Raw genomic sequence first — 131,542 nt, 5'->3', positions numbered from 1 at the left:
CTGTGTTCAGGGGAAAGGGGGCTTAGTCATTTAATCATTTGTTATGCAGCTCATTTCCAATTATGAAAAGTTTCAGGAAATGTCTCTCTGCATTCATTTGTTGTATAGTTTCCATATCTATATCTGTAGTTCAGATATAGACATTCCTCTTTTTAAAGCATTTGCTCCTTCATATGAATTTTAATTGTGTTTTTATTCACATGAGTGTCATTATTGTTGGCTGTGATGCTGTGTTTTATTGCATTACTTTAGGCTCAAACAAATCTGTCTGATTGTGTGGTGCACACTTGTGTGTGGTGCCTGGTGCAGCATTTTCTCCTTTGGACAATTCTTCTGTGATTTGTACAGGCATGGAAATACCATACCCTTGTCCAAAGCATGCTACTTGTTGAAACTTGGGCAGGGTTAAGCATGAAAACATGAAGTTTTCTGTTAATTTGCTGCTTTTTAATTTGTTTAAATCTTCACATTTTTATGATCTTAACCTCGTTAGGGGCTTGCTTATGTCTACGCCAGTGTCAACGAATGTGCCACGCAGTTTGATGATATCATAACTTAGTGAAGGATAGCAGTTTAAAAGTGTGTTCTTTTCCATTTGATTATAGTAAATACATTGTGCTGTAACAGGTCAAAGCAGTCCTATTTGGCAGTGTACATGTAAGGACAGAGTATCAAGAGAAAAAAAGACATAGACAGACAAACAGACAAACACCGGGACATTTACTTTTTTTTGTTGTTTTTGTTCAGATCATAAAGGTAAAGCCTGATTCGTTGGTTTGAATTGTGCAGGAAGCAATGAGAGGAAAAAATACTGTGTGTCTTGGAGAGAAGGCAATAAATCATGAACATTTGTCTCCATACCCAAATTCAAAATGTTTGATACCATTCACTGCAGCACTCTGGCTCTGCAGCAGCCCATTGTTTCTTTGTTCTTTTTTTAACTGTATCAGTGCCAACCAATCTAAATCTCACAAAATTAAAGCAAAAAAAAAAAAAAAAATACACCCTTCACCTGCTTATGTATAATTTTTCAATAATCTTTATGCCACCAACGTGGTACCAGGGCATTAGTTTCTTGATATTTTTCTTCCAAATGCTGAAGGATGGTTTTATATGCTCCTTGAATGACGTGAGGTTGTCGCTTGACTCAAATTGTGTCCATCGTCACGTTGAATTATGTACATCTGCTTGCCTCCTTTCTTTTCCAGAGTCTTTGCTTGGGTGTCTTTGCACCATGAAAGAAGGTGTCTTATTTAGTCAGCAGTTTAAAGGGAAGGATCACACTCTTGGCATTGATGATGCTGACAAAAGAATACATTATTCGAATGTAGATAGTGGATGAAATCTATCATTTGTGTCCTTTTACACTGTAGCATCGTGATACAGAATTTCTTCTGTGTTAAACATTTTTTTTTTCTGGATTGACTTTCACTTTGTCACGAGCTGCACATGCTGAAAGTAATTGTGGATATTTTTTTAGACACAGATTTTCTATTCAATGTAGAATGTTTTTCTCATTATATACACAGCTTTTGTTGATTTTAATTTTGTATAGTTTTGTATATTGAAATGAATTTTAGAATACTTTCCAGAAGCACATTAGCTGACCTATTAAAGCAAAACATGATTTTTGATACATAACAGATTGTATGTATGTCTTTTACATATACATGTATAAGAGAAAAAGTGGAACCTCATTATACCCAGGTCAGATGTAGTGAGATACCTGATATAAAGAGGGAATTTTGCTGGTCACGTTCGTTTTACATTCTTATTTTCATTTTTATCCATGATAAAATGAGATACCTGGTCTAGTGAAGAAATATTAGTGTTCCCAAGCAACTCGTTATAATGCGGTTCCCCTTCGTTGTGACATTGTTTACCAGTGATCCTTCTGAAGTCCACCTTTTTTTCCAGTCTTGGTAGATGTAGCTGAACTTGAAAGGTGAGAGGCGTCAATGTGCAAAATGTAGATTGAAGAGACTTGATAGTGACGGATATGCACACTCTTCTGTCACTTGCTTGACGTGACATCCTGCTGTATTCATGTATTTGCTCTTATCTACTACAAAGACTGCTTTTTATGATGATTTAGTTGGGGGAGGGGAGTTCTTTTTAACATCTTCTCTTGTGGTGTGCCCTCCTGAAAGTACTCCTTTAGTGGGCAATTAGAGAAATTTTCTCTCTGAGTTCATCAGCTTAGACCTCAAGCTGAAATTGACAAAGTGTGTCATTGATAGTGAATGTGTTAGCTCTTTGGAATGGGGGAGGGGGAGGGGAAGGGGGGAGTTTATTCTCCTGCAATTATTGAAAAGGTTGTGTCTGTTGCTGTGTGACCCAATTTTAGCCTCTTACCCCTTTGGTAGGATCTTAGTGTGATCAATCAAGATGTGTACTGTCAGTCAAGAAATACATGACAATGTTGTATCCATCATAACTGATGGTAAAGAGACAAGAAAGTTCACCTGTACTTTTCCAAATGAGTTGCTTGTGGTGATGCAAGTGGTTAGTGGTTGTCTCAGTTTGTTTGTTTGTTGTTTTGATTTTTGGCATGTGGAAGTAATTCTAGTTACACAGAAAATATTGAGAAAGTACTATAGGATTAAAGAGTAATATATTATGATAATGTCTATCAGATTGTCAACTAGCATTTGTGCTAACACATTACTATATTTTTTTAAAGCATAAAAAGGAAAAAAATGTTATACAACTGTTTCAAAAGGATTAAAAAAAAGTGATGAGCAGTTTTCTAGTTTGGAGAGAGGAAGAAAAAGTAGGACTTACAGCAGATATCTAGTTCATAGGGAGAGAAGTATTGCTAAAAACCATTTTTCATGTCAATTTCAGTCATTATTATTTTTTTTTTGTGTGACAATTTGCTTCACCACTCTCCCATGGCTAGCTATGGCAGAATTTCCTTGTACGTGCTTCTTATTCTTCAATAATTATGTGGATGAATTTTTTATATTATATTTTCATTAAAATCATAGTTATTGTATAGTAATATCGTAGCCATTGCTCAAATTTACTCAAATTTACTCAAATGTGTGTTCACCTGTATTATGTTCATTGCTGTATATTTGCACATCTTCAATGTGTATTGTAATATATCTACATATCTCAAACTATATGTTATAGCATATTGTAAGTAGTTTGATTAATTGACTTGGCATCCATTCCATGTGTTTGTATATGTTGCCTACGAAAGGAAATCAGGGGCTTTATGAATGATCGTCAGCTTTTCATAAAGAAAAAGTTTATGTTAACATAAAGAAATAAAAAGATTATTAAGAAAAAAAAAGAAGTATATAATGAGTAGCCTTCCTTTCAAAGGAGGTAAAGAATTGAACTGAATCAAATTGAAAAAATACTCTTTCATGGTTTATCTAACCTGAAGTCATACTGTTCACACTGCATAATGTATATTATTTTCAAGAGGTGTTTTCCACCCATTTTGCAGTAGAGCTGCAAATTTCAAAATATTTCATCTATGTTTCCATATATGCCATACCATATTTTTTTTCTCGTGCATTTAGGACAAATAGAAAGGTCAATGAAGAGCAGTTATATAATTAGATATATATATTTTTGTTTTCAGAAGTTGTAATTATTATTCTCACCAACACAACTTTACTTGTGTGCACAACAGCAAGTCCTGAATAAATTTTTTTTTTAATATACTTTTTGAATGATTGGAGGTGAGCATGATTTGTTGAATATTCTCTCATTATTCCCCACCCCTCATCACATAACAACCCATGTTATGAATTCAGTGAGAAAAAAAATGATCATTGCCCATGGTTTCACTCATGAGGCCTATACTCAAACAGATCCAATAAATCTGTTGTGTTCTAGTATTAATGATTTCAGTGCATGATATGATCATCTGAGGATTTCTTTGGCAGAATGCATTTTATGCCAGGATATCATGGAGTTTGGAAAATCGATAATGAGTAGTTGCCATGTGTTATTTCTGTGTAGAACATTTTCCAACAAGTATGCCTCTTGTCCATGAAGTTTGAGAAATTCCGAAATTTTGTCAAGTCTTGACGTGTACAGTAAACGTGTGAATGTGTGACAAAGAAAAAAAGACACAGAAACAAGAATTGTGGTAGATAGGTCAGAAGCTATTCTTTTAAACACTGCGCAATGTCAGCAAAGATGAGAAAAAAAATAAAATAAAGACTTGAAATGAACCCATTCCAGGCCTGAATCACAGTCAGTGTAGCTGTTTTGTACACTCCCATGTTTTTGTTTTGTTTTTATGTTGTTGATTTTTTTTTTTTACTTTTGCATTATGAAATTGGCATGAAGAAAATATCTCAAGTGTACTACAATTTGAAGATACTTCCATGGAATTGACAGTTAGGGATTAGAAAAAGAAAAGTAGAATGTTGATAGGAGATGTATACATTTATTTCCAGAACAAATCAAGTACAATTTATGTGCAATGTGGATCTTATTTTGTCATGGAAGTGGTCCGGGGGACATTGGGTTCAGATTTCAGCCTGAAGGTAACCGCAGGTCCAGCAATGGTTACCAAATTCAGAACACTTGCTTGTGATGTGGTTGAGGTCACCAAAGACACGTGTTGACCATTGTCAATGACTGTTATGAAAGGATGCGAGTTTTGAGCAGTGCTTGGTTGGGGAAGGGGGTCAAAATCCAGTCCAATTCTGTCACATGTGAATAGAATTTACCTGAATTGTGTGATCTGACATGGCTGAGCTTGTTTAAATTTCTCTGCGAGACAGATCACAAAATATGCATGTCTTGAAAGGAGTGGATCTTTCTCCACACTCTTTGTGTTCTACTTAAATGGGGAGTTTGCATTATACACAGGTTTATAGTGAAAAGAAAACTTTCTGAATCTTCCATCATGTTACAAGATTTCTCTATTTTCATATGAATCATATAGGCACATATCTTATTATGGTAAACTGTGCAGTTTGTCTGTGAGACACAGTAAAAAGTGCTAATAGTAGTGTGATTGTCAATAGTTACGAAGGTTTGTCTGGATGGAATTTAGTTGAAAAGTTCAAATGTACATTTCATATATTTTGATTCAGTACATGAATGTCAAGTGATTTTACTGCCTGTGAAGTAGATGCAAAGCTTATTAAGAATTTTTGTTTGTTTTTATGATCTTATATACAACTTTTCCTTCATCCACTTAATCTTTGTAATATTCATGATATTATTTCCAGAGTCTAATAACGGAGTATGCTGTACATGATCCTTTCATACACAAGTTGAGTGCATTGTGTAACTTTTCATTTTTTTTTTCACCCGTTCTTGTGACTCCCGTGTACTGCAAGGGTCCTCGTTGATGAGACAAAATTGAATGATGTATGATCAAGTGATTTGTGAGGGTTTTTTTTTTTTTTTTTTAAATGATATGACTTGTATTTACATGGCTAAAATGAAGAATTCTATGAGGTGGCTTGTCCGCCATTCATTACTTCATGGTACTGTATAAAGTGGCACTGCATCTACCCACTAAATGGCTTGTGGAAACTGTGTCTTCTCTCCGGCGTGCATGGTGTTTACCATATATGCAGTTTAAGTTTTACTATGCTTCCTTATCAGTGTGCTGCTGTCTGTCTGTTAAGTTTTACTATGCTCCCTTATCAGTGTGCCGCTGTCTGTCTGTTTGTCTGTTTGTCTGTTTGTCTGTTTGTCTTCTCTTCCTTGTCGAAGTCTCTCCTCCTCCCCCACCCCCCTCCGCCTTTTGCTCAGCCATGATCCTAGGTTTCTTCAAAGGAAACCAAACACCAAACTTCAGTAGACAGCACAAACAAGAAAAGAGCAAAGTCTGTGTTGCAGAATTGCTGCAGTTATTTCACATGGACAATTTCTTTGCTCAGCCATGAAAGTTTCTTTTAAAAACATGAAGCTCAGTAGAAAACAATATATAGAAAAGAACAGATTTTTGTTGTAGGAATGCAACAAATTCTTCATGGACATCTTGTATGAATTCTAAAAAGGTTATGACATAAGGTAAAGTCAGCAAGTAATGCAGAGATGCCACCTGCTACTTCTTCTTTTTTTCAATATTTGGTGCTGTTTTTCATTTGTTTGTTTGTTTTTTTGGCCAAAAAAAAAAAATAAAAATGCAAGTTTCACAGAAATACTGTTCTCCAAATTGTATTACACTGTTGCTTTACTATGTCTGTTGCAGGAAAAGGTAAAAATATGGTTTCTCCGACCCCCCCCCCCCCCCCCAAAAAAAAGAAGAAGAGAGAAAAAATAAAATGCTTTTTTAGCCCTCAAAATACTGCAGTGCTGTCTACAAAGTTAGCAACCCATTGTGCGGCATATCAAAGGTAACCTTCATGTTGTCGTCTGGACTGTGATGTCAACTGGATGACACATTTGTTTCATGATGAAATGTCACAAAGAGAAGGAATCTTAAAAAGTTGCTAGTCTATTTCATGAAATCCTCGTGCCATTCTCACGAAGTTGGTAAATTACTGTATACACTGTTATTTTTGCGTACAGATATTTTCGCGAATGGAGAGGTCATATACATTTTCGCGAAATGTTTTCGCGAAGTGACGCCAACGCCTAACGTAAAATACACAAACACCCAAGCGCATCGAGTCATTTTTGTGTGTTGTTAAATTCGCGATCCAACTGTGATTCACGAAAATTAAACCCTTGCGAAAGTAACAGTTTATACAGAGTAACAATGTCACGGATGCACTCCTGTCTGATCGACAAATATGCACAAGGGACAATGAACACACATTTCTCGTGAAACATACAGATCCTTTTTAATCAAGTTGTCTTGTGGTAAGAATAAGCTTGCAAACTTTCCGAAAGGAATTGGACCAACATCTTTAAACTTCTATGCAACAAACATGAACTGTTGTTGTTTTTTTCCCAAAGATACAGATAAGTACAAAAGCACGGGGGTGAGGTTACCTTTGTCACAGCAGTCCTGAACCCCGTCCTGAACGGTTTATCTAATAACATTGAAATTCCATCTGTTGGGTTTCTTGAATGCTCTTTGTTTTGTCACATTTTTTCTGACAACTGACTTTTTGATGTCTTCTCCAATGATTCATCACTGCATTTATTTCTTCATGACTCTTGTCAGGATATACTAAATACATGTACACGTATCGAACTCCAAGATTCAGAAATCAAATTTCCTCATTCCAGAAAAAAACTGAAGTTGTATTCTACATTTTATATTTTAAAAATGTGTAATAGGTCACTAAATATTATACATTCATTTTCATATATTCAGTACATTCAAGATATACATATACATATACATATAAATAAATATATAATTGTGGAATATATTTATTATTTCTTAGTATGGGAGACTAAAAACATAATTGTTCTTGTCGAATATTTTATTTTCAAACTTTTCATGTTGAATATAAAATATTTTCCTCTTGATTACATTTATATGCATACATTACAATGTGCTAACATGACATACAATTTTATAATACAGTAGCTGATCTTTTTCCTGTAATGGCGTGCCATACTTGCGTGTGTGTGTGTGTGTGTGTGTGTGTGTGTGTGTGTGTGTGTGCGTGCGTGTGTATGTGTGTGTGATACTTCTGTAGAGATCAGTTGTGTGTGTGTTTGTATCAGCTTGTAACAAGCGACATCATGACACGCTCATAACGAGTATCGGTGCAATCTCCCTCCACCTTTTCGTCGTTGTCCCCTAATTCTTCCTCCTCTTTTTTGTTTTTCTTCTTCCATGTCACTCGCAAATGGTGGCTTTATTTCCCTAAAAGGACGACACGATGACTTCCGGCAAACGCGGTTTCAGTACACGTTCGGTGATTATGAATTTCACGCTCCCCGGAATGGATTTTATTTTCAATTTTATGCATTTTTATTATTATTTTAAAGGGGAGGGGGCGTTGCATGGTACACTGTAATCAGGCTGCACCGTTAGAATACTTTTGAAGTGGGCTTACATCCGCCTGTATTTGTCCTGCGTATTAGTCATTATTATGGGGGTGGGGGAGTGAGGAGCGAGTTCAAGGCGTGCGCAAGTTGCGTTGAATATCAGTTTCCCTCGGCACAACCAATTACCATTGTCAGAACACAGACGCACCAATAACACACTGCCGTCATCTCTGCGCACAAAAAGGCAAAATCACATTTCACCTCTTGACAATACTATACGAGTATATTAGTATTCTACAAGGATACTGTCCGGGGGTTCTGGAGCGCTCATAGAGACATTTTTTTTTATTGCAGTGAATGAGAAGGCTTATCAACAACAATAATAATAATAGTCAGTTCTTAGAACGCATAATACCATAAGATCAAGTGTACAAAATTAATGAAAACAAAATCTATCACATATTTCTCTGTTCAAACATGTAATTAACAATTATCAAAAAGGTGAGTTTTTAACACAGATTTGAATTTATCAAAATCGGTAATGCATCTAATACTGAGAGGGAGATTATTCTGTAATGATGGTGTCATTTTTCCAAAAGCCCTATCACCAAATGTCTTAGATTTGACACTTATTTCAGAGAGAAGATTTTTTTTTTTTTTTTTTTTTTTTTTTGAGCGCAGATTACGACCAGGAGGATATGGCTTGATGAGTTCATTGAGATATGCAGGGGCATTTCCATGAAAACATTTGAATACAAGGGTCAAAATCTTAAACCTGATACGAGCTCTTATGGGCAACCAATGAAGACTACGAAGAATATAATCCTTATTAATTGTGCCTGCCAGTACATCTCAGCCGACAGCAAGCCTAGTATTTGTCAATGTTAACAGAAAAAGTTTGTTAATGTATTTAAAACAGCACAATGAAATGGATGCTTCATATAATGTTGATGGACAAACCATTCTGACCACTTTGATCTATGCAGATTCATTCTTTGTTTGAATATGAGTTCCATAAATTGCTATGTTGGGCAAACTGATGTATTATATCGCTTTGAATCAAATGAAATGCCTAACCAACTGAGAAAAATGAAAGGTCATGACATTGTGTACCCATTTGCACATGAGCTATCTCCGAACTGGCTGATATGGTTAGGTGGCGGATGTCTAGTAATGTGACAGGTGCTAGGTATGTCAAGAGGGAAATAAGAAGGCTGGTATTACAAGGGCTACTATTACAAGTGATTTATTCAGTGATCCGAAAGACACGATTGTTTATAGATAAAGACATTAGTGTATTCAACCGCGGGAAACCACGAACATTGACTAACATGATGTTCGGAATGAAAATTCGTATAAGCTGTATATGCATTCGTCATTATATCCCTGTTTTCCCTCATTGCGGCATTGAAAAGTGACATTGTAATAGTGATAAATAGGGGGGAAGAAGATGAAAGGAAACAGAAGTTATGAGGAAAAAGAATTTTTGAGATAATGACGCGCACCGGTAGTGGTTAGAGGAAAGGACGTGAAAGAAGACGAATGTTTAATTCCATACGGTGTACAGCCCTGCATGTGATGTACGCTACTCATTCAATCACATTGGCACATCGCAAATTCACACAAACGAATAGATCAGATCAAATAAGTTTCAACAATTTCAATGAGAATGTATTCTGATAACAGTTATCTATATGCCTACAATCATCATGACACTGATACATATTACGCTTTTGGTGACCACGGTACGTAAGGCTTACCTTGATACAACTCACTCAGAATGCTGGTAAATAACAGTATATGCGCCTTAAAAATGATAAGTGAAGCCGTCAGCTGATATGGTTTAGTCATGATAAGAACGCCTTTTCCTTCATCCTAGATAACAAAATAATATCACGGTTTGAAGTGTAGAATTTTTTTTTTTTTTGCTAAATTTGATTTAAGTGCCAATATTTTCCTTTCGATGCCATAAAATATCTTTTCGATCTTTTTTCCCTTGAGAATGATATCATGTTGGTAGCTGTGTATCAGACAAGTCAGAGTGTTTCTTTATATTCTGCATTTGATTATGAAGAAATACTTGCTTGTCTCTTTAAATATTTAGCCATGGGGCACAGCGTATCATCTTAATCGTCAAGTACATCATGCAATCATAATAATCTGTGTTCATATGACTATATATATATATATATATATATATATATATATATATACCAAAATATCCAGCACTATACGTGACTGCAATTACTGATATATAGCGTATATAACAATATACAAATAATCATGACAGAGTATGCACCATTGTTACACAAGTGATTTATGCTTACAGTAACAACAAACAAAATTACAGATGATACTGCTTAAACCAATCACGTATTGAAAACACAAGGCATAAAATGATGGCATTAATTGCAGGAGTTAAGAATACATCACGACTGTTCTTAACTGTAGAGTTCTGGTGCACGACGATAATTCTTTGCGACCGATCGAATGTTTTGTCCTTTTTTTTTTAATCCCCAAACTTTACAAAATGTCGCTTCATACACTATTTTCTCTAACAATATAGTCATTAGTCATTAAATGCAAAGGGTATTCTCCCATTATATCTGTATGAAACAATGAAGAAATCTGAATATGAGCGTGAGAGAGAAAGATGCAATATCATACCAAGATGATTTATTTTCAAACGATGATTTATCGTAGTATATGATATATGCATTATATATTATATATTGTATATTGCATATTATATTATATATTCATATAATATTGACTGGCCTCGAGGGAGATACTAGAAAATATTCTTTCAGTGCGGGCAATATTTATCTGGTATCTCCCTCCAGACCAGTCAATATCATAATCATTACCTATCCCCTGTAAATTAGGAAAATATGTGAATACGGCTATACACTATGATATAGATCAAGCCACATTTGACTACCTGTAGATCATCACCAACATGTCGAATAATTGAAAAATTGTTCATCAATGTATATCATTCAACTCCAACTTCAAAGATACATATGTAGTTGTAACAGGCGAACTTCAAACATCTGAACGCTTTTACACTTTATTTTTGCTTCTGTTTCAATTTGGAGAGTTGTAATAACTGATGGTCACTGTGCAGTTATTGATCACAAATGGACTAGTCATTGTTTGACGCGTAGAGCTGCTGGAAGTGGTCGACATTGTATGAGTTGATTTATCGGCGTTCTTCTGCGGTGCAAGTAATCGACACGCAGCGACCTCCTTGAATGTTTTCTCTTCGTGGTCGATCGGAATGTTTACACGTAAAGCAGGGAGGTGGGAAGAGAGATTCCACTCACTCCTTCTCTTCCCACCTCCCTGTTTTACAGTGCATTCCCGTTATAACGAACACGGTTATAACAAAATTCTGGTTATAACGAAGTAAAAATTTGGTCTGCAATGTCATCCACTCTATGTATTTCTATTGTTTATTTGTTCGGTTATAACAAAATTCCGATATGACGAAAGAAAACTGTCGGTCCCGAGGATTTCGTTATAACGGGAGTCCACTGTATATGTAAAAAACCCGGATGCTCGTGATATGCTCTAATGTCGCCTGCTGAACTCCACGACCCTGCAAAATACCAACTGTAATTGCCTCGCAAAACTACCTCGTATAGGTAATAATATATATCCGAAAGAAAGGCCAGTCAATATCATAATTATTACCTATCCCCCTAGGTAAATTACGAAAATATGTAAATACGGCTATACACTATATATGATACAGATCAAGCCACATTTGACTACCTGTAGACCATCAACATGTTGAATAATTGCAAAATTGTTCATCAATGTATATCATTCAACTCCAACTTCAAAGATACATGTAGTTGTAACAGGCAAACTTCAAACTTCTGAACGTTCTTACACCTTATTTTTACTTCTCTGTCTAAAGTTTGCGAGTTGTAAAACTGATGGTCACTGTGCAATTACTGATCACAAATGGACTTGTCATTGCCTAGTGCTGCTGGAAGTGGTCGACCTTGTATGAGTTGATTTATCAGCGTTCTTCTGCGGTGCGTGTAACTGACACCCTGGACGTCCTGGAATGTTTTCTTTTCGTGGTCGATCGGAATGTTTACGTCTAGAGCAGGGAGGTGGGGAGAGAGATTCCACTCTTTCTCCTCCCACCTCCCCAAACCGGAAGATTGCACTGTTTGCTCATACTGTTACTGTTACGCAGCGACGTGGCGAAAAGCATATTGACTGCTGACCTTTAACCCTGCAAAATAACAACCGGAATTGCCTCACAAAACTCTCTCGTATAGGTAATAATATATATTATATATTATATATTATATATTATATATTATATATTATATATTATATATTATATATTATATATTATGTATTATAAATCATACAGAAAACTATGATGCCCCTGCTGTTTTATTCATGAACTGCTGGTCTCTACTGATTTTCCAGATCATTTGGTTGCTCAATAGATTGCTCAAAAAGTCTTGTCTGCAACAACAATGTTTCTTACCAACTATTTTCATCAAAGCATGAAACGCCCATGGTAACTGCATATTACAAGTCCCGAGTCCATTGCTGTTTATAGCGCATGATTATGCTACAGTCACACACAGCCGAATTTCGAACCGGGTCCATAAGGAATTAAAACCGTATCGACCCGGTTCGAGCCGTAGAGACCCGCATTGACCCGCATCGTAACCCGTGTCAATTCCTAGTGGATTCCGGGGGCTACGATACGGCGGTGAAAAATTTTTGGTCATGTTCAAATTTTTCTCACGGATTTCAAGTCCGTATTGATATCCGTATTGACCCGGTTCGAACCGCATTGACTCGCATCGACCCGCTGCAACCCGCAGCGTAAAACCGTATGGACCCTTGCCGTATACCGTATTGCCTTCATGCAACGGATGATGACAAGGTTTACATGACTGTAGCATTATTGTGTCAGACAGGCGGATGTACCACTTCAGCGAAATGTTTGGTTGTGGAGCCCCATTTTGTGTGATTTCATGTCTGGCATCTTACTTCGACCAATGATCTGCCATAGAACTTTCTTGTCAGCAAGATAACATGCGTGTCAATTTAAGACTACATTTACATCACCATCAGGAATTGTTACGATACCGACAAAGGATTTAGTCCAAAATCTAGACACAAAAGAGGCTGCTGAAGGACAAAGAAGATTATTGACCTCCTCTTATTTTGTATGTTCCCTTTCTTTCTTTGTTGTTTCGTCTGCTTCCGGATTAAGCTCTTCGTATTAGCCTAAAGTGCTCCTGTTGTCTATTCTTTATTGTGCCGAGTAATTGAAATGTTGGTTGCTATTTCGCTTAATAATATCTGGGACTCTATTCTGATTTCTTTTGGTCCGGGCTAGTGGTGTTTGTGATACCATTTGAGGACTGATTTTGTTTGCTACCGTCATCGTTGCACTTCTTTTTCGCTGTCTTCTTGCGACGTAAGCACGGCAGTAACTGGCATATCTGGCGCCGGAAATTGGCGCCAATAAGCACGTAGATGAAGGGATTTATGGCGCTGTTGATCAGGAGCAACAGACTCGCGTAGACGTGGCCTTCGTAGTACAGCTTCCAGGGTAGGGCGTTAGGAATGATTGCTGCAGCGTAGAAGGCGTAAAACGGGAGATACAGGATAATGTAAAGTAACGCCACGGTGATTACCAGGCGCATGCTGCGAGCGCGTCCAGGTTTCCTACTAGCCGATGGCTTTGCGTCACTCGGGACTGCAGGTTCTGAAGCAGGAGGCCGGAATTCAACGCCAGCGTTTGAAGCGCCTACGTCGTGAGCCCGCTGGAACATGGCAGCGGAGGTAACTAATGAAGTCCCATGCGACATGCCTGGTCGCTTTCGCCGCAGCTTCCTGACGATTTGATAATTACAGAAGGAGACTATTAGGACAGGTATGACGAAGAGCACAAGCAGTGTGTAGATCTTGTAGACGAGACTGCCATGTTTCCATGGCAACAGCGTCATGCAGTACTTTCCGACCCGGGTTGAAAATATTTGTACCGGAGCATGCAGAAGGAGTGACACTGGTTGGAGATTGAGAAACAGATAGACAGACATGTTAACAATGGAATTTGTATATTTTTTGCAAAGTCCTATTATACCTCCATGCAAGGTGCAAGGCACAGCCAACAAAGAGTGGAAGGAACAGATGTAGCGCATTAACATGTCGGCGAAATGCATTTTCTAAATCTAGCTCTCAATTTAATGACAATAGATCGATTTAGCAGCAAACAATTCGAAGGCTATGCACATAGTCCACCTTCATTTGGGAAAGTGTGTAAATACTTCGGGTGGTTTACTCTACCAAGTATATTTTTACTTATAAGTCCTTAAACAAAAAATCTCTAAATTTGCATACATTATAGTAAACTGGTCTCTTTCACTCAATCAAATCATCGGACAGAATGGTAAACTTCATTATACTGCATCTATCTCGTCAAATAATGTACGAAACTGTATGTTTTCTTTGTTTCACTAGCTGTTTTCTTCTTCGTTACGTCCTTTTGAACAGGGAAATGTATTTTCCTCTAATGATCACTCCTAGAAATTGCAAGCGAACACCCCTGAGAATGAAAGTCTCCGTTTAATTGGACTGAAATGTTGTGGGTCCTTTGGTGATGACGCCATCACCCAATCTAAGAAGCCAGTTGGTAATCAGCTCATTGATTGTTGCACATTTCCCATACGACCTTCTCGTTTTCTCAATTGGTTAGACACTTCGCTCGCTTTCACAGTGATGTAAGGCATAAATTCAATATTACGAAACGCAATCATGTTCAAACAAAGAATGAATTTGCGGATACTATATAGGCGACCAGAATGTCCCGACAATTAACACTTTGGGAAACCATCTATTTCATTTTTTCTTCCACTGACTGTATCAACAAACATTTTATATCATTATTTCTGAATGTTAAGCTTTAATGAACACTATGTTGATGTGAGATGGACGTGCTGGCAAGCACCATGTATGATGATTTGTCGGTAGAGTCATGAATAAGCCATACATCACAGATGCTTGTCTCACTGAATTTAAAATTCAATATGTATGTTAATACCATACTCTTTCCATTCACGAGAAAAAAAGTGGAACCACGAACTAGCTTATTGTACACCGTTTTGTCTTGTGCCAAAAGTGTGAAAATGCCTATTTGTTGGCGTGTATTCATTTTTTCGTTTGTTTCACGTTCTTTATCAAACCATGGACCTATCAATATAGCCTAGGTCCATGATCAAACTAGCCTGGTAAGGGATGGAATAAGGCCTTGTCTACTTGATTTATTACTGTGACCAGGATTAAGACAGGCATTTTTTTTTAAAGATATGCTGATATGCCGGTAAGCTCTAGTACAGTGTTCGTCTAGGATTTATGGGACCATGATGGGACGAACACTGTTCTAGGGCTTTCTATATAGCTCAGTCGATAGAGCACCGGTCTAGTAATCTGGATTTCTAGGGTTTGAATCCCGATGGAAACCCATTTTCTTTGCTCAAAGTCGCCACTAATAACTCATTCGTTTCTGGTCAGTTTTCACTTTGTTTGTTGTCATCATATATATATATATATATATATATATATATATATATATATATATATCAGGGCTCGACACTAACGGTGGCCCGGTGGCCCGGGGCCACCATAAATGAAAGTCGGGCCACCAAATTTCAAAAAAGGGCAAATTTGGTGGCCCGCCTCGGCCACCCAAATTTTTTGAAAAGTATGTCAATAAATTCGTAACTTTTCTTTAAAGGATGGATGGAAAGGACCGAATGAGTGCCTGAGAGTGAGTGTTGCGAGTTTGTTGAGGTTTATTTATGAGAGTATAAGTCAAACTTCCAATTCTTACTATGATAAAACTTCAATTTTTGACTCATTAAAAACAGGACTTTTAATGTTTTCATTGTTTTTTCGGGCCACCAAATTTTTCTCTCGGGCCACCAAAAATTTGAACTTGACTATTTTGGTGGCCCCATCGGGCCACCAAACAAAAAAGTTAGTGTGGAGCCCTGTATATATAATGATACTTGTAGTTCGCGTGTTGGTATACCAGTACAGAAAAGATGACGAAGTAGGGTGGTAATGCATTTCAGTCGGACAGTGCTATTCATTCAGACCAAATTTTCGACGACATACGTCTTCCCCAGGGTCGACAATGACAATTATGAAAGTAAATAGAGTCATCTTGAGTAAGTAGAGTCATCTTGTTTACTTTCATATATATGTATATATATATATATATATATTTATATATATATACATATACATACATATATGATATATATATATATATATATATGCATATACATATTATGATATACATGTGTGTGTGTGTGTGTGTGTGTGTGTGTGTGTGTGTGTGTGTGTGTGTGTGTGTGTGTGTGTATGATTCCTTATCGTTATACATAGTACATCAAAAACTTTGCCAAAGTTATCGAAAATGCAATAGCCATGTAAGGACCGACGAAATAAATGATAATAAATTACGAAATCACTTTTTTAAAAGATAAACCGGTGTGACGTCACCCATCCAGATAATAGTGAGAGTAGTGCCTGCACGTTTTGTATTACACTTGTATCATGAGTTTGAGACACCTTGATTGGCCATCCATATGAATATATAAATAATTATGTCTAATCTTGATATTCATATAGTAATGTTTTCGGGTGTGACAAGCGCTATAGTTCACCAATCACTGTTGATTTCTTATCTACTTAGGGAGAAATATTCATTTTGAATGAATAAGAAAAACAAAGCAAAATAATGATTCAAACGCTTAACAGTTCCAGTGTATCTATTTTGTCCTTGTGCATATGATGCGTTTTGCAAATTAAATTGAAGATAATGTGTGTCTTTAAAATAGTCACAGAGATCCCTGACTGCTATTCCTCTTCTATACCTGGTTCTAATAAGCAAAAGATATGACTATTCGTTTTGTGGGAAGTCAATGAATTTGTGTCCATACATAGCACATAATGTGTGTATGTCTGCCACACACAGACACATTAATGATGTAAATCAACTCTGGGATAGTGTCAGGGATCACCAAAGTGATGCAGCTTTTTTTTTTCAATGTATAATGTAAACAAACGTATAGCGAAAACTGACCAGAAACAAAACGATAAATAGTGAAAACTTTGAGCAAAGAAAAGGGTTTCCATCGGGATTCGAACCCGAGACCTCCTGATTGCTAGACCTAGGGCTTTCAGTGTAGCTCAGTTGGCAGTTTTCAGTTTACACTCACGCAGCCACACTCCGACAAGGGAGAAGATAACGGACACAGCTGACCGCTCCTGCAGGTTCTTCAGTGGATGGACGATCAGCTTGTAGCGGTCAATAGACAGGGCCGAGAGGGTCAGGGAGGACGTCTGCACTGTCACCTGCAACATAATCCGGGAACGGACCGAAAAATACCATATTTAGGCCTAAATGTATTTATTTGCCTTCTGGTGTGGTTAAAAGGATTCACTTTTGTATTTTTATGTTCATTGACATTAATATTACCCGCATTGCTCATATAGATTGTGGGCAATTTATTATACTTTAATATCTTCTTTATATCTTCTTCATTTTGTTTTGAAAAATATTTCAACCAGTAAAGGTTCACTCATTAAAGTTTTGAGATTTTCAGTTTTGTAAGTTGACATTAAACAAAATCAACCTGCACACCAAATCTATGATTGATTTCTTTGTTTTCTTTACAAATGAACACAATGAAATTATCATATTCTTTGCATGAAGTTGTTGCAATGTTGTAATATCTTGGCAACAAAGATTTTTGAAGGTCGAGTATGGATGTATTTTTTTTTTAATCTATTGTGACCTTATCTTCATTACATTATATTTTGTGTGCGAACATGATTATGGAAGTCCTTTTCAGGTGATTACTTTTTTTTTTCCTCAAATAAACATAATAGCATGATACTTGTATGCTTTGATACATTTGGTAATATGACGGGAAAAAAAACGTTCAATCGTACATATTTTGTTAAACGCATGTTGTTATGTTCTGACCCTGAATAAAGGCAATAACACATGTTAATATGATTATAGTAACCTTGACAAAATGGGGGGTTAATATCATAGTTCGTATCTGACGAAAGGTATGCCGGAGATATCCATCTTATGGTAGCACTCGGTCTTATTAAAAGGATTCAATAGAACTAATGATGTATTGTATGGGAGTCTTAACATATATGATAAACAGTTCAAAAGAGAAACGTTGCTGACAAGCGTGTTAGTATATGTGTATACTTTCTTTTAGCAATAAGTTCACAATAATTTTTTCATTTGATAATCATCCCCATCAGGCGCGCCGGAAGCAGTTTTGGATTGGGGGGGCAAACATTGGAGGGGGCTCAAGATTAGACCATGCATATGTTACACAATATACACATACACATACACACACGCACACACATCTATTATGTATATATATATATATATATATATATATATATATATATGTAAAGTGGCGTACGGTGGGTCGAAACATGGGGGGAACCATAAAGTAATTTTGATGGTCTGTATGCTTGTGCGTGTGTGCGTGAGCAATAATGGGACTACAATACATTACGGAATGTGATACATTCAACAACGCAGTCATTGAGGAACATTGTAAGTTTTCCTTACATGGATTATGGAATGACGGTGTGAAACGATCGACAAATTATATACTGTCAGCAACATCAGAGGTGAATGGCATAACAATAAAATGCGAGCGAGCGAAGCGAGCGAGCTTGAAAATTTTGATATTCTACAGTTCCAAAACTGGAGTTTTAATTGTAGCTATATATTTCGCTTTGGAAATAAATGGGGGCGCATCGGGCGCAACTGCTGGCAATTATTGGCAGCAACATTAGGAGAATGGCATAACGGTTCAATGCGAGCGAGCGAAGCGAGCAAGCTTGAAAATTTTGACATTCTATACAGTCCCAAAACTGGGGTTTGTAGCAGTTAATCTTTCACTTTGGAAATTAATGGGACGGCGCATCGGGCGCAACTGCTGGCAATTACTGGCAGCAACATTGAGAATGGCATAACGATTCAATGCGAGCGAGCAAAGCGAGTGAGCTTGAGAATTTTGACATTTTACAGTCCAAAAACTCCCGTTTGTAGCTATATCTTTCGCTTTGGAAATTAAGGGGGGGGCATCGGGCGCAACTGCTGGCAATTACTGGCAGTAACGTTAGGAGAGTGGCATAACGATTCAATGCGAGCGAGCGAAGCGAGCGAGCTTGAAAAATTTGACATGTTACAGTCCCCAAACTCCCGTTTGTAGCTATATCTTTCGCTTTGGAAATTAAGGGGGGGGGGGGGCATATCGGGCGCAACTGCTGGCAATTACTGGCAGCAACGTTAGGAGAGTGGCATAACGATTCAATGCGAGCGAGCGAAGCGAGCGAGCTTGAAAATTTTGACATGTTACAGTCCCCAAACTCCCGTTTGTAGCTATATTTATCTTTTGCTTTGGAAATTAAGGGGTGGGGGCATCGGGCGCAACTACCGGCAATTACTGGCAGCAACATTAGGAGAATGGCATAACGATTCAATGCGAGCGAGCGAAGCCAGCGAGCTTGAAAATGTTGACATTCTAGAATCCAACAACTGCCGTCGTAGCTATGTTTTTCGCTTTAGAAATTAAGGGGGAGGCGCACCGGGCTCAACTGCTGGATGCGAGCGAGCGAAGCGAGCGAGCTTGAAAATTTTGACATTTTACTGTCCAAAAGCTGCCGTTTGTAGCCATATTTTTTCCCTTTTATTCTTATATATACATATTTATTTTATTTTCTTTGTTTATTCATTTATTTTTATTATTATTATTATTTTTTTTTTGGAGGGGGGCTTTTTGGGGGGGCAAAAATACGTTTTGCCCCCCCACTTTTTGGATTGGGGGGGCGGCCGCCCCCCCTGCCCCCCACTTCCGGCGCCTATGATCCCCATAATGTTCATTTGGTTGCCCAAATAGCATATTTTTACTGTTTTGTTGTGCAGAAATACTTTATTGTATTTGATCTATAATATGCCGAAAATGAAGTCACACATGACGTTTACCATTACATCAATATCATTGCCTGATTGAAAACATTTTGTGTCGTCGACAAGTGGTACTGACATCAAAATTATTATGTATTGACCTTGTCTTTATCACATTAAAGAAAGATACGTCTACGGCCCAGAAACGGAGCCTGTTCGATTGTGAAAGTCTTGAAACAGCGGCATATCGACACATGGATCAACACGTAATATTTAGTTGCGCGCCCATGATTACTTCGTTAGAACAAAACAATGCTCGCAAGCAATTGCTTTTTTGATGCATATGGATTCAATCAAAAGGCTAGCACAAGCATTTTTTTTTTAAATCTTATCAATCTTTTATGCATATACCGGTCTATTATCAGTACTAACCACACATTTAATGAATAGTTTAATCTGACACCCTTTGGGGAAATATGAGTTCAGTGAACCCCTGCACATATCTGTTAACGTTTTCTTCTTCTTTTTTTCTTTTTTTGGAAGGTTTTAAGGCATTTAGGATTTTTTTCAACAATACTCTTTCATTGCAACTGATTGACAACTTGCCCCACAATACTCTTTCATATCTTAGAAGTTACACAACATCAGCGACTTTGGCATTTGAAACATTAACAATGGCTTTATATTTCAAAAGTTGCACATTGGCTTTTTGTATATACATCGAGACCTTTGCGAGCTACAATTAATACAATTGAACCCAACTGAAACTCAAATTCCAACTCAACTGAATTATCTTATTGTTCTTGCACTCCTGTTTGTTTGTGTTCGCGTCATTTGTTATCACACTGAAGTGTTACATTTTTGTAGGCCTACGTGAAAAAAAAATGATAGTACGTAAAATGTTTGTGTTTCCCTTTTCCTTCTACCTTATAATATCATACTTCATCAAGTTTATTACATCTTATGTGTACATACATTTGAAATATCAATATGAGAAACAGTAAAAATTGATAAGAAAATTGAACTGTAAGAGCTCGACAAAGTAGACAAAAATAAGTAAGCATAATTTCAATTTCAATTTCAATTTCAATTATTTCCATTTCCATTGAATAAAAAGGGAAAATTATATACAATACATTTACAGAACATATTTGTAATAATTTCAAAGAAAACGTACAAGTGATCACAAGTTACAACAGAAATTCCTTAATAAGGTATATACATAAACGTAATACAAAGATTAGAATGGAAATGGAGTCAATGTGTACTTTCCATTTTGACAACAAAACGAACTCAAAGTGCCAACATAAGGCCATTAGTGAGCCATTTATTCATAAGAGTAGACTTATAATTTTGGCGAGTATCAACATGCTGAATCTTACGTTATTCTGTAAATATTCTGCATAACAATATGTATGTCAAACTGTAACATTCTCCAGCATCGACGTTATGCTTATATTAGGTTTAACAAAAGATAAATCAATAATATAATTTATAGTAAAGGTTTACTTATAGCAGCGACGATCATGAACGGAATGGCCATACGCAAATTGTATACGATGAAAGCTGATATAGGACTTTACCATGTGCAGGTAGTTAGGCACGCAGACCCACGATGAAAAGATGTCATAATTGATGAGGTAGCTGATCTGCGTCAGAATATTTTCAAGCAGAAGCACGACATCGGCCAGCGCCATGTTCAGAAAGTGGTAGTTAGCCGTCGTCCTCAGGTCCCGGCAAAATACGACCAGGATGATGACCGCGGTGTTGCCAACGATACCGACGCTGTCGACGACAATTTTGACGAACCTGAGAATGACAAGGGCGATTTCGGGTATGATAGGGTACCCGTATCCACCGTGGCCACCGGAATAGCCGCCATCGTCAACTTCATGTCCCGTTTCGTTGGGGAAATCCACGAAACTGACTGTCTCGATGACAGATGTGGACGTCATATTCATGCTGTCTGGGATTGATAAGATGTGGACTACCCTGCACGATGTCGTCGAAGCGTTGAAGTGATCCTCAGAGAAATCAACTCCCCCGTTTCTTTCGCTCTTTATTGACGCTCTCTCCGCAGAGACATTTTTTCCAAGCGTTTTGTCGTCAGGCCGGCATTTCATATCAAGACGTGAGACGACCGGGTATACGGCACTTCCGTTCTTCCTTGACCAATAAGCTGCTTGGGTTTCCATCAGATGAGGTGCGTTTCCGCTCTGTTAAATCAAGGACATAACTTGTCCACTCTTCTAACAGCGCGCATGCGTTTTCGAATCTGATTTCCTTCTATAGATGCTCCAATAAGATCAAGTTTCTCATTAGCTTTCGATTAACTTTAGTTTCCTGTTCACAGTATATGCTGAAGACATTCTAAATTGAAGATGAAATACTATAATTACACCCCCCCCCCCCCCAAAAAAAAAAAAAAGAATGGGTGAGCTATTCTTAGTTTGGAATTTTTGGGGATTAATTTCTGCCAATCACACTCATTTAAAAATCCATCGCCATAATCATAATGTAAAAATATTTAATGTGCAGTATGTTTTGAAGTGTATTCTCACCTTATGGTCTTATAACGGTACACGACGCAGGCGTTTATGAGTCGGACCTTTCATGACTATATATGCAAAATCTTTAAACTATTAATCATAATGCAAGTCTTATTACAAGGACTTACTAAGAGTACAAAATTGCAAACAGTACAGACAGTTGCAATTCACCACTGACCCAATCACAATAGTTTCTATTTCATTTTGTATTTTTGTCTTAGCCCCCAAAAAGGAAATTATTAGAACCAATATGAATATGTATAAGGCCTATGTATTTATCAGTAATCCATAAAAGGACCTACAGCTATCATCTCACCCTCTGCTCTTTGACAATAATCCTGTGGAATATACATACATCTGTCAAATCTTATTCTATATATATATATATATATATATACTCTAAAAAATCGAGTGAAAATATTCAAAAAGAGTCAATTTAGAGTGAAATTGGAGTGAATTTTGAGTGAAAATGTTCATTTTCACTCATTTGGGAGTGACCTCAGGGATCACATTTTCACTCAAAATTCACTCTAATTTCACTCTAAATTCACTCTTTTTTTGTATTCACTCTTTTAGGAGTGAATATTTTCACTCGATTTTTTTTAGAGAGTATATGTGTGTGTGTGTGTGTGTGTTTACAGTATATATCACGTACTGAAAATACACCTAAACTAGCAACCCCCCCCAAAAAAAAAAAAAAAAATAACAAGGCATTATCCATCTTTGCTCATAAATCCTCTTCCGTCCTTTCAGAAACATGTGTTTTTGTCCAATTCTTGTTGTACGGATAGTTGTACCCTGCAATCGGTGACAACACAAATCAACAGATGATTTGAAATATTATAGTAGCTAAACGCTGATTTACTATACTCTTTATGGTTCACACGGTCTCAGCTCCAATATTTTATTGTTCATATTTTCTTTTCTTTCGCATCTGTATGCACCCACATTATTCTAAGACGGCCTTGTCGGTGTTTTCTTTTCTATTTAGTGTGTGTATGTGTGTGTGTGTGGGTGTGTGTGTGTGTGTGTGTGTGTGTGTGTACATGTATGTGTGTCCAGATGTACTTGCGTGCAGTGTGTGTATGCGTGTGCGAGTATGTTCGACTTTTTTTTTTCTGAGGACCAACCGCAAGCATCTGCCTTTCTTTAAGTTCTCGGCCCATTATCTTAATTTTACACCATGAATATGACATACTCCAGACTGATTTAGTTCAAGTTCACACAAGTTGTTTTTAATTCATCTCCAACAAAGTGAAGGTACAATAAACTGTTTGGGTATACAAATAATGTCACGAAATCAGTACAACAATGTAATGAACATAATAACATAATTCACATCCTTTCTGTAATCATGAAATACCATCTAAAATCTTTTAACACTGAATTATCAAATATTTATTACTATTCATTGATCTGTAGATGTATGTTACAAATTAACTTTGTGTGTAAGCTAAAATGAATAATATTGAGTCCCGCAGAATAAACCCAGTCGACTGCGCTATGTAAAAGCATCCCATAAATCTACAACCAACGTTTATTTTGCTGCAACTATCTATTGCATTAATTCCGTCTCACATCATAATGGCACATACTAGTAGTTATCAAGGCCGCTAAAAATCTAAAACTCTCATGAGATGTATTGTATACTGAACTTTGGTGATATAACATCGGTTGATTTTTGTCGGAAACTAAAAGCAGCTTCCTCTCTATTCAGATTAAATTGATTGAATATTGCCTCTTGAACCTTGGCTCCTATCAGAAGAGAACCTTTTCTTGACTTAATGGAAGATGCTCTTAGCTGAATGAGGAAAATAGGGAAAAGCGGTGACAAGCAACTCACCCCATCAGAGTAAGTCTGTCAATGCGCCATAACTTCTTGTTGACGTGGAATGAATTATTTGTGTGGTCATTTCTAATATCCAAAATGAAGAATGATATGGTAACAGTCTCTCACATCTTTTTACGTGTCCGTACATGTCAGCGCTATGCCTAAAGGTGTCTTTTCAGAGGCTTATCTCCGCTACTTCACATCTAACTCAGGGATAAGCTGCTTAATGGGGAGCAATGAAGTTATCTCTACATCTTACATTCTGATGATGGTGACTCTTACGGGGCAAAGATATTCATTCAACAACAACAACAACAAAGCAACGACGCAAAGAATACATTTTAATCTTTAAATGTCTATTCAAATATGCTTTTAGATGTCTGCTTTTCACTGAAAAAAAAACACGAAAATGCATCGTGTCTCCATGGGGGATATTCAAACGGTGCAAGCATTGAGTTCATTTGCAGCTTTCCGAATTTTCTCGGTAATTTAAGACATTTGGACAAATCGTCAAGAACTGGGGGAAAATTGTCACTTTGTGATAGGCGCGTCTCACTTTTTAATTCATTTTTTGGTGTTGAAACGGTAGGATTATTAAAATAAGTTCTTTCTTAATTCTCGTCCGATATAGCGGGATGAGTTTGTGGCTATTTTGTGAGCTGAATTCGAGAGCTCTCATTCAAGATAGCTCTTTTATCAGAAGCAAAACAAATCGAAGAAACATTTTGCCATAATTCTCAGTGCTTATTTTTCTGTCAGAATGTCAAACTAGTATATATATATATATATATATATATATATATATATATATATAAATGTTGCGTCACTGATGAGGCAGACGATGTATGAAATGGCAGTGTTAAATTATGTAGTGTTGTGTTATAATACGAGATGTATAAGACATCAATAAACATCAGGGCCGGCGCTGCGTTTTTAAAAGGGGGTGCAGTTTATATTCCTGGTGGTACTTCCGCGCTTTAATAATGATAATGATAAAGAATTGCAGCACTTTTCTAGTGCCTCTACGGGGTTTGACAACCCGGTAAGAATGAAAACAAATAAATAGATAGATAGATGAATAAATAAATAAATAAATAAATAACAAATAAAACATAAAAAGAGGCCCTAACCACACTTTTCTGGTGCCACTTTCGGGGTTGATCGGCTGACGAAAGAAAAAAAATACAAAAAACAAACAAAAACAAAAATTTACCGTACTTTTTTACCGCACTTTTATGATGACACTTCAGTGGCAAAAAGAAAAGTCCGGGGGGGGGGGGGGGGTGAGGGATGCCACACGGTTTAAACCTATATACATGTATTGCTATATGTATTATGCAAAAAAGGGGGCCTTATAGCCCCCCACCCCCTTCCCCCGAGCGCCGGCCCTGACCATTGTGAAAAGCCAACATTTTGCATTGTTGTGTGTTTGATCTATTGAAAGTGATTGATTATCCAAAAGTAATCGTGTGTGTGTGTGTGTGTGTGTGTGTGTGTTTACTCTGTTTCTTTAAACTGAAAGTTGTTCAAGCTGATTATGTGACATTTCTGGCAAATCAGTTCCTATTTCATAGTAAAAGTACCTCATTACTTAATCATTCAGTGCCTTTACTTTTTAAAACATTGTTTTATCAAGCATGATACGACATCCCTGACAGTGACTATAATGTGGTTTCAATTCAATTCAAATATCTGTCTAGACGAAATATGTTTCCTCTCCATCTAAGTAATTCATCCCAAGTCAAACAGTAATAAACAAAGATTCTTTTTCGCTGTTGTTGTGCTTTCATGCGAGTTTTTGTTGTTGGTCAGTTCCGAATCATTTGCAACCTCCATTAAATACTATGAACATATTTTTACTTGGAATCCTGCAATCTTTTCAAACTTCAGCTTTTCGTAGGATTCCTTGATGTTTCTTTCTCTCTCTACTCAGTTTGTGTGTTTGTGCATGTTATATATTTTGTGTTACCACAAAGTATTGTTTATCATTTGAGACATTTGAAACTAAACTAAACTGAAACTGAAACATCACGTAAATAGCTCTCTTTCCAAAGTACGTCTACTTTGGTATCAAAATCCCAAAACGACCTTTGCCTTTACCTTTACCTTTACAATCCATTGTAAACCCTGTTTTTTGTTTTGTTCTTTTTGTTTGTTTATTTGTTTGCTACAGAGCCACCAGGCAAAAATCATTCGTACTCTTTGCTGCGATGACGCGCAAGTATATCACTTTTGGTTAATTACGTCCATATCACGCATAGAAACGGCGGAAATTGGATACCAATTTGGTCAATTTGGCAAGCAGGGATGACGAGCAGCCCATACAGAGCATGATGCCCTTCCAGTCAGTAAACTCAGGAGAATGTGTAAATACTATCATTAAACAAAAATCATCAGTAAGGATGGGACACTGAAGTAATCAACAGACAGGATAGCGTGAGACTGGAAAATATGGGATGTTTTTTCTTTCTATTTTGAGGACACACACACATATACATACATAAAGTTGTTGTGCAAAATGTCAAACTATTAATGTGTAATAATGGGCTCATTTTGACCATTTACAACACGATGACATTTGAACGTTCCTATAGACAATGATTTGCATTCTATTCCTCCGCATTTCTGCATTATCTCTGCAGGCGATGACATTTCAGAGTTACTAGTATTTCGTAATAATCTGAATGACTTCTCATAACGAGAGAATGCTTTTTGTGACACGTTTTCCTCCTGGGTTCATCTTTTTATTCTCAACAAACTTTTTAGATTGCGGTTCAACATCTATAAACATTTACAACAAACGACGACGAAATCATGGTTAGCTTGAAGGACGCCATTAATAGCCATCAAACGGAAAGTCATCATCGTCATTATTTTGTCATTTCATTATGGGGAAGCTGGTGCCATTATCGCACCAGTTAATCATGGAAGATGGTAGCTCATTATGCCTATTACCGTGTATTATGTTCACACAATTATTATGTGATGGCCTTGCTTTGCCAGATGCATCTGAACCAACATCAAAATTAGCTTTCCTGGTCTTTGCTTCTTGTTGCCTGAAGGTTGCATAGTAATTCTCGATATCGCCAATGCGCAGAAAACAATGGAGTTACAATGTATTTGTCTGCTTTTCCGTTGTTACCCTTTTTTTCTTGGTTGTAATTCAGGTTTTAAAAAAAAATAAAGTTTCTAAGTTTTACTGTCCCATAACTGTTTTTAACTATCCCATAATGCATCTAAAATGCTGCTCTGCGCACGGCACCTATAGGTATTGGCGACACCGAGAATTGTAACAGCAGCTTTCTTAATTCCCAGCCAAATGAACTTGGAAAGCATGCCAGGAATTCATGTTTCCCATTTTATTGGCAAAGCTCGTAATCTCACATTATCACGCCCCGTACTCACAACCAAATCACTTTCACTGATATCAACATTCATCATCATCATTTAATGTGAATATAGTGATTCTTTGAATTCATACTCTCAAAAAAACGGAGTGAAAATATGTGTTTTTACTTATTTTGGAGTGACCTCAGGGATCACTCAAAAATCTTTTAGTGATCATGCGGTCACTCCAAAATTAGTTAAAATGAACATTTTTACTCAAAATTCACTTCAGTTTCACTCTAATCTCACTCAGTTCTGTTATTCACTCCTTCAAGAGTGGAACATTTTCACTCGGGTTTCTTTTTTCTTATGAGAGAGAGAGAGAGAGGGAGAGGGGAGAGAGAGTGAGTTATATCCCAATGATTCTTATTGAAAGACTTGCATTATTTTTTGACAAAATGAAGGAATGCTGGTAAGAAGTCCAAGGTATGGGCCTATATACATTCTCCATACAACAATTTCTCATTTTATTGCCCTATTCCATGTTTTATGAAGGGATATCAAATCGCATGTTTATTTGGGGGTTTTTTTCCAGGATTTGAACAGCTTCTAGATAACTCATCATTGAATGTAAGACTTGTCTTTGCACTCGACAAAAATTGTCTGTACAATATTTATAAACGTGCTTTATACAATTTTGGAAATATGTATAAGCTTTTGTCGCGTATTCAAAAATTACATTTGATGTATCCCTGATGTGCATAACACGGCGGTCTTTGTCATAGTGCTGTGATAAGTAAAATGTACTCCGTTTTACCATGAAAGTACTACAGCTGGAGGCAAAACGTCAGGGCTGGACATCTGGAACGTCGGAGGTCATTATGATAAAGGCAAAACTGCTGATATACAGGTAAACATTTGTAGACTAACCGACGTGACACTTTATTTTCTCATGTTTGTAGTTCATGTCCGACATTACTAAAACTTGAGACTTTTTAATTTTTACTTCATCCATCAAAAGCAACTTGGACATAGAAAGGTGTGCGTTCCAGTACGGTCCTGAGCGGAAAGGACAAAATGAGTATCAACCACCGTGCAAACCTGTCTAACTTAACCCGACAACGAATGACAATAACTGCATGGTTTATATAAAATGATATAGTATAATAGTTTTGATAAACCGCTTCTCAGGTACCAATGTTCTTTTAACTGTCTTATTCACAGAAGAGTGATTAGCGTTATGATAAAATACGATGTGCGGTGCGATCCAAATAATTATGACACTCGTGTGTCTTGGAAACAGTGCATAGCAGGTGCATGATTACAACTCTTCTTTGTGGCATCTACGCAATTTTAGGCATCAAGTCGGAGACCTTCCCCCCCCCCCCCAATAGTAGTGTATTCAACACTACAGAGCACATTGCATAATGATTAAAAGATATAAAGTTACAACAGAGAGTACACTATAAACCGATTCAAGAATCACTAAGATCATTGTGGACTGTTTCTTTAGAAATTACGTATTGAAGAAATTTCGAAATTACGTATTCATGTAGGTCCCGTCATACTATTCTTTGTACAACCCGAACCGAGATTTCAACCAGTTATCATTATAACTACTGTGTATACCATGTATGTACATTGTATAACTTATTAACAAGGTACAAGAACTTGCGCTATTACTTTTTATGTAATATTGATATATAACGAAAAGCATGAAATAATTTGAATTTGAATTGAATTGAATTGAATTGAATAGAAGAGATATATGCCACATTTTTTTGTATGTGTGTGTTTGCGCGCGCGCGCGCTTTCTTCCATTGTGTGACAAAACTCACCTCTTATTTTCAGTGTTGTCTAAGACGTTTTGCTCGCATACGTAATACGCTGGGTTTTTTTTTTGTTTTTTTGTTGTTGTTTTTTTTTAAATAAATTTGCCGGGGCCTTGGTTGATACGCCCACTTATACATCAGTGCATAGGAGTGTATAAAGTGTATGTCTTTTGACTTCTTTTTCTTTCATTCTTTCTTTCTTTCTTTCTTTCTTGAAAAGGGGGGGGGGTGAGAAGTACAAAATAATAATGTACACATGGTCTTATTAATTCAACAGTTAAGTTGTTTGTAGGTCTTGATTTTGATGGTCAGTGATTTGACTAGCTGCTTGAGGAAAAAAAAGATACTCGAATGGTTTTTCAAAAGATCCCCTTTGAAATTATTGAGTATGGTGTTATGATCACGTAAGTAGAAATCCTGTGAATAGTAATTCTCAACGCTGGCACTACATTTTACTGCGGATATGGGGTCTTGTTGTCAGTGACACCCAGCGGCATTGGAGCAGTTGCTCCGCCCTGAGGTTGGGGAGGATAGGCGTATGAAGCCATCATCACCGGCGGCTGTCCAGCAGGGACCGCCGGCTGGACCATGGCCATGCTGTAACTTGGTGGCGGGGCGCCAGGCATCGCGGCCGTCGCGGGACCCATCGGTGGGTAGGGCTGAACAGCTGGAGAGGCCACCATCGCTGTGACTGCCGTGGGGTTCCCGCCAACTTCCACGACAGCGGTTTCAGTCTGCTGCTTCCGCCTTTTCTTCGATGAACACATCGTGCCAATACAGGCTGCAACGAGCACGAAGCCGAAGATGGAGCTGATGACGATGACCGATATCAGCCAGGCTTGCATACCGGCTGAAAAGTGAGTGAGCATAATGTAAAAACGTCACTATCATTACTATCATCCACCACAGGTTTGAGACTTCTTATACAGTTCAGTAGTTGTAGCTAATTGCATTTCTATCGAATTAAACCTGGTAAAGTGAATTGCTTTCTATTGGAAAATAAGAATAACAAGGTGGGGGAGGAAGGGAGAAGCTCAGCTCAAGTTTTCCATCAAAAAATAATAATAGCTAGGTAGGGAAGGGAGGGGGAGCTCAGTTCAAATACAATTCAAGTTTTATTAATTCATGACTTCACATCGACGAAATTTGACCGGGTCATTATTCACAATTCATGCACTGGGTATACATTTTTGCACCACTCTCCCTACAAAATGAAATGTGGCGGATCACAGAAAATACTCACTGTGATTGGAACAGCGTACGCCAACATCCTCGTAATGATCGCAGTTATTGTAACCCCATGAATTGTGGACACACTGCGAGAGCTCGCTCTCGTAGCCAGAGCAGATGACGTTGTCCAGATGAATGGGTCCGTATCCGGGTCCGTAGTAAACGAACGAGTCCGCGACACCGACGTAACCCAACTGACGACACACCACCTTGGCTTCGTTGTATCCCCAACCGTCGTTACACACTGTGCCCCATTCGCCGTTGTGGTAAATCTCCACTCGACCGCCGTCCCTCGAAGAACTACCGGCCAGGCGTACCTGCCCTTCGTATCCTGGAGCAAGTTGAAGGGGAACGAAACTCAGTTAGGGAAAGTACAGTTGGTGGAGATAAAGATTGGGCTTTAACTTTTTTGCGAGATACCAAGAAAACACTTATGAAATAGTACAGAGCATACCATTTTAAGAGGAATTCAAAGTTTGTTTGATAAAAATCGGGTTTGGAATAGCTGAAACATCCAAAAACAGAGTAAAACAAAACGATCGAAATGAAAATAATGTGGGTCCCACACTGTATTAGGATCGCTCTGTTTTGGATATCTCGGCCATTTCAAAACGAATTTTCATCAAATAAACATTGAATCCCTCTTGGAATCACATGCTCTTTCATAAGAAGTTTCTCACTATCTCACCAAAAATGATGAAAACCTGAAGTTAAGTCTCAACCAAAACTACATGTATACGATCCCTTTATGCACGTGGATTGAATGAATGTAGCAATATTAGTAAAACATTATAATCACTGAAAGTTTGGGGAAAATTGGACAATTCGTTATCCACTTAGAAGATTACACATTCTGTGAAGTTTTATATGGAAAACGTTACAAAAATACAAATATATAGTCACACAAAACGTACTATTTTCAAGAAAAAAAAACACATTCCCTCGACTTGTTACTGACAAATACAATTCAATTCAAATGAAATCTTATTTCCACTGATACATATTTGTTGTCGATACAAATTAAAAAAAAAACGTACAATATATTACAAAAAAAAATGTATGAATTATGGGTAAACTAATAAATGTTGTTCAAAATAATAGCGGCAATAGAAAAAAGGGACCCACATAAAAACAAGCTTGTAAGAATGTGGGCCACTCAATACATCGAACTTACAATAGAATAAGATTAAAGGCACGGAAATACACACAAACACACAGGTACGATAACACGACACGGATACTATTCCTCCTGCCCTCTTGAAGAGGTAAGTCGAGTGCTCTTTATATTGACTAAACAACAACAACAACAAAACCAACAAAAAATTGCGAGGACACAGTGCCTTGTAATTTCTTATCTTTACGAACTTACTACGTGGGCTGCAATCAACTACAAGTATCTCTGATTTGGTCGAATTGCAGCCATTTTTTCTGCAAATGTTATTCTCACAAAGTCTACGGTGAATGGTACTTAAAACTTGATTACATTTTCTTTTTTAATGGTTGATAAAGCAGTTGCCGCTCGATAGAATCACAAGAGATTATGTAGAGCTGCTGTGCTATTTCTGTTCATTGTAAATTCTTCTAGGGTGTCCATAATGTCTTGTCGAAGTCTCGAGATCGTACAAAGATTGCTGTAGGCCTCACGCTCCTAATTTAACTCGCGCAATGCCTACAGGGAAGGCAGTACAAAGATGAGGTAGTGTCATTCTTTTTTTAATCATAAAAAATCGGTCAAGTAGAAAATTGCCACCTGTGGTGATGTTTGACATTGCTTGAGGTCAGGAGTTTCTGCAGGCTATGAAGAAGTTGAATGAATCAGAGTTTTTGTATTTTTAATGAATTTTTAGTGATATATGAGGTAATTTGCTATTTTTATCGTTTTTGAGAGTGACTGGATTACTAGTCTCGTATGGAGGCTCTTAACTATTTTTTTAGAGCTGGAAAACATCCCAAAATATGTTGTTTGCTTGAAAGCAGAGAAAATTTCCCTTCATCTGCTTCGATTTTGAAAAATTCTACGATTCGATTGATTTTTTAATGATTTATGGAGTATGCTGCATCAGGTTTCTATGGGAGCCCGGAAAAGGAGCGTGAGGCCTGTATTGCTTGGGAGGCCTTGCCGTGGGCATGAGCGTATAGTTCCGGAGCTGCAAGATGTCCCCGTCTTATCCTTAGAAAGCCTTGACTGAACCTTAAAAACGTGTCAAACCTTGATCATAAACGTGAGACTGAGATACGTGACAGATCCCACCGGAACAGACCGCGAAAGATCTTAGCAAACAAGTCTTTTTAAAAGGCCAAAACAAAGTTCTTAGAAGGGAGCACTATTCATTTTCGCACTATGTGGAATTTGCTTGAAGTACGCTGAAAGGGTCTACCAAGAAACTTATTGGTAAACACGATTTGCCAGGTTGATGAGTTGGAATATTTTTAGATAAAAAGTGCAGAATAATTTCAATCGCATGCATACGGCTTTTATTCCAATAGAACCATCCCCGTTCAGCATTGCGGCTAAAGGTAAAACGCTACTTGACTACTAATATCTTTCGTGCCACAGATATCAACGTGTCTTCCAACAAGTTCCATGCGATTCACATATCGCGGAAGATCGGCGAGTCCTGCTGTTGCACGAGTATATAGTTGATCGATTATGAAAAAAAAAAAAACCCGAACAAACACTCACGAAGTAACCACGATTGGGAATGCTCTTATAGACTGTCACACTTCCGGCGATTCCTTTTTTTCTTTCTCTTGTTGTGTGTTGATTGCTTGTTTTGTTTTATGTTGTTTGTATGTTTGTTTGTTCGTTTGTTTGTCTGGTTTGTTTGTTTGTTTGTTTTTTGTGTTTTTTTTTTTTGGGGGGGGGGGGGAGGAGGGCTATAATGTTTCACATTTTCGTCGTTACCCAACTGAAATCTTGTTACAGCCAGGGAGATGGCGTTTTTCACACATTTCTAATGCGTATGTGTACATTTCAGAGAAAAAAAGAAAACAAAAGAAAACAAAATCGACAGTTCTGCAAGCACATTAGAAATATGTTTTCACTGCTCTGTAATGAAACTTGAATGCGGAGGGGAAGATGGAGAATCCCGAGATCATTTTTATCATTTTCTTTGTATGAACATTAATCTACACGCTTTTTTAAAATGAGCATTAACAATAATAAAACAACAAAATTGCACATAAAAAATATTGCAGCCTAGCTCACCTTTGCACTGATGTATTCCGTAGCTACCCTACTCGGTTATTATACAACTTAACATGTATTAAATGATTTGTAAAAAAGTACAAGCCATATGATTTTCCAGAGGCCGCCATCAAACTCAAGCTTCAGCTTAAGATGACGGTCTCCTGCATTTTGTATGTATTAATTCGATTGAATAAGCTATGATTTTCCAATCGTTTTTGTATGATTATAATTCACAATATTTCATTTGTGATACATTAATATGATTATATTTATATTCATTTTGTGTTGGATATAATGTGAATAGTATTGGAAATTTGTTTGTTATGTTGTATTTACTTCATGAAAAATGCAGAAATAAATAAAATCCAATCAAATAAAAAATCAAATCAAATCCCACGGCGCACTACGTTTCAGGCACATGGGGTAAACGTAGCATGAGCATTGCGTCTATTGTGTATACGCGTTTGCTGAGGATTAACGGAAATATTCGAAATTCCAGAGTTGGGCGGCCTTCCGGGAGTAAGAATATCGACAATACATTAGCTTATGTGAAGCATATCTAGGACATGTCATATATGCTGACAAAACAAAACAAAACAAAAACAAACAAATAGTACCACGTGACTCTGTCTTGGTAAACGTTTTCAATTCACATTGCTCATCGGGAGGTATACTCATATACTTTATATGACTTAAAGCATTTGATGTCATAACAACAAAATAGAGAAAAGACGAATGAACGGTAAACCTGCACTTATGGCTATGCCGAAAAAGGAAAATCGAAAAAAGAAATACAACAAAACCCATGAATTTCTGAGGGTTGAACCAGGGAGGTGGGAAAAGATTCCCATCTCCCCTTTGAACTCTGTCCAGAAAAATCTTTCCGTCGAAGCAGATGGTGGTGCATGGGTGAGGTTGCCATTGACCCCCCTTCCCACATACACACACCGAAAAATACGTTCCGCGGCCCTTGTAATCTCACACTGGTGCATTTTGAGCAAGACAGAGAAAGGGACATGAGATTTCACACTAGCAATGACTGCATGTTTGTTATCACAAAATCCAAATCTAAAGCATTTTTTAAAACTTTGGAAGTCAGGAAATGTTAACTCAGTCCACGGCGGGTCAAGTTCATGCAAATGTGAACCATGCTCCATTTTACGCGCACTCAAAGCCGACAACACCGCGAAGCCAAAAAAAAAAACAACAAAACAACAACAACAAACAAAAAAACAAAACAAATCAAAACAAAATGAAACAAAACAAAACAAAACAAAACAAAATTGAATTTTAGAAACCTGTTCGGGCAACGACTGTCTTCGAGGAAACTAAATGTTCAATTCTGTTATGTTCTTTAAAATCATCTACTCGATTGGCACGGAACGTGTTTCTGAACAAATCTGAAAGGGCTGAAAATCGATGGATTTAAAATCTCTTCTCACCGGATGTACTTGCGCAGACGACACCCGCGTCCTCGTTATGAACGCAGTTTGTGACGCCCCATCCTCGATGGCTGCAATAAGACAACTTCGCCTCGTAACCCGAACACACGACGTTGTCCAACCAAATCGCCTGGTACGGGTTGGTTGTGAGGCCGAATTCCGAAGCGTAGGTGGGTCTCAGGGCGTACGGGTAGCCGAGTTGACGGCAAACAACATCTGCCTCGTTCATACCCCAGTTATCGTCGCACACCGTACCCCATTCGTTGTTGTGGTAGATTTCTACCTGTCCCTCGTCTACCGAATTGCCTGAAACCAGACGAACGTCCCCGTCTGAGAGAGAAAAGAACATAAATTCTCATTTAAAGCTGATGAAAATGGCATATAATGATTATCTCTCGTAGTCAAATCGACATTGCTCACATTTTCAACATGACCAGTATGCCTAGTTACAAAGCGGTAATACATGTGAATCATTAATCTGTAATAGAACAAAGTGGGAAGTGGTATACGTTGTACAGAAAAAAAAGATTAGAAACTTGTCACAAGGGTCATAATTGCATGAAAAAGTGATACTACACACACTCCCATAATGATATGTCTAAAAATTTAAATTGTGACATGTAGGGTTTGGATTCACCATACCAAGACTGACACACAAGTTTTTATTATGATCCTTTCTCTCTCTTTCTATATCCCTATTTCACTCGATCTCTTCGAATTAAATGAAAAAAAAAACACCATCTTTCCGTAAATCCCCACTATTTAGGAGTCATTTCTGTAAACAAATCGGAAGATAGTGGAGCAATGAATTCGCAGGTTCTTCGAATTTGAAGGTGTAAATATCATTGATTTCGCTACTATGTCAAACTTGAAAGTTGCTTAACGTTGTATCTTACCCCCTTTGATCGAATGTTATCTTTACTTTATTTCATTCCGTATCAATTTCGGAAAAAAAATAAATCAAAATGTAATAATAAGACGTCAAACAATACGCATGCGTATATGTGATTGTTGACCAAATTCATACTTCGTATCAAATTCAATCTTATAAGAAAGTTTTTATCGTATTAGAAAACTTGTAAGCAAAAGAAAACTCAATTAGTAAAGTTAAGTGACGTATGGAGAGGGATTTTTTGTAAACTTCATTATTCTTTTTCAAAGGAAGAGGAGAGATGCAACCAAACAATTTTCCTCTGAACCAACGGCAAAGCGAATTGATTTAATAAGCACATTAAATGGTCAGAAAATTAATGCAGATTTACACATTAATGTTTGGTTTTGCTAATCGTTATATCATACAAGTCATTGAAAACCAAGTGGAGATGTGGCTTTTTCAATTAATTATTGTCGGTTTTCCGTTGTTATATATCGAAAGAAGTTGCTGAGAGAATCTTACAGCTTTTTGAGGCTAATCTGAAGTATTTGTCTATAGTAAAGAAGCAGGTCTATTGGTAAAGAAACTTGTCTGGCCCGTTTGGAATTCACCTTCAGAAATGGCATTTTAAAATGGTCCAGTTATATTATCGCCCTCCTCATTTCACGGCACATGCATTGTCTTATAACAATGACTCAATTTCTCTTACAGTGACATGGCTGGTTTATAGACCTATAGCCTTAACAAAAAGACGAAAGCCCAACGTCTTCGACGTATATCACATGCAATGAAAAAGAAACAAAATAATAAACTTGCCACTATTTTGAGCAGATGCTGTTCCAGCAGTGATCGCCAACAAAGTCCAAATGAATCCAAAACGCGCCATATTGATTCCTTCCACAATGCTGCTTTCCCACCCCGTTGTGTTTTTCTCGATGACGTATTGTATACTATAGTATACGCTATCCAAGGTGTCTTAAACTGACCAGTGAAACAAACTGGCCAGAGGGTGCGTAACTACACCCTAACTCTTGTGACGTATTTTCCATCATCTCATCAAGCAGTGTGGGCAAACATAACCTTTGGACCAACTGACCACTGGCCAGAGTGAAGATTGCACAATAACATATCATAAACAAATAGGCTGTCCACCTCCCTATCTCAGTGTTGATCGTTCCCCTTCCTCAAGGAATCATAATGGAAGCCTTGCTATAGGTTGAAAGACAAACGTTTTTAAGTTAAAGGGATGGTACAATTTCAGTTGAGATGTGGCTTCAGGTTTCAAAATGCTTTTTGATGATGATCTTCTGAGATAATGAGAAACCTGTTATAAAATATCAAAGAGCATATAATTCTAAAAGGAATCCAACGTTTATTGGATGAAAATTGGTTTTGAAATGGCCGAGATATCCCAAACAAAGGATCCTTATAAAATATGGGACCCACCCTTTATACATTATAGGATTGCTTTGCTTTACTTTGTTTTTGGATATCTCCGCCCTTTCAAAACCGATTTTCATCAAATAAATTTTAAATTCTTATTAGAATTGTATGCTCTTTAACATTTCATGAAGTGGTTTCTAAGTATCTTGCAAAAAGTTTTAAGCCGAGTCCTCACCTCAACCAATACTATACAATCCCTTTAAACCCACTGATGACAAACTGATTTTACTAAAACACGCATTTCCCACAGACATCTTCCCGAATATACTTAGGACCAGTCTTTGATGGGTTAAGGTAGATAGTAAGTGAAGCCTGTTAACTCATCAGTGCTTTGATCTTATAGCAAAATGATGCTACTCGTAATGCAACAAAGATAATCATACCACTGATGATACTTGAAGGTAAAGCGTAATTATGGAGAATCTTAGGTGCTTTTTTCTTAGGTGTGTGTTTTTTTTTTAATGTTGAAGGGTTACTTTCACAAAATGATTATGACTCTACATGATAGCACAATGATGTCTGCACTGTAAGAAATGTGTTTCATACTTGTATCAACGTAGACCTTTTAACAAAATGATTTGTCTTTGTTTTATCAAGGAGCTTCAAAAACAATTTCTTTAAATTCTAGACATGAATTAATTCATATAAGAATTAAAGATCTGCATTAAAGTCCTTTGAAAACTGTGGAAACAAATGTACTTGTAATATACAGAGTTTTGCGTCTGACCATTGTACTTGCAAAATAAGAAGTCTGTAAAATAACACTGAAGCATCCACTTAGTGATTTGTGCTTTTGTATGAACAGAAATATTCAACTTTTTTAGCTGAAAACGATCCCATAACAATGTTCTCTCAGTAATAGACACAAAAGTTGATGTGTGATGCACATATTATTACTGGAACTATTCTTGCAGATATGTTGAGCTAAGCTTATGGAAGAGGATATTCTGGAAATAGAAATAATGGACAGATAATGTAAAACATAACAAACGGATCATGAATTCTAAGCTCCTGAATAGACAAACACGCTTTCTTCAAAATCAATGTCCCTCGTGAAGAGAGGTGAATATCAGAATACAAAATCAAATTTATAACTGCAACACTCCGTATTTTGACAGGACAATTAAAAGGCCTGCATGCACTCAATGATTAATATAAATGACGCGTAGATGCATATAAAGAAGGACTTATCTCCGTGTTCTCAAAGTGTCTTTTACGTCCTCGGGGGAACATAAAGCGCTTATATGAGCACTTAATATCGTCGGAACAGTGATGACTACACTATTGAAATATTCATTCTCAGGAAGGTGATTATCAACTTCAAACAACTTTAATATACATACCGAAACAGATCTTCCGTGTTCCTTGGAAAACTGTCTAATCATGGAATAAAAGGACCTTTAAAGAAATAAAAGAAAAAAATACATCCTTTTACATCCATTTCTGGCGTTGACCACGTGAATAGAAATGATATACGATAAATCTTAAGAGCATTTTCCCCACGAAGTAATTTAGCCTGTCCAAGGAACGCTTCTATTCTTCAACAATCATTAAAGGCACAAAGTGTGAAGACAATAGACCTCCATAGTCTTCTATTTCTATGGACGCAGAAAACTTCTTCTACTACCCCCCCCCCCCCCCCCCCGCCCCAACCAAGCCCTGATCGGGAAGGCAATGAACGTATAATTGCCAGTACTCCGGGTTAGCACTATATTGCGAGTTGCGATGACTAAGTGCATGCATTGCTTAATGGCAAACCGCTGATCACGTGTGGAGGTAATAAGCTTGTCTCACCGCCTTGCGGACATAATGTTAATTATTAATGTATATTCAACCCAGCTTTAAATGACATCAGGGATTTCCTTCTTTCTTTCTCCTCACCTCACCCTACATAATTATTCTATCATGTTTGTGTGTATGTACGTGTTTGTGCTCTTGCGTTCCCTCCGAAACATGCGCGTTTTCAAGTATTGTAAACTTTGAACATCCTTATCAAACGTTTTTGGCTCATGACTTATGTGTAAGCATACGTGCAAGTGGATCACATATAAACTAGCTAGGTTTGTGTGTGTGTGTGTGTGTGTGTGTGTGCGCGAGTGTGAGTATGTGTGTGTTAGCAAGGAGGGCCTCTTGAATGATTGTATATATCATGGGTCTTCATCATTTGACAAAAGTTGGTGTATCACTTACTATAATGATTTGTCATGGTCAAGCTACATGATTATATTTCACCTATCTTATAATTCCCTAAATTCATGTACAACACATACATACACACACAGACACACACACGCACACACAAACTTATACATTTCGATATACATGTATTCATAATAGATCACCTTTATACACAGTTTGCAAGTTTCCAATTGAAGATTTCATGTCGACCCTCTTGGCATATTGATATAATACCTTCGAATCTATACCATGCTTCATCACATCCTGTCATTTTGTGAATTATTTTAAAGTGTATAAACAAAATAATGTTAAGTGAATAGTGCCATAAACCACCTTATCTCTCTGCGATGTCATGTGTGATCATTATAACCGATAATGCCGTTTCATGGAAACATGTGGAAATTCGATATAGCACTTCTTTAAAATGTTCTGTCTAGTCTGTTGAAAAGGCAAGCAATCTATGCTAAATGCTACTCTGGTTATTAAAGCCAATTTGAATAATTATATGAAGTAGAGTAACATTTTGTTATGGTTTCACTGTGGAATTTCCGAGAAATTCTAAACAAAACTGCGATTGTAGGATCAGATTTAATTCGAAATTTCAGTTCATTGTGTTGAACTCTAAACAGAAGACGATGGTAAAAGGAAACAACCAGGTCCCCGTTGAAAAATGAGACATGAGATATGTTTATTTCGCAGTAATATTACGACCCCATTTGAGGACTTTCAAAACGCACACTAATTTCCTAAATACTAACGGATTTATTGCAAGACTCCGGTTTTTTTTTTTAATCTTTTCAATTTTTTAAGACTATCAATACATTCGTTATCAATTTATCGAGATTTCTGTTCTTTAAAAAAAAAAAGTAAAATGAAATCCTCTGCTTGAATGGGTGAAACTTCTCACATTCACACACTCAATCACACACACATACACACACACACACACACACACGCACACACACACACAAACACATACGTATAGCCTATAGGCCTACATGATAGGGCCGACATTTTGTGACCTAAAATGAAAGAGGGCAAAACCATGCATTTCAGAAGATAATTGGTGTTCAACTCTCTGATTCATACATATTATTGCTTACACTGGCATTACTAAAATGTTTTGTAAATAAAGCTTGGAAATTGTTGTAGGTAATCATGTTTATAAGCTTGAGTTTAGAAAGGTTTGAATAGTGATTTTATTGACTTCATTGAATCGGTCGTGCGGACAGGCGAACAATGAAAATGCATTGAATTCACAACTTAACCCTGTAGGCCTATGTAATAATAGGAGACATCTTTAATAAGAAACTCTACATGCATTGAATGTGAATTGGAATAGGTACGAGTAAAAAACGTGATTCTTTCAGCATTGTTTTATCTAAAATTAGTAAAAAAACATTTGCCACAAGTTTGGGCGGTCCGGTACAGAAGTAAAATGTTTGATTATAGATGATTCATCAAATCCATGGTGTATTTTAATAAACCAAACATAAGTTAAACAAAAAAGCTGCAGATGACAATTCCGATTAATGAACTTTACAATATCATTTGTCTATTTCAGAAACGTTATAAGAATATACGCACTTGAATACAGATGTGGAATACAATGTTCACATTTTCTGGGTTAAATGACAATGTTTATACGAGTATGATTCTGATTATGGGATAGACGCACAAAGTACGCATGTGTACACAAATGTAAGTGTGTCATTATGTATGGATGTTTATGTGCAGTCCATGTATGGACTCTATTTCAGAAACGTTATAAGAATATACGCACTTGAGTACAGATGTGGAATACATGTTCACGTTTTTTTTTAAAGGTTAAATAACAATTTATATACGAGTATGATTCTGATCATGGGATGGACGCACAAAATACGCATGTATACACAAACGCACGTGTATAACATGTAAGTGTTTTTGTGTATGGATGTTTATGCATAGTCCATGTGGACCGTGGACTGTGGATGAGTCCACCAGGCAAAGCACTGCTTATTGCTGAGGAGGAGGGTAAGCGTAGGAAGCCATCATTGCAGGTGGCTGGGTCGGAGGCGCCATTGTCGCGGTGTAGCTCGGTGGTGGTTGGGCTACTGATCCAGCTGGGGGCACGCTGGGGTAGAGGGTCACGTCAGCAGTACGCGAGACAGTCGCCATGCCGTGTGCGTTTCTGACATCTACAGCTTGAGTTCGCTGCTTCCTCTTTTTCTTTGATGAGCACACAGTGCCGATGCAAGCCACGACCAGCACAAAGAAAAGATAGAGCTGATCACGATCACTGATATCAGCCAAGCCTGCATACCACCTAAAAAAGATGGAAACACAATGGACAATTCTGACAAAGGGTCTTGTTTTTTAAAAGTGAGAGATGGTTATACAGATATATATATATATATATATATATATATATATATATATATATATATATATATAAACATGTTGAAATTCCACGTATTGGTTCCACGAAGAAATGAAGAAACAAAATGGTAATGCATTTTGGCCAATTAAGCATGAGTTTATTCGACTCAAATTTTCGGCGTCCTACGCCTTCTTCAGGAGTCTTGACAATGACGGTATCAAAACAAAGCAAAAAAAAAAATTGAACATGCAGAGCGTGCATCTATGAGTGCGCGCTCATGATATAATGATATAATAGCGAGAGAGAGAGAGAGAGAGAGAGAGGGTAGAAATCTTGTAGTCGGGTCAAAGAGGTTGACGCGTCATGTGCCAGTTAAAAAGGAAATATATCCTTATAAACAGTAATAGTCGATACGCTACTGGCATCATTATGTATCTATATATCTATCTATCTGTATACATATACAAATCTATAAAATCTGCAAGATTGTTTTGAATGCATGACTCAATAACTAATTAGTATCGTACTATGTTAAAATGTTCAAGTGCTGTTGTTGGTGGGAATAAAGCATATACATCTAAGAGCTGGAAACCACCTATATACTCGTCGCATACCTAAATCTTGCAGAATGAATATCAAGCAGTGCTATCTATACAGATACTCATGATGAAGACAACGTGACGATGTAATATTATCGATAAGCTCTCACAAATATGAACATGCTTGGCTTGACATACCATGGTCAATCATACGTTTCCAAAGTTTTTGGCAAGCAGTTGGAAAAAAAAATCACTTACCTCTGATGAGAAAGGATTTTTTTTTCTTAATGGTTCCCTTGAGTAGGAATCTTAAACAGCGACAATGTTTACTAGACATTGACTTCCCCTTTTCTGATACTAGTATATGCCAACAGAAAAACGAAGTTGTTTATTCAGTTAGTCTCCCCCTTTAATTTCTTTCTCTCTTATAGCTCTGAAACATTACTGACAAACTGCAACAACCTGGGGGTGATTCATCAACGTTTGTCAGCGCTGAAAATGGTCAGCGCTGACAATCACCATAGTAACAGTCAGTGACCAGAGCATCTCATCCAATCAAAACCAAGGATTTTGCTGAAATTGTCAGCGCTGACAAACGTTGATGAAACACCCCCCTGTTTTAATGGATAGTTTCGAATCAGGGAACGAGGAGTATAAATGAAGAGTTGGTGTACAGTGCTAAACGGCACGATATATTAACTCTTAATTAAAAAAAAACACACACACACACATGAGAAAGATGGTCATAATTATTATATTTTACAGCAATCAGAGAATGAAATTCGTAATATCAGTTCAGTTCAGTTCAGTTCAGTTCAGTTCAGTTCAGTTTTTATTTCTGCATTTCAAAATCAATACAAATCAACAAATCAACAAAATGCTTACATAGTCATTTACAGAGCTAATATTCGTAACGTTTGGATCATACATACATTTTTTTTTTCAAGAACGAATATTATACATATATAAAAGGAAGCAATGGGAAATGATAAAAATGAAATGCAGGGGACCATCATCATAAGCTAAGCTTGACGGGGAAGATGGCCCCAGGTAAAGAGATACATAAAGAAAATCTTGCCACTCACTGAGTGGGAGGTAATTGTGCGAAGGGCACAATAAAGAGATACATAAAGAAAATCTTGTCACTCACTGAGTGGGAAGTAATTGTGCGAAGGGCGTGCGGTGCAGTGCGGTGTGCATTGTGCTGGGATGAATCTTGGTTTGTACGTTGAGTGTTATTTTGTGTATCAGCGTGATGAGGTGAATGTTACTTCAGTTATGGCCGTGAACTCATTGTTTAGGGTGTTTGTTGACCAGGTGGTATGAATATTTATGTGTCAGAAGTATACTGGATTATGAGGGTGTTTTTTAGTTCTCGTTTGAAAATGTTCAACGACGTACTTTGTTTTAAATTAGGGGGTAAAGAATTCCAAATATCTGGTCCATTATGTTTTAATGATTTTTTAGCTAAAATGATTCTGGGGTTTTCGAGATGGTAATCGGACGACTGACGTGTTGGATATGAATGAACGGTGGAATTTGGAATGAAGAAGCCATCAAAAATTTTTGGAAGACAATTAAATGTATATTTATACATAAAAACAGCACTTTGAAAGGTGTGGAGATCCTCAATTTTCAATGTTTTTAGTTGACGAAATAGGGGATTGGATGGGGATAAGTATTGGGAATTGGTAAGTAAACGTACGTAATATCTTTAAGCAATGATTTTTGATGCGATTGACACCTTTTCATACAGATTATGCTGTAAAAGAGATTATGGATGGCTGTTGATACTTTGCATCAAAATATTCCTTTTGCTGAAAGACTTAAAACGCGGGGAGAATGTGGGTGAGAAGGATTTAGATGTTTGGCAGTAACTTGGTCCATTTTTTGTCTCATATTCTTCAGACAATTTTGTTATTTTCATCATTATTATCATTTTTTTCTCTGCTTTAGATTGGCAATCAAAATTCGTGTGATATATTTACGTCTCTGCCATAAAGAAATACTTACTGTATGTGGAGCAGCGCACGCCAGTGTCTTCGGAATGGTCGCAGTTGTGCTGTCCCCAGGGATCGTGCAAACAGTCGGACAGCTCGCTTTCATATCCAGAACAGACGACATCGTCTAAGTGAATAGGTCCAGTGCCCTGTCCGTAGTAAGTGTGAGAGTCGTAAACGCCCGGGTACCCCAGCTGACGACACACCACCCTAGCTTCGTTGGACCCCCAACGGTCATTGCAGACCGTGCCCCACACACCGCTGTGGTAGATCTCTACGCGGCCATTGTATGGTACACTGCTTCCCGCCAGACGAACTTGACCTTCGTAGCCTAGAATTGGGGGGGGGGGGGGGGGGGGGTTTAAAAACCATCGCGGGAAATTGACCAAAAGATAATTTCATATCACTTCCGTATTGAAGTTTATAACTTCCGTATCCTATGTCATCGGACAAGGAAACATTTAATTATGTTTGATTGGTGTTTGAAATTCACAAATTGACTTTTAGGAACCCTAGATGAAACGAACGATATTGTGTGTAACATGGTACAAGCAAGAGCAATGCCGAATTTCGGTTCATTGGAAGTTACTATCGTCTTGATTTTGAATGTTGAAACGAACCTTTGGTCATACTTAATCAAAGGTAATAACCAAACAATGTTTGTTTTGTCCAGTAGTGAAGATGAAAAGGATTCATAACTTTTTTTCAGAAGTAGGCCTGCTGTTCTGCTAGTGGAACTGTAATGATTATGCCACACTACAGTGTGTCCCGCAAAAAAAAAAAAAAAAAAATTACAATCGGATTTCTGCATTGATAACACAAAATATGATTAAACCTTCTAATGGTTACCTCAGGGTCTTAAAACGTAACATCTTAGCTCTATTTTGCAGAAAACCCTAGTCAGTTTGGTTAAGCGGTCACAGAGAAATGTGGATTGTTGTAAAACATGTCATGAGTCTGATTCTTCCACGTTTAGCACTTGGATGCTCTTGGAACTGCATAAAAAGAACTTGGAGGTATAAGGGATTCCTGACATGCTCTCCAAAAATCCTCATTATTTTCTCTTTGACCACTGAAGCAAATTGAATGGGATTTTCTGTAAGATGTGGGCAATGATTTGTAGTTTCATACCCTGAAATTGTGCTTGGATTGATTTACTATTTTTAATGTTATCGTTGCGGAGGGCACCATTGTATATATATATATATATATATATATATATATATATATATATATAACTTTTTTGGGGGGGAGGGGGGAGGGGGGAGGGGGATGGGGCGACATACGGTATAGTACACCTGAGTCCAGACAACTCAAGAGGGTAAAACATATCTACGGCCGTACAAGCCCGGCAGGTTTTGGACTCGAGATCTCCTGTAGAGTCCAGATCTTTAGGTCTATTTACTGTTATTTTACCTGAATTGGTTACCCCCAAAGTAAAATGGGTACCATAAGATGAAGATGATAATTGGGGAAGAAGCAACGGGACTACGGGACTATCACAGATAAGCTGAGGATAACCGATAGGGCACCGTCGATTTACCAGAAGATGTGTCGCAAACCACTCCCGCGTCTTCACTGTGAAGGCAGTTGGTGTTGCCCCATCCCCGATGACTGCAATACATTAGTTTTTCCTCGCGTCCCGTACAGCCTACGTTGTCGAGCCAGACCGGCTGGTACCGGTCTCCCTGGCCGAACTCAGCGTTGTCGGCGTACCGTATGGCGCCTCCGCTGTAGCCGAGCTGACGGCACACGACTTCCGCGTCGTTCATGCCCCAGCTGTCATCGCACACGGTTCCCCATTCTGAGTTGTGGAATATTTCGATCCGCCCTATCGCAGCAGTAGTACCACCGACTAGACGAACGTCACCCTCTGTGTGTTCAATAGGAGGACATTAGGAGCACATCAATTTTGTTTGATTGATAACCTTGTCTGAGCATTGTAATATTCCACTTTTCTGACTTACAAAAGTTAGTGTTATGGTGTTGTGTTGGATGATTGCCACACTGACCAATTTGCAGTATAGTTACTATGATATTCACTGGCTGATGGAACGTTTAGAATAACGCACCAGAGGAATAACGAACGCAGTTAGAAACCTTCGAAATAACAAGTGAACCATATTCAGATGTAGTGGCATCAATACGAAGGGTGGGTCTGGTGGGTCAATTAAAATTTGATTTGATATTTTGCGCACGTGCTAAAGCCATGATCAACAGGACCTAATACTCGTAGTTTTAGTTTTTTACCGATTGGTGGAAACCATCTTACTATATAATCGAGTGTACAAAATAACTCACCGTTTTGTGTCCATACTCCTTCGACGAAGAGAGCCAAAAGAACTCCTAGAACACAATGCAGCATCATAGTATTCACTCTAATTAATCACTTTTTTTTTTCAGATTGGTTTTAATGTGTCTTCCTTTGTCTTGGAGATGGCAAGTTAGACTTTTGTCCTTGAACTACAATATTCACTTACAAGATACAGAATGGTGAACAGTAGTCCAGTCGGGGCGCAATGGATATGGAATATACCGTCCTGCGTTTCTGAAGTGTTTATGGGTAAACAAGGTCTTTGGACTCATCGTTAGTTATCGGTTCATCTACGATAATACAAAGAGGAGAGTTATACCGCGCCTATCCTATGGTTAAAGAATAACCGAATCATAAAGCATAATTGTGAAATTCCTTAATCCATTGATTTCAGAGTATAAAGCGAGTGACGTATTAATGTAAACTTTACCCGACTGAAAAGTAAAGTGACATTAAACAATGACGGAATGTGGTAAGATAGCCTTATCACCATTAGACTGACATTTGTTATGTAAATAATGATTGCATTTTTCTTCTTGTTTTTCTCATTACAGAGTTTCGAACACATACCGAGCGGCAGACGGCATGAAATAAAAATCTAGGATAAAATGTGAGTACGCGTGGGTATAGTTCACACGCAATCCAAAACCATATCCAAAATAACATTGGTGCATTAAATGAAATAACAGGTTAAAAGTATAAATTGGACATGAATAAGACATCATTGAATTTACACTTCCACATGTTCTCACTGAAATCACACAAATTGAATAAGGTAAATTATTCCCTCACAATTTTTCTACAGATTAGCACACAATGATAGATTTCAAATCCTACAGTTTGTTGATGATTTTGTAAACAGCAACAACAACTCTCCAAAATAATGCGTTGTTTTAAGATTAAAACAATTTAAATAAAAACGACGCGTCTTATTTTGTACAATTCCATGTCATAAAAAGGGACGCCAGGCGAAGATTTGCATGCAGCTCAATGAGAGACTTCTGTTCCTTACCTCTGTCAATTTGAATGTGATGGCGAGTTATGTCCTTTCTTGAAATAAAACTTTGGAAACATTAAATTCTATAACTTAACAACACAATCTTATTTTTTTTTTCATGGCACGTCTATCATTTATTCATCTAACATTACTTGAGCCAAATTGAACTTTGTGTTGTATTGCATAATAATTTTGTTAGAGTCACACGACATAGTCTACGTCTTACCCTCTATATACTCCCTGGCAGTGCTAATAACTTTGATGACCAGAACATAATGTTGCCATAAGCCGCAGTCATACTGGCCAAAGATCGCAATCTTTAAGAGCTTGATTTTAAAGATCGCGATCTTAAAAATCACGATCATTAAGATCTCGATCTTTTACCAGTGTGATTGCGGGTAAAGACGATGATTAAAGGTCTGGAATAAGGCATCTGTCATCTCATCTCTCTGTGGAGATTATTTTCATTTCAACAACCAAACAAAGCCAGCTTCGTGGCATAGAAATGCGGAGTGGCCAACTTGTGTTTGGTACCAACACAACTTTAATAATGTACGTAAGGATACTGTGGGGACCTTTTATTTCTACCATTGTCAAAGTTATCAAACACGAGAAAGTAAAGATTATATCAAGTGATATAGTCTGGGTGCCGAAGCCACTTTTTGGGCCTAACCTTGTTTTACCGTCCACCCAATGTTTTTAATGGTTTTGTCCTATTTCGAGGGTGCTGAATCCGAATCTGCATGATGCAACTCTTGCATCCTTGAGGGTTTTGAGATATTCAAGATAGCCGCCAAAGTGGCCGCCGAAATGACCGCCAATTAAAACCAGAAATTCCGATGTATTTCCTTCTAAATGGTGAGAAATTGAAAACAATTGATGGTTTTACCCTATTTCGAGGGTGCTGAATCCGAATATGGATGATGCATCTCCTGCATCCTTGAGGATTTTGAGATATTCAAGATGGCCGCCAAAATGGCTGCCCAAACCGGAAATTCCTATGTATTCCCTTCTAAATGGTGAGAAATTGAAAACAATTGATGGTTTTACCCTATTTCGAGGGTGCTGAATCCAAATCTGGATGATGCAAGTCTTGTATCCTTGAGGATTTTGAGATATTAAAGATGGCCACCAAATGGCCGCTCAAACTGGAAATTCCTATTTATTTCCTTTTAAATGGTGAGAAATTGAAAACAATTGATGGTTTTACCCTATTTCGGTGGCGTTGATTCCGAATCTGGATGATGCATCCTTGAGGATATTGAGATATTCAAGATGGCCGCCAAAATGGCCGCCAAAACCGGAAATTCTCACGTATTTCATTCTCAATGGTTCAGAATTGAGAACAATTGATCGTTCTTCAAATTTATGAAGTTCTTCCGTCGTGATGTTTTCATTGCAACTGATTGACAAATTGCCCTACATCGACGTAAATAAGCACTGAATTGATCAGTGTTTTAGTAGTAGCCATGATAAAAAATCATGGGCGTACATACTCGAGCAGGATTCGAACCCACGACCTCCTGATCACCGAATAACAAAAGCAGTACCCGCTGCATGCTATAAGGATTAGAACCAACACTTGCTGTCGGGCGAAAGCTCGGTGGTCTAGTGGAGATGACGCCTGTACGGTGATCAGGAGGTCGTGGGTTCGAATCCTGCTCGAGTATGTACGCCCATGATTTTTTATCATGGCTACTACTAAAACACTGATCAATTCAGTGCTTATTTACGTCGATGTAGGGCAATTTGTCAATCAGTTGCAATTGATCGTTCTATTCCGATTTCAAAATGGCCGCAAAACCGGAAATTTCCACGTATTCCAATTTTAATGTTTCGCAATGGAGAACAATTTTATTGATGATTCTACCTTATTTCGATCACTTTGCTGAATGCGAATCTGGACGATACCATCCTTGCATCATTGAGAGTTTGGAGATACAAATTCAAGATAGCCGCCAAAATGCTCGCCGGAATGGTGAGAAATTGATAACAATTGATGGTTTTACCCTATTTCAGGTTTTCGTCAATGGCAAAATCTAAATCAAATCATAGTCTGCTGATAAACGAACATACTGTACATCCCAGTTTGAACTGTGAAACCAGCTTTACCGGATATCTTGGAGTTTGTAAGATACAGCTGTGCCAGGAATGAATCCTGCAAGACTACAGATGCGGTTGAATGTTTGAAAGATTACACTGTTTCATCTATACATATCATGGATATGTTTTGAACACTAACAATCAGTGGACAAGACATACCCATCTCGATCATATAGTGATAGTGATGTAGAGAAGTTTACTGAAATTCCCAACATTACCTGTTTTAATCCATGAACAGTTTTAATCGTTTCATCCATGAACACTCACATTGGTTAATTGGTTCATATTGGTGGTCTTGATGACATTGTTGACGACAATGTCGGACATTTTCATAGTTCTGCTTCAAAATTTTCTTCAATATGATGTAATATGTATAATAATGAGGCGAAAAACCTCGTATCTACAAAAATTATCTGACTGTTTATTCAAAAAAGTCTTTTTCACTAACATTTCAGATACAGGGTCTTGTCGTCAAAGCGAGGGAATGGAAAAATCACAGGTAACGCGCAGTAAAAAACAAACAAACAAACAAACGACAACATGTAAGGTAATAGTTGATAGTCCAGTACTTACGAATATCATAATCACGCTGAGTGCTTTTGAAATTACCCTTATATTGATATCTACGATAGTGGTCATGGATCCAACCATTTCTAGTGACGTAATCAGAATATGCCACAAGTTTCATAAGAGTACGCGGCGAGACTCATAATAATACAAGAAAAATTTCAACACCAAATACCAGCAGGCCATAGTTTGATATTACTGTTATATCCAAAAGGATTAACTTTACATCAGTCTGCAGAGTTCTTATTGGCTACCACAGGCATTACTTTATAACAATTGTGCATATAAAAAAAATCAGTCTTATCTTTGTGTTTGTACGTTTCAGTATAAATCATTTTTCTTTCAATTACGTGTTAAAGTTCCGTTTGAGACATATCGGAATATCTCAGTATATTACAATACCATTGTGACAGTCATTTTGGATGCCATTAATTGTTGGCTGATTTGACAAATTTGCTCAACCGAGTTGAATTCAAGAATACGGATTATTGCTTTTAATCCCTCGCTTCACGTTATAACACAATATTTCACATTATTTATAAGAAAATATCAAGGAATTTTCGTTTATACAGGACATTATTTTGTAAATATCTCAAAACCTTCAGCATCCTCGAAATGGGGTGAGACCATCAATTTATTTTCAAATTTTCACCATTTAGAAGAAAAAATATCAACATTGGAATTTCAATTTCTGCCAATTATTTTGGCGGTCATCTTGGACATCTGAAAACCCTAAGGAATGCAAAAATGGCAACAACAAAATGTCGAGGGTGCTGGATAGGCTCTCAAAAAATTCAATATTGACAGTTATTTTGGCGGTCATCTTGGAATTCTCAAAACCCCCCAAACACAAGAGTTGCATCAACCAGGTTCGGATTCAGCACCCTCAAAGGGTAAAACCGCATTGTTTTCAATTTTACACAATTTAGAACGAATTAGGGGGCCTACATGGGAATTTCCGTTTTTGACGGCCATTTGGGGCCATTTTGGCGGCCATCTTTATCATCTCAAAACCATCAAGGATGCAAGAGCTGTATCCTGCAGCTTCAAATTCAGCAAACTCAAAATATAGGGTAAAACCATCAATTTGTTTTCAATTTTACACCATTTAGAAGGAAAAAGGGGGTCTACATGTGAGTTTCCATTTTGGGCGGTCATTTTGGTTTCCATCTTTATTATCTCAAAACCCTTAAGGATACAAGAGTTTTATCAAGATTCTGATCCAGTACCCTCGAACTAGGGTATAAAACCATCAACAGTTTTTCAATTTCTCACCATTTAGAAGGAAATACAGGGGAATTTTCGGTTTTGGCGGCCATTTTGGCAGCCATCTTGAATATCTCAGAACCCTAAACGATGCAAGAGTTGCATCATCCTGATTCGGATTCACCACTGTCGAAACAGCTTCGAACTATCAATTGTTTTCAATTTCTCACCATTGAGAAGGAAATACATAGGAATTTCCGGTTTGGGCGGCCATTTTGGCGGCCATCTTGAATATCTCAAAATCCTGAAGGATGCAAGAATCGCATCAGCCAGATTCAGATTCAGCACCCTCGAAATAGCTTAGAACCATCAATTGTTTTGAACTTTTCACCATTCAGAAGGAAATACATAGGAATTTCCAGGTTTTGGCGGCCATTTTGGCGGCCATCTTGAATATCTCAATATCCTCAAGGATGCAAGAGTCGCATCAGCCAGATTCGGATTCAGCACCCTCGAAATAGGGTAAAACCATCAATTGTTTTCAATTTCTCATCAGTTAGAAGGAAATACATGGGAATTTCCGGTTTGGGCGGCCATTTTGGTGGCCATCTTGAATATTTCAAAACCCTCAAGGATGCAAGAGTTGCATCATGCAGATTCGGATTCAGCACCCCCGAAATAAGGTAAAACCATCAAAAAACATTGGGTGGACGGTAAAACAAGGTTCAGCCTTTGGCACCCAGACTAATAATTGAAACTCCACTGTTCATTAGGGTATGTATTCAAGTTGACTTTAATGCCTAAAGTTAAATAGGAAATAAAAACCTATGTATGGAATATTTAAGTATTCCAAGTTCCATGAAAATTTCATTTTCTGATTGATGAACCTACGGAATAAAGCCACAAAATTTATTTTCGGATTTACGTTCATCTTAATGTAAATTGGATTGTGTTATTCGGAATAACGAACATTTCGGCATAATGAATGGGGTGTGATTCGGAATAACGAACGTTCGGTGTACAAACAATTGTGAAAGTGTTTTATTGCTTACTGATACATGCATCCAGATAATGATAATGATAGCACTTTTGTCAGTTTGCTTTCCAGAAGAAGTTTGATGTCTTCTTTCGTCTTCCATACTCTAAAAATGCCTTTTGGTTCACTCATTAAATTTGATCAGAAATCATAACAAAAACTTGTCTTCGGCAGCTCTTTACATAATATATCTATACGCTTAGCCATTTTGCACATGTCCTTGCGAAATGAAGCAAAAATCACTAAAAATAAGTCTCTGACACAATATAGATAGAGTTCATGTCGCATTTTTTTTCTTCAAATGAACAGTTATTCAAATTGACGACACCATAATGTGGAAGGACCAAAATCGATGTATTGATAAAATGTATCTGGCACAAAATCGGTTTTCTTTTAAGTTACGATATCATGTGCCTAGACATATTGCCATTCTTTTGAATTAATTCTTTGTACAATCACACTGTACCTTATGGAATTGAAGTTTATGGAAGTGTTTACAAAACCACCTAAATCACATATTTCTGGCACAGAAAATGGCCATGAGAACAGGTACATTTTCCCCATTTCGAACAAGCTCTAGGCCTTTATTCTCCAATCTAGAAATAATGGATGTTTATAATCTTTCTGAATTTGCAGTATCAGAAATTTCGTATACGATTTACACAAAGATTATTTACCACATTCTTTAATGCAATATTACGATACTTTGATGCATTATACACATAGAACCAAAGGCAAAGAACACCCCATGCGAAGACTCCTGAATGTAAAACAACCAGTGGTATGCATCCTACAATTTTCTTTGCAGGAACAAAGTTTTGAAATCGTTTGCCGCTAAGTATTCCATAGGTAAAACAAGTTTTTCATTTCGTAAAAATCTCAAGATTTCATTGTTAACAAAGATTGACGATAAAGTATGAGCTCTATTATGAACTAAGCTTAAATTGTACAACATTATGCTCTGATTTTTTTTTTTTCGCCCCCAATGTATAGACTAGCACTCGTGCTATACATACATAGCATTATATACGGTATGTATATAAATCTTCGTTTGAATCCATATTGTCATACTCACACGCTCATTCAATATATATATTCAAGTACTCAATGATTAAAGTGAGGGAGCAAAAACCGATAGTCACATCGATAGTGGGTTATCGTTTGCAATCGTTATATTTTGCGTGCACTATAACTTTTGTCATGCACTGTCGGCCTGTATCGTAAGTATGTATGCTATTTTATATGTATATATATATATATATATATATATATATATATATGATATACAGTATATATATGATTACATATATGTATAGTATATGTATAATTATATATATGTATATATATTATATAAATTCAAACCTGGAGTTAGAGCAGCTGCTACTGATAAGCTATGATCTCTTTTTGACTTGTTTTTGTTCATTTCCTTTGACCTTATTGGCCGAAACCCTTGTTTTTGCGGGTTTTTGTTCATTTCCTTTGACCTCACTGGTCGAAACCTTTGTTTGTGCGGGTTTTTGTTCATTTCCTTTGACCTTACTGGTCGAAACCCTTGTTTGTGCGGGTTTTTGTTCATTTCCTTTGACCTTATTGGTTGGAACCCTTGTTTGTGCGAGTTTTTGTTCATTTCCTTTGGCTTTATTGGTTGGAACCCTTGTTTGTGCGGGGGGTTGTTCATTTCCTCTGACCTTATTGGTTGGAACCCTTGCTTGTGCGGGTTTTTGTTCAGTTCCTCTAATAACCTTATTAGTTGGAACCCTTGTTTGTGCGGGTTTTCGTTCATTTCCTCTGGCCTTGTTGGTTGGAACCCTTGCTTGTGCGGGTTTTTGTTCAGTTTCTCTAATAATCTTATTAGTTGGAACCCTTGTTTGTGCGGGTTTTCGTTTATTTCCTCCAATACCCTTATCAGTTGGAACCCTTGTTTGTGCGGGTTTTTGTTCATTTCCTCTGACCTTGTTGGTTGAAACCCTTGTTTGTGCGGGTTTTTGTTCAGTTCCTCTAATAACCTTATTACTTGGAAACCTTGTTTGTGCGGGTTTTTGTTCATTTCCTTTGATCTTATTGGTCGGAACCCTTGCTTGTACGGGTCTATTCAATGGTTGTCGTTCATGGGACGTCTTCGGATGCAATTTTCCTTTCTCACTTTCCTTCGGTCTTGCCATACACTCAACGCCAGCATGAAATTTGTGCCCACATGATGGCGCTCTTCCAGCTGGCCTGGCTTGAGGACAGTTCCTCAGCCAGCCTTCTTTTCCTTTACACATCACCATATGGCGGAGGACGTACTGATGTCGCGCCCCTTCGCCGAAGCGGCCCGCGTTCTGCCGGGCGGCCAGTGCCGGTCCCAAGCCGAGTTCGCGGCAGACCACCATGGCGTCCCTGATGTCCCACGAATGCCCGCATATTGTGCTCCACTCGTGACGATGCATGATCTCCACGCGACCTTCGTGAGGCGTGGAACCCCCGACTAGTCGCACGGAACCCTCTCTCGCTGTCATCAAAACATGTGGATAAAGTCATATACAAATAAAATGTAAGTAGTCAAGTAAAATTTGCGCTTTGAACTACATATGTGCACCGATGATACAGAAATATGTAAATAAAGTTAAACAACAGCTACCTATATCGATTATCTAATCTTTTGTTGCCATAGCTCAGTTGAAAGAATGTCCTCATTGCCATGTAGTTCAATAAGGAAAGAATGAACGCATTTTTAAAATATTTTCATAATTAATTGATAACAACTGAGTTAGGAAAGCTTCATCGCCGATACCTCTTTGTCTTACTCTCTAAGCTTTTACAGGTTTTTGTTTTTTCTCTCATCTACGTGTGATTTCTGGGTAATATATGAAGAGTTTGATCGCAAAAACCGATAAGTCCATTTTTGAAGATTTTGAAGTACGGTGTCTGTCATAAAGTACAAAATAGTACCTTTTAAATGATACATTGGTCACTACATATAAAGGTACATTTTTGAAGTTATGGTCAAAAGAAGCAAAACATTTCTTATCATTCTCTTTATTTTTCTTGACCTTTCATCGCAAATATCTCCATTTGGCAAATATGAACTTATCGGTTTTTGTGAACAAACTCTTCATATATTACAGAACACTTGCTCTTGTAATGACTATTGAACCAACCTTCTTTACCGCAGACGATACCAATATCCTGGAAATTTGAGCAGTTTCTCTCATCTCTGAGCCTGCTGCTGAAACATTCCTTGAAGTGTGTTTCCCGCCCTGAGCATCTGAAATCTGCGGCGTAGAACGGTTGCCTGTCGTTGACTCTCCCGAAGAGGGAGGGTCCGTTGGTGATCGTTGCCGACAGGAACCCCAGTTCACCGCATATCACCACGGCATCGTTGAATTGCCAGGATGTTGTGCACAATCTCCCCCAGTGATTGTTGTAGAAAATCTCGGGGCGCCCTCTCCCATTCATGTTTCCGACAAGACGAATGTCACCATCTTCATCTGCAGAATACAGAATGAAATCAAACACAAAATGATACAAAATCTAATGTATCTGGATTGACTGACTGCATCAATAAAGAAAATGATAAAAAATAAATTCAATGTAATATGTTATTTGATTTTCTATGACAACCGAGCTCTCCCTTATACATAGTCGAAGACACCATTCCTTTCTTATTGCAAGGAAACGCGCAACGGTCAAAACTTTATAACTGTCAAAGGGCATTGGCACTATATAGGTCTATAATGAGAAAACCCTCTAAAATGTTCTGACGAAAAATCTGCTCCGTCGTGAACTATAAGGGTGGACTATAACTTGTGATTATGTATACCTTTGATAAGTTTTGATAAGTACAGGCCCTATGATCTGCTGTCGGCCGTCTGATCAATGGATAGAGGTCAGATCGAGGCATCAGCACATGACAAATTGTGTAGAACGTGAAAATGAGTCAATCTGAAAACAGGACAGGCTTCTCTGTGTTTACGTCACAACATTACTATAAATGGGCATCAGGTCTTTTCAGACAAGAGGTGATTTGCAACCTTAATTTCGTAGTTTTCCTATAAGAGGGATGGGGTAGGATTTGAAGTGGTATAAGAGTACCCCTTCCATATAATTACCTTCATCCACTCTGCTGCAGACAACTCCGACGCCGCTTCCATGAGAACAGTTAGTCTTCCTCCAGACGTTCTCACTCCTACAGTCGACAAGCCGCCTTTCAAAGCCGGTGCACTGAACATTCTTAAGGTGAACTGGCTGTAGTTTGCTGCCACCACCAAAGAGGGCCCTGCCACTAGAGAGGGCAGCTCCGTCGAACCCCAGCTGCCGACAAGCTACAGTGGCGGCATTCATATCCCACGTGTTGTTGTCACAGATTGTTCCCCATGAATTTTGATGGTAGATTTCAACTCGTCCCTCGAACAACCGAGATCCGTTGACCAGTCGGATGTTGCCCTCTATCAAGAAAACATTTTTCCCCTGTTTTTGTGTTTTTAAGCGATACTAGGAACATTCGTGTTGCAGACAAATGGATTTAGATTTGTGTCCAAAACACCTGATAATTCCTATATGTTCTTAAGATCTTCTTTTAACATTTTGGAAATCAATACTCGGTAGACACCAAAATCATACAAAAAGAATGTCGTGCATATCTGCAGTGATATAAATATTGTTGAAGATGATGATGATGATAACACCAACAACATTATTAGTGATAATCATAACACTAATAATAAGAATGATAAGAATGATAATGATGATGATAATGATTATAAAAATGATAAGAATAATGATGATGATAATGATGATAAAAATGATAAGAATGATAATGATGATGATAATGATGATAAAAATGATAACAATGATAAAGACAACGATAATGATAATGATAATATAGTAATTGGACTTAATGATCATGTCTTATTTACACAGGTTAGCTTTTCTAGTTTTTGCACTGTATTTTCCGCATTCCCTGGCCTGGTAATCTAGTGTATGCTTGGACTAATCTATCCTGTCCAACATTTTGAACAGGGATAGGCCTATACCTCCAAAGCTTCATCCATTAAACCACAGTGGGTCCTCTTAGAATGTCCTTAAGGAAAACGAATAAGCATACATAGTTGATTCAAACACCCACCTTAAAAATTCCTATATATCGTCAGCAGATGTTCGTGGTGTGTGTATATGTTAAATTTGAAACGTCTTATATACTTTGAAACTCACCAATCTCACATCGTGTTGAGTGCAGGAAAAGAAGGACGAGACTTACGCAAACGATCCGAAAATTACCCATTGTTTGGGAGGTAAATCTCTGCAAAGATCCAATGTGGTTCTCGATAGGTCCCTCAGGAAGCGCGACTTTAACTCCTGGAGCAGACACTGTAATCGGTTAGTATGTCTTCTCCGTTAATTACTGACCCTAACACAAGCAAATACCAGACGACAGTTCTCGTCCCTCCGTGACCTTCTTAACTGGGTCGGTCAATTAAAACTCTGAGGAGAAAGATACATACATTAGATACCGCTAATCTGTCGATAGTTATGGGGGGTATCAGACTGCAGTGTGGGACAATAATGGTTTGTTGCAGAAGGCTGAGTACTCTGCTATCGGAACTCGCAATGCTCCACTTCCCTTGTGCGTTTGCCGGTGATGTGTTTTAAATGTGGTCGATTTGTGATTTGATCTGTTTGTCACTTACATCAAATTGTTTGTCTCATTGAACTTTCGTGATCATGCTTTGTGAATCAGCGTCGATCAGGAAATACAAAAGACAGAAGGTTACTTGTTTCATTTCAGTGGCTGCTTGTTATTTCACTTCTCATGCCAACTAACTCTTGATGATTGTTGCATGTGTTACTGCTCAGTAGCTCTCCAATATATGCCCCCCCCCCCAAAAAAAAATACAATGGGATTTCCGCCTTCATGAATTTCAAAATGATTAAACAATCTGCATGCTATTTCACGGTATGAAACTATAACTTCTTACCTACATCTTGCAAAAATATCCCATTTAATGTGGTTAAGTGGTCAGAGAGAAATGTGGATCGTTGTAAAGTATGTCATTGGTCCGTTTCTTCCAAGTTTAGCACTTGGATGCTCTTGGTATCCATCTGAACGAAAAATTATTGCTCACAACTGACAGGGCAATTAACTTATAGAATTCAAATTCTGTGCATGATCCCATATCAGTATGTAGTGATGAAATGAATATGTAAATATTTGAATATTATTGTTCATTATCGAAAAGAGGGGAAAAAGAAGAAAAAGGAGGAAGAGTTCAATCCAATCTTCAATTTGTTAATAATTAAATATCTATATACCTTAATCATTCATTTTCACACTTTACCAGCGCTTTTGCAAACTCAGAAAATCTGCTTCCTTTGTGATGTAACGAAACTTTCAGTTTGTAAGTTGAAAGTGTAAAGAGACAAGAAGTCACTAGAGTCAGAGATATTTTTTTTTTGTGCGAGAACACAATAAACAATTACTGTGTATTTGTAAGGTGTGCACACAATGAACAAAACTTATTAGAGGGAAGGGATTCCTGACATGCTCTACAAAGATATCCATTTCTCTGTTGACAACTGAAGCAAATCCGATGGGGTTTTCTGGTAGGATGTAGATAGGTAGTAAGTTATGATAATTATCATGTCTTCAAATTGCATTTTGATTGTATGACTCGCTATTTGTAAAGTTATCATTGCAGAAAGTCCCATTGTATTTTTTTTTGACAAGCGGTACTGTTGTCAGTACAGCATGTTCCCGTGACGTACTTCTTCCTTGCTCGTTATTTGAAGGCCTCGTCACTCACGTAATACGTTGTTATGTGGTTGATGGTTTTTGTAGTAACAATGATAATAATGATGATAATAATAACAATAACAACAACAACGACAATAATAATAGTGATGATGATAGTAATAATGATAGTAATAATAGAATCATCATTACAATGATAATAATAAAAATAGGGGGTATTCATAATGCACTTTACAACTCAGTCTGAGTGCTCAACGGGCATGAAAAATCTCTCACATAGCATAAAAGAGAGAAAGAAGTATATAGAGGAAAATGAACTCATGTTTATAAACTCATGTTGTTGTTTTTTTCTCTTAGAATGACGGAGGCAGGGAGAGAGAAGACCTGGTAAAATGAGTAATATTAGAAGGCTATAATTAGCTGCAAGACAAACTTTCAATTTTTGTCGTATAGTTTATTGTCTTCTACAAGCCCTCCATCCTCTAACAAAAAAAATCATGTTAAAGGTCGCAGTTTTGTGTCCATGAAAAAAGTGACTACTCAAATGCACTGTGTACTGGGATCACGACATGAGAAGATTGTAGGGCCTATACGAATATGACATAATTAGCCCAAGATCACGGGGGTGGAGGGGTGGGGAAGGGGTGGGGTGGAGGGTTGGGGAGGTGGCACCACACTTCGGTGAAACACGAGGAGTGCCTCAAGACTGCACGGCAGACTTCGCATTACTTGTAAATACGTGTATTTGGTTATAGTAACAGTGTATAGGACCAAAAACAATGTATGTCAAATAGTGCTAGATTAACCATCTACACATTAAGATATGAATAATGTTTACTTATGATAATGTAGCTTTGACTTTCTTTGGCTTGGTTTAACAGGAGCAAGCATCTTTCAGTTGTTTGAAGATAAGTCTTGATTGTCATTTTCTTGCCTTATTTATAATGTGTAGGGACAAAGATGATTTTCTGTAAGGCATTCACTGCACAGTGTATAGTTCAGAGGTAATTTAAGCTAAAAAACAGCAGTGGCACACCCAATTATTTTATTTGAAAGCAGGGACAAATGTATGTGTCCAGTTCATTTCATTCTATTCCATTTAGACCTAGGCCTATATCTTATCAGATTGAACAAAAAGATGAATGTTGTACGTGAGGTTTTTTGTTTTGTTTTGTTGTTGTTTTTGAAGGGGTGCAATCTGGGCACCGTTTCATGAAAGTTGTCAGCCCTGACAATTTCAGTAAAATCCTCGGTTTTGACTGGCCGAGAAGCTCTGGTCACCTGACTGTTACTATGGTGCTTATCAGAGACTGACATCTTGTCAGGGCTGACAATTTTCATGAAATGGTGCCCTGGAATTCAACTTTAGATGTCAACCTTGGAACGGTTTTCATGCCATGTATATAGCTGGTAATTACTTAGCATAGCGTTGGATGATTTTGACGAAATGATTTAGCGAAGATAAAGACTTTAACTGCGATTATAGTGATGAAAATCAAAGTGATTATAACAATGATTATAAATATTAGTCACTATGAGATAGCTATCATTATCATCATGAGTGGTATTATTTTCATCATTCTTATCATCATTGATAATAAAAACAGTAATATGTGCATCATATTCATTATTCTGATAACAAATAAGATTATATAGGAACAATAATGATAATAAAAAGTAGCAATGACATACGAAGATGAGTAGATGGAATCCAGTTAAAGAAAATCTGACATGAAGACAATGCTGCAACATTAACGAAAAAAAAATCGAACTTTGCACAGAGAAGATGTGTTTTAAAAGATAAACTCCCACGAGCCCGTCACACACCAACCCACAAACAACACACTTGGTTTGTATAAACAATCACGACCCAGTTATTGTCACCCACATAGGCTTCCTATCGATTATACGGTTCTGTGATGTTGCTGTAATGGCAGTGCAAATGGCGGTCTGTTCTGAAGTGTGACTTCATGCACGCCATACATGTTCAAGTTGACCAATTGGATGGAACAGGGAGGTGGAAAGAGATGGAACGTCTCTGTATGAATTGACTTTGAGGAAACTTGTGGACACTCATGAGAAAGCTAGGGAATATTGTTGTATCTGAAAATATAGATGTTGACTGTGGAGACATATGAAGCAAATTACCTGTAAGGGCATGGTGCATGTTATATTAATATCCTCACAATTCTTACATTAAAATAACACACACACACACACACACACACACACACACACATATACTTATCATAAACATGGTTTCGGTAGAATGATCTAGCGATTATGAATTTTCTTCTAAACATAAACACATAATAGATTACAGTATCTTGATTTTGGTTGTCTTGATGGTAAACAGAAAATGTTAGTAAAGGTGATTTCAAATTTGTAATTGATGATCAGTTGTTTTTGTTAATACACTGTTGATGGAACTGAGAGCAGTGACAGTTCTATATGCTATTCGACAGAAAAAAAAAGGTAATAAGAAGTAAGAACAGAAAATTATCTTGTTAATAAAATAGTTGAATTAGAAAGATTGTTGGATCAAAATATGAATATCAGAGAAAATGAAAATATAGATAGAATTAAGTCATTGAGAGAAGAATTGGTACAGCTTAGATAACAGAAATTTGAAAGGGCAGCAATTAAATAGACTACGGCTGAAAGAAATGCAGTTTGGAGGAAAAAAAAACCCAACAAAATATTTTTGAACTTACAAAAACCATTGAGGATAGTACAAAAAAGTGAAATTGATTGATTGATATCTGCTCCAACATTATTTTGATGGAAAAGAAGCAAGGTTCCCTTTTTGATTCCTCGTAAAAATAATACAAACTTGAATGATGAAGATTAATAATTTTTGTAAGTGTCTATATTAGGGGATTATTGAAAACTTGTGGGACAACAACGCAAATCACTCATATTATCATTTTATTTGCATATTGGTTGTTTTAAATCACCAGGGATATCTATTCAGGTATAGAGAAACTATTGTAAATTATTGGCACATGCACCTTACCCCTATGACACACACTATCACCAAGTTCTGCAAGAATCTTCAAGGTTGAAGGAAGCAGACTACTGACAAGAAGAAGAAGAAGAAGAAGAAGAAGAGAAGAGAAGAAGAGCAATGTTTTCGCAATTTGTATACAATACAGTATGCGTATAGGTTCTACGTGTATAGCATGACAACTGAATCTGTTTGGACCAAAGAGCTAGCTAGACGAGGAGAAAATATATTTTGTTTCGACCAGAGTATAGAAGAGCCATGGGGCTACTAGCTCCATGGAAGAGCTAGCTTCTTACCCGTAAGTTTGGTTTCGACTGGTATTACGGCACTGATACAGGCCAGTGCCGTATATAAAGAGAGTCTGGCCAACTCGGTTTTTGGCTTACGTGTTTTGAAGCCTGTGATTGGTCAAAAGCTGGTCCCGTGATCTACAGGCGCCATGTCGTTACTGAAGTGAGCTCATACGCAATGCCCATTGTTGACTGCCCCTTATTTGGCTTGGTTATTTTGTTACGTCTGAGCGTACACGCTAATCCTGTGACGCGTAATACGCGCGGTAACGACATGGCGTCCAAATTAGCAGTTGGCCAGACTCTCTTAATATACGGCACTGATACAGGCCAGTGCCGTATATTAAGAGAGTCTGGCCAACTCGGTTTTTGGCTTATGTGTTTTGAAGCCTGTGATTGGTCAAAAGCTGGTCCCGTGATCTACAGGCGCCATGTCGTTACCAAAGTCAATCACGCGGGCGCGAGCAAAGCTCATACGCAGTGCCCATTGTTCATTACGCGCAGCTACGCGCTAATTTTGTTTGCCTTTGGGAAATCCCCAATATCAGTCACGGTGCAGTGGGGATAATGAATTGTCATTGCCGTTGTCTACTTTATTGAAGTAGAAGGTATATAATAAAATTATATTATTTTAAAGTTATTTTGATATGTTTCTGCGGAAAAACTGAAGATTTGTCATGCCTAAATTCCTGCCCAGCATGGCGTTGCTTGAACCACCTGACTCATGTGAAATGATGCACCGCTTTCCGACAGATCCAAAACGAAGGAAAAAAAAAGTGGGAAATCAGTGTGCGACGGGAAAACTGTATGATATGTTTTCTTTGGATTCCTCACGGTGTCTTTCAGACTATCCAAGCTTTGATTTACACTTGTATGCCACCGCCATAACGTACGAAGTGTAGCCTGAGGCATTTGTTAGGGTCGTCCGTCCGTCCTTCTGTCTGTCCTTCATTCCGTAATCATTTTTTGGACACCGTTTGTATAATGAAACTGTTTGACATAAGATGCATGTGTGAGTGGACGAAGACTTGTCTTTAGCTTATAAACTTTTGTGTAAACACGCTCAAAGTGAAAGGTCAAAATCATGTACATAATGGTTAAATTCTTAAAACAATATTACTATTTCCCACATATCTACATGCAATTTTTGAAGGTGAGTACATGTATTTCCAGACAAAACTTACTGCGGCGACTATGATTCTCTTGTGATTTATCTATTTTCATTTATGGGGGGGGGGGTAGGGGTATAGGGATGGGGTCATGGGAGGGGCCAAAGGTCAAGGATCAATGTCAGGTAAAATGTTAAAATTCTAGTATCTATTGTTAGAATATTATTACCCAGTTCCTCCGTACCTTGGAGATTACCCAATGCAAAAACTTAAAACCAAACACGGTATTTGCATGCCATCATTACGACACAGTTACACGTATATATAGGGAAAGATTTTGGCCATGATGGTCAAAGGTCAAGTGAAAATAGTAAAATGACAAGATTTTCCACATATTTTTAAAATAACCACTCAGGGTATTGCCATGAAGTATAGATAGGTCAACTGACGAGTAAAAAATGCTCAAATTCCTTAATACTTGCTCTCTTAAACAATAAAAGTCATCCATTCACACCTAGTTCAAGGAAAGTAAACACTCGACGTATTATATCTTATGACAACCATGCCATTTTTTTCTGTCAATTATATGAAACCGAAGTGTAACATTGTCAAGACGTACTCTACCGTATGTACCCCCCAAAAAAATTACAACGGGACTCTCCGCATTGATATCTTTAAAAATAGTCAATCAATCTAAATACAAATTCAGGGTATGAAACTATAACTCATTGCCCACATTATTTACAGAAAACCCCATTCGATTTGCTTCAGTGGTCAAAGAGAAATTAGGGGTTTTGTAGAGGATGTCAGAAATCTCTTCCCTCCAAGTTCTGTCTATTGTAATCTCACACAAGAGCATCGTCGAAGTGCTTAACTTGGAAGAATCAGACTCATGACATGCTTTACAACAATCCACTTTTCTCTGTGACCGCTTTACCAAATTGAGAGCTAAGATATTGTATTTTAAGACTCTGAAGTAGCATTTAAACAGTTTAATCCTATTGGGTGTTATCAATGCGAAAATGTGATTGTATTTTTTTTTTTTTTTGGGGGGGGGGACATACTGTTCACCTGCTAAGAGAACAATGTAATATGGCTGAGGTATATGCCGGTAGCCATTTGGACAATTTTATTTGTTTTTTAACTTATTTCATATCTATATATTAAATGGTCCTGATCGTATAGTTTATATTTGGTACGGATGTCACTGAGGATATCCCTCATCATCATAATTATCCAGGTATTTGTGCTTTCGTTCAATTACAGGTCTTTTAAAAAACTATTTCTAAACAATTTGAGATCATTTTACATACCTTAATACGCACTTGCCGATGACGTTTCATGTTGTACATTGTACATAGGCGTATTCCTTTTGGATTACATACTAGTAGGCCTTCATGTCTGTTTTATACATAACTACATGGTACTAAATAGGATGGTAATTGATGGTTATTTACGTGCAAAACAGTAATAACTGTGGATAATTCGTCTATTGCCTGTGCACTGCTAGAATTGCAAATTTATTTATCATTTTCTTGCACAATATTCTTGTTCCCTGGACAGCTTGCTAAATACAATATAGCATACAGTCTAGTGAAAGTGTATGACACGGCATACTGTGAATTCTTCTTTTATTTTTACAGCAAAAAAATTATCATATTTATATTCAAGAATTATGTCCTTTAGACAGCTTCCCTATTGATACCTGGGTGCTTGTGTCTACAATGGTCTATTTGAATGTGTAAAAATGATTGACGATTGTTGGCTTTGTTCAACATGGATGGAATGAAAGAATGTCCCTCCCCCAATCTACACCCTTTCTCTCTCTGTGTCTCTCAAGCAACACAGTGCCTTGCGCCTTTGGGACGCCTGCGCGTAACGCTAACCCCCAAGCGCACACGCTAAAACCTTAAGCGCACTGTACGCTGGGTAACGACATGGCGTCCAATTTATGAGTTGGCCAGACTCTCTTAATATACGGCACTGATACAGGCAGCACCAGCGCGCCCTCTCTCACCCAGTGCCCACGGTACTGCTGCTCGACCGATCACAGGTGCATCATCTCCGCCACTGCAATCTGGGCCACAGTACAGAACTCTTTACACCTGGGCCCGCATCATCATCCATCGATCCGCGGTACGGTCCCCATATCCCCATACATAATGCATCAGCAGACGTAGCGATCGCGATCGTTGGGTCACGACGGAGCCCGGAGCTAAGTGGAGTTTGGCGGTATGTTTGAATACTCTTTCTTTCACTCGTATTATTCGTATTTTATATTCGTCTTTAGGCTACGTGTATTTTCAATCATTTGAGGAATGCCGAGTTGCACTGCACTTGCAGCAGAGTAGATTAGAGTACACGTATGGTACAAACTGTAGTTTTGATTTCATCGAGGCCGCCGAGCGAGCGAGGCCACCTTCATCCAGTTTCACCCGTGGGCGCTATACAATGTAGCTAACATATTAGGCGTAACGTTAGTACAGTAGGCCTCAGCAGCTCGGGCCGTATGTGTGAAGTCATTTGTGTACAAACATGTATTGTGTGGATCACAATCTACATGTCAGTCCGGGAAACCCGCTCATGAGGACCGCCCCCGCATACGAGGATGGTCCCTCCTCATGAGGACCTCCCCCCGCCTCATGAGGCCCCCCGGGGAACGCCTCATGAGGCCCCCCATTCACTTCTTATTCATCTCACATCTGACGTATAAATTGTCGCAACTTTGCACGGTGATTTTTTGTTACACACACATGTCCACTATCCATGATGAAAAGAAGAAAAAATCCTGTCTGTTTTTTTTTTTTTAAATCGAGTTTTAATCACCCGATGCAGAGCGCCCATCAAAACACGGGCGCCAGCGCGTTCGCACAATGCAAGACTGCCGCACCTAGCGGCCTGATCTGACTAAATATTTTCGATGCTTTTTTCTGCGGCTCTCACCTCTCCGCGCACGAATCAGCCTCGTGAAGCTGAAGTCTGACATCTTTTTACACAAATTCGTAACGAGAAAAATTAAATCAGTACTAACCTGATCTTGTCCATATATTCCAAATTACTATTCCACACTGATAGAGTAGGTGGGTAGATGACATACTCCAGTTTGTTAGCAAAATAATCACTTTGTAGGTATGACGAGTTCACTTTCTTCGTCAATTCCGCCCACGATTCCGCCGTTTGGGCGCTTTTTCTGGAATCATCCCGCGACGCGACGTACGTCGCATCACATCACGCATCCAGCACATACTAAGTACCAGACTGGTATGTGCTGGATGCGTGATGTGATGCGACGTACGTCGCGTCGCGGGATGATTCCAGAGAAAGCGCCCAAACGGTAAGCGGGCGGCGGAATCGTGGGCGGAATTGACGAAGAAAGTGAACTCGTCATACCTACAAAGTGATTATTTTGCTAACAAACTGGAGTATGTCATCTACCCACCTACTCTATCAGTGTGGAATAGTAATTTGGAATATATGGACAAGATCAGGTTAGTACTGATTTAATTTTTCTCGTTACGAATTTGTGTAAAAAGATGTCGGACTTCAGCTTCACGAGGCTAATTCGTGCGCGGAGAGGTGAGAGCCGCAGAAAAAAGCATCGAAAATATTTAGTCGGATCAGGCCGCTAGGTGCGGCAGTCTTGCATTGTGCGAACGCGCTGGCGCCCGTGTTTTGATGGGCGCTCTGCATCGGGTGATTAAAACTCGATTTAAAAAAAAAAAAACAGACAGGATTTTTTCTTCTTTTCATCATGGATAGTGGACATGTGTGTGTAACAAAAAATCACCGTGCAAAGTTGCGACAATTTATACGTCAGATGTGAGATGAATAAGAAGTGAATGGGGGGCCTCATGAGGCGTTCCCCGGGGGGCCTCATGAGGCGGGGGGAGGTCCTCATGAGGAGGGACCATCCTCGTACGCGGGGCGGTCCTCATGAGCGGGTTTCCCGGACTGATGTATGACAATAGTTGTAATATGTTTGATACCGCATGTAATGCTACTACCGTATATACCGTGGATGGGCTGTTCAGTTGGCAATGGTTGGATTGGAGGAGCTAGGACTGGGACTTAGGAGCTCAGTTTTATTTTGGAGTTTTGGCTGTCAAGTAGCCCGACCAGTAGCCCGACCAGACACTGTAAACGCTGTTGCGACGTACCTACACTTTTTTTGTTGTTGTATGTACAGCGACTGGGCTGTGTATAGTTACCCGACCAGACGCTGTAACTACGTACAGCGACTGGGCTGTGTATATATGTGTATAGACTGTATAGTTAGCTGTCAAGTAACTATACACAGCCCAGTCGCTGTACATGGTACGTCGACATACCTATGTACAGCGACAGGGCTGTGTATAGTTAGCTGTCAAGTTACAATGACCAAAACAAGACTGATGCCTGGTGATCTCGATGGTAAATTTATCTCATGAGTCCTGTCTCTTCACGGTGGGCTTCTTCTTCTTCCATGTTGTACACTCCACTAGATATGTCTCAGCATATCTGGGCAGGTGTGGTGAAGGCATGATATATATACAGTGTCAGTGCCATTAAAATGTCTACAAAGTCACTAGACTCTATATATGTGCAGCTAAAAACACCCCTGGTTGTTAACGAAGTTGTATGTCCTGCTATCATGGCTATGCACCCTCTTTTTTAATGTAAAGGTGAATTAGGAATGTCTTTGAGAGCGATGAAAATCCGTTGCCCCAGCTGATCTCCGATCGCGGCGCGCATTTTAGGTAGTGGCAACTAAATGGTAATCAACATTAGAGAGGTGCAGTTGACGGCATTCATTCTTATCTGATGTTGTGATATGTATGGTCAGCCCTAACTGTGACCACACTCCTTGAAATGGCAATCTCTTGCAGAAAGAAGGGCCCAGCTGAAAGTCATCATGCTGTTCCGCATCTTACATCAACTGATTGACCGAAAGATCGGTCTGTATCTGTCCGTCGGGGAATGTTCCGCAGAGACTGCGTCTGGCTTCACGGATCCCCTCCGTATACAGACCGAAGTCAATGATTGCGGCTCCTGTGTGGAGCAGTCGCGCACAGATCAAACGTTACGATAAACCAAATTTCAGACAGCTTTTTTACATTCAAACAAGTTTGACATGACATGACACATTATGCAGCAATATTTGGGATAAATTTCTCAATTGTGCAATCGAAATACTCACATAAACTCGGTTATAATGCAGACATTTTATCGATATCGCAACATCGCCGTTCGCAAGCTGTAAGTCGCCATTTTGAATCTGTAAGCCAATCACATGCGAGGTACGTGTTTTAGTAAAACAAACACGTAGAAACTACCTCGCATGTGATTGGCTAATAGATTCATAGTGTATGTTTCTGCAGTTTGAACGTGACGACGCGACAGGCTGTGTTTTACGTTGAAAATTCTACTAAAATTTTGGATTATTCATTAATCTGGTGAGTTTAATGTATTCTTAAAAAGCTAATTTCACTATACAAGCTTAAATTTGCCGACCTAGGGCCGTGAATTAGACGCAATCGAGAAGGGTGAGGTACCTCACTCAATTTTCCATAGACATAGTGGTTAAGAACATCCACACAGCAATGGGTACTGCAACCTTCCGTCTGTCTACGGAGGACAGCGTTAATGGCAAAATATAAAAAGAGTCCTCCGGACAGACGGATCTTTCTGTCTAATCAACTGATTGCTATTCCACCTGAACCACCTTACATTTACCCGGTAACACGATCATCTGGACGAAGACCTACTCAATATCGACAACAATTCTGCAGGACCTCTGGCTTTCAAAACTCCTTCTTCCCAAGTGTCATACTCTCCTGGAACCAGCTCCCCATCAGTGTGACAGCTGCTTCTTCCCTCGAACAGTTTAGGAGGCAGCTGGTCAGGGTGACACTGCGTCAAATCTAGTTGGAAGAGGAGCTAATTTTACTTGCACAAAGAGCACTTTTTACTTTTTATAGTGTATATTACATCAATTGCAACAACAACAACTGAATAGTTGAAGAATGGAACCCGAGTTTAGCCCAGCCGTGGATTGAGATAGTTAAGCCGTGAAGCTTGTTTATTCGATCTGTGAATAGATCAAAACCGTAAAACAAAGAAACTATTAGCGTCTTGTTGCTAATACACATGCAGTAACTTGGACATGTGAATCACATGTAATACTCAGGCATGCCTTGTACACTGAACTTGGACTTCTGAATCACATGTACATTATTCATGCACGTCTTGTACATTATACACTTGTATATGATTAAATCTTTACATTGCCTGACATGCATATGATATAGACTCAAAGACTTCTCTTATTGTCACTGTCTCTTATTACCTTCATAGTATATTGTACGTGTATTGTACATGTACACTTCACCTGGATTTATACCTGTCACATATTGAAAAGCAACTAATAAACCATCATGTTTCTGTTACATACATACATTGTGGGGAGTATCAATTGAACATGCACATTGAATGCTTGGAATTTACTACGACACTTGTATGCTAGATGTATGCTAGATGTATGTAGGAATTTGCTACAACACTTGCATGCCAAAATTACAGATTCTTTCTGTCTTACTGAAAGAACAGCTTTGTATAATATATAATACACTGGCTCATTGTGCTCATTTACTTTGTACACATGCAGATTAATCTGAGCACTTTATTTGGCACTCTTGCACTGTACTTAGTTGTATTGTGCATATCCTGTCTAATTTGTACTTCTGCACAAACATGTAATTTTGTACAAATACAACACGTGTTAACACCCTTTAACTCTCAGTGACTTTGCTTCATACACTTGCAGTCACAAATCATACGGATATGAAACATAACTTACATTATGTATAAGTCAAACTACCTGTACTTATTCTTCTGTCAAACATCACTTGCATCTACACTCTGATTGTACTGTAGACACTCATAATCTCACTTTGAGCCCAGTAAATGATGCTGAATATACTCAATGTAACACCTTAAAACAAATCTACAACCTGCATTTCTGTATTCGCTTAGCACTATTGTTACCTCCATACCATGGATTCTACTCAGGAAATGCAAATTAAACCTTACAGTACACCACTGAGTAGATTCTTACACTTGAGATTCCACTTTAGGCGCTACAAACACTGTACGAACTGCTGTCATTTAACACAGTTCTATAATTACCTTGCAATTTGTCTTGCAATACAAACACCCACACTGATGCATGTCGATAAATCATACACAAAGAACCTATTAACGTGTGGTGACCTTTTCCCACTATCAACTCTATTCACCAACAGCTTTGTCTCTTTAAACCATTATCGACATTTATATAACTCTCTAAATCTGTCTTAATGTCAATTTCTGTCACAACTGTATCTTCACACAACCACCACATCAGGTTGATGAAATGACATTACACATAGTTCATAAATTCCCGGCATTACATGCCTTGACATGAACGTGCATTACATGAACATGCACTACTGTTCACGTGCAATACCTGTATAACCATGTACGTACATTGTACCACGTTGCAACTCACCAGTACGCATGCAACAAATTCAACACTGTAACTGAGTTCAAATGAGTTCATAAGTTCGCTCAAGCATACACTTATTTGCTTTCTTTCAGTTTTTAATGTTCATTTCACATTTTCCGGTATTTACTTACTCCTGTAGCGGGACTAAACTTGACTTGCATGAGTCTTCTGCAGAAACGGACGAGTCAGCATTCGCATCCCATGACGCGACCAGTCTTCACGTTGGAACGGTCAGCTGCTAACTAACTGAATGGCACAATTAGAACTGCGCGAAACGTGACAAATGACAACTTTCACTCACTGCGCATGTCGTCTATGATGTCTTCAAATTACCAATGACGCAAATTTTCCTAACCAGAATCAAAACCGCTTCGCTCCGCGAAACATCCTCCCCACCCAATGAGGAAATCTCTCCTCATGATCGCTTTAACACTGAATTTATCACAAACAAATCACTCGTCGTATCCCTCAGCTGGGTAGATCACCGCGATTTTCGTAACTGGACGTCGATACTCAGCAGTTGGCGTTTTCACCTTCACATTGCGCACCTTACCATCCGGTCCCGGGTAGACTTGGATAACGCGGGCGATGGTCCATTTCCCTCGAACCGCGTTCGCGTCAGCCATCATCGCGACGTCGTCGACACGTACGTTGCGGCGATCGACGTGCCATTTCTGTCGCGGTGCTAACAACGGAAGAACGTCTCTCGTCCAGCGATGCCAGAATGTGTCGACAATTCGCTGAATGAATTCGACACGATGCCTCGGATTTCTCGTTTCCCGGAACGGCCCTTGAGCGACGTCGCTAGATGCACGCCCCAACAGCATATCATTGGGACATAGGTAGTTGCCGTCATCGGGATCAGTCGGAATCCTGCCAATCGGTCGCTGATTCACGAGGTTGGCGACCTCCAGCAGGCACGTATACAGCTCAAACGGTGTCAAGATCTGCTCCCCAATTGCCCTCTTCAGAGCATACTTGCAGCTTTTAACCAGGGACTCTGCACTGCCATTCTGATGGGGGGCAGCAGGTGTCGTGAATGTCCATTCCGTGCCTTTCTCAGCACAGAATTCTCGTAGCTCCTCTTTAGACCAGCCTCTTACCATGTCTCGTAGTTCACGCTGTGCACCAATGAACTGAGTTCCATTATCGCTTAGGATTTTCCCTGGCTGGCCCCTTAAAGCGAAGAATCGTCGAAGCACTTGCAGGAATTCCATCGTGGAACAGTCTGTTGCAAGCTCAAGGTGGACGGCCCTTGAGTTTAAGCATGTGAACAGGACGCCGTAGTTTTTTGCAGTCTTGTTTCGTCCTACCCTCACTTGGAAAGGACCGAAATAGTCACATGCCGTGTAGTGAAATGGCGGCGTATGTGGAGATAGCCTCTCGGTAGGCAGGTCTGCCATTTCCTGGGTCTCAGTCTTGTGGTCGAATGCTCGGCAAACTGTACATCTGAACTTTACTGTTTTTGCCAAATTATGCCCTTTCAATATCCAGTATCTGCGTCGAGCCTTAGCAGTCGTTACTGCCACTCCATTGTGACCACTCTCGTGGAAATGCCGTGTAATCAGGGTAGATATCCAATGCTCATATGGAAGTAGCACTGGATGCTTCATTTCAAATGACATTTCAGCCTTGCCTACTCTTCCCCCTACCCTGATTATGCCTGTTTCGTCTGTGTATGGGCTGAGGGTCTTCAATTCTCCCTTGTCGACTCTGGCCTTTAATGACTGCTGGGCTTTCTCGATCAGGAAATTTTCTCCCTTCTGCAGGTCATCAGGTGTCAAAGTGCAATCTGTGTCTTTCTCACTCTCGTCAGTTTCTCTTTTGCACTTTGCCTTCAGCTTTCTCAGGAACCTCAGCACATATGATGTCACCCGGATCAATTTTCTCCAGCTGGAGAATTTGGCACAGTCTATGACATCCTCATCTGGTAGTTGGGTGATGTTTAGAACTGACTGTTCTTTTCTCATTTCCTTCTCCATTTCAGGCATCTTTTCCTCTGCCTTGCCTTCTTCAGGCCATTCTGACATAGGCTCACGAAGGAAGTCAGGTCCGTGTTGCCATCTGGCTGTCAGTTGATCTGCATCTAGCCCTCTCGACAGGTCATCTGCTACGTTCAGTTCTCCGGGGATATGACGCCACTTACTCGGGTCAGTAGCAGTCTGGATTTCACCAACTCGGACAGCGACAAACATCTTGTAACTCCTGGCCTTACTCTTTACCCAAGATAGTGTTATCATGCTGTCAGTCATGAAGATAACATCTGCCAGGTCCAATGACATCTCAGTTCTGATTGTGGTGTACAACCTGCTTGCAAGTACCGCTGCTTGCAGTTCAAGCCTTGGGATAGTCAACTGTTTCAGCGGTGCCACCCTAGACTTTGCTGTCACAAACCGCACCTCGTACCTCGCCTCGTCTACCTCCCATCTGAGATACGCACATGCTCCGAATGCCTCCATGGATGCATCACAAAAAATGCAAAGAGTTGGCTTGCCTCTGGCATTAGTTGGGGTCAAACATCTCTGAAATCTGACATTTGTCAGCTTTTCCATTTCTCGGAACAGCTTTCTCCATTCTGTCTGACTCTCCTCGGGTAGTTCATCATCCCAGTTCAAGCCTTCCTCCCACAGCCTCTGCAGTCCGATCTTTGCTCGTATCACTATGGGGGTTGCAAATCCAATGGGATCGAAGATACCTGCAACTTGGCTAAGGATGCTCCTCTTTGTCATCTCGATTGCTTGAATTGCATCCTCTTTCAGTTTGACTTTGTATGAGAATGTGTCTGAGTCATTTTCCCATACCACACCCAGGACTTTCTCGTCAGTGATCGTCTTCAGTAGTCTGGGCTTTTCGGCATTCCCATCATGTCCTCTGGAGAACTCCTTGTTTGATCTCCATCCCTTTACTTTGAACCCTCCATCAGCCAGTACTTTGTCGATACTTCTGCTCAGCTCCTCTGCCTCTGTCACTGTCGGCACCGATGCACCGATGTCATCCATGTAAGTATCATGCATGATGGTTGATGCAGCTTTCGGATACATCTTAGCGCCTTCCTCAGCTGTCTTCCGCAATGCCGTCTGTGCCATAGCTGGGGATGGCTTATCACCGAAAGTGACAACTCTCATGATATAGACATCTGGCTGCTTATCCTGATTCAAATTCCTCCACAGAAAGCGGTGGACGTGCTGGTCCCTTTCAGGTATCATCACTCTGTGGTACATCTTGGATATGTCTGCGCAGAGTGCCACCTCGTGTTCCCTGAATCGCATCAGTACACCAAACAGTCTATTCAGCAGATCTGGACCCTTCATCCAATAGTCGTTAAGCGAGTGTCCCTGGTAGGAAGCAGATGAGTTGAATATGATTCGGATGGGGGTACTCTGCTTTTCCGGTCGAACGACCGCATGATGCGCAATGTAGTGCACTGGGCCTTCATACAATCGCACTTCATCCTTTGACAGCTTTCTGGCAAATTTCATTTCAACCATCTCCTGGATCTTTCTGTCATATGCGTCTGCATGGTTAGGATTTTTTGCCAGTTTCCTCTCAGTAGCATATAGCATTCTCTCAGCCTGAGCCTTGTTATCCGGTAGAAGATCCGGCTCCTTTTGCCATGGATAGGGAACGAGCCACTGCTTGCCGACCTTCTGACAGGAGTCACTGATAAGCTTACTCTCATCCATTTCCTGTCTACTCAGTCCGTCCTGTTGGTACTGGCTGGGACCATGACAAACTCCCATCGACTCTGTTGTCCAGAAATCTTTCAAGTCCACAGCATCTGTAACCATCACATTCAAAACTGTGTTTTTGGCAGCCTGATGATCCGGGTCAGCTCCAAATACCACCCATCCCAGGGGGGTATGTCTGGCAACCAAATTTCCTTTCTGCCTGGTTTCTCCTGTGTGCAGTTTAGCATGATCAATTCCAACCAGGACGTCAATCGATCCGCTGCTACGATGTAGACAGTTCTGTCCCAGGTTGAACGTCTTGCACAAGCCATCTGTCTGGACTTGTACTATCTCATCATTGATGGAATCCAGTCCGACAGCCGACACTCTGTACACTCTGTTGTCATCGAGAGATCGAAGTCTTAGTCTGTAGATCTTTGTCTGGACCTCTTCAGTGACACAGCCAACTTTCGTGATGTTGATGGATATCGGCTTTCCCTTCAACCCTAGGTTCTCTGCAACTGATCGTCTGACAAGGCTAATTTGTGCACCAGAATCCAGTAGACAGTTTGCTGAGTAGCTCTGGTCCTTGAAACCCATCATAGTAACTGTCACAACAGGCAGAAGGGCTGTTTTACCTGAAACACTTGCCACTATCTCACGAGCTGTTTCTTTGTGCAGCAGAGGATGATGAAAAGATGTGCACTGTTCTCCGTTCAATTTCTCTGTGCACCTCTTCCGTCGCTTACAAGTTTTCATGTTGTGATCCCTTCCTGCTCTCTTCAAGCAACTGTAGCATGCATGATTGTCTTTCATCATTTGGAACCTTTCGGGCTGACTCTTTGACAGGAGCTTCTTACACTGGTCAACCCAGTGATCAGATGATTTACAAATCCAGCATTTGTAGTCTGCCTGTTTACCTGACTTATCCTCTTCAGCGATGTGACTAACTGAAGCACTGGATCGTTTGTCTTTCTGTTGAGTGGAAGACCGTGCATCTCGAAGAGGGGCCGATGCTCTTAATCTCATCTTCATTTCCCCACTCATCCAGGATCGCAGTGCCTCAAAGGTAGCCTCCTGTCTATCCCTCTGTAGGTAGCGGAACCAAACCTTGCGATCATTGCTGGTCATCTTTCTTTCCACCAGTGCCAGCATGTGGCTGTTATCCATATCTCCCGTTCTCCCCACTTCCTTCAGTGTGTTGTAACTTCTCATCACAATGTGCACAAGATCGCAGAATCTTGCATCATCTCCCTCTTTCAGTGGGGGGAACCGCTCCATTTCATCTACGATTACATCTGCCACAAGCCTCGGATCGCCGTATATGGAGTCCAGCAATGCCCATGCTTCATCATAGTCATTTCCTATCCCTCTGATTAGCTCCAAAGGCTTTCCGTGTAATGCTGTACGAAGGATGGCCATCGCGTCCCGTTTACTGTATCGGTCAATCAAATGGTGAAAGTCCGATTTGAACGTAGAGTACACTCTCACGTCTCCGCCGAAACGTGGCAGTTTGGGCCGCTCTACCTGTACTCTGAATGCAGACTCTACTTGTGGACTGTCAGATTCATCTGGCCTTTCAGGTGAGGCGACATTGCTGCTAACATTTACAGCCGGTGGTGTCTCAGCTCTCTCAGATGCCTCACTTGCTTTTGCTTTGATGCAATCCTTGACCTTTATCTGCATATCCATGAAGCTTGACTGACACTCTTCCAACCAAGTGCCCTCTTTAAGGAACTGCTCGTCATCCTCGATGATCTCACAGTAGGCTTCATGTTTCTCCTCTAAGTCCTTATATGCTAACTCCAGATTCTGTAAGGACTCGGTGACCTCGTCAAGATTCCTGTTGCTGTCCAGCAATTTCTGCAAGGCGTTCAATAATCGGGTCAGCTTTGCCTTAGCAGTCCTCCTCTTGATCTTGAGGTCCTTCTCTTTCTGTTCTGCACTCATGACTGCATGCAGTGTTCCCTCTGTCTCCTATTCCAGGTCAGCTAGGAATCGAATTTGATGAATAGTTGAAGAATGGAACCCGAGTTTAGCCCAGCCGTGGATTGAGATAGTTAAGCCGTGAAGCTTGTTTATTCGATCTGTGAATAGATCAAAACCGTAAAACAAAGAAACTATTAGCGTCTTGTTGCTAATACACATGCAGTAACTTGGACATGTGAATCACATGTAATACTCAGGCATGCCTTGTACACTGAACTTGGACTTCTGAATCACATGTACATTATTCATGCACGTCTTGTACATTATACACTTGTATATGATTAAATCTTTACATTGCCTGACATGCATATGATATAGACTCAAAGACTTCTCTTATTGTCACTGTCTCTTATTACCTTCATAGTATATTGTACGTGTATTGTACATGTACACTTCACCTGGATTTATACCTGTCACATATTGAAAAGCAACTAATAAACCATCATGTTTCTGTTACATACATACATTGTGGGGAGTATCAATTGAACATGCACATTGAATGCTTGGAATTTACTACGACACTTGTATGCTAGATGTATGCTAGATGTATGTAGGAATTTGCTACAACACTTGCATGCCAAAATTACAGATTCTTTCTGTCTTACTGAAAGAACAGCTTTGTATAATATATAATACACTGGCTCATTGTGCTCATTTACTTTGTACACATGCAGATTAATCTGAGCACTTTATTTGGCACTCTTGCACTGTACTTAGTTGTATTGTGCATATCCTGTCTAATTTGTACTTCTGCACAAACATGTAATTTTGTACAAATACAACACGTGTTAACACCCTTTAACTCTCAGTGACTTTGCTTCATACACTTGCAGTCACAAATCATACGGATATGAAACATAACTTACATTATGTATAAGTCAAACTACCTGTACTTATTCTTCTGTCAAACATCACTTGCATCTACACTCTGATTGTACTGTAGACACTCATAATCTCACTTTGAGCCCAGTAAATGATGCTGAATATACTCAATGTAACACCTTAAAACAAATCTACAACCTGCATTTCTGTATTCGCTTAGCACTATTGTTACCTCCATACCATGGATTCTACTCAGGAAATGCAAATTAAACCTTACAGTACACCACTGAGTAGATTCTTACACTTGAGATTCCACTTTAGGCGCTACAAACACTGTACGAACTGCTGTCATTTAACACAGTTCTATAATTACCTTGCAATTTGTCTTGCAATACAAACACCCACACTGATGCATGTCGATAAATCATACACAAAGAACCTATTAACGTGTGGTGACCTTTTCCCACTATCAACTCTATTCACCAACAGCTTTGTCTCTTTAAACCATTATCGACATTTATATAACTCTCTAAATCTGTCTTAATGTCAATTTCTGTCACAACTGTATCTTCACACAACCACCACATCAGGTTGATGAAATGACATTACACATAGTTCATAAATTCCCGGCATTACATGCCTTGACATGAACGTGCATTACATGAACATGCACTACTGTTCACGTGCAATACCTGTATAACCATGTACGTACATTGTACCACGTTGCAACTCACCAGTACGCATGCAACAAATTCAACACTGTAACTGAGTTCAAATGAGTTCATAAGTTCGCTCAAGCATACACTTATTTGCTTTCTTTCAGTTTTTAATGTTCATTTCACATTTTCCGGTATTTACTTACTCCTGTAGCGGGACTAAACTTGACTTGCATGAGTCTTCTGCAGAAACGGACGAGTCAGCATTCGCATCCCATGACGCGACCAGTCTTCACGTTGGAACGGTCAGCTGCTAACTAACTGAATGGCACAATTAGAACTGCGCAAAACGTGACAAATGACAACTTTCACTCACTGCGCATGTCGTCTATGGTGTCTTCAAATTACCAATGACGCAAATTTTCCTAACCAGAATCAAAACCGCTTCGCTCCGCGAAACAACAACAAAAAAAAGCATCAAACAATGCAGCGTGGCACACTAGTTTCAGCACTGCACAAAGTACGAAAATACTCTTTCCAGAGGTTAGTACTTCACCCGGAAGAAGAAGAAGAGAAGACCAGCCCCAATGCTTCGTGTTTGGCTCTCACAGGGGTCGTTTAACCAGGGGGCTGCACCTCCCTTACACTCTTGGCTCATCAGAAAAAACAAAACAAAAAACTTAAAAAAAAAAAAATCGAGAAAATAATCACAACGGTACCGAAGCCCCCCCACTGAAAACCCAATGGCCCCTGGGGTACAAGGACCTCGACACCCCCCAATCAGTCCCGAACCCCCCACCCCCCCCCCCCCACGCTGAAAACCCCCGCGGCCCCTGGTGTACAAGGACCTTGACGCCCCCAGTCCTGAAGCCCCCCCCCCCCCCCCCCCCCCCCACACACACACACACTGAAAAACCCTGCGGCCTCTGGTGTACAAGGAGTGCCTCGGGGTTAGGTCAGCCCCTGTCCCAGCGTCACATAAGATTCAAGAAGCCCACCGTGAAGGGACAGATACCATCTGTCTACCATTTGCATAAATTTCCACGTTTACACCTCACTTGCCATGCTTGATCTGTAGTTTGTAAAAAAGTGCAGGATTGTGTAAACCATAGCCTAACCTTTTGTTACATGTACGTGTATATGTATGATGAACCATGGCTAAAGTAAAAAGTAACTGCAGGTAAGCACAGCTGGCAAACCACCCGGTGGAAGACTGCACAATTCATCGCCAGGCGGGAGGATGGACTGCCAGCAGCTCCGCAGCCTCACTCCTCCTGCCAGGTCCTGGCATGGTGCTGGCTGAAAGATTCTGACCCAGCCTTCAATGCGTATGATACGAGTTTACAGATCAGAAAGACCACAACTTTGCACTAGGCAAGAAGAAGAAGAAGAAGAAGAAGCGCATTCTAGGTCCTCTGGGCTGGGATGACTATTGTTAATGTTAGAATCTGTTTCTGAGTGTTGAGTTGTTTATGATAGTAACACAACAGATTATTAAATATTATTATTATTTAATACAATCATACAACAACTTCAAGCAAAAGGCAAAGAGATACACTGTATGTTCATATTTTGTGATTTTTTTTTGTTTTTTTATTTGTTCGAATTTACTAAGGCTGAACCCATGTTTTGAGGGTATTATTGTTCATAATATGACCATGTGTGCTTATTTTTATCGTTGTTGTATCCTTTGTTCTGTGCAGTTGGAGCATTAACAACTTGTGGAGATGGAAACAATAAAGGAAAAGTTGGAGTTTAACTCCGTGCAGTACCAGTGCTCAGCTCTGAAGGAAATCGTAAAAACAATAAAAAAGAAGAAGTCTTCACAGTCAAGCTCTAGTGAACCAATAATTGCAGCAACCGCTAGGGTGAGTACACTACAAAATGCTGTAGCCGAGCTGGTATAGATAAGTCCAGTTTTTATGATATGAATCATCAATGAAATTATTAGGTGATACGCTATCAGCGTATCACCTATTGTGATTGTCAAAATCTCTCTTTATTTTTTTTTATTCTTCTTTCTTTCTGGACAATTTTGTGTCGTCAATATCTCAACAATGACATTACGGAATGACATGAAATTTTCAGTCAACATGTCTCATAACAATATCTAGCCACAATAAGGTTTTCATGACAGTAACATATCTATGACGTCATCTAGGCGCCATTTTGTGATTTTCGGACCATGTCACATGATCGATCATAACTTCATAACTAGATGTCATTTCTGCATCATTTTCGGTGGACATAAAGTTCAGGTCACGCTCTATCTTACTTTTTAACGCTAGTTTAAGGTCTTCATTACGCGCGTCAAAATTTTAAAAGGCTTAAAACGACTTCCCAATGGGAAATCTCGAAGTTTCAGACAATTTTAAGCGTTTCAAACATTTTCTCGCGTGCGCGTCCGTCCGCGCAATTTCGCGCGCAGAGGGCATAACCAACATGAAAATGCAATTTTTTTGACTGATTTGGATTCCTGATACTTTGAGTAACAATATCCACTGATTTCCGATCGATGTTGACCTATAACAAAGGAATGCACTGGCGTCAAAGTTGAAATTCCGCGCGTGCGTCTTTCTGCAAATATAGTGAAAAAACATGTCTTTGTTTATTTCGCCATAGCTCTTTAAATCGTCCTTTGACCCTATATTTCTATTGCATATTACAAAAGCATATGAATTGTAAATAACATTCCAAGTATCAATATTGCCAGGAAAACTCGATGACGTGATCATATCGTCATTTTAAATAAAAAAAGTGGAATTGATTTTTTTGAGGTACTGTTTCTGATATTCATTTGCTCGTATCTCTGTTGTTTAAGCTCAATATTATCCCAAATTCGGATATGTTGTACTTTGAACATTTGCCTTTCAAGTCCATGTCATGCTTTTGAAATTTGATGACGTCATCATACTTTAAATTGTGATTAAAAGTAAAGATGCAAAATCGGACAAGTTTCGTGTTATGTCTATGAGAGGTAATTTTTTTTTAAACCATCCATTGACTTGACAACGTTTAAGCACCTTGATCTCAGCTGATTTTGCTTCATTTCCTCTGAAATTTAAGTATGCTGTAGCTGAGACAATAAGCTGCAGTAATCATGCATTTTGTTCTTTGAAATCTCCTCATGAGGTTGATAATTTTGCAGTTTAAAACTGAAAATGAGAATGGAATGTGGACGAATCGATTCCTGATTCATCTTTCACATACATAAGTTTACGTTCCTCATATTTTCTCGTCGAGACGTATGGCCGAGTGGTTAAAGGCGCCGTCTCAGAGACGTGAGGTTGCACTCGTGCGGGTTCGAACCCCACAAGATCACGAAACAAAATACCTAGCTATTTTACTTTTTTTTTTCTTCAATGGTGTATTACACATTCGTCCATGTAGAAATTACGTTCGTATATAAACGCACCTATACACACACACACACACACACACACACACACAATATCCCTCTGTTTTGTGTTGGAGACCACATTGCTTCGACTGCTGCAAAATGTTGCATCCTGACTCTGTCAAACCGATCATAGTATGTAATGACGACAACGGAGGTGTTGTACTTTGAGCAATTGTCTTTCAAGTCCATGTCATTGTTTTGTACTTTGATGACGTCATCACACTGAAAATTGTGATTAAAGGCAAGGTATCAAAATCAGCCGATTATAGGTTTTATGTCTGCGGGACGTATTTTTCCGAAATTGTCAGAAATGACACAGCGACATCAGCCGTTACAAGGCCACATTTCCGTCTAGCAATGCAATACATGTTCACGCGGCCACGATTGTTGAGTGGGCATTGACTTTTTCCCCCTGTAATATCTATACATTTTTTTTGGCCTTACCATTTCCGTGGATGTCCCGTGGCCGAGTGGTTAGAGAAACCGTTTTGCATGCACGCTCAATATAACTTCAAGGTGCCTATATCACATTCTTTTCTTTGTCGATCACAGAAGATGACCGACATCTGATGACCCCAGGCGTATCACCTCACTCGTCAGTGTGACGAGTTTCATGTCTCGTTTAGAACTTTGATATTGCCTTGTTTACTCAGTGTTCTGTGTTGTGTTGACACACTGCTCTGATTTCTTTTTGTATCTGAGAACAGTACTTGATTTCTGATGTGAACATTTACCAGATCTATACTGTAAAAGCAGAAATTTTTGTGTGAGTGATTTTTCATGCATTGCCGGGTGAGATGAATTTTGCATATTTTTTATTTCTGCAGGATCAAAATCTAGAATCATATTACATATAGCGAGCAAAAATATATGCGCACTTTTATTTTCATGCTAGCTTCACATCGCACAAAAATTTCCATGTTATAGCACATGTCATTAATGCCTTGATCTGGAGACTGAACATAATAGTGATACTGTAAACATCCATATTTTTGTGTGACTAATTTTTCATGCTGAGTGGGTCAGAAACATGTTCTTGAATTTGTGCTGCACAATTGTCAACCCATTTTACAATATGCAGAGAAAATTTTGAACATATTTTTGCAGATTTTAGAATTTTTGCTAGCCAGAAGTTGCATGAAAAACGTGAAAATTAATGTACTACGAACATTTTTACGTTAGCAGGAAACATGCTTTAATAGTAATCTACCATTTTGACCAAGATGTGAAAGGGGCCTTCTGGTAAAAGTCTAGAGCAATGACAATAGCAGAGTCCATTAGAAGAGCAGTGCCGATAATGGAAAAGCAACTCTGAGAATGAATTAATATAATTGATATCATTATTATCATTCCTATTATTATAATATTATCATCATTTTTGTTATTTCCATCAAAAATAGGTAGTACATTCCAAATAACTTTGTCAAAGAGTCTTCACAGGTGCTGTTGCTAGGGTTTTTATCTTGACAATTTAAGTAACTTATGTGCAGCCCTTCTTACGTCAGTCACACACAATGCTGTCTCCTCATGCAATGTGAAATATAGCACTCACTCTGTATGTATAATTTTAGATTTTTGGTGTAAGATGTGTCTTATTAACCCATGAAAAAGGAGGAGTCCCGGGTATACTAATACTAATACAGAGTATACTAATGTCTATGGGAAATGCCTGTTGTAACAAAATCAGCCTGTCCTCAACGGGTTAAGTTTTGGGGATGAGAGGGATGAAGTTTGTTTGCATGTTGATTTGGGTTGGGCTTTGGTTTTGTTTTTTTGGTTTCGATTTGTTTTTTGTCATTTATCAAGAGTTGATGGGTTAGAATAAGGTAGATTTAGAAAAGGTTTGATGAACTCTTGCTTTCCCCAGTGTGTTTTTGCCACCATTTTTTTTTAACCTTTATTACAAACTAGATCGATGAGCTTGAGCTGCTGTGGGGTATGTGTCGAGATGGAACGCCTTCTATCAGCTCTCTCTGTGCCCACTGCCTCTTTGAACTGTGTGACGATGGAATCCTAGCCTACGAGTACCTGCTCACCAACCTAATCAACCTTCTGCCAGTGTGCAATAGCATGCCGCCCATTGTGGGCACAGTGAGCGACATGCTGCTGATGGTTGTGAAGCGTGCGGTCTACTGCCTGATGGGTGCAGGAGGGGAGATAGTCCCCACATCTCAACAGTACTATTCTATGAGGTTAGTAATATTAGTCACCGTGTGCTTTCTATCGCAGTTCTAGTGGAAGCAACCTCATCCTATATCTTAGCAGTGAGCTGGCCTTTTTGAGCCAATGCTGTGAAGGAACAAGGGCTGATGGTTCAGGTTGCCAGATTGCCTGACAAATTTAAGCATGTTAATCAAACAATAATTGAATATGACTGTTTTCAATATCTACAGTCATTCCAAGTGTAAAATCATTCTTCAGGAGAGGCCTTTCAAATGATTGGGAGATGACAGTCAGCGTTATGATGAGGCTACATATGCAAACACATGCCTAATTTATCAGCAGTTCTTTGACCACTTTGAGTATTGTATGCCTGTGCACATAGATTGTGTGTAATTGTAGTGTTTTTGTCATGCATTGCAACACACAGAGGAATCAGAAGACCACCTGCATTGTCTCTTTTGTCACGTTTGACATTACCGGTAATTGTTTCCTACACAGTAATTTTCCCTTAGCCAAAGATACGAATTTGTTGAGGTGTAGTATTATCACCTTGGTTAATAGTCCTGGCAATATGATCAACGCTAAGAAATTTGATATGAGCTTGGACTTTAGAGGAGAAGAATTAGGGTTTACAAAAAAAACAACAAAGTATGTAAATAAGGCAGTTACAACAACAATGACAACAACAGCAAAAGGTTCCTAAGATAAACATTATGTCAACCAATTTACACAGGACTTTGTAAGATAAAAGTACAGGGTCCCGTTTTATCAAGAGATAAAATCGAGTTTAAATTTCCTCATCACACAGGCTGCCATAGACTTACAGTTGAAATCAACTATATAATCAATTTTAACTCTTCATAAAACAGGGCCCAGGTCATATTGACTACCAATACCAAAGGGATGAAGCTTATGTTGTGAGTGGAAATGTCTACACACAACAGGATTGTACCAGAGCAAATGTAGTTTCATGTTATTGGGAGAATAGGTAACCAAAGTGTGATGTCTCCATGAAAACTGGTTTCTAAACAACCTCACCTTTGTTGTTAATAACTGTGCTTGCACCTGGTTCCAACCCAAACTATAACAAAAGACTGTGACATCATCACTTTGGTACTCTGTTGGTACAGAAATGGTTTCATGTGGAGCTCTGTTTGTATGTTGGATCGAACACTCTGTGCAATGCGATTTCTAGTGTAGCAGAAAGGGAAATATCAGTGTTGTATCTCTTCATCCCGTCTGCCCATTCCTGTAGGAAGCCGCCCCATCCTTTCATCTCCATGCTCCGCAGCAGACCGGAGTGCTGGCCATGTCTACTCTCAGAGGTCCGTGCCTTGCTGTCACAAGAAGACGACAGGTGAAGTAGTAATTGTTACCCTTGTTAACCCATTTCACATGTAAACCTAGTGGCCTGTGCATCAAGTCTATGGGGATTTCAGAATTCAGTATGGAACAGGTTAATTGTGGGTCATTTCAGTGACAAACTTACCTTATAGAAACAAATGAAGAAATGTATGTCTGTATTGTTTGACCTTGCATCATAAGATCCACAAAAGGTCACAGGTCATTTTGTGGTATGTTTTGAAATGCACTCTTCTGATCAAAGATACCTCACAGTTTCGTAAATTTGTGATATTTACACTCATTTAAAAGACTTTATGTTGGAAACAATGATAATAGATGAGGTTTGTGTGGAAGATTTCCACCAGTCTAACCATAATTTTATATATGAGACTACTCAATTAAGTGGTGCCCAATTATGCAATGTTTACAGTGTAACTGTTTGAAAAATTTGTGAGTGATATGTGAAGTGCATTACTTTTGTGTAAGATTTCCTGACATATATAAGGGTTTTGTTTTGTTGTTTGTTTGTTTTTTATGCAGGTTGAATGTTGAAGTGTTGTACATGCTGAAACCGTTTCTCCAGAGTGTGTTATTAGAGCCAAATGTTAATCCAAGGACAGGGTCATTTCGCATGCTCCTGATGACATGCCTACAAGAGGCCTGCTCTGGACCCAGCTCCACCCCACCAGGATCCCTCTTTCCCCAGGAGGTTGTAAGATATCTCCTGGCATTCCTCTCCTGTGTTCAGGTTAGAAAAACAAAACAAAACCCAGTAATCTCCATGTATAATGCCCTTGAATTTGATGTGTACTTTGTATTATTTATACTGTATTAGTAGCAACAGGTGATATATATGCATGGAATACTGTAAAAGTTAAATTTTTGCAGTGTGGAAATTTCACACATTTCGCGCAACCAGAAGCTTGTGCGAATATTTTTGCATGACATAATGTTCCAGAAGTTACAGTCCTGATGCTGCGGAATTTGTGAAAGACAATCTCTGTTTGTGATCTGGAGAAGTTTTGCCGTAGGAAATCTTTGAAAAAGTTGTGAAAATTCTCAACCTGAAAGAGACACTGATATGCAAGAGAAATTTCTGGGCCCTGTTTCATAAAGCTGTTCGTAAAGTTACGAACAACTTATGAGCGACTGATGATCAGTTCTGATGTGCTATACATATCAGAATTTCCATAATTCAGCACAAGAACTGATCACCAGTTGCTCGTAAGTTGTTCGTAACTTTACGAGCAGCTTTATGAAACACCCTCCAGGTATGTGAAGTGTAACCAAGGTTTCATCAAGTATGCATAAAAGATTGCCTTAAAATTCATACTTCACCAATTATTGTCCTCTATAGACCGACACAGAAGCAGCAATTCTCGAGGCGGTGCATATGGTGAGCGTTGTCATGGAGATCGTGGCTTCCAGGCCTCGGTCCGTTGACGATAATCTTCTGAGGCACTTGTTCCACCACTCCCTCTGCCTAGCCCAGTGCCTGCGGGGGAAAGGTATGGACATGAGCAGCGTGCTCAGCCACCTGTCGAGGGCTTGCCATCGAGGCTTGCGGTGTGGAGACGGCGTCATGATCTGTTTGGTAGGAGATCTGTTTCTTGGCAGCTCTGTGCGTGAGCAGCACTACCTCCTTGACTTGCGTAAGTGGGGTGATCTCCCATCTGTGTGTGTGCAAGTGTAGCTACTATAAAACTATGTTGCAAAATCTGAGCAAGACCCCCCCCCCCCCCAAAAAAAAAAAATAAAAAATTTAAAAGGATTCATACATAACAAGGCTCCACCTAACACATCAAAGCATAACGTAATAGGGGTAAATGTCTGGTGTTTTAAGAATACATGTATCTACACAATGAAGCATTAACAAATCCAAAACAACGCTGGGAAGAAATACAGGTACCACTGGTACAGGTACCGAGCCCTCGTTACAAGCTTACTCCGTGCATGGCCTTTCAGTGCATGGCCTTTCAGAAGCAGCGTAGCTCCTACAAGCACATCATATATTGAGTTATAAATCAAACATTGCCGGGCATTTTCTAATCTATGTTGTATACCGACTAGATTGGCATAGTGCTTTCGACTGGCCAAGCTGAGCTCAGTTGCAAACATGTTTAGGAATGGAATTTTTAATCATGAGCCATCTTCCCTCTGACTCTCTGCAACGTGGGCCTGAAGAATTTGAATTTGAAATTATGTCAGTGCATTTTTTTCCACATAAATCAAAAGATGCTTGGAATAATTTGAGACCCTCCCTGTAAGCCCATGCCTATGTAGCAAACAGCATCTCTTGTGTAGTGTATAATGCCTATTTCTTTCTTTTTAAATCAACACTTTGATACCTTGAGATATTACCTTTAACTGAAAAGTGAGTTATCAGAAATTTTTGCATTTTTTTTTTTAATCTCTCTTGTAAAGACAGGGCTGTGGGTGAAAACAGACTTTCGGTGTTGGTAATTCCCTTGTGACAATTGTTGAATTTTGCCTTCAGGTCTCTTGTGACAGATATGTATTCCAACTGCTACTCCATTTGCCACCAAACTTTGATCAGAGCTGTACTTTAGGGATATTCATGTTATGTTACTTTGAAGGGTCACAGGTCAAAGTTTACATTCAATACTGTCTTTCTGGCATGACAAATGACTCTGCAGCTGATACTCAAATGGCAACAAAACTTGGGTGACAGATTTGCCCTGTCTGTCTACAATATGATATTTCCCTCAAGATTTCCCCCACCATTGTTTGATATCATAATCATTAGATAATTTTGTGATGGAAATTTACATAAGATGATTCTTTTTGGCAACTGTACAATATATGGCTGATACCTCTTTCTGCACTTCTCAATACTACTTTTGATTTCTTTTCCATTTATCTATGAATCTAACATTCAAACATGCAGCCTGAATTGTCCCAAGTGGCAAGACACAATCTGGCAGTTGCCTTGAAAAGTGTAATGCCTTATGAAATTATTGTTTCTATTTGAATCTCATAAAAATATGTAGAAGAAATTGTTTCATTTTCATTTAGTATTATTCAGATAGGTAGCATTATTTGCAAAACTTCATACATTGTACATGAAAACTTGTCATATTTCTTTGTCAAAACTGTCTATTTTGGGAACGTCCGAATGCAGTGCTGATGTTGCAGAAGCAGTTGACTGGAGCTTGGGGGACGGAGAACTGGAAACTGCTGCTATGGCCTCTGACTCAAGTGTTGTCATCTATGTATGTGAAGTCAGACATTGAGATGAAGTCAATGGAAGCAGGACAGAGGATGGGAAATATAAAAGTGGCCACAGACTTTGTTCAGTGGATCGCCAACGATCAGATGCCCCAAGAAAATGAATCGTCTGTTGTTGACTGCCGGAGGGATCGGGTGAGAATTTGGATCACATCCACTGCAAAGAGCTGGAAATGATAAAAAAACAAAAACAAATACGAAACAAACAAACAAACAAAAAACCAGGAAGAGTAACAGCAAAGTTTTCATACTCAAAGTACTTTTATCAAATTTTTGTTTTTTCAGTTTCTTTGCTGAAAAGTTGTGTGTGTAGTCTAGTTTTAAAGTCATACTGCAAAACCAGAAATGTTCATGTGCATTTTAATTCATGAATTACGAGAGAGCCAAGATCCCTAAAATTGAAATACATGCGAAGTTGTTTCTACACTATGTGCATTGAATGCCAGCAGCAGTTTGCAAAAATTTAATGCTGCGAAAAAGACTGTAGGCTCCAATTTGGTAAAATTTCTTGCTTTACAGTAATTTCCATGTTGGATAACCAGCCATGTTCACAGAATCTGTGGTAGCAAGCATTTTGTAGTTATTTAACCCTCCGCATGTCCACACACTTAACCAGACATATGTGGGACGATCAATTTGTGTGTGACATTCTTCTGTGCAACTCTCTGATCGTGGGATTGAACTGACTGAGTAATATTTCTTTACCATTCCAGGAACCAGCCATGCCACACTTGCATTCATGGCACACGGCCCTTGTGGCTACCGAACGACTGACCAGAGTGGTCTTGTCCAACATCGACAAGGCTCGACAGTGGCTGCGCTGCCAGCAGGCCAGAGTACAAGCAGGGGATGAAGGCGAAGAGAGCTGGAGTCGCGTGATTCCCGTTGCAGTGGCCATCATGTACTCGTTTGAGTGTGAGCTGATGAAACCAGCTAGCACTCTGGTGGTTAGCATTGCCACAAGACGTCCACCACTGGTATGTGTGTCGAAAGACGGAGTCCACGTCGTCTCTGTATTGTGTGCTTTCGTCACTCTGCTGTATAGCTTGTTACCCTCTCAAATCATCCTAGGAGCTTGTGTGTCTGTCAAACAAAGGGAATTCTTCTTTGCCAGAAGAGTTTTAAAAAAAAAGCAAAGCAAAAGATGCGGTAAAGGCTCTTTTAGACATGCCTGTATCCACAAAACATTTCCCTTTATAGGAGAAAAGAATAGTGATAAGTAATGGCACTCAACCTATCTAGCTCAGGGTAGTCCATGAGGGGTTATCTAGTGAGTCACAGGGACATGCTGGGATTTTTGCTCAACGTCTTACAAAAAAATGCAATATTCTAAACACCATGGCATGCCCAAAATGGACAACACCCTGAACCTGAAGAAACTTGCAAGTGAGTCAGTCTGTAGGGAAGCTTCCCTATAAATGTGGCCAAAGATATCTACCCTTGGATTACACCTCATTCACTGTCTTGAAAAGATAAATCTGGGCTAGCACCAGAGAGCATTTGCAACCCTAGAGCTCCCAAGATGTTAAGCAGATTCCAGGTTAAAAAGGACTTTATGCATCGCAAATGTGATATGTATGCTCTTTGCTCCCTCACATTTATACACAGGGTCAATATCGATATTTTTACATGTGATATATTAACATTTTACCTTGTGGGCCTCTCTCAGGTGGTATATCTAGTGTGCACAATCCTAATAAAAAGCTGCAATGGTTTAGAAATAACTAATTTGTACCAATCTGAGGTTTGTCAAGATGGTAGTCGTACAGACCCTATTTGGAGACTTGTTTCCGTCTGCAAAACATGCACAAAGCACGGGCTGATCTAGGAATTCCTTAAAGGGAGGCACACGCACCCCCCTTTTTTTCTTTTTATTTCTTTTGTTTTTACCAAACATAAAGAGGAGGCGCGCGCCCTGTGCGTCCCCCTCTGAATCCGCCACTGCAAAGTGCATTATGACTCCCAGCTTTTCAGTAATGTTGTGCATCTTTTTTGTTCTTTATTATTTCATCTCATCGCTGTGACAATGAGAGTTGTATCTCCTACCTAGCACCTCCCTGCTCCTACTTCCGAGTAGACTTGTGAATGCTGATGTCATGGTGTATGTGCGATCACTAATTCAAAAATGAATGTCTGGCGCCCTTGTCGCATGCTTGCAGGCCCACAAAACTGTGTTTCTTGCCATGAACTGCATTGGGAGAATGAAGTACTACTTTGCTGATGGAGATTCTTTCATGAGGCATCTTCCCCGCCTGGCCTGTCATCGATTCATCACAAACAGGGTTCTCCGTCTGATAGCAGCAGAGGATCTCGGTCCCAAGATGCTGCATCTCCTTACAGACTTGTGGGAACGGCAGGTGAAAATTAAACCTTTAGCGACTGAAGATTCTGTGTATAATGGTCTATGGTTCCGTGGAAGGTATAGCATTATTGCTCTCATTATTTTGACAACTTTCTAAAAGATTTGAAATAGCTCACTGCATGTGTATTTTTGTCTTTTATAAGTTACATTTATTTGAGGGCCTACTGAGACTTAACCAAGAGACTTGTGAGTCTCGGAAGTAATTCTGATATACTTTTGTCGACCTTTAACCTCTTTTGAATTTCATAGTTTTATATTCTATATGAAAACAAAAAATGGTGAAGCATAAAACTATTTTTTTTTTAATGGATGGGTGGTTTCGGGCACTTTAGGAATTCTTGAATGATATTGATTAACACAAGCTTTCACATCAGTTGGCAAGTAATAGACCATGGCTATATTATCTTTGGACTAACTCTTTCTAATTCATATGTGGCCATGCTCTGTTTCTTGCAGGGAACTGAAAAGCTGTGCTTTGTTTGCTACTGATTGACGAATACATCATCATAAAATATGTACCAAAATAATCATTGTTTTATTAGTAGCCATTAAAAATTATGGGCATGCATATTTTTTATGCACATTTCTTATCAGATTTTCTTCAAATTTGGCAAAAAGGTGCATTATAGTGAAATGAAGATGCCTATATTGTTTTTATGCCTCCGCAACGAAGTGGCCGGAGGCATTATGTTTTCGGGTCGTCCGTCCGTCCGTCCGTCCGTCCGTCCGTCCGTACGTACGTCTGTACGTACGTCCGTACGTCCGTCCGTCCCGTTTTGTTTTTGTCGATATCTCAAGAACCGTGTGGTGGTTTTACATCAAACTTGGTATGAGGGTATATCCTTGGGGGATAATACTTTGTGTGGATTTTAGGGTCACAGGGTCAAAGGTCAAAGGTCACAGGTTATTTTGTGAAAAAAAAAATTGAAATTTCATGTTTTTCTCCATATCTCGCAAATGGTTCAAGGTATCTTCATGGAACTTAGTATATATGCTTGTACTGATGGGCAGTGATTATCTAGGGAAGTTGGGGTCGTGGGTCAAAGGTCAGGGGGTCAAAGGTCAAGGTCAACTCCTCAAAATATCACTACTTTCCTTAGAATGCAATATGCCTGAAGGTTTTTTTTTTTAAAAACTTGATGTATGGCATGTATTACCCAATATATATTTTTGGGGAAGTTTCTTGCCAAAAGGTCAAAGGTCAAAGGTCAAGTGAAAGTGCTAAATTGCACTTTTTCCTCCATATCTCGAAAGTAACTCCAGGTATCATCATGAAACTTACATATTTATGCATGTTCAACCTAACAGTGATTCTCTTTGGAACTGTGAGGTCAAAGGTCAAAGGCCAGGTTTAGATAATGCTATTTTCCCATTTGATACTGAAATTATACTTTTCCTCAATACCTTGAAAATTACTTAATGCATAAACTTATAAAAGGGTCAAAAGTCAAGTAAAAATCATCAGTTCCCCAAATACCTGCACTCTGACATTTTAATCATTCATCCAATTGAACCTAGTTCTAGGAAAGTGAACATTCAGCACATTTGTTTCAAACCTGTCCTTTTAATATTTTGCCAGTTGTGTGAAACTGTCATCACACATTGTCAAGACATTGTACTATATACCTATTAGGAGAACCATGCATTATGGCGGAGGCATATCAGTAGCCGTAGCGATATGTCTAGTTTTCTCTTGTAGCATCTTTATACATGAAAAGGTAAATTTAACAAGGTCTGCTTGTGTGTGCGACGCTGGCCTTGTTTCTTGACAGTTTTTTTTTCAAATTTGGTATGTAAATGTATCACAGTGAAATCTATACACCTACACCTATTGATATTGCTGCCCTCACTGTTCCACCTTTTACAGGGTCAAAGGTCACCCTGATCATGTCAAAATTTGCAAAAATGCATGCTTATTTAGGCAATAACTTGATTGTTACTGGATTTTACTCAGACTTGCTAAAGAGGTGTATGGGTGGTCATTCTACATGAAGGACACAACAGTTTGTGGTGACGGCGCCCTCAGTGTTCCGACTTGGAGGCCATGTCACATTTCTTGTATATGCTGTATAAGCCACATTTCTTGTCAGATTTTATTCAAACTTGCTATGGAGGTTTATGGGGAGTTATTCTGGGTAACAAAAGTTTTCATTGCCAGCGCTCTCATTGTTCAAACTTTTGTAGGATGACATGTCATATTCCTTGTATGTGCTATATATACTAGCCCAACTACTAGATTTTAGAAAGTTTGAGTTATCACATTTGATGCATATATACGCATAGGTCAGTTGTATCACAAAACGTCCTACCATATATACACTTTGCAAAGAGCCTGAAATATAAGGATCTATCACTGTTTTCTCAATAAACTACAACTGTAAACGGTTTATTCTAGAAGCAGTTTCATTATAACTATTGTTGACATTTTGTTTATTTAACAATACTTAATATTACTTACACAGATAAGTATTTTTACATTCATTGTTTCAATCCCTAACTCACATTTTAGAACTATTTTGAAGCATTAAAGCTTGGTTTTTGTTTCATCAGCAAAATGTAAATAATGCTGTTAATGCTACTTTCTCCAATTTTTTCTTTTGTAGGAGCCTGTGTTCCATGTTCTCCTACAATACCTGACCAAATGGGTGGAGCACCTCGACACCATCAACAAAACTCTTGGAGTCAATGAAATATCACTTGCCATAGCACAGTCTGTGTGTAGGGTCTGCCAACGGAGGTATGCAATATGTTTCAAATATTTCACATTTTTTTTTACAGCTTCCCTAAAATCCTCCCAAATTTGCAGATGCACAGTATTAGCTTAGAAACTCCACTACTGGTGGAATTCCTCTCTTAGCAATTTCTTTTTCATTCCATGTGCCACGCTCTCTATCACAGTAGTGAAATACTAAAAGGACAATGCGAAAGGGGTTTCATACAGCATCATTTCTTTAAGATAGTACACATTCCATTCACCTTTACGGAGGCATGTCCACTGATAGGCAAATATTGCTGGAAGAATCAGGTCAACAGCTTGTTCAATGTTTTGGAAGAGTGATCTTTGTGAAATTTCTTTTCTGTTTCTTTATATTGCTTCACTACCATAATATCACACATTGTAAAGTTTCCGTTGAGTCAAGGCAACTAATGGAAGTAACCAAAACTTTAAAAACTCAGAGCTTTTTAAGGTATTGTCAGATTAAAAATGCATTTTGTTAATTTATCTAATTTATCTTGTAGATGCTGTAAAGTTCTGTGCATTTGATTTTTATCATCAGTTCATAGTTGTGAAGGGAGAACAGATTGCATGGTGTATGTGAAGAGAGAAAAAGAGAAGTCAAGAGAGACCAGGAAGAAGAGAGAGAGAAAAAAATAATTAAAGCTAGGTGGCAGTAGATGATATGCCATTGATGACTGAGATGGAATCTTACATATCTTTGTGTATGTTTTGGTAAACATCGCCTTCACTGGGATGAGGCCGCATACGCACAGTGATTATCTGAAGGAGAGCAGTATTTTCTGAGTAGAAAATCATGTTTTGCTTGAATGACTGAACACACAAAGAGGACAGATATACCACATATGCATGCACTTGTTATATATACCTAGTACGCAGTCTGTTTTGTGTTTTGTAAAGTCATAAGTAAATACTTCGAATACTTTTTAGTGATTTCATTTTGAAGGAACTTAATATACAAGGCCATATTAGATAGTAATTTGTTGTTCCAACTGTGCTTTCCCTAGCCCAGACTTTTGCATAATTTACCATCATTGAATATACCTTTATCATATTTCTATCATTATCTTAATGTTAGGATTGAGTAATGGATAGCTTACTTTTAAAAGGGAATCTCGGTCTGCCTGTAAATGCAGTGACCACTATGTCGCCATCTTTCCCTTTGTCACGTCTGCCACCATAGGCCAGAGACACGCGGGAAAGACTTGGTGCCCATCTTGTCGAAGATTCTCAAGAAAGCCACCGGCCCGCAGGGCACGCCAGCCGTCTGCTTGGCCTTGGATGCGCTCATTGCCCTTGTGAAAGAGGAGGTTGTGGACGTTGTATCCGTCATCAGCATGTTACACGATCAGTTTCAGAGGGATCAGAGGTTTGTTTCAAGGCTATACATTTTGCACTAGATGTTCAGCAACCTGCACCAAATGACACTCCCTACATCGACGTAGATAAGCACTGAATTGATCAGTGTTTTAGTAGTAGCCATGACAAAAAAATTGTGTGCGTACATACTCAAGCAGGATTTGAACCTACGACCTAAGACAGGCATCCACTAGACCACCGAGCTTCCACCCGTCAGCGAATGGTGGTTCTAATCCTTATCGCATGCAGCGGGTACTGCGTAATTATTCAAATGCATGAAATTCTTCCGTCGGCATAACTTTTTAGTTTACTGCGAGCAATTTTGCAGTCAGTATGAAGAAGTTTAGATTATACTTATAATCAATTTGAAAGTGCAAATGGGTGATAAACAAAGAGGGAATTAGTCTAAGAAAGAGCAGGACAGCATTAGGAAAGAGACCTTGATGTCTGCTGTTTGAATAATGCATGAATGTCGGTAGTGATGTCGGGGTCACATGATGTGAAACATAATTGTAGGTTCTGTAGAAAAGTCAGTATATATGCTCTTGTTTTGGTGTGTTCCAACACTCAAATTCATCCCACCATGTCTATAATCAATGATTGTAATAAAAAAAAAAAATCATGTTTTATCTTTCTTGCAGGCCACTGGTAGTCGCCAAGTGGTGCGAGTTGCTTGGCCTTGTGCCTGAATTTCCTGTTGACATGGATAGATACACGGTACTGCCATTTTTTTTCTCTTGATAGTGTTGTGTAGTATTCATAAAATTGATAACCAAATATAGGCAGAGGTTTGTTCTTGTATACAATGTACTTCTCTACTAAGGGCTGTGTGATATGTACAGTAATTTAAAAAACGTATGGATATAATCAGAATTTGGGCATCTGACTTGCCCTAAAAAATGATATATGACAAGGCAGTCATGCGCCTAGAGTTCGTTGTTGTTTCTTTTGATTATTGAAAAAAGCTTGCCAGTCAAAGGTAATGGTCAAATTTGTGAATTTTTTACTGTAAGTGCATTTCACCAAAGTTTTGGTTTTATTTCACAAAACCAGGATCAAGATGACAATGCACTTATGTAAGAAAATTTGGGGCAAATGTGAGGACAGTTATAAGTGTATTCTTCTACTTCACCTCCTCTGTCCACATGATGTATGCGCCTGTCAGGTTCTGTCCAGGCACGTGCTAAAAAATCTGTGCACCTACCTACACCATGAGGATACCAGGGTCGTGTCGGCAGCCCTGGAGGCTCTGGCAGGATACAATCTTGGGGACTTTGACATCAACTACTTGCCAAAACAGGTAAGCAATGAGCGACAAATCATTTTTCGATCATTCTTTACAAAAATCCTCTTGCTGTTAACTCTTATAGCAAGCTCAGGTGCCTTTTTAATACTGGTTAGAGTCTAGAGTATTCCCACCCACGTGTGGAGAGTAATTGCATATGAACAAATGCTCTCTCTCAATAATATCATTGTTTTTATGAGATTGTTGTGTTAACAATACGTTACTAGCATGCTCTCATTGTCAATGTACTGTAAGTTTGTTGCTGGAATAGATCTCAACATTCATTTTATTGATATTGTGCAAAGGACTTCATGATGACATAATCACAGGTTTTAAACCAGGCTGCACTTTTAAATGGAATAGAAAGCTTTTTGATACATCCTTGTGATATCATGCTGATGAATATGTAATATTTGGAGTTGTATTGATGTAACAGTGCAAGGGAAACGGCCACTTCAGCTACAAAAAACCAAAATTTTTTAAAATGTTTTTTTGAAAAAATGACAATTTCTGTAAGGTTACCAATGACGTGAAGTTGAAGAGGGACCAGGAGAGGCAGAGGATGAGAGACGCACGAGAAGCGAGGGGAGAAGAGGAGGAAGATGACGCGGAGGAGGAAGATCTGTCGGTCCCGGGGAGCTGTGTCGTCAGGCTCCTGGACTGGGTGTCCCAAGATGCCGTGCCAGGTAACAGCCTTGTTCTTTTAGTGCCAGGGCACACCCCATTCACGTTTGACTTTTAGCCTGTTAAGGACACAGTGTCCTGTGCTAGGTAAAGGCCTTGTTTGTTTAGTGCCAGGGCACGCCCCATTCATACTTGACTTTTAGCATGTCAAGAACACTATGTCCAAAATGCATTGGGAGAGAGCACACACACAAGGACTGGTAATCCTGTGAAGGTACTTCAGCTGGAGGGGTGGAAGGTTTGCCAGTGCAATTTAACCATGTCTGTGGCAGGGACTTTTGGCAGTGCGTACAATGCTATGGAGTTTTCTATACAAATTACCTTTCAAAACACATGAAACGGTTACTGTAAAACGAGGAATTGTTGCGTGCATTTTAATTTTGCAAATTTCGCGAGAGCCAAGTTTTGCAAAATTAAAATGCATGTGAGAGTTCTTGTCTACACTATACGCATTGAGTGTAAGAGGCAACTCGCGAAAATTTCATGCTGCGAAAAAGGCCGTCGGCGCCAATTCGCAAAAATTTCATGCCGCAAAAATATTGTGTTTTACGTTAATGGGTGTTGTAATGAACTCAGCTATCCAAACCTTCTATGAAGTAAGGAAGTCTTGTGTGACTTATTATCTATCCTATCAACTTCCAGTTGCAAAGAACAAATGATATGTGCCCGCCAATGTAAGGTTTACTGTAACAAGACACACCCATAAACTTCTCGTGTGCATATTGTTTTGTTTTTTATGTATATCATTCAGGTGACTACTATTATAACAAAGTACTCAGGACCAGCAGTTTTATTTTGTTTGATCAACATTTTGTTGTAGCTGAACAAACAAGTATGTTAAGATATAGATGATGATTTTGGACATATATTTTTACTTTGTTGTAGCCAGAATTTTAATTGTTATAACATTTTAATTGTTATAACATTTTAATTGTTATAACAGGAGTGCACCGTACTGACCTTTTAGCCTGGAGGAAAGTATGAATACACCTGTGAAATCCTCACTATGGGTATTTTTTTGTTGTTGCATACATGTGTGGTTTCTGCCAAAGAGGTAGCATGGCAGTTACATCAGTATGATCTATTACCAAGGGAATCACAGGATAATTCTAGCATGCTTGACTTCAATACAGATCAGAGTGAGATAGGTAAGCTCATAATTGTGACAGTAATAGACACGTGGCCTTATTTGTTACAAATGTATTGAGGAAAAACCATGCTCCATATAATGAAAACAACTCATTAGCACATTGAATAGGAGAGACTGTGTCGCTATAAAAGTGAGGGATGCAATACAGATTTGATTTCTGTTTCTCGTAACGTAGGCATGAAAACGCTGCTGCATTCCTTTCTGGCGGACGAGCTTTCGGACCTACCGAGGCACGTCTTCACCAGACCCAGCCAGCCTCGCGGCCCCTCAGACAGCAGTGAGACCAAGAGCTTGGCCGCCATCCCGGCTACGGTGGCCCGGAAGGAAAGGGACAACAAGCAGCCTAACCTTCGGCAGTGGCATTCAGGTAAGGGGTGTCTGCCAGGTGGCCTCTGTCAGTCACAACAGTAGCTTTTATCTTACCCAGGAACTTCATCAGATCAGCACTTTGTAGAAAACCATCACTCAAACTGCTACTCCTGCACTCCTATTAAAAAAAAAAAAGCAAAAGCAAATAAGATGTGAACATTGTCAGTGTATTCATAAGTGTTGATGAAAAGGCATCTTGAAATATTGACTTGAAAATGATTGATTCAGGGGTGAAATTCTGTTTGTGGAACCAATACCTTTCAGTGAAAAATAAACTAAAACTGCTTCCCAATTATGTGATATTCCACATGCCAGTGTATAGCTTGGTCTTCAGATGTTTTTGTTGTTGCATTCAATTTATATCGTATTTATACATGTATATCTAAATTCAACAGATTAACTGTTGTTGCATGGACATTTATGTTTTATACTGACTTTGAAGTGCTCTGTCTCTTTTGTCAGCTGGACTACTGTTTTCGTTTGTGCCTGGTTCGGACAAGAAGCGGGATTCACGGGCAGCCAGAGGGGGCTCCGCAGCCAAGAGCCAGATGTGGCTGGATGCCCTCAACCTGCGACTTGCCGAGGTACAAATGTTGAAGTTTAATTCTCTGTGGTGGCCTGTTTCTTGTGCATAGCCAGGGTCATTCCATATAAATGTGGATTGAGGAAATGCAGCAGTATCAGAAGAATTCATTTAAATTAGCATAGTTTGATGAAAATTGAACAGTCTGTCGAAAAGTTGTGTACGTTTAAAGTTTCTGTGCAGCCATTGTGGATGAGTTTATCATATTTTGTAATATCATGATGTGTGGGCTACGATATAATGAAAATATAAAGAAAATTGAACATACAATATGTATCTTCACTTTCATAGCATTAACGAAAGTGCGCTTGACATACATTTTTTAAGAAAGCAGAGGAATAATATAAGCCGTAACATTGGTATGTCTGTAACAAGTCAAGGGAATGTGTACTTTTCATCAAAAAAAGAAATTTCATAGAATTCTGTATTTATTTCCTGTATGTCGTTGACCATATTATATGACATCACAAACTGTAGTCTTCTAATCCAGCTATGGCCATACCAAAATTAAACAGTATCATAACTTTTCGATGGATTGTCAGATTTTTCTTAAACTTCAATGATGATTTCTACAAATATTGCTGCTTTTATTCAAATCACACATACTTTTGGATTTCATTCCCTTTTAAAAGTTCAGACAAGTGGCTTTGGTTCCTGCTTGACAGTAAGGGCTCTGTCTCTCTCCCCCCCCCCCCCCCCCCCCCCCCCCCCAGGTACCGGTGGATTCGCCTGATTGGCTCTACATCATGGTACTCCCACAGGCCTGGGTGTCTTTCATGGCTGGTGCCCTGCAGGCTGTCATTCAGGTATTTATTCACTTTACTTGTTTCAATCCTCCTTTTAAATCCATCAATTTCAAGAATGTGTGTGTGTGTGTGTGTGTTTTGATGCTGTATCTTCACACTATCATCCTTAACCCTCCTCCATACAGGCTTGATTTTAAAAAAAAGAAGAAGAATGAATACATTAAGAGATCAAAGTTACAATATATAAGTACAAATGGGACTAGTTGGGGAAGAAGTGAAAGGAAACTATCAAAATATACAGAAAAAAAATCAATTTCATATTTTAAGTGGTATGCAATTTTCTTGGACCACAACTATTAAGTAGCTATTTTCCTATTCATCTCGTAGTACTTTGATCTGATTGGATTTGTACTCCACCATTACATAATCTGAACACTACTCTTCTACACTAGTATGTAGTTAAATCTGTGTAGAACATGAAAAAAAAAAGTAAACACAGAACCATAACCTAGCATTTTTACGATAGTGTAATGATGGTAACCATTTGAGCCATCATATCCTCTCTAGTGACTTTTGTATTGGACGATTTGTTAATTTTGGTATGATTTAATTTTATTTCATTTTCATCTGTGGCAATTTCATGAAAGGAGAACCACAGGTTTATCTCTTTTTATGTACTTTTTAATGATGATGATGGTGATGATAATAATAATAATAATAATAATAATAATAATAATAATAATAATAATAATAATAATAATAATAATAATAATAATAATGATAATAATAATAACAATAATAATAATAATAATAATAATAATAATAATAATAATAATAATAATAATAATAATAATGATAATAATAATAATAATAATAATAATAATAATAATGATAATAGCAATAATGATAACGATAATAATAGGTTTTTGCTGCATATCTTTTTTTTTTTTGTATACAGGAGAATGGAGGTACGGTGCACTCCCATTATAACGAATACAGTTATAATGAAATGCTCATCACAACAATTTAGGTCAACAATTATCATCTATATACAATTACGTACTTCACTGTCCAGTTATAACAAAATTTCGATATAGTGAAAGAAAACCGCCAGGCCCGAGATCACTGTAATGAGTTGCCATGGGCAAGGGGAGAAAAGTGTGTGAGTGAATGTAGGTACCTAGTAATAATGTTCTTTAGAGAGAGAAAACCTGAAAGGGAAATAGAGAAAGAGAGATGGGCTCCTAGGTGCAAGATCTTGTTCATCTATTTATGGCACATTGTGCAGTCTCTGCCAGCACAGTGCACCAAAAGAAAAAAAAATAAAGACAAAATAATATCTCTCTGGTTCACAAGTAGCAAAGGTTCTATATTCACTTCACTTTACATTCCTTTTCCCACCCTCATGAACAGGGGCGTCGTGCGGACATTGAAATGAAAGTGAGGCGAGGTCATGATGAGCCCAATGAAGAGCTGCTGAATGAGAGACTCTCTCAGGCATGGCTGTGGGCCCGGGACAGACTGGTGGAGCAGCTGAGAACCAAAGTGATGTGAGTGTCAAGATTGTACATTCTTTCTTTTTTTTTCCTCTCAAAATTCTGCAGATAGAGGAAAGTCTGTTTCTTTTCCATCATATCTACTGAGTGGGCAAGTCAAGGTGCCTCTACTCAGCCTTTGGATGACTTTGTCATGACTTCGTCTTTGGTTTCTTTAACCCTAACTGGGCCGGGGGGGGGGGGCCTCCGAGGCCCCCCCCCTCAACGTTTCGCGCGATGTATCGCTAACGCAAAAAGCTAATGCCACGACGTTTCATGACTTTTTTCTTTCGAGTCTCCCGCATCTTTTGACACCAAATTTGCAATGCCCGGGCGTGCGATTCCGAAGTTGTGCATAAATATGTACGTGCATGTCAGACCAAAAATTGCTCAAAAACGTGAATTCGTGTACAATTTCAATGCAAACTGTGCTTACAGGCAAATTTCATAAAAGCATAATTATTTTTGGGTTTTATTGATTAAAATCAATCAATAACATATTTTCTTGTTCGGAACAATGTCGCGGACAAGTTTCATTGAAAAAACAATGAAAAACATAAAGTCGAAAAAACACAGAAATACATAAGAAATTCAAAAAACGATAAAATACATAAGAAATTTTTTCAGATGGCTCAATTTTTTTCTCATATATTTGCTCAGGACACTAAAAAGAATATTTACACAAAAAATGTGCCCATTTCGAGCTTTATTTAGTGATTTATACCAAATTGTCTGATTTCATGCGTCATTATGCATAAATTAGCATCATTAAGCATAAATGATAATTTTTTAAAAATTTAACTTCGTGGTACTTTAGATTACATCATAGGCAATGTGTGTGCGAATTTTCGTCGCGATCGCGTGGTCGACGGCCGAGATCTGGAGGGGGGGGGGGGCCTGGGAGGCCCCCCTGTTAAACCCACAAATGTAAAAATGCCCACAAATGTAAAAATACATCGCCCACAAATGTAGAAAATCGACCACAAATGTAAAAATTTAACATCGCCCACAAATGTAGAAAACGCCCACTAATGTAGAAATGATTTCAAACGTCGCCCACAAATGTAAAAACGTCAAGTACTAGCGCCAGTGTTATTAATTGTTCATGTGGATTGTGTTATATGGATTGTAAAATGTTACGCCATCTGTTGGCGATAGTTTTAGAGCCACTCGGGCTCGGTGATTAAAGTCTGACTACAACCCGTATCTGGTGTCGCTGGATGTTTTCTCCTTTTATTGGCGTGGTGGCAGCTACGGGATCAAAAAGGATACCCACTTCAAAAGAGCATCTCAAACATCAATCAGGAGAAATCTCGCTCTTTATATTGAGGTCCAGCGCTCAGCAAGATAGTGTTGTGATAACGCCAGGTACTTACCGATACATTGTTGCTTAGTTCAGTCCCACACATACAGAGTTATGTTGGCTACCGAGCCCGGGTCACACGTACCGACGCAGTGGTACGACCCCAGCGCTTCGGCGCACGGATGTCAGTCCGAATTCCGTAGATGTAAGCTTCCTAGTTCACCTTACTTCATTGCAAACAGAGGAAGTCATGCAATTGTTGTAAGTGTGCAGAGTGGTTCCAAGGTGGACATGATGAGCGAGTCTCTTGCAGACATGTTGGAATGCGATATTTTGATTGAGGATGCTGGATATGATTACATTAGTAAGGATACTGCCAATGGCAATGTTGTTGGCCTCACATGCTGCATGCTAACACACAATGATAAAGAGTTGTGGTTTAATGGTGTAGTTATGAGTGATTTGAATGTTGACGTGATTGCCGGTGCTCCATTCATGGAGAACAATGATATCGCTGTACGCCCATCAAAACATCAAATCATATTCAGTGATGATTCAACCTTTTGCTATGGGTCTAGAGTGCAGGAAGGTTCATGTAGTTCATCCGTTGATGTGAGTTGTGTCTCCCTTGAGAAACAGACTGAGTGTGAGTATCCCAGTTCGAAATCCATTGCAGCAAGCCCCACTGACTCGACTAGGCCTAGTCTGTGCAGTGATGTTGCTTGTGATCATGCTTGCCAGTCTGAATACTCAGTTGAACGTAGCTCTAGAGTTTCCCCTGTGACTGAGCATAGCTCTGGATATTCCCCTGATGTGACTGAATATAGCACTGTATATTCCAGTGAGATAACTGAGCCCAGCTCTGTAAGTTTCTCTACCATGACTGAGCAAAGCTCTGTACTTTCCCATGATTTGACTGAGCCTAGCTCTGTACATCTACATACCCCTGATGTGACTGAATATAGTACTGTGCATTCCCCGGAGATGACTGAGCCCAGCTCTGCAAGTTTCCCCTCCTTGACTGAGCATAGCTCTGTATGCACCCTTGTTGTGGCTGATTATAGCTCTGTAAGTGGCCCAGGTCTGTCTGAAACTGAGCAAGGCTCCGATTCTGGTTATTGCACTGCAGTGCCTACTGAGCCTAGCTCTGACATTCTCGCTACATTTCGTATTGGACACAACGCTGAGTGTCCTGATGGCTCTGCCAATATAAATGGTAGTTCAGCTGAGTCACACTCTGCTATGGCAACACCAAAGCCTTGTTTCTCATTCCCAGATTTTCAAGCTGATTATCATGGTGTTGCATTGAGTGACTCATACATTTCTGATGAGCAGTACGTGTATCTGGTTTCGGGTTTAAGGTTGAAAGGTAACAGTGCCAGAGACACGTGTGTCAGTGCAAATGCACCAGCAGTCAGTTTTCGTCCCACGTGCACTGTTGAGCATGCTCCGGCTGTCGATGATAATCATCCCATGCGCGTCGATATGCATGCGCCGGCTTTTGACGATACTCATCCAGTGCGCACTGTTGTGCAGGTGCCGACTGCTGTTGCGAAGCCCTTGAAGATGATTCCACTTAATGAGCCATCCCTGTCTGCCAGTGACGATGCTTCAACCCCCACAGGTGCTCGAGTACGATGATAATAGTCATGACAATGTTCCTAGTGCCTGTGGAAAAGCGGTCGTATCCCCAGACCTGGAAGATGATGCGCGTTGGTCTACTGTGGTACATCACCATACTTCGCCAGATCGTGGTAACAACGCCCCTCCCACCATCAGTCAGGATGCTGATGTGATCACGATGCCACGTGTTCACCCCCATGACCACACAGGTCATGCTCCTTCGCAGGCTGGTAGTGACCATGATGCTGTAACCCCTCCCAGTACCCTTCTCCATGATGTGATCTGCCCTCGCACATCACAGCCCGATGTCACAGCCCTGCCACGACCGCACGATGTCGATGCAGATGACCCCTTCTGGGATTCCATGGATGTTGTCGCACTCCACCCGTTGCCACACACCTCTAATGCTTGTGCTGGTGACCCCTCCTGTGCCGTTCATGATGTCATCACTGACTACCCTTGCTACGTCCCCCATGTCATCTACGATGGTGATGGTGACCCACATGATGTCGCCTTCAATGCTGATGTCGATGACTGCGATGTAGCTGACAATGCCTGTGTCAGCGCTTCCCCACCCTTGTGTGTCGTGATACATGCCCTAAGCATCAGTGCCTTTGTCGGTCAAGCGCGCCCACCCGATGATGCCCCCAACCTCGTTGCCCGATGGTCCCGTCACCGCCTATGCCCTGCGGTTGGACACACAACACGTCCTCCAGATGTTGGCCCACCTGATGATGTCCATGATGTACTCTCACTGGCTGACGTAGACTACCCCTTCTGTCCCCCTGCACCCCATGTGCCGGATGCCAATGCTGCCATCCTGCCTGGCTAGCCCCCTCCCCCCCCCCCCCCCCTCCCCAGCTCCCTTTGTTAGTTTTCCCATTTGTTTCAAAGGTGATTACTTTGTTTTTAAAGTATTTTGTAATTTACCCCCATGCTTAGAATCCCGTTGTTTGGTGTCTTTATGCCCTATTTTATAGCTATTGACACATACATTGCAATTGTTTTCTCACGTGATTTGATCCGTAAATCGTGTTTTAAAGTTATTAGTATCATGATGTGATATTATGCTGATGTGTAGGTTATAAGGACATCTTTATAAAATTTGAAGAGTATAACTTGCTTGTGTTCACAGGTTATTCATTTATTTTGTTTTAGCTGCTCAGTGTGGTACCTCTGTACACATAGCATAGTACATTTTTGTAGGTTACTCACAATTGTTTTTAGTACAATTGATATTCTTAATTACTTTTGATAAGTGTTCTACTTGTCTTGATGTATGTGTTTATATGCAGCAACCACACGGAATTGGACAGTCCATGTTTGTACATGTAATTACTCCTAGTTCTGGAGGCCTGTATTTCCATTATTTTATTGTTGTCCACAATTATTTTCCATGTTACTTATTTAGTGACAGATGTCAGATATTGGTCATGAATGTGTACTTCTTACACATTTAGTATCATACTTTGATTTGGGGGAGATTCCCTGCCTGCATTGTTATATTTTTACTTCATGTTTATCGTCATGGCACTCCTGTTAATATGCCTGTACTTGCCCTTTTTTTCACCTTTCTTATGGCGCAGAGTACCTGTTTCATATTTTTTTTTTTTTTGTCTGGGTAGGGGCACACTTTAGCAATTTTTATCATTTGTGTAGATACTTGATAGTAGACTCTTATCGTACACACACATCTTAAATCATAATGCTTATTATATGTGCACGGCTGGATTTAACACAAAAAAGAAAGGGTCAGTTTTGGGTAGGATACCAACACTGTTGTGTGACAGTGTTATTTTGTGGTTATATTGTATTCCTGCATTTTTGCATGCACATGCCTTACTGCACACCTCAACTTTATGGTTTTACATGTACATGTATATTAAATTGAATCACAAGTCTGTATGTGAAATGATTACATGTATTTTGCCTTTCACTGTGAATGGTCTGTGTATTCAACTTTAGTCAATTGATTTGTTGTCTGCCCATTACAACATACAACGTGTACATGACTAGCACAGTGTCACTCAATTTTAATCATTTGCTGATATTGCAAGTGCAAGCCCTTCAGCTAGAGTCTTCAGTTTGGCTGGTTAATTAAAAATCAGGTTTGTGGATATTATATTATATATTAGTGTGCCATGACTTTGTTTATTATGTGATCACAACACCACTTGTTTATTTACTCCATTTATGGCAATGAAGGAGATGTATAGGATATACAATGTAGTTCTGTTATTTTGTTATGTTCAGTGATTGTAAGTTGAAGGTAATCCAACTTTGTGTAAATGGTAGTCAATTATGTGAGTGATAATGGTAGTTAGTTTAGATTTTAGGCAAGTGAGTGTAATTTATGTGATGAGTGTGTTTCAATGATTTTAAAGTTCAATATGGTTTATTTGAAGTAAAAGTGTGGTGATTATATTTAAGATTAGGTGTTGGTAGGTTAGGCGTTGACAGTGATTATTTAATTTTGGTATTACAATTATATATAATAATGGAAATCATATATTGTGAGGTAGAATATGTATGTTCAGATTTGATAGGTACATAATGATGTGGGATCAAATATTTGATTATACATGTATTAGTGTAGTATTGTTTGTTTCACTGCAGTTTTTTAAATTACCACAGTTATTAACATGTTACATACATTATACAGGTATTTTATAATTTATCATTGGTTTAAGTAAGTGTTTGTGATTGGTGTAGTGCATCAAAGTTATTATGTGATTTAATAAGTATTATGGTGATGGTTTAATAATTTTATATGATGGGGAGAAAAGAAAGAAGATGTCACGCCAGTGTTATTAATTGTTCATGTGGATTGTGTTATATGGATTGTAAAATGTTACGCCATCTGTTGGCGATAGTTTTAGAGCCACTCGGGCTCGGTGATTAAAGTCTGACTACAACCCGTATCTGGTGTCGCTGGATGTTTTCTCCTTTTATTGGCGTAGTACGTTGATATAAATAGACTCACTTCTCTAGGATAGCAGTGCACTTCTTGTAAAATAATGTGTACGTGTACGGAGACGAGTGCGTGTGTATGGGTATAGTAGTGGAGAGTTCGGCGGGGGAGATGTGTGTGCGTGTGTCTGTCTGTGTGTTACGGTGTGCTGCGTGTCACACCTTTCCCGCGGGCAGCTGCACCTCCGGGCAAGTTACGCGGGCTTGTTGCGAGTACGAGCAGTACAATTTCTGCGGATGGACAAAGACGTTAAGAGTTCCGTACTTGCGTTTTACCTGCTAGACGCGTGCCACTTACCTGCTACTTGCATGCCGACCTGCCATGGAGTATCGTTGCATGTACTACTGTGATTACAGTAACATACTTGTCTTCAGTCTGTTTGTTTGTTTGTTTGTGTGTGTGTGTGTGTGTGTGTGTGTATGTTTTCCTGCAAGTTTCTGTTTCTGGCCGGCGGCGGGTGAGGACTGACTTTATCTGCGAAGGAATCCCTCTGAAGTAATTTGAAATGGCAGACAGTCATACAGAATGTCTTTACTCTCAACTAACCAGCAGAGAGGCAGTAACTGACCCTCAACATGCGCGCAGATGACCAGCGACACTGGCAAATCGGACTTGCGTGCGCATCTCCGGGTACTGGTGCGGGCCAACACCACTGCGGGGAGCTCCGGAGGAAAAAAAAAAAGAAGAAAAAAAAAATCCTCGCAAGTCAACCCGCAGGCTTCCCCAGACACGATGTGACAAGGCCTTAGTTTTAGAGCTCCAGTCCCTGTATGTCGCTCGTAACTGAAAACGGATCGCCTTCGACAGGTCACAGCTAGTACACAGAATACATGCAATTAAGTAGCGCGCGTCTAGTAGCAGGTAAGATGCCCGAAATAAGGGTCTACATAAACGCCCACTTAGTAGAAATACGTCAACCACAAATGTAAAAATCTTTTACATTTGTGGTTGATGTTTGAATTTTTTACTACATTAGTGGGCGTTTTTTAGATTTGTGGGCGCTGTTCGTTTTTACATTTGTGGTTGAAATTTTTTACATTTGTGGGCGGTGTTTTTTACATTTGTGGGCGGTGTTTTTTACATTTGTGGGCGATTTTTACATTTGTGGGCGATGTATTTTTACATTTGTGGGCGTTTTTACATTTGTGGGCGTTTTTACATTTGTGGGTTCAACCCCCCCCCCCCCCCCCGGCTCTATGATCTACCTCAATAGCCGGGCCTAGTTAGGGTTAAATTACAGTGCCATATCTGTCCAGGAGCATGCATAAAGAAAATTTACCAAAATCTGATTTTTGTTTTTCTTGGGTGTGTGTTACTTGCAGAGATATGCCTAATGCCAAGGCAAATGCTCTATTGGCCCTGGCTGGACTAGCGAGTGCAGTCAGTGCCCATGCCTTGAGTCTTGGGGATGAGGCAGCATCCAGTCAAAGGTCAGCCACCCAGTTTGAGGGTCAGAAGTCGTGGATGACCAAGGTCGCTGACTCACTGATGACTGTCGTGGATCCCACCTTCACTTCTCAGTCCGTCTTGCCTTGGTGCACCAGTGTGAGTCTCAAGCTTTCAGCTTTGTTGGCCATGACACATGGTTTGGCACGCCATAACCAGGTGCCGTCATACCCAGAGTTGCAGCATTGTGTAGCGTCATCATAAGATGTACAGTTACACACTGCTGTCATTGAGGCCAAATCTAAGCAATTGCGATTATGATATCCCAATGCCAAATTGTCTCTGTTGTAGCATGTTAATTAACATTATTACAATGGTAATAACATTAAATTTGTTAATAGTTTTCTTTTTCTAAAAATGTTATCATTTTTGGACAGCATAATTCAGAAAGAGACCATTTTGATCCACAAACTCGGTCCATGCTCACTTATTTTCGTCTGTGGACTGATATTGCGAGTGTGGTGCTGCTGCTTCTGAGCACTGCTACTGAGTACACATGCATGCACTGCCTATACCACTACTGGGGCAGACCATTAGTGTCAAACTCTTAAGTACCGTATTGAGAGAAAGAGATAAAAAAAGAATCAAATTACAGGATTTAATTGATGAATTAGCATTCATTTATTGTTCTGGTAAGATTAATGAAAATTGAGAATTGTTTTGAGTATATTAGTGGCATTATTTAGCACGTAGACTTGCTTATGATTGAGCTACACTGTACAACTGGCTTTGCCAAGAAAAAGAAACCACTGTTGCTGCTTGTGAAGCGTGACAGCAGTGGACTTTTGTATACTGCAGAACCAATGATATCTAAGATCGAAAGTCACCCAGTCTGTCTGCTCTCTCTCTCTGTGCAATCTGTTGTCCACAGGATGGGGCTCAGTCCAACATGGCGACCAGACATGCCCGGGCCTGTGCCGTGATTGGTCTCTCCGCCCTCGTGCCACACCTCCTCACCAGGCGCTCGGCCGTGGTTGCCGGGGTTGTTGCCAAGGTGACCTCCCTCTGCCCAGAGTCCCTCTCCGTTCAGTGCGGCGTTGGCGCTGGGCTGCTGCTGGCGAGACTGAGCAAGGAGCACTATGTCGATACGGCTGGAGATGAAGCGGTTTGTCAGTTTGTTCCTTCTCAACAGCATATCCTCAAATTTGTCCATATATCTCTTTCACACATTTGTCTTTTTCAGAATGAAGGGACTTTCTTGTTTGTATTTCAGAGAGAGTGTAGCCACAGAGTTTCTTTTTTTTTCTTCATATTTTGCTGTTAATACTCTCCTTGACATATGATTGTATACTTGATCTGTATTAACCCATTGAGAACAGACTGATTTTGCAACAGCATGCATATCCCACAGACCCCTGCCTGAGTATTCTTGGGACTCGTCTTCATGGCTTAATTTGAACACCAAGTGAAAAAGTAAGGAACAAGACTGAAATTTGAACATGAGTCACCAACTGCTTTAACGAGGAGCGGCACTATCAATGAGCTATAGCCAATTCTTAGCAGTGACATGATGATTTTTGAACAAATAGCCAGTGCCTCCCTTTCTTTCATTCTCTCTCACTAAACAGTAGGTAATGCAAGTTCAAATTGTAGGCTAATTCCTTCTATACAGAGCGTATAAAAAAAAAGGTAATCCAACTTTGGAGGGCTACCATTTCTTAGTTATCAGCTATGAAGAGCACAATGTTGGTTGTGGGGAAAGGGGAACTCTTCTTCTTTCCGTTGACACCTAATTATGTTGACAACTGTCATGCATGACTGAGCACATGAACTTTAAAGACAACAGGGACAAGTTGCACTTTTTCCAAGTTTGCATGTTATTGTGAAGGAACAATGCATGTCTGACTGCATGGATGAGATCTGTCAATGAAAGTTGCCAAATAGGCCAGCCTGTGCGAATGCAGTTTGTGTTTAGGATGTGTGTTTAGGGTTTGTGTGTAGGTTTTCTCCTAACATTTTATGGTCCATAATCTTTAACATGGCCATTTGTCCGATAACTTGGTGCTCCAACAGAGGCCAACCCACACAGTCCATTTTTCTCTGTTCATATTCAGCACGTATCTCCCAGTGACAAACCGTGTCTTAAATATGAAGAGAGTAAAATGGATGATGATTTCGCCTTAATGGGGAGGACCAAGTTGTCGACGATGTGGCCATGTTGAAGGCTATGAACTATAAAACGTCAGAAGAAACTGTAAAACACGAATCTGCAGTCGTGCAGGCTGGCCTGATGATTTGACCACTTTCATGGACAGCTCTCATCCATGCAGTGAGACATGCATTGTTAGTTCGCAATAACACGCAAACTTGGAAAAAGTGCAATTTCCAAGAGCATCCAAGTGCTAAGCTTGAAAGAATCAGACCTGTGATATGATTTACAACGATCCACATTTCTCAATGACCACTTACCCAAATTGAATGGGGTTTTCTGCAAAATATAGGTAAGAAGTTATATTCTAAACCCTGAAATACATATGTAGCATTCAGACAGTTTAACCAAAATGGAAGTTATCAATGCAAAAATCTGATTGTCATTTTTTTTTTTTGGACATACTGTATAACCTGCTACTTTGCAGGCTGAAACGGTACTTTTGAAGGCTTTTGACAAGCTGGAATCAAAGGCACTGGACAAGAGGGATTTTGACGAGGCCTCGGTGGGTTGTGCTCTCGGCCTAGGCATAGGTCTTGCGGCCCAAGCACATGAGAAAGCAGCACATGCCAGAGTTCATGTACAGAAGGTCAAGGGTCAACTTGTGACAGCAATTGAAAGTGACAGAGAAGACATGGACTCCCACACAAAGGTACGAATGATGGTATTGTTTCCTCATGCATTCTCATAGTCAGGTATACGTCACTTCCATTATAACTGGAGTGAAAACAAGCAGCTCACCTGTACAGTACATGTGCGAAGCTAGAGTGTGAATTGGTGTGGATGCTGTGCTTGCGCAGGCGTACATGAATCTACGTTGTGATAGAGCTACAGATGACATAGAGTCGGCATTCAGAATCCTCTATCTACCATTCTTGTACGTGTGTATTTATCCAAAACATTTCTTGTGGCTGTCAGAAATGTTAAGGTGGACCATATCTGATAATTACATGGAATTTGAAAGCCAATACTGGCAGAAAAGTAGATAAGTAGAAAAGTAGACAATAGATAATGATAACAAAACATACTTGAACCCAGGAACTCCTCAATCTGGAATACTCTCCACAGTACCACGGCCCTCCCACACGCATCTTGCATCTTTTAGCAAGCTGATCATAGCTAGGAAGTCATTTTGTAGCATTTCAGCTTGGTCCTGAAAAGCAATGTCAAACTCTGTACTCTTGCAGCATTTTCCATAAGCCCTCACTTATCACTCTCTCTCCAATCCTTGAGGTACCAACACTCAGAAATGACATCTGTGACTTTGTATTCGTGTGTCTTTTTTCTCCAGGCCCTGGTTATGTCTCTGTCTCTAATCACAGTGGCATGTCATGAAGCCAACCTTATGTCACAGCAAGATGCCTTCCAGATTGCCAGCAAACTTCATTCATTCTCTGAAAGTGACACAAAGGTTTGCTTGTTCACACATTGCTGTTTGGGTGACAAGACCTTGTATCTCAAAATTTTCAAATGTTCGGGAGAGCAAAAAAAAAAAAAAGAAGAAAAGAATGGCAGCCAAAGCACTGTAACAAATGGGATAGACTTTCCTTTGAAATGCTGTGGTGGCTTTATTTTGGGGGTAAGACAGCTTGGATTTGGATAGGACATCACTTGTCTGATTTTTATCTGGCAATTAATCCACAAAAGTGATTTTCACCAAAATTGGACATACACTAGGTCTTGTCACCCCAGCGACGATATACACAGATTACTTTAATGCATTATTTCTTTAGTATGCGACATGATGTATTATGATGTCTTTTCATCGAACAAACTCATTCATGTCTTAGATTTGGGCATTGCATACTGTGTAAATTGCTACACTATCAGTTTGAGCTTCTAAAACACTTACACTTTTATCATTCAAGTGTGTATTTAGTCATTATGTCCACACATCCCTACTAGAGACTGCTTTTAGACACTAGTACCCATTGGCAAGCCTATTGAAAATGTGTGTGTGGCACTTCACATTTACACAAGGATCTACCTGTTGCTTTTGTCCACATGCTGAAATGTTGGCAGTCATGCTGTTATTTTTGTTCAAGAAGAGGCATACATAAAAACATGAGTAATATCTGTTTTTCTGCTTATCTATAGATGAGCTTGATGGATAGATACACACGTGTACATTGTAGATATATAGAATGATAGATAGATAGAATGCAGGAGATATATTGATAGATGTTTATGAGTTTGATAGATGGATAGATAGATAGATAGATAGAATGCAGGAGATATATTGATAGATTTTTATGACCTTGATAGATGGATAGATGAATGGATAGATAGATAGATGATGACCAAAAATATAAAGATAAATAGATGGATAGCATGCAGAAGATATATATAATAGATATTTATGTTCTGTTTGTAGTAAAACACACTTGTGTATCGTGTATTTGTGTAGTGCCCTTCATTAGCTGCAAGCCTAGCCCTCTTGGTCCATAGTTTGGCTAGCCTGGATAACCCCCAAGCCAAACACATGTACGATGACCTTCATTCAGTTTGGCTGAGACAGATCCAAACCCCGGTGAGTGCTGTAGATAAGAGATGCAGGCATGGAAATGATAAAGCTGAGGATGGTGATGGTGGCGGTAATAGTGATGGTGGTGGTGATGGTGGTGGTGATGGTGATGGTGGTGGTGGTGATGGTGATGGTGATGGTGATGGTGATGGTGATGGTTATAGTGATGGTGATGGTGATGGTGATGGTTATAGTGATGGTGATGGTTATAGTGATGGTGATGGTGATGGTGGTGGTGATGGTGATGGTGGTGGCAGTGATGATGGTGATGGCGATGGCGGCGGTGGTGATGGTGATGGTGATGGTGACGATAATAGTGATGGTGGGGATGATGATGATGATTAAGGTGGTGAGGAGGAGTTAAGGAGGAGGAAGAAATGAGAGAATGTATGACTTGGAGTAGTTGGTGATGGTGATTGTGGTTGTGCTGATAATGAAGATGGTGATGAGGAGTTGAAGGAATAAGGGGAGGAGGAGGTGACATGAGATGATATGTCTAGGGTTAACAAGTTTTACTGTCACCCTAATAACAGGAGGAAGAGGAAAAAGAAGAGAAGATAAGACTGCTTAGGTTTAACATGTTTGTACCATTATATTAATAATGGAGGAAGAGGAGGAGGGCCACAAAAAAAAAAATGAAGAAAAACAAAACAAAGAGAAGATACACTAATGACACAAGAAGGAAGAGTGTATGGAGGAAGAGGAAAAAAGAGAGAGGAGAAGATAAAAGTGCTTAGGGTTAACATTGTTGCACTATTACACTACTAACATAAAGTGTAATAAGTGTAACTCAAGAAACTGATATACATTATTCCAGGGAACCTCGGCTGATACACTGAAGTCATCTGTGGCAGGGCTTGTATTCCTGATTGTCGGTCCTGGTCACCTCGTCCAGACCAGGCTGAAGACAAACAATGACCACCAGAGGGGAAAGCTAACTTCAGTGGTCAACACTCTCGCAAAGGTAGGCAGCATATCTATTTTGAGTTCAGTCACCTACTATAGCAATTTCTGCTACATTGTTCTATATGAAAATGTCGCGTTGATGATAACTACATTGTATATACAGAATAACATGTCTTGTATATGTACAGAAAAAGTCTCCTATCAGCCTTTGTTCTTTTCTCTCTTTCTTTTTCCTGTAAGATTCTGAAATGGATTAGTTTTTAAACCCCTCCTTTCCGATGATAGAAAAAATTCTCTTGTAATCGTGATTGTAATCTGTATTAGAAGAATTGTGATTGTGATCTAGCTATTTCTTGGTTCTGAATGCAATTCATTTTTATCAAGATTCTAAAATCTTGATTGCAAATTGAGGTCAGGAGGTGTTTTCAGATCTTGATTTGCTCAATTTGTGGTTCACACTTCTTGTCTGAAAGGCTTGACCTCCAAAACATGATTGAGGAGGCGGAGCTTTGGGCCTTGTGGGAAAAGCGCATTATAAATAATAGTAATAGGAATAGGAATAGGAGCTTAGCTCGACCCTTCATTTATTTCTGCTCAGAGACCCCTCAAAATGTAATGCCATGTAGCGCATTGAGTACCTACCATGCATTTACCTTTGGTTCTTCCGTGATTAATGTATGAATGTTGACAGCCCTGTAATAGGTTTATTAGCTAGAAGTCACAGAGGTAGAACTTGTTATTTTTTTTAATGTTTTAGCTCCATGAAGACTGTAGTGTCCACGCGCTGCATCATGCGTTGCCATGGTTACTGGGATATCTTCACCTCAGCCTCTCGTCTGTGACCACAACCAGATCATCAGGTATATGGCCTCCCTGTTACATGATGCATTGCACTTATGAGGATATGGTTGATTTTTGTCTTTCCCCTTTTTTTGAAATATTGCAATTTGAAACTTGTAGTTTGCCGATTGTAACCTTGAATAAGAAAATTCTCAAATAGTTTAATACACATTTTGATTTCCCAACAGTCATCAAGGGATGTGTGTAAGATCAAATATGTAGGTTTCCTTTTTTGTGGACATTTTTGAAGAAGTTGACCTTTAATTAAATCAGAGGTATGGAAGCACAAAATTATGTTGGTGACAGCACTGTGTTGTAGTCATTTCTGTAGACCCACTCTTGAGGCTGAGGAAAGTGTACATGATTACCCTACAACCCTAACTTTTCAAAACAGTCAGCGCATGTGTTTTAATCGAAACAGAAGTATAATGAGGAATTTATTTGAATTTATTTCCTACATGGTACAAGGTAGCCTGCAAAGTTTGGTACTGTATCCAGTTCTTATGTATGCTTTTTTAAACGAAAGTTTCTCTTAACAACCACGAACCTTGTTGGAGGCTTCCCTGCAACTGTACCTAGTAACAACCAAGTGAATTCTTGCCTATTGAACTTAATTGGAGGGGGCAAATGAATGAAATGCTTTGTTGCTAGGCTTTAGGAAAAGAGACATCCATAGATTGTAACACATTACAGAAATGGCCTATTGAAAGTGGCAGTTCTCGAAACATCTCACAATGTGTCATTATTCCACAGAGATTTCCTCTCATCAGTCACTCATTGGAAACAAAGTTTATCGCTTCCGGCCACCCACCGAAGTGTATCAGATTGCAGTCCGATGAATCCGACTTAAGTTGGTCAACTACCAGGTGAGTGTCAGACATGTTGCATGTGATCCTCATCGGACAATCTTGCCTCATCGAATCACCACCCGACACGTCTGACACTGACCCGATAGTCGACCAACACAAGTCGGATTCATCGGACTGCGATCCGATACACTTCGATGGATAGGCGGAAACGATAAACTTTGCTTCCTATGAGTGACCGATGAGAGGAAATCTCTGTGGAATAGGGATATTACTTTTTTTTTTTCAAAACTGAATGCTGCTGCTTCCTGACTGCACGTAAAAATGCTGTATGAATGGAAGTGAACATCAGTTTTCATCAGGCATCTTTTGTGTCATCCAGTTCCCTGTAACTATGGTTACCTGGAGGAGGGGAGCCTGCTGAGGGCTGCTGTGGAGCTGCTGCTGGAGGCAGGGAGGAGGGGCCAAGAGATCGTCCCCTCCCACCAGGTGGGGGCAGTGCTCTGGGCTCTGCACCGCTGCAGCAGATCGTGCGACAGGAAGCTGCCCCCGCTCAATCTGGCGGCGCTGCTCAACCCCATCATGCGACACACCAGCTACGGTAGTCACAAGTAGTATTTAGTTGTCCTGTCTCTCTTTCTCTCCCACTCTCGCTTTATCCTCTTCATCTACAGTGCACTCCCGTTATAACGAACACGGTTATAACGAAATTCCGGTTACAACGAAGTAGAATTTAGGGCGGCAACATTGTCATCTCTATGTATCTCTATTGTTTATTCATTCGGTTATACCGAAATTTCGATATAACGAAAGAAAATTGCCCATCATGAAGACTTTGTTATAACCTGAGTCCACTGTATATACATGTACAGTCGAACCTGTCTTAGCGGCCACCTGTCTATAGCGACCACATGCTTATAGCAGCGACTGAAAAATCTCCTGCATGAAATTGCTGCGTTATAAACCCTTTATGTAGCGGTCACCTGCCTAACGTGGCCAGTGGCCACTCATTTTGTATCCTGTGGTGAATATCTAACTGCGTATAGCGGCCACAAAAATTTAGCTGAACTGTTAAAGTCAGCCATGAATACATTAGCTTTTACGTTCATTGCTCGAATTTCACCGAGTCCCATTAAAAGAACTGAAGTAGGCCAGGGCTAAAAGAATTGCACCAAAAATCCCCATATTGTAGCTGCTCATGCAAACTTGTATTTGCTGGGAGGTTTTTCTTTAAAGAATAACATGCGGTGTTCTATGCTCTTATCCAATGCAAATGTTGAAATTCAAAATGGCCACTGACCTGTCTATAGTGGCCACCTTGGTCATTTCCCTTGGGTGGCTGCTATAGACAGGTTTGACTGTATGTATATAATATCGTATAATCATATAATATCATTTCATCCAAGCCATAAGTATCACCCAACAAAACTGCAAGATATGTTCTTGTGACAGAGTAAGGGGATATACAAGAAGCAATAGCATTTTGAGGAACCAAAGCTTCATTACTATAAATGTATTTTGCATTTAATCCCATTTATCTAATTGACAAGATAACTATCAATCAAATTGGGTTATAGATGTTTTAATCACCATGACAGTTTATGGCAATTGGACTGAATATTGAATATTATGATTTCAGAAGGAAAAAAGAAAGATAAAAGGGGGAGTACGTCTCTCCAAACTTGTATGTATTGACAGAATGGTTTATCTTAGATGTGCAGTGAAGTGAAGTTGTCATCATTTTTATGCAATAACTCAAAAAATGTTTTAACAGACATCAACCACTCAAGGACTTTGACAGAAGACTTCCAAAAAATGACCTTGTGTTTTTGATAAGAGTAAGGTTTTAGCTTATCAAATATTCTCTTACTATTAGTCAGAACTTTACCACCTCCCTTCCCACTAAGTTTGACCCTGCTCCTCAGTTTTCATCAGAAATTCCACAGTTTTTATTTTTTTGTCTGTTTCTGCTTATTTATTTCTTTTTTTTAAACTCAGGAAGTGGTGAAATTTACCATGGTTGTATGAGACTTGCCATTGGTCAGTGTGCCTCATCGCAAACCACCGCCAACTTCATCGCAGCCTGGCTTAGGGCTCCGTTGTATGGCACTATACAGGTAACGATAGAATGTGTGTTTATTTCCTGAATACCAGAGGTGCCAAGTTGCCCTGACTCTACAGAAGGCCCATGCAATTTGAATATCTCTTCATGTCCTGACAGGAGAATTTCAAAGACTCCCTAATCGGGAAATAATTTTCCCCTAATGAGCTGCAGTATCTCCCTGATCCCTCTTTTGATCCCCCTAGAATTTGATATGGTAAATGCAGGCGGCCTTGGAATACACTTGAAAATTTTCAGCTCGCACCTTTTGTGTCTCTGCAGTGAATGATAGGATGCCAAAATGTGCTGTATCTGGTGATGACTTTGATGGCTCCTGGTTGTCCTTTTTGTTCAAATGCCACCATTGCAAATTGATCTGGTAGATCACAGCGATAGCTTAAACACCTTCTCATTATCTCTCCCTATTTGGGGCATTCTTCTTTCTGATACCTTAACTAAAAGGTCTTTGGACTTGTGACCTAGTTGTACATGCAGACAGATTCATCTTTGTATATCATTGTTTGCATGCAGAGTTTCATTGACATCATTGAGTTTAGGGTTTTCTATGTCTGTCTTTCCAACATCTTTCCAACATCTGACTGTTTGTCAATAATTGTTATCTGTTGCACTGATAACATGGAAATTGAGTTTTGATGTCAATGGCATACCTGCCAACTGTTCAGTGTTAATCTGAATATTCAAAATTTTCACTGAAAGAAAACACATTGATTTCAGTGTGTTCTGATTTTTTGGAAATATCTGTGTATACATTTGTAGTAAAGTATATGAAATTTATGAAAGTAATTTTTCTTTGTTTGTTCAGATTTATTAAGTCTCAGGGTTGGCAGGTATGAACTCTGCATGCAAACAATGATATACAAAGATGAATCTGTCTGCATGTAGGTCACAAGTCCAAAGACCTTTTAGTTAAGGTATCAGAAAGGAGGATGCCCCAAAACTGGACAGATGGCAAAAAGGTGTGAGAGCTATTGCTGCGAGAGCTGTCAGGTAATTCCAGCCACCCCTGTTATCATGGACAGACCAGGATAAAACTGTTATGATGATGATGATGATGATGATGATGATGATAATCGGGATGTCAGGAAAATGTGAGATGCAGAATGGAACAAGAAGCATGATAATGTTTTTATTTCAATGCATGCATGTGTGCTTGGCCCTACAGAAGAGTTGCCAGGAGCTTGTGTACAGTGCCTTGCCCTCCCTCGTCCACTACATCCCACTGGACGATCTCAGGGCCTTCATCAGTGTCCAGCTCGTTGGCTCACTTCAGGACGGCAGCCAGGATCTCCAGCCCAGCATCGCCGCTCTCTGCGGCCTGAAGTCGGCCCTCTCTGTGGACGATCCACCTCAGGGCGTTGTCAATATGTTGACGGAGACTGTGCAGAAATTGCTCAAGCTGTTGCCTCTTGAACAGGTATCGATCGTTCAAGAAACCCACCAACTGTACAAGAATTTGTCATGATATTACCTATATGACTGAAATCTCCTGACTGAAAATAATGATGTAATATGAAAGATAATACTAATGATATACTGTATACGCTATATATTTCGCGGGGGGTTTATTTTCGCGAATTTCGCGAGTCGGGAGCTATTCGCGAAATTAACAACACACGAAAATATTACCTTCCAAAATGAATCCCTTGCCTTGATGATACGAACATTTCAGTACTAGTTTACCATGTCACGGCTTACCGAACAGACCATACTGGCTAAGCTTGTTTACGCACGTCCACGTCTACTTACGAATACTGTAGAGAGCCAATCCATTATCGCAAGGGGACCACTCGTCAGAACTCTAGTGCGATGAACTTAACCACTTCAAAAATGTTGAATTCCAACTTACTAGTTCGCAGAGTTTGGTAAGTTTTTTTCATGCAGTGTATAACTAGTATCATTCTTATTTGCTAGTAAGTTGAAAATTCACACTTTCTTTGCCACTTCATATTTTCTCTGGTCCCCCAATCGCGAATTTAACCACTCGCAAAAATTTGTGACGGCGGCAATTCGCGAAAATTTGTGACGGCGGCAATTCGCGAAAATTTATGTACGCGAAAATTATAGCGTATACAGTAGTAGGCATATGTGATTTGTATTATGTCTTTCAAAAACATTTGTAATAGCTGTCGTGGCTGAGTTGACTTTTCACTGCCTTAATTGACTAGTAGATTCCAAAGGAATTGGTGCTGATAATAATGAAGGATGACATTGCTGTATCACATATCCTCCAGGAGAGCCACTGCTTGCTTTTTTCTCACCTATCTGACTGTGTTGCTGAGCTGAGCTTGGAGGACTTGATAAAACTGACAGCCCTTCCCTCAGAGGTAAGTAGCCCTGAGCCATCCTTGATAAAAAGTATATATTTCCTCATATTTCCACCCTCTCTTCTTCCCTATACTGTCTAAAAGACGGGCAGCATGGGTAGTTGTGATGTGACAAACTTTATGAGCACCCAAGTGTGGTATTAAGTAGATCTTTAAATTCTTAACCTTTTGAGGACGAGTCCCGAGTATACTCGGGCAGGGGTCTATGGGAAATGCGTGTTGTAGCAAAATCAGTCTGTTCTCAGTGGGTTAACTTGAATGAAGATGAGAAAGCCATATGATACATCAAAGATTTCCTGCAGTTTGTTTGGGTATCTATGAGTGTGGTCAGTCCACACAGACAAAGAGCCACCCATGATGGTCTCTGCTGCAAAGCCACTGCTGTCATGATACCCAAGAAGTGAGATGAGGAGCTATGAACAAGTTTACAAGTACCTCCATTCATCTTCACATATGCAGTAGGACAGTATAGCAACCATGATTTACAACCATGCAGTTTATGTCATTGGCATCAACCTCTCTGTGTTAAAAAGGAGACTTACTTCAGTAAATTGAATGAGATAGCATCAAAGAACAGCAGCTACTGCTTCAAGGTGGCTATGCCATGCTTTCTAGGCTGCACAGAAACGGGTGCTGTTCGTTATTCCGAAGGTTCGTTATTCCGAAGGGTCGTTAATCCGAAACACGCAAATTCCCTATACCTACAGGTTCGTTAATCCGAAAATGAAAAAGGGTTCGTTAATCCGAAAATTTGTGGCGTTATTCCGAAGGTTCGTTATTCCAAAGATTGGTCAATCCAAAAATGAAATTAGGAACAATAAACCTTCGGAATAACGAATCTTAGGAATAAAGAGCTTTCGGAATAACGAACCTTCGGAATAATGAGCTGTAACCCACAAAAACAAACATAAACACAATGTGCATGAAAAGATGTCATCCACAGTACTTGACTCATTGAATTCTACTTCCATGCAGTGCAGGGAAACCCTATTGAGCCACTGCTTAAAATGGCATTTGATATCGCCAAGTAGAGCCAACTGAACTACTGGTAGTGTGTATGATTGTTTCATACATCCTACACCTTGCATAAAGGGAACAGCCTATCATGTCACGCCCTGTCCATTTTATTGATCAGATATACACAGCATTGTGTCCATGTGACATTTGAATAATGAATGCAAACTTGGCACAGCATCCAACAACTCGTGTACCTGAGCTTGGCATTGAAAGAGTAATCACTGTGGGTCTGCTCCATTCATTGCATCATTTTTTTGATCTGTGCAACATAACAAGAGTTAAATTATTAACTGTCCAAGTAGGTTGGACTCCTGAAGGTCACGTTCGTAAGGGCGCACCTCATCAAGCAAGGACAACAGCCTCTGGGGTTCGTGACTGACTGCATTGGTAAGTTCAGGTGATGCTGTTCAAGAGACTACTTGATCTGCCGTGGGATACTCGCTGTAAGGCCATAAATTTTCGAGTGGATGAAATTTTCATGAATTTCGCAAGGAGCCAAGATTGGCAAAAAATAGAATGCATGTAAAATTTCTTTTCTACACTATGCATTGAATGCCAGTGGCAAGTCATGAAAATTTTTTGTCGCAAATATTTCTAGTTTTATCTTCTCTTTTATTTTCTCAGTAGTTTTTATTATTTTATGATGTTCTTCAAAGATTAGACTACTGAGCTATTGGCTCAGGTATGTAGCATTTTAAATCATGTCTTGTAGGTTGTCCGTCAATTGTCAAAACAACAAGTTTCATCTTCTTCAGAAAATACAACATCCAAATTGTTGCCCTCTTCAGCAGAAGTAAAGGGAATGAGCAGTTTTCAGATTGAATACTATATAGGTGGTCCTCATGGGGGCAATAGGGACATGGCCCCTGAGGCTCAAATCTGCAAATTTTTTTCAAGATAGTCTTCTTATTGCACAGATGAATTACGACCATTTCATATTGCGTTGAGATAACTTTATTCTTAGACAGAAGTAGTGGTGGCCCTCGTAGAAGTTGGGATGGTGCTAGGGGAATAATAAGCATATTTCAAAAATCCTGTGTCATAAGGGTTCATGAATTGCTTAGACAGTGTCATCCCAAGGAGCTGGCGTACACAAACTTGTTACGTCCGCCAAGGAAGTAATGTTTTTGCTGGAGATACTGTAAAACGAGGAATTTTCACGTGCATTTTAATTTCGCGAATTTCGCGAGCGCCGGAATTCGCGAAATTAAAATGCACGCGAAAGTTTTGGTCTACACTAAATGCATTGAACGCCAGTAGTAATTCGCGAAAATTTCATGCCACGAAAAAGGCTGTCGGCTCCAATTCGCGAAAATTTCATGCCGCGAATATATCATGTTTTACAGTAGTTTGTTTGTTTGTTTGTTAGTCTGTGTGCAAGATAACTCCAAAAGGTTTGAACGGATTTGGATGAAACTTTACAGGAAAGATTGATAATGACACAAGGAATAGATGGCTAAATTTTGGGAGTGATCCTAGAATTTTTATTAATTTTTTGATTTTTAATCTGTTGGCAAATAGGGTCACTGAACTTGGGAGTTTAAGCTGCGCGTATTTGAGGTTTGCACATGCGCATTAAAGTGCGTGCTCTGCTTGGGCGAGGCACCATGCAGCTGGAAGCTGATGACACAAACAAAAGGCTTCTATATTGGGTAACTGGGCGATTTTCAGCATGCATGTATGTGCAGAAGTCACTGATCTGTGTGGAAGAGCGAGGTCAGTGGCAGAAATTAGTTGCTTGGTGGAGGTCTGCGCTCTCAGAGTGGTTTTCTACTTCGAGAGCATTTTGCTTCTTTGTTGTGCGCTTTTTGCACTCCTGTGCATTATTAGCATAAAAAATAAAGATCACACATGTGACTCGTAGCAATGCTTTTGATTGGCTATGTTCCTGAGCCCATTTCATGATGTAATCTATGTGTAAACACTCCACTCTTCCATACAGATGGAGCCATGAGATCTGAGTCGGAGAGTGAGAGGAACGGGGTGCTGTGGTTCCTCCTGGCTGGTCTCAGCCGCCCCTCAGTCTTCCCCGATGAGGAGAAGGCCCAGTTCCTCCAGCTAGTCATGCTCCGTCTCAAGGCCCTGGCACTCAGCGAGGACCTTCCGGACAGCGCCTCCCCACAAGAGCATTGCGAGGTGAGGGTCAAGGGTCAAAGATCAAAGTCATGCCTTGAGTCTGCACAGGCCATCCAGCACGTAAACATCTTCAAAATGTGTTCAATTTGCAGAGTGTAAAAATGTTACAATATAATTTAGTTCAGGGAAACCCTGTTATAACGAGCTTGCGTAAGGGGTACTGCTTTTAATGAGGTAAATTTGTTTTTCCCAGTACAGTGAAACCCCGTTATAACGAGGTCTGTGGGACCGGCGATATTACCTCGTTATAACCGGTACCTCGTTATAACCGTACACATCAAAAACAAAGAAAAACATAAGCATTACATCATATACCCATCAATCAAACTTAAGAACATCCTTTGTTTTTACACAATTTTATTATGGATCATTATTATTGAGAGAATAAAGGGAAATTATTTGTGAATTGATTCAAAAAAGACGGAAAAAGTAGGGGTGAAAATGCGTTAATTCGTTATTTTTCTTCCAAAAATCTCTTCACATAATAGTTGCACATTATATTCTTCCTCTTGTATTGAACCATTCTGAAAGTTTATTTTTCATTTGTGAAATACAGTGTAAAATGATTAATGAACAAAATCATATGGTATAAAATGTGTTTGTTACGTTTTTTCTAAACACCAGCGCAAATAGAGTAACATACATGCGTTCTTAACCGTAACTTTCGAGGTATTTTACGCTGTTGGTGCCCAGCGGGAATGCGATATTTCATGAATCATTTCAGCTGTAATCTTATACAATGTATGATCGTTGTGCCCGAAGGGATTAAAAATGCGTTCATTATTTTCTTCGGAAAATCTCTTCGCGTTTTGTACGTCCGTTCTTGAAAATTATGCGACAGGGAATTTGGAAGGTTGTGATCCTTTTTACGCAAATCTGTACCTCGTAGACCATTCTGAAAGAAAGAAAAATCTTCGTTCTGAAATGCAGTATTGAATGATAATGAACAAACCCAGATCTATTCAAACCGTTGAGTGTGTTTGTTTCTTTTTCTGAACGCCGACTCAAGTAGATTAACATGCGTTATTCAACTATATTTACGCTAATGTCATCCGGCGGGATCGCGTTGATTTCATTAATTATTTCGGCTTTAATCATACACAATCATATTTTCATCGTCATTTGTTAAATGATAATGAACAAACCCAGATCTATTCAAACCGTTGAATGCGTTTGTTTCTTTTTCTGAATAACGATTGAAGTACAAATGTAGATTAATATGTGTTATTCAACTATTTTTACGCTACTGTCACCCGGCGGGATCGCGATGATTTCATTAATTTCGGCTTTAAACACACTTGTATTTACTAACCAGCAAAACACGTGTAATTCGGAACGAAAAATGGAAAGTATATAATGATGAGTTACACACGCATTCCATATGTCCATTTTTGGTCACTAGTGTCGCTACATGAAAAAAAAAGGAAATGAAATGATAATATTCGATAACTTAGTCGAAACTTCGGAAGGTATTCCTGTGTCTTATCACGTGGATTGGAAGAAAACATGGAAGGAACAGTACTTTGCTAAATGGGAAAGAAATATGGATAGCGTGAATTTGGTTTTCAATGTTTCGCTTGTTGTGTGTTTGAAAGCGGCATGTCAAGAAATGGAACCTCGTTATATCTGATCAAATTGCTTATGTTTTTCTTTATCATGATGCACCGAAATTGTCCTCGTTATAACCGAACTCGTTATAACCGATTCGTTCTGCCATAGGTTTACACGCAAAGGAAAATGGGGCCGACGCGATCACCTCGTTATAAGCGGTTCCTCGTTATGACCGAACTCGTTATAACGGGGTTTCACTGTATTGTATTTAGCTAGTCTCTTTTTCAGTGTGCTTTATAATATGAGGAGGTACTGGTTATAACAAGGTAAGATCAGTGGTCCCAGTGACTTCATTTTAACAAGGTTTCTCTGTACAATAGCATACCAAATTCTGTTTATCAGAATGCAACATAGAGGAGGTGAATTGAAAATCTTATTGCCGAGTCCTTCAGGAACTACATTATTCATAAGTTCTAATATACTGCACCTAGTAGGCTGACCTCTTACTGATTGTGGTTTCCATAGTACAAGGTGAGTAAGGTCTATGTGACTCCCTTGCACACCGGCCTATCGAAGGTTTGTTCCTGGCTCTGGCCAGATGCCAGACTGCAGTTGGATGGACTAGTGGTGGTTGGAGATTGACATGATGCTCAAGGAATTTGTGTGTGGTGAGGTCTGGATCAAACTCTTGACCCAGTACTGTGACAAACAAACAAACAAACAAATCATGCGAATGCACTAGAGTTATAAAAAAGTAAAGCAAGGTGCATTAGATATGAGCTTCATAACAACTTTTCACAATAACTCTAGAGCTATATTTTGTCTTACAGCTGTATTTCATTTCTCCCACTTTCAAGAACATTCAGTACCTGTTTGATGTCTTTGCCATTGCTGTGACATCATTGTCGTCACGGTGCTTCCCCGTCCTCTTTGGGCCACACCCTCGTCACTACGAGACCGGATCTCAGGTGGCCGACCAACCAACGGGGGGCCTGGACGAAAGCAGGGAGGACGACTCCAGCTTGGGCGAGTTGCGCGAGATGCCCGACTGGTGGCTAGCCAGCACCGCCGGGGCCGGTCCACTGGCGTGGGGGGAGGTCGGAAGAGAGCTGGCAAGAGAAGCCCAGATACTGCTGCCCGAGGCACTAGACAGACTCATGGGTCAGTCTTGGTGGACAGGCATGAGAGACAAGGTGAGGGTCATGTGCGGTTGAATCTTCACTCTTGCTCTGTGGCTTTGCTGCCTTGGACAAAGATGATGATGATGATGATGGTGATGGTGGTGATGATGGTGATGGTGATGATGGTAATGATGGTGATGATGGTGATGATGGTGATGGTGGTGATGGTGGTGATGGTGGTGATGATGGTGATGATGGTGATGATGATGATGATGGTGAAACAGCATTTATCTGTAGAAACATCATTTATCTGTAGAAACATTCAAAGGCGCCCGGCTCCCACAATGTGTCACACATCTTTCACAAAGTTGCTTGAAAAAATAGGTCTTCAGTTCAGATTTGAAGTTATCAAGGTTGTTACCATTCCAAAGTGGGATTGGTAGAGAGTTTCACAGACATGGCACAACTGAAGAGAAGGCTCCATCCCCTTACTCATTAGACAAAGACCTGAGATGATGTCTTTATGTGGTCATTTTTTTAAAGAACCAGTATCATGGAGATTTATCGGTGGTCCAAGTCATTCGCTACCCACCAGGGTACATATGAAAACCATGAACAACACCAGTCAGCGAATATGTGCATTGACGCATTTGCTCATTGGTAACTGGCGACTCCACGTAAGACTCTGCGGCTTTGTGGGTACTTACATAGAGATCAGTGGTAAAGCTGTACACAAATCGTCAACTTGTCTGAACAGGGCCAGCCTTCCCAGTCCATGAATTCCAATGCGATAGGGTCTTTATTCCATGTAATATTGTGAAGTATGTGGATTGTATACAGTGCACTCCTGTCATAATGAACCCAGTTATAACGAAATTCTGGTTTACAAGAAGTAAGAATTCAGGCTACAACATAATCGGCTGTATGTCTTTCGTTGTTTATTTGTTCGCTTATAACAAAATTTTGATATAATGAAAGAAAACTTCCGTTCCCGAGGACTTCGTTAGAATGGGAGTTCACTGTACAACATTGTTGTCATGTGCTTTATCAGTGGACAATGATGCGGCACCTCTATTCATTTTTTTTTTTCAACTAGGCTCATTTTCAGTGCGCTGTCAAACCTCATAATGACAGTGATTAGGTATTGTCATAAGTGTGCATTAACATTTGTATGATGTGTTTCCATTTTGTTGTATTTTGGGGGGGACATGGCTTTATTTACAAAATTTAGTTAAGATTCAGGGGATTTTGACTAATTTGATGTTGCTTGAAAGTCCTGCTTACTTGTACAATTGCTGTACCTCCTCTGTGTCATTCTTTATGGACATGATTACAGTGATACCCATGTCATGAAATTACTAATTCCATTCAATTTAATTCAATTCACTTTATTGATAATCATAGAAATGGCTTCGTCATTATCGTATTTAACCTGCAACCCTTTGTTTGTGCGTCTCCAGATGATAGCCTGGCTGATTGAGTTGTTCATACACAGTCATGAAGAAATCGTCCCTGGTGCTCTGAAGTTGGAACTGAAAGGTAATGATGCTGAGAAAATATACCACCCTTTAATACCAGGGTGTTATATTGCACCTGTGTATCAAACATGCCACCGACCTGGCTAGTGAAAACATTGAACGAAGTTTGGGTGCACTTCAACATCTGCAATTCTTACTTAGGATTTCATGTTCATTGTATTAAGACTATGGAATTCATAGCAAATGCATGTAAAAAAAATGTGCTTATTTACCACTATTTCCTACTCTTTGACTCTGAATTATACAAGTTTCCACTCATGAAAGCTGCTGGTTGTGAGCTCTGTGCTGACAACTTTACACTTGATAATAATTATGCCTGGGCCATTGTGTTTTATGATTTGATACTCTGTCCGTCTGTCTGTATGTGTGTATGTATGTCTGTCTGTCTGTCTGTCTGTCTGAGAAGGGAGGAGAGGGAATGAGAACGAAGAAGTCTTTCACATGGCGTCGTTTCTCCGTTTCTCTGCCGCAGGTTGCCTCAATACTCTACGTCACTACCCGGAGTTTGCAGCAGGGGAGCGGTGGATGAAGGTGTGGGACCACCCGTGAGACAAGCCACAGGGGCCCCAAAGATTTTGGTGCTCTACAACCAGAGCAGTGGCGGATCCAGAGGGGGCGCACCGGGTGCACGCCTCCTCTTTATTTTTTGTTAAAACGAAAGAAAAAAGGGGGCATGCACCCCCTTTAATTTTGTAAAGGCGCCTCCCCTTTACGGAATTCCTGGATCTGCCCCTGCAGAGAACTCTCTTCCGAATACACCTGACCTGCAGTGGTGTATGTCAACATTCAATGGGACAACAACTCTTCTCAACAGAAGTGGAAACCCCAACACCATATTCCATTTGACTCTATGAAAGGAACAAACTCACACACTCAGAAGAGTTCAAATTCTTGTTACAGTTGAATTAAGAATATGGATGTGGAAGTTTAATGTGCCCAAGTTATCACAAGAGAGTGATGTTAGCTACAAATGTGTAATCAAATTACATGTGTAGACTGCTACAATGTCCTTATCTCTCAACTCTCTGATTTGGTCTGCAATATCAAAGATGTTACAGAAATTGTTGTTAATTTTTGTTTGATTCATAATCAACCTATAAATTCGAGAATTTATAGATTATTAAGACACTCTGGTCAAGAGGAGTCATGATGAATCATGACAACTCTAGAATGATACAATGCTAATGACGTTTTTCAAGCATTACAAGTACGGAAAAATTCGCAAAGGTCTATGAGAGGCAAGTAAGATGGTGACATCCCCTCATCCAATTTGCTTTGAAACTTTTTTGACTTTACTGTAACTTGCATGTTCTCCGTGCATGTGTTATGTCTGCTTATCTAAATGGATTTGAATATACAGTAGAGTTTAAGGTGTGTGTGTGGGGGGGGGGGGGGGGGGGGGGGAGCCCTCAAAATCAGTTATGACATAGTACCCTTTCTTTACTCACTGTAAAATGAGTATAATCAAGTAAGGTCACAGTTTTTACACCAGTGATGTGAGTCCTGCTCATGTATAGTGATATATTGCCTTCAGGAGATGACCTTTGTTGCCACTGGCCACACTAGACAGGTGACCGCTATGCACAAGGTCTTCAATACCTAATTTCTCTCGAGGAGAGTATTAGTTTCCACATACAACAAATGGCTGCTATAGGTGGTGACTGTACTTTGGTCCTCGTTGGGTGTATGGGAGTGCTCTCCTAGAGCGTACCGCTGTACCATACCCATGCCAGCGCTCCTAAAGTGTATCGTACCCTACTACACCAAGCCAAGAGGAGACCACCTCCTGAAGTGCTCCAAAAGCATACCATAACCGTACCAGAAGTTGGCATGAGAAAAAAATGTGCGTAATGCACACATACGTCATAATGCAAAGAGTTGATTTTCTCTGTTTTTGACTTGTTCAAGTAGTGGAAGTATACCAGATGCGCTGATCCAGTTGCTGCAAAACATGTGACCCCCCTCTGAAAATAACTCATGAGGTACGTTTTCTGCACTGAGCACTCAAATGCTCCAAATCTGAAATAGTATGGTGCAGTACACATTGGATTGGTCTACCTTGGTTTGCTTTTGAGCGCTCGAATGCGGCCTTTGTTCTCTATGAAGCATCTAAGCTGTTCCTTTTGAGTGGCAGCATCAGGCATGTTCACGCATACTCCCAAACATCACATTCTTTTTTTTTTCTGTGAGTGTGAACCCCAAAGTTGTGATCTTTCACGAGGTCTGGACGTGTGGGTCCAAACCATACCGCACTTTCTTAGAAGTGCAGGCATATTTTCAACAGAATAGTGAACAGATCAGGAATTCTGCTATTTCCTTTTGCGTCCTTGAGCAGGACAATTTTATCAACACTCCTCTCTATCGAGGTGCATGAAATGATACAACCCGATTACCTGTGGAATGTATTCTGTAGTGCTACTTATCCTGTGTTCAGACTAGGTCCTGCATCTTGGGACAGTCAGAAGAGATTTTATCTTTCTAACGACTAACCTTTCACACTACTATCAACTGTCCCTGAGCCGCTTGGACAATCGCACTTTGGACCGTGCATAGTTCTGAAGTGGCACGCCCTGCTATTTGACATCAGAGTTCAAGCATGTGCTGGGAGTTATCAGCTACAAGCCCAAGATCAAAATTTGTCCCCCTGGACTTGAAAAGTTTGAGTAGGGACACCAGGAGAAAATCCCCTTGAGCATCCACACTATGGTTTTGGAAGCAGAACCTAGTCTGAATGTGGTGAAGGTTAACATAGATGTACCAGCGAATGGCTGGTTGGCTGGAGTCCTCCCCTCCTCATTTGAGGCCGATGCCTTGTAGTAATTATTTCACAAAGTTATTGTGCCAAAAACAATGTAGCAATACAGTCGGATCTCAAGCAGTAATACAATCTTGTTGAATTACGTTACAAGTGAAGTAGAACGGTGGCAGTTATCGAGGTTCCATGTGGAAGAGAAAGTTTGGGAATGCATGAAGTTCCACATATTTTTTTTTTTATTTTTTTAGAATTGGAGGTATTGGTCACAATCTTGATGAGATGATTATGTCATTACCCCCATGTCTTCCACTGAGCTTCCTTTTTGAGATAAAATCATAAAGGCTGATATTTCATTTGTCGTATGAAATTATGGCAGAGTTGTTATTGCCTAGCAATGAGGACACAGAATGGGTAATGTGTGCATATTGCCCCCCCCCCCCCCAAATTGGTTGTGCTATGAGTAATGCTTTCTCAGTATTTGATGAGGAGCACTAGATTTATTGCATACTACTCTTTGAATATATGTGAATTTGATTATTGTACCAAAGCAATATTATATTCAACATAGTTGTACGTTACCAATTTTTGCTGTGGAGTGCAATTCTTTTGTGTCGTGTATAATCTGTAAGCCCAAGTTGAAGGGAAAAACATAGTTCTCATATGCCTGCAGAACTGTCAGTTTTTCTCCAAAATGTACACCTACAAAGTGTATATGCACCAGAAATGTGTGAAAGAACACCATA

The 131,542-nt window shown here is 39.4% G+C and overlaps 5 protein-coding genes across 5 annotated transcripts; 1 reads left to right on the top strand and 4 right to left on the bottom strand.

Moving 5' to 3' along the window:
- Positions 1 to 13,235: 13,235 nt before the first annotated feature.
- Positions 13,236 to 21,849, bottom strand: LOC139737689 (G-protein coupled receptor 54-like). The gene is made up of 3 exons (XM_071648369.1): positions 21,472 to 21,849; positions 17,157 to 17,292; positions 13,236 to 13,936 (listed from the first exon to the last, which is right to left on the bottom strand). The coding sequence occupies exons 1-3, from the start codon at positions 21,847 to 21,849 to the stop codon at positions 13,236 to 13,238; spliced, it is 1,215 nt and encodes a 404-aa protein (XP_071504470.1).
- Positions 21,850 to 29,879: 8,030 nt separating this feature from the next.
- On the bottom strand, positions 29,880 to 35,638 carry LOC139737688 (neurotrypsin-like). The gene is made up of 3 exons (XM_071648368.1): positions 35,290 to 35,638; positions 30,671 to 30,988; positions 29,880 to 30,277 (listed from the first exon to the last, which is right to left on the bottom strand). Exons 1-3 carry the CDS (start codon positions 35,636 to 35,638, stop codon positions 29,880 to 29,882), a joined length of 1,065 nt encoding a protein of 354 aa, XP_071504469.1.
- Positions 35,639 to 41,782: 6,144 nt separating this feature from the next.
- LOC139737687 (scavenger receptor cysteine-rich domain-containing protein DMBT1-like) lies at positions 41,783 to 57,231 on the bottom strand. Its single transcript, XM_071648367.1, has 6 exons — positions 57,000 to 57,231; positions 56,049 to 56,378; positions 55,052 to 55,399; positions 46,229 to 46,558; positions 44,674 to 45,016; positions 41,783 to 42,092 (listed from the first exon to the last, which is right to left on the bottom strand). The coding sequence occupies exons 1-6, from the start codon at positions 57,229 to 57,231 to the stop codon at positions 41,783 to 41,785; spliced, it is 1,893 nt and encodes a 630-aa protein (XP_071504468.1).
- Positions 57,232 to 66,250: 9,019 nt separating this feature from the next.
- On the top strand, positions 66,251 to 128,593 carry LOC139737683 (focadhesin-like). The gene is made up of 34 exons (XM_071648362.1): positions 66,251 to 66,276; positions 80,405 to 80,569; positions 84,013 to 84,293; positions 85,520 to 85,621; positions 86,149 to 86,356; positions 86,966 to 87,260; positions 88,751 to 88,992; positions 89,571 to 89,834; positions 91,017 to 91,214; positions 93,823 to 93,956; positions 95,140 to 95,325; positions 95,957 to 96,032; positions 96,481 to 96,615; positions 97,118 to 97,286; positions 98,610 to 98,801; positions 99,266 to 99,387; positions 100,100 to 100,192; positions 101,546 to 101,682; positions 108,887 to 109,109; positions 109,882 to 110,115; positions 111,587 to 111,811; positions 112,451 to 112,570; positions 113,567 to 113,689; positions 114,501 to 114,647; positions 115,347 to 115,449; positions 116,618 to 116,836; positions 118,234 to 118,352; positions 119,520 to 119,771; positions 120,589 to 120,681; positions 122,001 to 122,085; positions 123,641 to 123,834; positions 126,243 to 126,578; positions 127,967 to 128,045; positions 128,517 to 128,593. Exons 2-34 carry the CDS (start codon positions 80,429 to 80,431, stop codon positions 128,591 to 128,593), a joined length of 5,604 nt encoding a protein of 1,867 aa, XP_071504463.1. The 5' UTR covers positions 66,251 to 66,276; positions 80,405 to 80,428.
- Positions 71,927 to 79,022, bottom strand: LOC139737684 (uncharacterized). The gene is made up of 3 exons (XM_071648363.1): positions 75,170 to 79,022; positions 72,886 to 73,711; positions 71,927 to 72,453 (listed from the first exon to the last, which is right to left on the bottom strand). The coding sequence occupies exons 1-3, from the start codon at positions 77,182 to 77,184 to the stop codon at positions 72,019 to 72,021; spliced, it is 3,276 nt and encodes a 1,091-aa protein (XP_071504464.1). The 5' UTR covers positions 77,185 to 79,022; the 3' UTR covers positions 71,927 to 72,018.
- Positions 128,594 to 131,542: the final 2,949 nt, after the last annotated feature.

This window comes from Diadema antillarum, unplaced genomic scaffold (assembly GCF_040938485.1).
Source record: "Diadema antillarum isolate AM-2024a unplaced genomic scaffold, OU_Dant_1.0 seq00000699_RagTag, whole genome shotgun sequence".
Classification (NCBI taxonomy): Eukaryota; Metazoa; Echinodermata; class Echinoidea; order Diadematoida; family Diadematidae; genus Diadema; species Diadema antillarum.
The sequence above is the reverse complement of the archived record's forward strand: the minus strand, read 5'-3'. Positions and strand labels throughout refer to the sequence as shown.

Excerpts from the sequence above, each read along its gene's own strand:
- LOC139737689 (XM_071648369.1), bottom strand. The coding sequence starts at position 21,849 with ATGAATATGACGTCCACATCTGTCATCGAGACAGTCAGTTTCGTGGAT. Across the intron at positions 17,293-21,471 it reads TGCCTAACTACCTGCACATG|GTGACAGTGCAGACGTCCTC; the intron begins GTAAAGTCCTAT and ends ATTATGTTGCAG. Across the intron at positions 13,937-17,156 it reads CCTTGTCGGAGTGTGGCTGC|TGTCACTCCTTCTGCATGCT; the intron begins GTGAGTGTAAAC and ends ATCTCCAACCAG.
- LOC139737688 (XM_071648368.1), bottom strand. The coding sequence starts at position 35,638 with ATGTTCTTTTCTCTCTCAGACGGGGACGTTCGTCTGGTTTCAGGCAAT. Across the intron at positions 30,989-35,289 it reads CGTCTGCGCAAGTACATCCG|GATACGAAGGGCAGGTACGC; the intron begins GTGAGAAGAGAT and ends AACTTGCTCCAG. Across the intron at positions 30,278-30,670 it reads CGTACGCTGTTCCAATCACA|CCGGTATGCAAGCCTGGCTG; the intron begins GTGAGTATTTTC and ends CTCACTTTTCAG.
- LOC139737687 (XM_071648367.1), bottom strand. The coding sequence starts at position 57,231 with ATGAATGCCGCCACTGTAGCTTGTCGGCAGCTGGGGTTCGACGGAGCT. Across the intron at positions 45,017-46,228 it reads GGTTTGCGACACATCTTCTG|GCTACGAAGGTCAAGTTCGT; the intron begins GTAAATCGACGG and ends CCCCAATTCTAG. Across the intron at positions 42,093-44,673 it reads TATTTCTTTATGGCAGAGAC|GTGGTATGCAGGCTTGGCTG; the intron begins GTAAATATATCA and ends CATCTTTTTTAG.
- LOC139737684 (XM_071648363.1), bottom strand. The coding sequence starts at position 77,184 with ATGAGTGCAGAACAGAAAGAGAAGGACCTCAAGATCAAGAGGAGGACT. Across the intron at positions 73,712-75,169 it reads CCCTATCCATGGCAAAAGGA|TAAGTGGCGTCATATCCCCG; the intron begins GCCGGATCTTCT and ends TACTGACCCGAG. Across the intron at positions 72,454-72,885 it reads ACTATTTCGGTCCTTTCCAA|CGACCGATTGGCAGGATTCC; the intron begins GTGAGGGTAGGA and ends CTCGTGAATCAG.
- LOC139737683 (XM_071648362.1), top strand. The coding sequence starts at position 80,429 with ATGGAAACAATAAAGGAAAAGTTGGAGTTTAACTCCGTGCAGTACCAG. Across the intron at positions 100,193-101,545 it reads CCCTGCAGGCTGTCATTCAG|GGGCGTCGTGCGGACATTGA; the intron begins GTATTTATTCAC and ends CCTCATGAACAG. Across the intron at positions 115,450-116,617 it reads GACCACAACCAGATCATCAG|TTCCCTGTAACTATGGTTAC; the intron begins GTATATGGCCTC and ends TGTGTCATCCAG.